This window comes from Carcharodon carcharias, chromosome 18 (assembly GCF_017639515.1).
Source record: "Carcharodon carcharias isolate sCarCar2 chromosome 18, sCarCar2.pri, whole genome shotgun sequence".
Classification (NCBI taxonomy): domain Eukaryota; kingdom Metazoa; phylum Chordata; class Chondrichthyes; order Lamniformes; family Lamnidae; genus Carcharodon; species Carcharodon carcharias.
In genome coordinates, this window is record NC_054484.1 from 98,626,266 (window position 1) to 98,741,904 (window position 115,639).

General features: G+C 45.0%; 2 protein-coding genes across 2 annotated transcripts; both read right to left on the reverse strand.

Moving 5' to 3' along the window:
* Positions 1-3,557: 3,557 nt before the first annotated feature.
* LOC121290488 (guanylate cyclase soluble subunit beta-2-like) lies at positions 3,558-72,700 on the reverse strand. The gene is made up of 17 exons (XM_041210925.1): positions 72,502-72,700; positions 67,962-68,101; positions 64,737-64,810; positions 55,588-55,682; positions 49,548-49,708; positions 46,121-46,220; positions 42,941-43,137; positions 40,452-40,563; positions 37,762-37,865; positions 36,206-36,422; positions 33,865-34,185; positions 26,997-27,145; positions 24,548-24,694; positions 18,035-18,189; positions 14,949-15,154; positions 11,674-11,763; positions 3,558-7,360 (listed from the first exon to the last, which is right to left on the reverse strand). The coding sequence occupies exons 1-17, from the start codon at positions 72,698-72,700 to the stop codon at positions 7,209-7,211; spliced, it is 2,619 nt and encodes an 872-aa protein (XP_041066859.1). The 3' UTR covers positions 3,558-7,208.
* A 14,955-nt stretch (positions 72,701-87,655) lies between these two features.
* On the reverse strand, positions 87,656-105,309 carry LOC121290489 (uncharacterized protein C13orf42). Its single transcript, XM_041210926.1, has 3 exons — positions 104,896-105,309; positions 98,297-98,444; positions 87,656-87,900 (listed from the first exon to the last, which is right to left on the reverse strand). The coding sequence occupies exons 1-3, from the start codon at positions 105,307-105,309 to the stop codon at positions 87,656-87,658; spliced, it is 807 nt and encodes a 268-aa protein (XP_041066860.1).
* Positions 105,310-115,639: the final 10,330 nt, after the last annotated feature.

Genomic DNA, 115,639 nt, shown 5'->3' on the forward strand with positions numbered 1-115,639 from the left:
GCCTTGGCAGGATTCGAACCCAGTTCCCCAGAGCATTACCCTGGGTCTCTGGATTACTAGTCAAGTGACAATACCACTATGCTATCACCTCCTGCACGGTGGCCAGCAGGAACGGCCAGAATAAATGCACCAGCTCCTCCAGTTACAATTCCCTCTCTCCTGCCCTTGCTGCTCCTCCAAACATAGCTTCTGTCTCTGGAGGAACCAAAACAGCAGGAGGGAGGGGACCTGTGATTGAAGGAGTTGGAACAACAACTAACTTGAGCACTGAAGTCACAGTCTTGTCTCATTGGTTTCCCCAATAGATTGCATTCAATTGGTCTTAGCGACTTCAAGAGAAGATAACATAAGACCTTCAAAAAAAAGTCCTCAGCAGTACACTCACACCTGTTCATATATTATAACTTGTTCAATTATTTGCCATACATAAAATGAAGTGCATTGCGGATGACCTTTACAGACCAATCAGCATGAGGAAGGGGGGAACGGACACACCATGCAGAGCCACGGGCAAACCAGCTTGGCAAGCAAACCACCAGAAATAATAGAACAAAAGGAAGAGCTTGCACATATCCAGCATGGGAGAGACAGAATCTGTGATTGGAGGAGCAGTTCTGTCTTTTCTGTACCTGCTGCTTCTCCAATCACTGCTCTGCTGTCAGTTCCCACTCTCAGCAACTGACCGTTTAAGTTAATGGTTTCTCTTTTTAAAAAAAAACCCGACAGTTGCTGAGAACGTGAAAGACCTTCAGGCAGCTCCGTGGTTGACCAGCCGGCTGCTATTAAAAAATCGGAACCACAGAGCTACCTGAAAGTTGAAAGCAGCAGTTCCTACTTGCAGCAACTGTCAGTGCAACTGATGGTTCCAATTTTTTAAAATTAGTCAGTCTTTCAAGTATGAAGCTCTGGCTGCTCAGTCTGCACAACAGCAAGAACTCAATTAACGACAATGAAACCGGCCCCACCCCCACTAATCCCTGGGCTCCAGTATTTTACACCTTATTCACCGCCCCTCCCCCCACTCTTCCTTTCATCGTCCATCATACTTTCCCTAATCCCCCACTTAACCTCCTCCTCAGATCCCTCTTACACTCCTCCTCCACCCCCCTTCTCACCCTCCTACTCAACATCTCTCACCCTCCTGCTCGGCCCCCTCCTTCCCCTTTCTCAGATCCACTTGGCCCCCTCTCTCCCTCCTGGCTCTTGCACTCTTCTCTACTCTTTCTGAACTCCGACCTATGCGTCGCCCGCCACTCAGGACCTACCTAAGGGCCACTACTGGTGAAGCAGGCATCCCAGGTTAAGATTTGTTCACCGTGTGATCTGCCTAGATGAGACCCAACAGCCACCTGTAATTCACCAGTATAGTGGGAACAAGGCCTAATATCAGTTGGGCCTTGGGCCCACTATTTCCATTATAGGAAATGCCCACAAACCCAATGGAGCCAGTGAGTTCCAGGCAGTGGAAGCACCTCAGCTAAGAGCTATCCTGTCAGGGCAGTGCGAATTAGCTGCATCTAACAGAATTAAAGACCTTTAACAGCTTAAAGGGACAGGTATCCTGGCCACACATTTTGATGCAAAAGAGGAATAACTCCTTATGCAGTAGGAAATGAGGCAGGATACAGTTGGCTGACTATATTCTTATCTAAAATCCCAGTGGAAACATAGCAAAGTAGCCGGGACAGAATATGTAGATTGCACAGAATAGTGAGGCTAAAAGTTTTAGCAGCCTATATTTAAATGTTGCATAATACAAGTGCAAATCAAATGTGCACAGAATTACTGTGGATGCAACATTATGTTATTGGGCTTCAACTATTTACAACCTATATTAATAACTTAGAGGAGAACACTGTTCATAACCTATCTGAGTTTGCTGATGATACAAATTTAGTTGGGAAAGTAAGAGGTGAGGAAGACACAAAGAGGCTGGAGAGGGATATGGACTGACTGGGTGAGTGGGCAAGAACATGGCAAATGGAATACAATGTGGTGAAGTGTGAAGTGGTAGGAAAAATAAAAGAACAGGCTTTTTTGAATGGTGAGAGACTAGGAAATATTTGCATTCAGAGGGACCTGGGTGTCCTTGTACATGAATCACAGAAAGTTAACATACAGGAACAGCAAGCAATTAGAAAGGCAAATGGTATTCTATCTTTTGTTATAAAGACGTTTGAGTGTAAGAGTAAAGAAATCTTACTACAATTGTGCAGAGCATTGGTGAGACTGCACCTGGAGCACAATGTGCAGTCTTGGTCTCCTTACCCAAATAATACTTGCCCTCAAGGGAGTGCAGTGAAGGCTCACTAGGCTGGTTCCTGGGATGAAGGGATTGTCCTAAGGTGAGATTGAGTAAACTAGATCTATATTTCCCAAAGTTTAGGAGAATGAGAGGTAATCTAATTGTAACATATAAAATTCTTAAAAGGTTTGACAGGCTGGGGAAATCTAGAATAGGACACAATCTCAGAATAAGGGGTCAGCCATTTAGGACTGAGGTAAGGAGAAATTTCTTTGATTAAAGGATGTGAGCCTTTGGAATTCTCTTTCCCAGAGAGCTACGGATGCTCCACAGTTGAGTATATTCAAGTCAGAGGTTGATAGATTTTTTGGGTATGAAGGGAAATTAAGAGACATAAGATAGCATGGGAAGGCGGAGTTGAGGTAGAAGATTAGCCATTTAGACCCGATGGGTCAAAGGACCTACTCCAGCTTCTTATATGTTCTTACATTCAGATACCAGTTATAAATGATAAAATAACACTGTCCTATCTATACGGCCTATCCTGTGTAGGCTCAACAATGCAAACAATTTCTGTTTCATTTATAAAAATGTTGGTGGAATACAGATGTTAGTCTGTGACACCGACACAACCAAAGCAGAAAAAAGATATAACTTGAACGCAGCTTTATGTTTAGCGCACCTAGATGTTCCTTTATAGATTTCGCCCTCTACTCAAAATGGGAAATACTAACTGGCTTATTGAACAGAATACAAATGGTTCTATTCTGGTTGGTTGTAAATATGGAAAACTCCTTTATAATTCCTTTATATTCTCTTCCATTTTGGACTACTGCATGAGTCATTCTTCACATGGTTGACTACAGGTCTCTTCTGCTTTTATCAGGCACCTGTAAAAAGTAAATGATGTAAATAACGTGGCAAATCATTATGTAAAGGTTAGCTATCCCTTTTCACCAGATTCAATGAAGGCTTTCTCTGTAAATCAAACTTTGTTGAGCGAAAACATTCTCCCACTCTTTCCCATTCTCCTAGCTAATCCATTATCATTTCTTCCTCTCAACTAATTTTATTACAATTTCATGTACATGATTTGCTAAAGCATCAACCACACCTTGATAACACCATTTTCATTTTACACCGAATCTTGAATTTTGAGTGCATTCTGCGTCATACATCATTCAGTCAGCATTGGTATGGCAACTGCAATAGTGCTGTACCATCTATGTTATAACTAATAATGGCAATAATAGAACCATTCTGGATATTTCTCTCAAATGCATTTATTATTTTTGACATTTAGCAGACACCTTTATCCAGGGCAACTTACATACTATGTAACTCACTTATACATTAGGCATATTCCAACATGAGACACTAACAATTAGGATATTGGGGTCAAGATTCATGAAGCGAGGACTCTCTTGGTGAATTGTTTGCCAGGGACACAGTACCTCATCCAGGCACTGTGCTTGGAAAGATTGAGGAGCAGATATTCACCCTAGGGTACTGAGTCTTTGTGTGAAACTGTTTTAGCAGGGACAGTAAAATAGGGGGAAACACAAAGAAATCTATTGTCTATTGGTGGCTAACGGACAGGGGATTTGTTGCCAATTAATTACCTCAACACACAGCCAGTCACCTTTCACCAGGAATTATCATACTACTTAAGAATATGCTATATTAATCATGTTTGCCACTGAGAATAACCTCTAATTTATAGGGCTGAAGTATCTGGACTGGTTGACTATATGCCCATGCTTCTACCCTTTCCATCCCCAGCCTTCATTTGGAAGTATTCCTTCACCACATTCATTCACATAAGCCTCATATGGAATGTCATTTCCTCACAGCCACCTTGGGCCAGATTCCAACACTGCCCCTCACGATTCAAAGTGGGTTTGACTCTTGTATTTTATCAGCCGTAAAGTACTTTCAGACGTTCAGTGGTCATGGAATGTGCTATATAAATGCAATTCCTTCCTTCCTCCCTCCCTTTATCTAAGACAGCCCAGAGCAGCAGGGAGACACCAGCTACAAGTGGAACACCCCGCACCACCCCCAGCCAAACATGTGATCTCCATGAGGGGGAAGCACTTTCTAATGAGGGAATCTATTTTCAAGGGTTTTGGAAATGGGCAAGTAGGAGGGCATGTGCTGGTAAGGGCTTGTTGTGATGTTTTTATTGTATTCTTTAGTAATTCTGTAACATGAAACCTTCTACTGCCCCTCCTGAAAGTGACATGAGCTTGGCCCCCTAAGAACCCATCTGAACCTCTCTGTCTCTTGCCCTGCTCTAGCTTTGGTACAAGGCAAAGAAATTGATGTCATAGCGTCCTGCAGTGCCCATACTTTATATCACAGTCTCACTCACTCTATCCCTCACAAGCTCCGACCCAGAGACTGGGCAAGGGTAAATCTGAGATTAAAGGGAGAACATCATGGGCCAGAGCCACACTTTGGCATTTCATTAACAGTCACTGGGTCAACAGAAATGTTCAAGGCTGAGATTGGTAGATTTGTGCTAGGTAAGGGTATTAAAGGATCTGGAAAAATGGTGGGTAAATGGATTTGAGGCATAGATCAGCCATTGTCTACAACTGAATTAACATTTGAGAGGCCAAATGGTCCACACTTGCACTTACATAAAAGATTAGCCTAAGAGTAATGGTGAGATCTTTTGGAGAAATATTGGGTGGAAGATTTTCTTTGTATTGTCTATTACACCCGCCTGTAAGAATGTGTTTACAGTTTTGTGTACCTCAAGGAACTGTTCTCCCCCCTTATGGTGATTATTAGTGCAAAGCTAGACAAGACAGCACAAGGCACTAATAACTGGAAAAAAAAGAGCGAGGCTCCAGGGGAAATGGTGCAAAACATAAGAACAAGCAATCATTTATTGCCTATTACAGAAAGGTCCCTAAAGAAGCCTTGGAATTTTGTTCCATCAAGCTGCTGGTTTCAGATCTGAAAACCTGGGATTGAATTGACCTTGTACGTTGGGTATGGATTTTGTTACTTCAATTGTCCCCAGTACGGCTTTAAAAGCATCACATTGATTCCGTTTCTTCCTATTAAGAAGAATAAATATTTGCAGGTTGTGTGTATGTCTGTTTCTTTTTGTGTGTGCGGGTCTGCCTGTATCTATAAACGTGTATACATGTGTGTTTGTGTATGCATGTGTGCATGTGTCTATTTGTGTGATTCTACATGTGTGTGTGTATGTACATGCCTGTATGCGCGTGCATGTCAGTGCTGTTCAGTCACAGGTGTCACCAGATTCAAAGGTAAAAATGTCTGAATAATATCACCCTGGGCATAATGGTCAATTGGAAGAATGTGTAATCTTACTTGTGTTAATGGTGTAAGTCAATTAGGTTTCATTTGCCTGGATATAAAAAGTTTCAGAGTGCCAGCCCTGCTTGCCAGGGTGGCTGTGATGGGTGTTGAGCTACCTGTTATTGTAAACTGTGCATTCCTGACCCTGAATAACTACTGGCATATTTCACAAAAGGATTCCACCTGTTGAGATAGCTGCTATCACAAGGGGATCACTGGCTTGATCTAAACTCAAGCTCTAACGCAGAAGCAGCCTATATGGCTTATCATCTTCAGGTCAGGAATAGAGAGCCTACCCAGCATTGGTGATTTGGGACTTCTACGGCTTGTCACCTGAAACCAGTTCACTGATACAGGAAAGGTTTAAAACACGTCTAAGCCTTTCACTCTTAGCAGAAGGCTTCTTCCCTACAAAGGATTGGAGAGAAGGTTTCTCCTGTTCTGGCCTGAGTTTTTAGGGGTCAAAACCAGATCTTCATTGCTAATATTACAACGCACACTATGGTAGTGTAATGGTTATGTTGCTGCACTAGGCATTCAGGGACCCAGGCTAGTAATCCAAAACCTACACTAATAATCCAGTCAGCCTGAATGCAAATGCAATGTTGGCGGTTTGAGGATTTGAATTCAGTTTAAACAAAACACTGGTATCAGTAAAAATGATCTTGAAGCTGTTGGATTATCATTAAAGCCCTTTATGGAAAGAAGCCAACTGTCCTTATCCGGTCTGTCATATATGTGACCAGTCCCACACCAGCATGGGTGAGGCTCTAAACTGACCACTGAGTGGCCTCACAACTACTCAGCTGGATGGGGGATTAGGAATGGATGCTAAATGATGGGCTTTCCAGAGGTGCCTGCATACAGAGAGTGAATTTTTTTAAGTATCATAGTCTGAAACTGCTCTTAACAATAAGGACACAAGGCAGCACCTGGCACTGTAGCTGAAATCTGAACCCAAGGGTATATTGCTGGAGAGGTTTTTGAGGGGTAATTCGTAGGGTGAGTGAGAAAGCAGGTTCAATGTATCATTAAGTGCAAGTCATGTTTCGAGAAGATTGTGATTTTGGGAGCAAGAATTATGGTTTACCTCTGACTGTCTGCCAGTTGAATCATAATCTGGTACATCTCTGTGCTACAAACTATGCTGTCTGGATTGTCACTATGTCACATTAGTACAGGGAATGAGGAGTGAAGGATTAGTGGATGAAATAACAAAAGCTATACAAGAAATTGTTAGTTTTAATATTTCTAACATGACTGGAAGCATTTGGTCAACAGTGCAAGGCAGAGATAATCTGTAACAATTAACTTCCTCGTCTCTGCTCTTCCCAAACTTTCTCACTGAAGTTCAGTATTTATTATTTTACCCATCCATGAAACATGTGTGAGAGTAAAGAGACCTAAAGACCTTGGTAAGATGTAATATTATGGAAATTTGTAAATATCTTAAAATTATTTGGTGAAACGCAATAGACATGTTTCTGAGGGAAACTCGGTATGAAGTTGCAATGTTCCAAAACACATTATTAAACTAACTTCATTTGTATCTTTTCATCAGGGTTCAAGGTGAAAACAAAACTAGTTAAGGTGCAGCGTGAATTGGATGCACACAGCGCTCTGTTTACAATATGATACAAAACTCTGACTTTCCATTTTCCTTACTAAGACGCTCCTTATTATTCAGGTCCAGTCTTGACTTTGCTTCATCTTCTCCCCTGGAGATAACTGTGTTCTCAGGGCACTTGTTATGCTTGGGTCCGTTGGTTTCCGTATCTTCATAGTAAAAAAAAAAATCTGATATTAATAGAATCAACTCATCAAATGATGTACTCAAAATATAAAAGTGAATTGGTTCACCATCCAGAGTCATTGTGCATCATTGATGCACTTAATTCCCAATAAATGCCAGAGTACGAGCTGTAGACCATTAATCTATTCAAAGTGCTGCCTCAGGGAGATCGGTTGAAGTTTTAAAAATTTATTAAAGGTAAGAATGAATTTTCCTGACGTGTCCCCCTCATTTAAAACATAAAAATTTTCTGAACATTTTAAACCCCTCATGAAACCTCATCCTGTTTCATGTTGTTTTGGAAGGCCGCCTGGTCTCTTCGCCTGGTTGGACGGGTAGGTCCATTAATCATTTAATTACTTTTTAAATGGCCTTAATAGGCCAGTGATAGGTCAGCAGGGGCGCAGCCGAACTGAAAATCTAAATGACATTGGGACGCATGCCGGGTGTCACCCCCCATCATCTTACACGTCAGCAAGCGGGTCCCACCCTCTCTCACCGACTGGAAAATGCTGCCCAATGATTTGCTAGATGGTTGCTATGAGAACAACACACATTTAAAATTTAATTTCAATATCAAATAACAACAACAACATGCATTTATATAGCCCTTCCCCTCTGCAAGCGTCCTGAGTGAAATTTATTTTAGGTTATCTCAGTTGTTATGGGACCTGATCCATGCCTTTGCAACTGCAAGATTCTGCTATTCCAATTCTATACTGGCCGGCCTCTCATCCTCTCTTCAGTAAACTTCAGTTCATTAAAATATTTGCTACTTGCATTCTATTCCACACCAAGACCCCATCACCCATCACCCCTGTTCTGGTTGACCTACAGGGGCATCTTTTAGACTTGCTCAAAAATGTGTTATGGATGGGGAGAGATGGCAGGATATCCTTTTCCCTTTGTCCTTTCTTCCCGGTTGATCACAACAAGATCTGTTCTCAGAAGAAGTATTTTAAATATTTTTTGTGTTGCGAATTTGAATAATAAACATGATGCAGGCTTTCGGGTAGGTTTAAATCAAAGGAAAGGATAACATTTATTCACACAACATCCTGAAAAGTAAACGTAATGAAACACACTTACCCCCTCACACACACACACATACACACAAATAAAGATGGATTCTAGAGACAAAGCATGCATTTAGGTTATTAACCAAAGTAAATCACAAGTCCAAATTTCAGTCCTTTAAAAAATGCACCAATAGTAGGTTCTCTCTCATGGTTCTTTGGACAAATGGGAGTTTGAAGCCTCTGGGTTCCCAGACGAAGTCGTGGCCAAGTTTTGTAGAGGCGAAGCTTTGCAGGTAAAACCAAATGAGTCCCTCTTTCTCACTGCCTGAGTTGACTGGATGTTAGGCAGGGTCCTGTTCTTTTTTCTGGAGGATGGTCCCTCTTGTCCTATTAGTTTGCAAACTGACCTGCTGGATTCCCTTGTGGGGTAATAAACCTGTTATCTCCAGCCAGTTTCAGTCGCATGATGGCACGTTTCAGTGCCTCCCATTGTCCACAATAATGGGTTGGAGCTGGGGTGATCGATACACAATGGGGGAAAGACTGATAACCCATCAACAAACTAGCTACAATTAGCTCATTGAAGGCTTTATTTGATATTCCCTCCTCACGGCCCTGGCAGCTCTGGTAGTCATTGCCTGTTAAATCTGGTGAGGGTGGTCAATTTCCACCTGGGAAAACCTTTTGCATTTGGGGGCTTTCCAGAAGCAGGTTCAGACATGAATTCATTTGTTGTCTGTGCAGAAATTACAAACATTAGTCTCTTGACATATTGGGCAATACTTTGATCACTTTTTAAAGTCAATTAAGAACATAAGAACTAGGAGCAGGAGTAGGCAATTCAGCCCCTTGAGCCTGCCCCGTCATTCAATATGATTGTGGCGGATCTAATTTCGGCCTCAACTCTAATTTCCCACCCTCTCCCCATAACCTTTCAACCCATTACCAATTAAAAATCTATCTATCTCCTCCATAAATTTATTCAGCGTCCCGGCATCCACTGCACTCTGAGGTAGTGAATTCCACAGATTCACAACCCTTTGAGAAAAGTAATTCCTCCTCATCTCTGATTTAAATCTACCACCCCTTAGCCTACAACTATGGCCTCTCATTCTAGAATGTCCCATAAGGGGAAATATCCACTCCACATCTACTTTGTCTATCCTCTTTAGTATCTTATATACCTCAATTGGATCTCCACTCATCCTTCTAAACTCTAGCGAGTATAGGCCTAAAATGCTCAATCTCTCCTCATAAGACAAGCCCTGCATCTCTGGAATCAATCTAGTGAACCTCCTCAGAACCACCTCCAGTGCAACTACTTCCTTCCTCAAGTAAAGGGACCAAAACTGTGCACTGTACTCCAGGTGCGGTCTCACCAATGCCTTGTACTTCCCTATTTTTATACTCTATTCCTTTAGCAATAAATGCCAAAATTCTATTTGCCTTCCTTATTACCTGCTGTACCTGCATACTAGCTTTCAGCGATTCATGCACGAGGACACCCAGATCCCTCTGCACTGAAGCATTCTGAAGTTTCTCTCTATTTAAATAATAAGTCGCCTTTTTAGTCTTCCGGCCAAAATGGATAACCTCTCACTTATCCACCTTAAACTACATCTGCCAAATTTTGGCCCATCCACCTAACCTGTCCATATCCATTTGTAAATTTATTTCTTTATTACAACTTACTTTCCCATCTATTTTGGTGTCAGCTGCAAATTTAGCTTTGGTACCTTCTATCCCTGAATCCAAGTCATTAATATAGATTGTAAATAGTTGGGGCCCAAGGACTGAACCCTGTGGCACCCACTAGTTACACCTTGCCATCCAGAAAAAGACCCACTTATCCCGACTCTCTGCTTTCTGTTGATTAGCCAATCCTCTATCCAAGCTAATATATTACCCCTAACTCCGTGTGATGTTATCTTGTGTATTAATCTTTTGTGCGGCACCTTATCAAAGGCCTTGTGGAAGTCCAGATATGCTACACCTACAGGATCCCCATTATCCACTTTGCTTGTCACATCTTCAAAGAACTCTAGCAAATTAGTCAAACACGATTTACTCTTCATAAAACCATGCTGACTCTGATGGATTGCATTTTGACTTTCCAAATGCCCCATTACTATTTCCTTATTACTGGATTCCAACAATTTCCCAACGACAGACGTTAAACTAACTGGTCTAACTGGTTTCCTACTTTCTGCCTCCACCCTTTTTTGAATAAAGACATTATATTAGCATTTTTCCAATCCACTGGAACCTTTCCAGGATCCAGGGAATTTTGAAATATTATTACCAATGCATCCACTATTTCCACTACCACTTCCTTTCAGACCCTAGGATGTAGGCCATCAGATCCTGGGGACTTGGATTAAATCCAATAGTTTGCTCAGTACTTTTTCTCAGTAAATTTTCAAAAGTCTGCATTGACTGAAGTCTGTATCTTGAAAGTTAGGAATATATCATTCTTGCAGGCACGACATGACCGTCACTAATTTCAAGTCTTCATTCTTTCAAGAAAGTAATTGGTTTAGTATCTAAACTAATCAATCCACTCCTGTCAGCTCCCAGTGAAAGTCCTGAACTCAGCCCCTGATTTCACATCTCATCAATTCCTGCTCCGTCAAGCTGAAACCAGCAGTATATGGACTTGGTGGCGTCCTGTTTGACTCTGAGCTGAACTTCAAATCTTACATCTTATCCTGTGCCACAGGACCATCCTTTTCCCCTTTTGCAGCATTACTGAGTTCCTCTCTGAATGAGACAGTGTTCAAGAGATTTGATTGTTAAAATGGGATTCACTGTCGATCTCCTATGCTAAAATTACTCAAATATTCTTAGCTTTGAATTCATGGTCACTTTCCCCCACTTGCAGCTGACCGCACGTCTCCTGCAGGAAGCCCACATCAAGAACTTTGCTCGGTGGAATAATGATCAACTGGCAATGTGTCAGATTCCAGGCTCCCCACTGGAACACTTAGCTCTCATTCACTTCAGTGCTTTTTGTATTTCCTCACAGTGAATTGTTTGTGGATATTATGTTGTCAAGGTGGATCTCCAACCTGTTAAGTTTCCTAATGGGACAGTCCTCATTTGAATGATTAGCTTTTTTTAACCTTTAAATGTGTATCTCATTCCCTTTCTTCTCTAGAGTTGTTATCAAAATACTGGAATATTAAGCCCATCTAATAACACCGATCTGATTTGTTTCCCTGGCTGAAGAAGACAAGCTTACGTTTTAACTAGAGCCTTGCAGTATTCACACAACTTACCAGAAGGGTTACCTATGGGTGTCTGCTCACTGTCAGCATATTTCATGGTTAGAACAGGCTTGTGATCTTGATCTTCATTGTTATCTTGCTCTGTGAATTGAAGAAGAGGTTGGCTACCTATTTAGTGATGATTTGATGATGATCTGCATTAACCCTGTGATTAGACCATGACTCACCTGTAATCAATATTTCATCTCAGTTACTCATTAACCAGTAATTCAAGACCATAAAACGTATTGGTTTATCTCAAGATCTCAAGCTTTCTTCTGACGGGTAACTGGTTAAATTATTGATAATAAATAACAATTATTGGTTGAAATTATATTGCATCATATTAGTGGCAAACGTGTTAAAGTTTATATAAAATTATGTTGCCTTCTCTTTAAATGAAAAGACATTAATCACTACTTTTGAATGGTGCTAGAAAGGCAGACAGAGGGATTGCGTATGGATTTTAAAAATTTGTTCATGGGATGTGGGCATCTCTGGCTAGGCCAGCATTTATTGCCCATTACTAATTGCCCTTGTTCAGGCGGCATTTAAGAGTCAACCACAGGGCTGCGGGTCTGGAGTTACATGTAGGCCAGGCCAGCTAAGGGCAGCAGATTTCCTTCCCTAAAGGACATTAGTGAACCAGATGGGTTTTTACAACAATCAGCAATGGTTTCATGGTCGCCATCAGACATTTTAATTCCAAATTTTTTAAATTAAATTCAAAATACACCATCTGCAGTGGTGGGGTTCAAACCCAGAGCAATACCCTGGGTCCCTGGAATACTAGTCCAGTGAAAATACCACTATGCCATTGCCTCCCCATGATGCAGTGGTAACACATTGCTTAGCAATATCACACAGTCTCCTTAGGCTGCTGAAGGTGTCATTCAGTCAATGATTCTTCTCAAAAAAATGTTTCAAGGCCATGGAGTAGCAGCTTGATATCTGAAAGTGTCCTGGCATGAGGTCCTGGGTCAGCAGCAGGCTAGATTATTTTTGTGGGATCCAGGAGTGCACTAATGCTGCTCAGCACCCCTCAGAAATAACTTAATACTTATCTGCATTAGGTGCCTTCTTTACCATTATACATGTGTAGGATCAGAATCCCTCCAACTGAAAAATTTATGGAGTATAAAACCCAAACCATGGACATGTTTTGACCTCATGTTTTCTACCACAATACAGAAGCCAAGCAGATGCCAACAGCGCAGGGCTGTGCAGCAAGGGGTTAATTCAGACATTTCATAAAGACAGTGGCTCAAGAAAAAGGTTTGGACATTGACTGATTGCTATCGTGGAACAATATTACCAGGGAAATGCCATTACCTGCACAATTAAGAGACTGATTACCTGATACAATGGTACAAGGAATAGGCCATTGATATTCAAACTTTCACCGACCTTATAGCTGGGCACTGTACTGCCTCAAACCAACAGGAGCTTATTTAAACAATGGTATGAGCTGATCACATTCATCTGGGATATATTTTCCATGGAACGACTGTATTGTTTCAACCAGCATGAGCTGATCATATTCGCCTGGACTATGAGTAGAATAAACTAAGTGCTAACTACTGGGCATTGAAATGAGTTGGCCTGACCAGCAGCAGAAATTGTATAAGTGGGGACAGAAATTGTCGGACACCACTGTTTTCTGCAGGCTGTTAAGGAAGTTGGTAGAGTCTGGTCAACTCCACCGAGGGACCTACAACATCATTGGAAGACCAGCCAAGGGGTGATTGTCAGTACTAAGTTAGGATCTAAAGATTTAAGTATTAAGTTAGGAACAATGTCGGGGCTTTAGCTCTGATGGGACAGGGTTCTGGGTAACTGTAATTGTGACTGTATTTTGTGATTGCTGAATGCAGCCCTTCTCTGAGGGTTGTGGGTAATTCAATGAAGTGATTGTGAATTTATCAGGAGAAACTTGTCTCGCTGGTCATTCCATTCAAGCCATACACTTGTGAATCTGGTGTCACGAACTTGAGTGTGGGGAGAGTCTCTGAGGGAGAAAGGGAGCAACCCCTACACTTGCAGAGCCTGCACTTTGTAGGCTTCAGCCAATCCCAACCTAAATGGCAAATGAGATCCTATTAGCCTCATAGGACTTCGATACAGGGCATCGATTTCCATATTAAATTGTTTTTAGTTCCCTGTTAAGAACAGGCAAAGGAGGTCTTGTGGCACAGTGCGTTGTGTCTTTGAGTCAGAGGCCAGAGGCTTCAGATTCAAGTCCCTGCTTCAGGACTTGATGGAGTCCTGGACTTCATGGAATCATAACGTGGCCAAACAGGTTGAGTATCAACTTGTAAATCCACCCAGCATACGCTAATGACACGCAATAGGAGTGGGAGAGATTCCTGGTCAGCCATGGGATGGAAAGAAATTGGAGCCTCTTCCGTCACTATCCATGTAAAAGTGTATGTTGCCATAGCAGCTGGGCCTTGGTGGGGTGGGTGTCTGTTGGCTCTGTGGGCTGGGAGGCTGGTGTGGAACAGATTGCTGCCAACAGCATAAGGTTTGATCCCCGTTCCAGCTGGGATGGATTCAGGACCTGCTTCCTCGTCTCTACTGGTGACTGGGTCGGGCAGAGAACTCAAGAAGAAGGAGTTGCAGTGACAATCGTGTCCGGTAGGTTACCTACTGATGATAACCAGTCCACGGCTTTGCTGCTGGTGGGAGGTAGCTTAGAATTAAAAAAGGGAGGAAAATTAATCAGCAAAGGGAATCATCAATTTTGTAGTCAGTCAGGCAAATACATCTTTTCATGTGGCTGTATTTGATAAACTGAATGTAAACTATCAAGACAGCCAATAAGTTCAGATTGGGCTGGTACTTACAGCAGGATTCACAGCAAACAGTCTATTTTACAATGAACAAAGTCTACTTACTAAGAAAACAGAGTTCATTTATGCAGCACGCTCCAACAGTCTACAGAGTCTATTTAAAGTGAGTATCTACAAACTAGAGCAAACAAAATCCTGGTCAAAACTACAGCAATATCTCACAATTAAACTCAAGATGTTTTCTCCAGCAACCTGCAGTGAGTAGAGGGCAGTTACATGGCAGGGTTCAGATAGGTAAATAAAAGTTGTAATTATTGGTGTATTAAACCTTTTCCAATGCAGCCCTCATCACTGGCACTTTGCTGTTAATTTTTATCTAGCTAAGTAACACTACTCATGCCTCAATAGTGCTAACTGCAATTATCACCTTTGAATTCTGGTTGCAATAAGTGCCATATAATTGCCAAAGTTGTATTCTCCTCTAGTGAAACTCACCACTCTGCTTACACTGTTCAGATTTCCACTTGCTGCCATCGTTGCATTGGTTGGGGTCTCCTCCATAGCTCATTGGTGGCCTCCCCATGATGTCATCTTCAGTGGCATACAGATTCTGAACGAGAAAGTAGGTCATCATATTCCCTTTGCCTTTCACATTGATTGCTCCCCTCTCCACTATTTCAAAGCCTTTGTTCTGTAGGGCTCTGTAAGACAAGAGTATGGTTGTGTTGAAGTATACTTTTATAATAATATAGATAGAGGCTGCAGTCTTTGTCTATTTACCATTCATTTAGTGCCTTTCACAACCTCAGGATATTCTAAAAGTGCTGTTGACATGCAGTTGCTTTAGTAATGTAGGAACGCAATAGCCAATTTGTGCACAGTAAGGTTTCTATGAAATAGGTTTCTTTAGAAGCACTCGAGCTTGACAGTTTCACTCACAGTCTTGCTCGTATGTTTTGCTTTCACAGAGTGCTGATCCTTGTTCTGCTATTAACATATTCCGCATTTTGCTATCTTTATGCCACTGTCTGCACCTTCATTAGTCTTAAACACTACCATAAACACTCCCTTTGACTTGCATCCATGACATCTTTGTCAAATTTCTTCTAAGCTCCCACTCCCACCTATCCCTGACCTTCTATTTTGTACCACCTGCTCCACCCCCTCTTAAACGGTATAAAATCCATCACATTTCTCCTTCTCTTCAGATCTGAAGAAGGATCATATGGACTCAAAATATTAACTTTGTTTCTCTCTCCACAGATGCTGAGCTTTTCTGGCATTTTCTGTTTTCATTTCAGATTTCCAACATCTGCAGTGTTTTGCTTTCAGTTCAGTAATCCAAAGGCCCAGGCTTATGTCCTGGGGACATGACTTCAAATCCCATCATCGCAGCTGGTGGTACTTAAATTCAATTAATAAGCTCTGGAAAGCTAGTTTCAATAATGGTGACCTCTATTGCCCCCTCCCACGGCACCTTCCCATGCAACCACAGAAGGTGCAACACCTGCCCCTTCACTTCCTTTCTCCTCACCGTCCAAGGGCCCAAACAGTCCTTTCAAGTGAAGCAGCATTTCACTTTCATTTCCCACAATTTAGTCTACTGCATTCATTGCTCCCAATGCGGTTTCCTCTACAATGGAGAGACCAAACGCAGACTGGATGACCGCTTTGCAGAACACCTTCGGTCTGTCCGCAAGCATTACCCAGACCTCCCTGTCGTTTGCCATTTCAACACTCCACCCTGCTCTCATGCCCACATGTCCGTCCTTGGCCTGCTGCATTGTTCCAGTGAAGCTCAACGCAAACTGGAGGAACAGCACCTCATCTTCCGACTAGGCACTTTACAGCCTTCCGGACTGAATATTGAGTTCAACAATTTTAGATCTTGAACTCCCTCCTCTATCCCCAGCCCCTTTCCGTTTCTTCCCCCTCCTTTTTGTTTTTTCCAATAATTTATATAGACTTTTCTTTTCCCAACCATTTCCATTATTTTTAAATGTATTCCACCCATCGTTTATTTCACCGCACCCCCGCTAGAGCTACCTTGCTCGTCCTGCTCTCCACTCTTAATTAGCACATTCTTTTAGATAATATCACCACCTTCAACACCTCTTTGTTCTTTTGTCTGTGACATCTTTTGGTTATCTCCTCCTATCACTGGCTGCTTGTCCCAATAACCACCCCCCCCACCTTCCCCCCACCCCCCCCCCCCCCCCCCCCCCCCCCCCCCCCCCACCAAACCCCACCCCACCCACCCCAAACCAGCTTATATTTCACCACTTTCCTAGTTTTACTTAGTTCTGTTGAAGGGTCATAAGGACTCGAAATGTCAACTTTGCTCTTCTCCCCCGATGCTGCCAGACCTGCTGAGTTTTTCCAGGTATTTCTGTTTTTGTTATGAAACTATTGTCGATTATTGTAAAAACCCATCTGGTTCACTAATGTCCTTTAGGGAAGGAAATCTGCTGTCATTACCTGGTCTGGCCTACAGGTGACTCCAGACCCACAGCAATGTGGTTGACCCTTAACTGCCCTCTGAAATGGCCAAAGAAACCACTAAGCAAAGGCAATTAGGGATGCGGAACAAAAGCAGGTCTTGGCAGTGAAGTCCACATCCGATGAAAGAATAAATTTTTAAGAGTAGTCCAGAATTAGAGGAGCATTGAGATCTGAGGGTTGTAGAACTGGAGTAAAAGACGGAGATAGGGATTTGAAAACAAGCATGAGAATCTTAGAATGGAGATGTTGTCAGAACAAGAGACATTGTAGGTCAGTGAGCACAAGGGACAGTGGGTGAACAGAACTTGGGGCAGAGTGTTTAGCTGGATGTGTGGACACGTGCCCGACCTGCTCGAGTGTAAAATAGCGCGATATTTCAGTGGGCGGGTGCGCGTGAAAGAATTAAGAGGGCAATTAAGCCGATTGAAGTTCCAATTGTCCCCGATTTTTGCGGTCCATCCAACCTTACGGTTGGTTCTTGGGCAAATCTGTCAGGCGGGCTTTGCATTTTGATGAAACCTCATCCAAGGGTGGGATATGGTTTCCATTATTAAATTTAAATAAAATAAAAATCTATGGACAAAATTTTCATATGTTCAGGTGACTGATTCTGATGCGTGGACTTTTTTTCTGGATTTTAAAATCTTTATTTATTGGGTTTAAATTCTTCAGCCCCCTGAGGCAGCTCTCTGCCTTCAGGGAGCTTTCATTTCGTACTCCCCCACTCCCGTGTTTATGTCAGCACTCACCCACCTCCTGCCCCCACCCCAGCAGCACTGGGCATTTCAGCGTGTGTTTCACGTTAATTGGCCAGTCAGCGTGAACTCGCGGTTGGAGACTGATCGTGGATTGTGGTCCATTCCCCAGCTGCTGCCAGGCCCACCAATCACCACCGCACACTGACCTAAAAATCCTGCCCTTGTTGTGAGTTAAAATATGGGATCCAGAGTTTTGACAGGTTCAAAATGAGAAACAGCAGGGTAGCATTGGAATGCTCAACTCTGGAAGTTACAAAGGCATGGATAAGTGTTTCAACAGCAGCTGAGCTGAGGCAAGGTGGCGTTGGCAGAATTCACTACCTGTTCGCTGTTGGGCTGAGGTGGATTTTGCCTGGCACTCCGTGGCTCTCCATCCTTGAGGCAGTATTAACCGTGTCACCAAATAGACAGTATCTGGGCATCTTCTCTCCAACCACTCCAGCCAAAACTGGTCCAGAGTGTATGCCGACTCGGATCTGATTATGGAAAAGAAAGTCATGTCAATTCATTGGAAGAACCCACATTCTCATATGTCAGTATTTTTACATTGACTTTACGGCTGTGTTAAAAATAATCCTCCTCCGGTCTTCAGTTATTGGCATCTGAACACTAAGACCCTGCACAGATTCTCCTGCTCTCCTAGTAACTCCCACAGGTGATTAAAGGAACTCCACACCTTCCTCCTCACCCCACCCCCACCACCCAACATCCCCTCCAACCCCGCCCCAGGTTACTATGTGAAGAATGAAAATGGTCATTTAAGTTGCTTCACTGTGGCTTCTGCGTTGCTCCTGTTGGAGATCAGGGGCATTTCCCCATTGGTGTGTGGGGGTGGGACCCGCACGCCCACGTGTAAAATGACGCGCGGTGACATCGGGCGAGCGTCTTGACATCACGTGCGCCATCACGATATTTGGGAAGGTGGGCGTGCTATAAGTTCGGATGCGCTCCCGCCAGCAATTAACGGGTCAGTTAAGACCCTTGAGGCAGCAATTGATCTGAACTTTTCGTAGCCCGTGCGATCTTCAGGATGTCAAACAGGCACAATGGGCAGGCGGGTAGGAGACATTTGTGAAAGTTACTTACACTTGCCTGTGTGAACAGGAAGGCTTCAAAACTCCTTTCAGCTGTTTGGACAGGAGTAAAAGCCTTGGTCTGGGCTCTACAGTAAAATCCTTTTTGGGGCCGGCAGCTTTCAGGAAGCCTTCCCTTACCCTGGGAATGGGGATTGTGCTCTCCACTGGAGGCACCTCCTCTGAGGAGGAAGGTAGGGCCAGAAGGGGGAGGAAGCCAGGAGTGCACATTCAGCCTCCAGGGGAGCCACCTTTGGGAGGAGAGACGCAGGCACATTTTATTGTGAATTGGTGGACAGGAATGTTTCCACAAAAATGGAGCCAAAATGCACCAATCACATTAAGCTCAGAATTTCAAAGCCTTTGGTTTTTAATATTTGATTGGGTGCTGTTACTGTTCCGTCACATTTTCCGATATTGGTTACATTCAGTGGTAAATCTTTCTGAAATGACATTAAACTACCAATTGAAATAACTACTGGGCCCAGATCAGATTAAACAAGGCCCACTCTCTGATATTACACCTATGTTTCACTTGGGCCATTTTAATTGTGGGGCTAATTTTTCATCTCCCACACTCCTGCAGATAGAGGCGTGTCAGTCAGAGCATGTCTGGGGGTTGGACCTGACCATCCACAACCCCACGCTCATCTCAGGTTGTGGACGTCACTGTCAAGGTCAGCATTAATTACCCATCCCTAACTGATGACATAAGGTTTTGGTGGGACTTCTTCTGAAACTGAATGGAGATTTTCCTCTATGTTTACCATGGTTGCAACAAAGGGTTGTTAGTTCAGTGAAAATAGCTCAGTTCCTGAGTGGGTTTTATAACAAAGCATTACTACATTGACTAAGGACACTATTAGATTATTATTGATCGACTGTGCCATATTAAATGACAAGGTGACATGCTCAAAGTTCACTGATGTCCTTTAGGGAAGGAAATCTGTCATTCTGACCCTGTCTTGCCCACATGACTCCAGACCCACAGCAATGTGGTTGGCTCTTAACTGCTCTCTGAAATGGCCAAGCAAGCCACTCAGTTGTATCAAAATGCTGCTGAAAAATCACAAAGGAACAAATGCGGGATGGACCACCTGGCTTGACCTAGGCACCGGAAACATTAATGGCACATCGTGCCCAATAGACCCCGCAAAGTCCTCCTTACTAACATCTTGGGTGTTGTGCTAAAAGTGGGAGAACTGTCCCACAGACTAGTCACACAGCAGCCTGAGATAGTCATATTCACTGAACCATATCTCACAGACAATGTCCCAGACGTTGAGGTGGCAGCTCAGTGGTATATAGTCAGGAGGGAGTTGCCCTGGGAGCCCTCGACATCGACTCTGGATCTCATGGCATCAGGTCCACGTGTGACTCCATGGACAGATGCATCTGTCCATAACAGTATCAGTAGGAATGACCACCCACAGTCATTGTGGAGACGAAGTCCCGCCCTCACATTGAGGATACCCTCCATCGTGTTGTGTGGCACTATCACTGTGCTAAATGGGATACATTTTGAACAGATCTAGCAACTCAAGAGTGGGCATCCATGAGGCGCTGTGGGCCATCAGCAGCAGCAGAATTGTACTCGAACACAGTCTGTAACCTCATGGTCCGGCATATCCCCCACTCTACCATTACCGTCAAGCCAGGGGATCAACCCTAGTTCAATGAAGAATGCAGGAGGGCATGTCAGGAGCAGTACCAGGCATACATGAAAATGAGGTGTCAACCTGGTGAAGCAATAATGCAGGACCACTTGTATGCCAAACAGCATAAGCAGCAAGTGATTGACAGGGCTAAGCCATCCCACAACCAACAGATCAGATCTAAGCTCTGCAGTCCTGCCACATCCAGTCGTGAATGGTAGTGAACAATTAAACAACTCACTGGAGGAGGAGGCTCCACAAATATTCCCATCCTCTATGATGGAGGAACCCAGCACATCAGTGCAAAAGATAAGGCTGAAGCATTTGCCACAATCTTCATCCAGAAGTATCGAGTGAATGATCCATCTTGGCCTCCTCCGTAGATCCCCAGCATCACAGATGCCAGTCTTCAGCCAATTCAATTCACTCCACGTGATATCAAGAAACGGTTGAAGGCATTGGATACTGCAAAGGCAATGGGCCCTGACAATATTCTAGCAATAGTACTGAAGACTTGTGCTCCAGAACCTGCCACACCCCTAGCCAAACTGTTCCAATACAGCTACAACACTGGCATCTACCCGGCTATGTGGAAAATTGTCCAGGTATGTCCTGTACACAAAAAGCAGGACAAATCCAACCCGGCCAATTACCACCTCATCAGTCTACTCTCCATCATCAGTAAAGTAATGGAAGGGGTCATCAACAGGGCTATCAAGCATCACTTGATTAGCAATAACCTGGTCACTGTGCCCAGTTTGGGTTCCGCCAGGGCCACTCAGCTCCTGACCTCATTATAGCCTTGGTTCAAACATGGACAAAAGAGGTGAGAGTGACTGCCCTTGACATCAAGGCAGCATTTGACTGAGTGTGGCATCAAGGAGCCCTAGCAAAACTGGAGTAAATGGGAATCAGGGGGAAAACTCTCCGTGGCTGGAGTCGTACCTAGCACAAAGGAAGATGGTTGGGGTTGTTGGAGATCAGTCATCTCAGCTCCAGGGCATCACTGCAGGAGTTCCTCAGGGTAGTGTCCTAGGCCCAACCATCTTCAACTGCTTCATCAATGACCGTCCTTCTATCGTAAGGTCCGAAGAGGGGATGTTTGCTGATGATTGCACAATGTTCAGCACTATTCATGACTCCTCAGATACTGATGCAGTCTATGTCCAAATGCAGCAAGACCAGGACAATATCCACGCTTGGGCTGACAAGTGGCAAGTAACATTTGCGCCACATGAGTGTCAGGCAATGGCCATCTCCAACAAGAGAGAATCCAACCATTTCCCCTTGATGTTCAATGACATTACCATCACTGAATCCCCCACTATCAACATCCTGGGGGTTAAACTGGACTGGGCTAGCCATATAAATACTGTGGCTACAAGAGCAGGTCAGAGGTTAGGAATTGTGCAACAAGTAACTCGCCTCCTAATTCCCCAGAGCCTGTCCACCATCTACAAGGCACAAGTCAGGAATGTGATGGAATACTCCCCACTTGCCTGGATGAGTGCAGCTCCCATAACACTGAAGAAGCTGGACACCATTCAGAACAAAGCAGACCACTTGATTGGCACCACATCCACTAATATTCACTCCCTTATCCCACCGCCACACAGTAGCAGCAGTGTATACCATCTACAAGGTGCATTTCAGTAATTCACCAAGGCTCCTTAGACTGCACCTTCCAAACCCACAACCACTACCACCTAGAAGGACAAGGGCAGCAGACAGATGGGAACACCACCACCTGGAAATTCCCCTCCAAGTCACTTGCCATCCTGATTTGGAAATATATCGCCGTTCCTTCACTGTCACTAGGTCAAAATACTGGAACTCCCTAACAGCACTGTGGGTATATCTACACCACATGGGCTCAAGAAGGCAACTCACCACCACCTTCTCAAGGGCAACTCGGGATGGGCTATAAATGCTGGCCCAACCAGCGAAGCCCACATCTCTGGAATGAATAAAACAAAGGTCAAACATGGGCAAGGAAACCTCCTACTGATTATCACCTACCATCCCCCCTCAGCTGGTGAATCAGTGCTGCTCCATAGTGAACACTAATTAGAAGGAACTTTGAGGGTAGCAAAGGTACAGAATGCACTCTAGGTGGGGGACTTCAATATCCATCACCAAGAATGATCCAGTAATACCACTATTGACCAAGCTGGTTAAGTCTTGAAGAATATTTGTGCCGCACTGTGCCTTCAGCAGGTGGTGAAGGAACCAACAAGAAGGAAAAACCTACTTGACCTCACCCTCATCAATCTACCTGTCAGAGATGCATCTGTTCATGGCAATATTCATCGAAATGACCACAGCACAATCCTTGTGGAGACAAAGTCCCATCTTCACACAGAAGATACCATCCATTGTGTTGTGTGGCACTACCATTGTGCTAAATGGCATAGCTTCCAAAAAGGTCTAGCAGATCACGTCTGGACATCCATGAGACCTGTGGGCCATCAGCAGCAGCAGCAGAAATGTATACAACCACAATCTGTAACCCCATGGCCTGGGTATATCCCCCACTCTACCATTATCAACAAGCTGGGGGATAACCCTGGTTCAATGAAAAGTGCAGGAGGGCATGCCAGGAGCAGCACCAGGCATACCTAAAAATGAGGTGCCAACCTGGTGAAGCTACAACATCAGATTACATGTATGGCAAACAACAGAAGCAGCATGCAATAGACAGAGTTAAGCAATCCCACAATCAACGGATCAAATCTAAGCTCTGCAGTCCAGCCACATCCAGTCGTGAATGGTGGTGGACAATTAAACAACTCACTGCAGGAGGAGGAGGCTCCACAAATATCCCCATCCTCAATGTGTGGAGTCAAGGAGCCCCAGTAACATTGAAGTCAATGGGAATCTGGGACAAGGAAGATGGTTGTTGTTTTTTGGAGATCAATCATTTCAGCAGTCAGTGCCTCACCAGTAATGAACTGGGATCCCCAGCTGAAAGCCAGTGTTAGTGCCACATGAGTGGGAAAGCAGCATCTTAAAGATAACATCAGAGATCACAGGGGAAAATTTAAATTCCCAGTTTGGAAAGCAGCTCAGCGATCATGCCCATGACAACAGGAAGACCAGCCGATTTTGATGACTGGTCATCTCGCCAACCAGAAAGCCAGGAAATCAGTGGGAAAAGGCTACCCAACCATTGAAATGAGGCGGAGTGGAGGCTTTCAGCCAGGGACCAGGGATAAGTGCGGGGACGGGGATTCTGGGCTAGTAAGTGGTTTGGGAAGGGGAATGAAGGGAATTCCAGGCATGAGAGGCCCACCTTTCCTGTGTGAGGCTTACAAGAGCATTCCTACTCCTCCCACCCCATGAAGGGATGAAATAAACTCACCTGGAGGGCTCTCTTCACCTGGTCCCCCTCCTTCCACCAGCTTTACCCTATTGGGTGGGAAAGGTTGGTCTGTCTCAGATTAAAATGGCTGTCCAATCCCAACGATGTCAGTGGGACCTGATCTACATATTTAATGAAGGGCCTGTCCATACCCCCAACACCGACCCCCCCTCCCCCCCTCCTCCTTGCCTTTGTGTGAGTGTCTTTGCTGCCTGAAATTTAGGCCAGAGGTAAGCCTCCCACTTTATTTTAACTACCTTTCTGTTTGATTCCAACAGGCCACGGGAGTTAAAATCCCTCAAGTGCTACAGGTGATTATTGTCCCACATGACCCTCTATACTTGGAGATCATCTCCTACATTTGAGATGGGAAAGTTGACTGGAGATTGGCCAAGGCATCGAGATAATCACTTTAAATACACCTGTATCATCCTGCCACCAAAAGTGTGATTTTTGAATTGCATTGGAAATATCTGACTTCAATTTTGTAATAATATCTTTGATAATTTGAGTTCCAAGAAAGAAAACAACGTTGGGATCTTGGTGAGGGCTAGCATAACATAATGGGGACATCGTCTCACATTGACTGGATAAATGTGCCTGCAGTCTAACAGCAACCTCGCTGGGTCTGCAGCCCACCAGAAGTGGCAACTATTCCTTATTCAGCAACTGTAAACCTTCTAGACATCATCGTGACAGTCATGCCTAGCATGAACCAGCTGTCTGTCTATATGACAGTTTGTACCTGAATAGGGTCTCCAGTAACTGGATTCTTCACACTTCTTGCAGCCACCCTCATTCCCAGGGCAAAGTTGGCGACTCTCTCCGCATGGCTTGCAATAGGAATGGGCACGCCTCCGACTACCATGTAGGCATCTCCAATGGTCTCAACCTACACACGGCCCAAAGTGCATTCATTTACACATCAAACCAGAAAGAGAGCTCAAGAGAGCTTTGTACTTCAGTCCTTATGGAACAGGTTCCATTTCAAGATGGGGAAGGCCACAAATTTACCATTCTCCCCAGCCTAATCGTGGACCAGTCCGTGTTTTGTGGGTTTTTCCTCGCGCAAAGTTCTGTGTCATTCAACATCTTTTCTCAAAATTAGCATTGACGATTCAAACAAAAATAATCAGTCCGTACAGGCCAGACAGGCAGCAGCAGCTCACCCGAATAATTGAAATGAGGCCTGAACACCAACTGCAGGCTGATCTTGGCTCGGGTTGCCAACCCTCCAGGATTGGTCTGGAGTCCCCAGGAATTGAAGATCCATCTCCAGGTCACAGCTGTGTGCAACCTTGGAGAAAAATCATCGGGGCATTCAAAAAGGATTTTTTTTTTTTCGTTTTCTTTGAATATTTCCCTTTACCAGATATAAAAATATTGAAAATGGGAGAAAAAAAGTGGCTGACAGTCAAACACCATCCAATTGGGGAATGAGACTTTTTGCTTTCCAGTTGGAGTAGGATGGGTATTTTGGCTGAATAATAGCCGGAGTGAGGGGGGCAGGTCATGTGATGAAACCTCCACTGGCAACCCTATCTTGGGCCTCCTGGTTGGGGTGTGTGTGGAGCCTGCAAACAGACCTAGACAAAATTCTACCCTAGTGATACTAAATGCTACTGACCACTGGCATCATGTGCCTGAAGGAAGCCGCATGTGATTAGAGTTTCCATTTTTATTTTGAGTCTTATTAATTTGGTGTCAAAACCTCATGTACATAATCGCGCAAAGGCCAGATTGTGTTAGATGTTATAAAACCAGTTGATGGACTGAGGGGCTAACTCCTAACAACACACGGGTGCCCTTCCATGGGAAGAATCACTGGCTGGCATGGCTTGCAGAGTTTTGATGGCTCCCTTGCATCACCACCCAACTCCTCTGATGGTCAACATTTCATCAAGTAAAATAAATATACTGCAAATGCTGAAAAGAGCAGACTAAAGGCTAGAAGCTCACTTGGGTGGAGGGAACAGACAATTGATCCCTAAGGCTGCTAACCAGAGATAAAAAGGAAAGTGACTTTGGGGTTGGATTTTCCTCTACGACACTGCCCACTACAGTGTAGCGATGGAAAACTGGGTAGGGAGATCCACTACCAAAACTGCCAAAACTTTTGCATAGGCCCAAAAGAACCAGATGGGAGATGGTGAGAATATTTTTTTTTTATGCACTGAGTTGTTGTGATCTGGAATTCACTGCCCAAAAGGCTGGTGGGAGCAGATTCAATCGTAACTTTCAAATCACATAAACGTTTGAAAAGTAATAAATTGCAGGGCTATGGGGAAAGAGCTGGGGAACGGGACAAATTACTTAGCTCTTTCAAAGTGCTAGTACAGGCACATGGACTGAATGGCCTCCTTCTGCACTCTGTACAGTTTCAACAGGCCTCTACTTCTAGCTGGAGATCTTGAATTTCAACGAACCAGATGGGAGATGGTGAGAACAGGTTTTTTATGCACTGAGTTCTCCGACACTTAGGTCAGTTCGTGGGTGCAATCGGCGGGCCCAGAAGCAGCCGGGGAACGGAACACACCCCACGATCGGCCTCCGACTTGCCAATTAACGGCTATCCAGCGTGAAATGCGCACTAAAAGTCGCAGCACTGCCGGGATGGGGGCGGGAGGAGGGCGGGCGCTGACGCAATCGCAGGCGCCGAGAGGAAGCTCCCGGAAGGCGTAGAGCTGCCTCAGGGGGCTGAAGAATTTAAAACCAATAAATAAAGACTTTAAAATCTGGAAAAGAAACGTCCACACATCAGAATCAGTCACCTGAACATATTCATGATGAAAACTCTGTCCGTAGATTCTTTTTTTTGTTTAATAACGGAAACCTCATCCCACCCTTGGATCAAAAATGCAAAGTCCGCCTGGCAGATTCACCCCTCTGCCAACCGTAAGATTGGACGCACCACGAAAAATTGGGTATAATTGGAACTTTACTAGGCTTAATTGTCCTCTTAATTATCAGTGGGTGTCATTCCGACTTCTGTGTGCCCCCGCCAACTGAAATATCGCCCATCATCACGCGCCATTTTATGCTTGAGCGGGTCAGGAGGGCGCCCAGACGCTGAGCTAAAAATTCTGCCCTATGTTTTCTGCCCAATCTAACATCTCGATTGTTTACAGTGATGGGCTGGTGGTCTCCATGTTGAGGCCTTCGCTTTAGTTGGGTGCTAATGGTTCCTGACTCACCTTGTAAACATCATGGACTGTTGTTATACGATCGAACCGGGAGTACATGGAGTTGAGCATGTGGACAATCTGAATAGGCTCACAGGCGGCACAGATATTGGTAAAAGTCACTACATCGCTGAAGAGGATGGTGCATTCTTCAAAATCTCCTAAAGCAAAGCACAGACCTGTGTCACCACATCAATCACCCCCCCACCTGTGTCACCACATCATTCACCCCCCCCACCTGTGTCACCACATCAATCACCCCCCCCACCTGTGTCACCACATCATTCACCCCCCCACCTGTGTCACCACATCAATCACCCCCCCCACCTGTGTCACCACATCATTCACCCCCCCACCTGTGTCACCACATCATTCACCCCCCCAACCTGTGTCACCACATCATTCACCCCCCCCACCTGTGTCACCACATCATTCACCCCCCCCACCTGTGTCACCACATCAATCACCCCCCCACCTGTGTCACCACATCATTCACCCCCCCAACCTGTGTCACCACATCATTCACCCCCCCAACCTGTGTCACCACATCATTCACCCCCCCACCTGTGTCACCACATCATTCACCCCCCCCACCTGTGTCACCACATCAATCACCCCCCCACCTGTGTCACCACATCATTCACCCCCGCCACCTGTGTCACCACATCATTCACCCCCCCCACCTGTGTCACCACATCATTCACCCCCACCTGTGTCACCACATCATTCACCCCCCCCACCTGTGTCACCACATCATTCACCCCCCCCACCTGGGTCACCAGATCATTCACCCCCACCTGTGTCACCACATCATTCACCGCCCCCACCTGTGTCACCACATCAATCACCCCCCCACCTGTGTCACCACATCATTCACCCCCCCAACCTGTGTCACCACATCATTCACCCCCCCCACCTGTGTCACCACATCATTCACCCCCACCTGTGTCACCACATCATTCACCCCCCCCACCTGTGTCACCACATCATTCACCCCCCCACCTGTGTCACCACATCAGTCACCCCCCACCTGTGTCACCACATCATTCACCCCCCCCCACCTGTGTCACCACATCAGTCACCCCCCACCTGTGTCACCACATCATTCACCCCCCCCACCTGTGTCACCACATCATTCACCCCCCCCACCTGCGTCACCAGATCATTCACCCCCACCTGTGTCACCACATCATTCACCCCCACCTGTGTCACCACATCATTCACCCCCACCTGTGTCACCACATCATTCACCCCCCACCTGTGTCACCACATCATTCACCCCCCACCTGTGTCACATCATTCACCCCCCCACCTGTGTCACTGCATCATTCACCCCCCCCACTTGTGTCACCACATCATTCACCCCCCCCACCTGTGTCACCACATCATTCACCCCCACCTGTGTCACCACATCATTCACCCCCCCCACCTGTGTCACCACATCATTCACCCCCCCCCACCTGCGTCACCAGATCATTCACCCCCACCTGTGTCACCACATCATTCACCCCCCCCACCTGTGTCACCACATCAGTCACCCCCCACCTGTGTCACCACATCATTCACCCCCCCCACCTGCGTCACCAGATCATTCACCCCCACCTGTGTCACCACATCATTCACCCCCCCACCTGTGTCACTGCATCATTCACCCCCCCCAACCTGTGTCACCACATCATTCACCCCCCCCACCTGTGTCACCACATCATTCACCCCCCCACCTGTGTCACCACATCATTCACCCCCCCAACCTGTGTCACCACATCATTCACCCCCCCCACCTGCGTCACCACATCATTCACCCCCCCAACCTGTGTCACCACATCATTCACCCCCCCCAACCTGTGTCACCACATCATTCACCCCCACCTGTGTCACCACATCATTCACCCCCCACCTGTGTCACCACATCATTCACCCCCCCACCTGTGTCACTGCATCATTCACCCCCCCCACTTGTGTCACCACATCATTCACCCCCCCACCTGTGTCACCACATCATTCACGCCCCCCCCCCACCTGTGTCACTGCATCATTCACCCCCCACCTGTGTCACCACATCATTCACCCCCACCTGTGTCACCACATCATTCACCCCCCCCACCTGTGTCACCACATCATTCACCCCCCCCACCTGTGTCACCACATCATTCACCCCCCCAACCTGTGTCACATCATTCACCCCCCACCTGTGTCACCACATCATTCACCCCCACCACCTGTGTCACCACATCATTCACCCCCCCCACCTGCGTCACGAGATCATTCACCCCCACCTGTGTCACCACATCATTCACCCCCCCCACCTGTGTCACCACATCATTCACCCCCCACCTGTGTCACCACATCATTCACCCCCCCCACCTGTGTCACCACATCATTCACCCCCCCACCTGTGTCACCACATCATTCACCCCCCCACCTGCGTCACCACATCATTCACCCCCCCACCTGTGTCACCACATCATTCACCCCCACCACCTGTGTCACCACATCATTCACCCCCACCACCTGTGTCACCACATCAGTCACCCCCCCCACCTGTGTCACCACATCATTCACCCCCCCCACCTGTGTCACCACATCATTCACCCCCCCACCTGTGTCACCACATCATTCACCCCCCCCACCTGTGTCACCACATCATTCACCCCCACCTGTGTCACCACATCATTCACCCCCCCCACCTGTGTCACCACATCATTCACCCCCCACCTGTGTCACCACATCATTCACCCCCACCTGTGTCACCACATCATTCACCCCCCCCACCTGTGTCACCACATCATTCACCCCCCCTACCTGCGTCACCACATCATTCACCCCCCCCGACCTGCGTCACCACATCATTCACGCCCCCCACCTGTGTCACCACATCATTCACCCCCCCCCACCTGTGTCACCACATCATTCACCCCCCCCGACCTGCGTCACCACATCATTCACCCCCCCCACCTGTGTCACCACATCATTCACCCCCACCTGTGTCACCACATCATTCACCCCCCCACCTGTGTCACCACATCATTCACCCCCCCCACCTGCGTCACCAGATCATTCACCCCCACCTGCGTCACCACATCATTCACGCCCCCCACCTGTGTCACCACATCATTCACCCCCAACCTACACAAAGATTGATGAGCAATTTCCATTTAAAATATAAATGCATCACTTCAGGAGAAACATCTTTACCCAGAAAGTGGTTAGAATTTGGAAATCACTAGCACATGGTGTAGTTGGACAGTGTGGGTACATTTAAGGGCCAGCTAGGCAGGCATATTAGGGAGAAATGTAGAGAAGGTTACACTGATGGGTGAGGTGAAGAGGGGTGAGAGGAGACTTACATGAGTATAAGCACTGGCATGGGCTAGCTGGGTTGAATGGCCAGCTTCTGTGCTGTAAATGCAATGTGATACTATGTAATCAATGGAATTTGGGTGTAGGATGCATTGGCGATGTTGGGTTCATTCTCAACCACGAGGATGAGGGTGGCTAGTCATTCTGGACTGTCTCCGACTCGCCAAGAATTAAGGATTGGTACCATGGATACTGCTACAGACAACCCCAGCAGTAAAGTCATGAAAAATATTTGTTACTTTCCATTTTCTTTGAACACTTTTCTTTATTAGTTCTAAAGATAAGAAATGCAAAAAAAAAAAGAAACAGGCTATTTGATAGTGAAGAATAATCACCCAATTGGATAGTGAAGAATCTAGTCACATTTCCATTGGTGGGGGAAAGCAAGGTTTAGAGATGTCAGCTGACCAATGATAGGGGTTTGGGGACGGGAAGGCTGGAGGCCAGGGGTCTGTTGACGAAACCTCCTGCCAGAGTGGGCGACCCTAGTTTCCCTCGGCATGTTGGGGGGGATGGAGAGGGAGGCAGTTAGTTTGCCGCATACTCTTATTTAGACCATTGAAACTATACAAATTGACCTTTCACTTCTTGGGCCGAGGTTCAGGGCCAGATCAGACCGTTGGGGATGAAGATTTCCTCTGGCAGCCGCGAACAAGGTGAACTGAGTTTGTGTTGGGCCTGGGCCTAAAGCACAGAGCTGTTCACTATTCAATACTGACTGGCAGCCTCACCTAGAGAGACTGCAGGACGCAAGAGACAGTAGTTGGGGGGGGGGGGGGGGGTGTGGTGGGGGGCCTGAAATGGAAAATATTCCATTATCCAGCAATAAAATCCCAACAAATGCATAAAAATATTAAAAATTGCAAAACCATGGTCCTGAGAGAGGTAAAAGGGACATCTTGCATTTATATAGCACCTTTCACAACCTCAGGCTGTCTCAAAGCTCTTTACAGCCAATGAAGTACTATTGAAGGGTCGTCAGTTTCGTAATGTGAGAAACACAGCAGCCAATTTGTACACAGCAAACTCCCATAAATAGCAACAAGTTAATGACCAGATAATCTGTTTTAGTAATGTTGGTTGAGGAATAAATATTGGTTAGAACACCGAGAAGAAACCTCATGCTCTTCGAAATAGAGGCTGTAAGTGCTTTAGGATATTCTATGGTCATGAAAGGAGCTATAAAAATTCATAATCTCTTTTTGCATGAAAAATTGTTACTTCAGTTTTATTCTGCATATTAAAGCATTCATAATGAGCATTGAGATGGGCAAAATGCAGACTTCCTATCCACCATTTCCTGTAGGATAAAGACTGGATCACAGCCTGGTTTCCATCACGTATGAGGACAGCAGTGGGAGAGGGTCAGAGGCGGATTAACCCAATAGCCTGTTACTCTGATGAAGATGTTCTGATGAAGAGTCATATGGACTCGAAACGTTAACTCTGTCTTCCTCTCCGCAGATGCTGTCAGACCTGCTGAGTTTTTCCAGCTATTTTTGTTTTTGTTTCAGATTTCCAGCATCCACAGTATTTTGCTTTTAGCCTGTTACTCTGCATTGCCAAAAATTCTGGATTAATATCATCCACCCAAGATTGTGCTATATGACACAATGCAATAAATGAAAACGGCACATGGGGACAAGGAAAGTTGAAGTTTGCTGGCCCCGAGCCTAAACACACTGTCTAAATGGAGTTCAATCCAATTTCAAAGGAGTAGTACTTAGTAGTGACTGTATTCTGATTTATCAGTGGCTGTATTCTGAATTATCCATGACTATATTTGATTCAGCAGTGACTGTACTCTGAATTAGAAGTAACTATATTTGAATTAGCAGTGACTATATTTGAATTAGCAGTGACTATATGCTGATTTTTCAGTGACTGGATTCTGATTTTTCAATGACTGGATTCTGATTTAGCAGTGACTGTATGCTGATTTAGCAGTGACTGTATGCTGATTTAGCGGTGATTCTGTTCTGATTTAGCAGTGATTCTGTTCTGAATTAGCAGTGACTATATGCTGATTTACTAGTGATTGGATTCTGATTTAGCAGTGACTGGATTCTGATTTAGCAGTGACTGGATTCTGATTTAGCAGTAACTAGATTCTGATTTAGCAGTGACTTCATCCTGATTTAGCAGTGACTTCATCCTGATTTAGCAGTGACTTCATCCTGATTTAGATGTTAGCCATAATCCAATGCTAGCACACTTCCTTCTGAATCAAAAGATAGTGGACTCAAGTCCCACTCCAGAGAGTTGAGCTCATTTCCAGGTTGACACTTCCAGAACAGACTGAGGGAATGCTGCTCTGTCAGAGATGCCATTTTTTATAATGTATGTTAATCCAAGGCCTAGTCTACTCTGTCAGGTGACTGAAGCTGTCCATGTCCAAATGCAGCAAGAACTGGGCAATATCCAGACTTGGGCTGACAAGTGGCAAGTAACACTAATGCCACACAAATGTCAGGCAATCACCATCTCTAACAAGAGAGAATCTAACCATCTCCCCTTGACATTCAATAGCATCACCATTATTGAATCCCCCAATATCAACATCCTGGGTGGGGCGGTTTCTATTGACCAGAAACTGAACTGGACTAGCCATATAAATACTGTGGCTACAAGAGCAGGTCAGAGGTTAGGAATCCTGTGACGAGTAACTCACCTCCTGACCCCAACAAAGTCTATCCAACATCTACTAGGCACAAGCCAGGAGTGTGATGGAATATACTCCACTTGCCTGGATGAGTGCAACTACAATTCTCAAGAAGCTTGACATCATCCAGGGACAAAGCAGCCTGATTGATCGGTACCCCATCCACAAACATTCACTCCCTCCACCACTGATGCACAGTAGCAGCAGTGTGTACCATCTACAAGATGCACTGCAGAAATTCACCAAGTCTTTTTAGACAGCACTTTCCAAACCCATGATTGCTATCATCTAGAAGGACAAGGGCAGCAGATAGATGGGAACACCACAAAATGGAAGTTCCCCTCCAAGCCACTCACCACCCTGACTTGGAAATATATCACCGTTCCTTCACTGTCAGTGGGTCCTGGAGCTCTCTCCCTAACAGCACTGTGGGTGTACCTACACCACATGGACTGCAGCGGTTCAAGAAGGCAGCTCCCCACCACCTTCTCAAGGGCTATTAGGAATGGGCAATAAATGCTGACCCAGCCAGCGAAGCCCACATCCCATGAACTAATATAAAAAAAGTAATAGGCCCTATGACATTAGTTGAAGAACAGCAGGGGAGTTCTCCCTGGTGTCAAAGCCAATATTCGTTACTAAAGCAGAGTAACTTACCTCGTCACTGTTTGTGGGTCCTCACAGTGTGTTAATTGGCTGCGGCTTTTTCCGCATTTCCACAGTGACAACACTTTAAAAAGTGTTTCACTGACTGTGAAGTGATTTGAATCCTGAAAGACACTCCAGAAATGCAAGCCCTATTTTGTTTTGTCTTCCTGCAGAGCCTGCCGTGTTGAAGTTGTAAGAGAGAGTCCTTACCTGCTTCTACCCGTTTGCCGTCCTTCAGCAGATTGGCCACGTGTTCAGGGAGCATGGCGTACAGCAGCAACTCGCTTTTCTTCTTCTCCACTTCCAGGTTCTTGGACAGGATCCTCAGCTCCTCCTTCTTGCGTTCAAGCTGATTGGACAGCTCGATCTCCGCCAGCCTCTGCTGGTTGAGGAGGATGAGGTCTCGGGTCGTGTCATGTTGGGCAATGTCAGCAATGTACATCTTCCTCTCCTCCAGTTCTTGGAGGCAGCGCAATTGTGGCGAGCACAGGTAAATCATGCATTGGATCATTCCCATCCAGAGCATTTGTCCTAAAAGAAAGAGAAAAAAATCCATCGTGTATCAGAATTCTACCAACGGCAAAACAATGAAACACTTCTTGTAAACTGTAACCTGCAATGTTTACGTTTCTCACGATAGATGGCTACGCCCCATAGTTCTGTAGGTTAAGGTTCCAGTAGTTAGGTTAAGTATCACACCCTCCGGTACTGGTGTCATTGGGAGGCCATCTCATTTGCCTGGGGCAGGCTGGCACAAATACCACACTGGGCACATCTCCAGCACTTGTCTACCATCTCCAGCAAACACCCTCTGCCCCCACCCTAACACTCCTGGCACTCTTTGACCAAACTCCGGGTGGCCTTTGGGAGTTCCCGCTGGCCTGGATCCCATCAGATTGGTCTACATTCTAAGAACATAAGAAAAAGCATCAGGAGTAGACCACACAGCCCATCGAGCCTGCTCTGCCATTCCATACCATTGTGGATTATATGGGCTTGATTTTCCCTCCCACTCCCCATATCCCTTAATTCCAGGAATTTTAAATTCTTAATTAATGTTTAATGTATTCATTCTCCATCAGCACTTACAAGGCCAACATTTATTGCCAATCGCTAACTACCCTGAGGTTATAGGTTTGATGCAACTCCATTTATTAGCTGGGCCACCTCAAATGGCAGGCCTGGTCATCAGAACTGATGAAGAGTCAGCGTCCTGAAATGTTGGCTCTGTTGCTCTCTCCCCAGATGCTGCCTAACCTGCTGAGTATTTCCAACGCTCTGTTTTACCTCAGGATTATAAGCCCTTGTGAAGGCTGTTATCCCTCTACTCACTCAGCCTTCTAGCCTCCACGACAATTCCAAGTCCTGGCTGAGAAACTGGTGCAGGAATCCTTGGCTGAGGGAGTCCCCATCGTGGGCTCCACTCCCTTCCCAACATTTGCCTTCAAAGGGTTGGGGAAGAGCTCTGCCCCCCTTGCATGGCAAGGCAAAACTCCAGGAAATGGAGGTGTAACCGTGTTGAGTTGCCACCATCTTCCAAGGAGTTTCAGCAATGTCCTGCCAGAGTTTAGTGATCGGCTGGCCACATGATATTTGATGAGCACGATAGGAGCTTAAAATCTACACTGGGTCTGTACAGGTGGGCTAAGGACTGGGTGGTACCTGTACAGGCGAGATAGAATCAGTGCATCACCTGTACAGTAAGGGCTGTACACTGCATAAAAAAGCACATAATCTGTACAGATAAACATAAGGGCTGTACACTGCATAAAGAGGTAATTACCTGTACAGGTAAACATAAGGGCTGTACACTGCATATAGAGGTAATTACCTGTACAGGTAAACATAAGGGCTGTACACTGCATATAGAGGCCATTACCTGTACAGGTAAACATAAGGGCTGTACACTGCATAAAAAAGCACATAATCTGTACAGATAAACATAAGGGCTGTACACTGCATAAAGAGGTAATTACCTGTACAGGTAAACATAAGGGCTGTACACTGCATATAGAGGTAATTACCTGTACAGGTAAACATAAGGGCTGTACACTGCATATAGAGGTCATTACCTGTACAGGTAAACATAAGGGCTGTACACTGCATATAGAGGTCATTACCTGTACAGGTAAACATAAAGGCTGTACACTGAATTTAGAGGTGATTACCTGTACAGGTAAACATAAGGGCTGTACACTGCATATCGAGGTCCACTACCTGTACAGGTGGGCTAAGGGCTGTGCAGAGTATTAAGGTTCCTGTGGTACCTGAACAGACCCTCAAAGCAACTGCTCTACTCGGAACTCTGTCTTACCAGGAGAGTCCCAAGAGGACAGCTGAAACCCTGTAGTTATGTCCTGAAAGCATCCCTGAAGGGATCACAAAAACCCACCAATCCCTGGGAGACCCTGGCTTGTAACCAACTAAAATGGAGAAGGTTCATTTGGGAAGGGAGCTAAGGCTTCTGCAGTCCCTGTAAAGGTGGGCTGAAGCATGATATGGGAGTTTAACACAAATTCACGTGCTATTCAGCTAACGGTTCTGAATGTACCTCGGAGTTTCAGCAGTGGTTGAGTTTTCCAAGACTCCGGCATCATTTCTCTCCGTGCTTTGAGTACAAACTGACTGTTGATAAATTTCCTAATGCTGGAAATGGTAAAGGGCACTGCTGGATGGGTGATTGTGAAGTATTCATCAACTCGAATGTTCATTGTTTGTAGTCCTGGCACATGCTTCTGGATATTCACTCCTGCCTGCTTGACCTTTAACTATAGCAATAAGAAATTAACTTTAGGCAGTATTTTCTGGGATGGAAAAAACGTCACAGCCTTTAGTCAATGCTGTCACAAAGGAGACTTCCAGGATAACTCCGCAACAAGGAAATCATAGACAAGTATATTGATTGTGTCTCATTACTGGCATCAGACTTTCACAGAATCACAGAACCACAATGCAGAAGAGGCCCTTCGGTCCATCGAGTCTGCACCGACATGTGAGAAACACTTGACCTACCTACCTAATCCCATTTACCAGCACTTGGCCCATAGCCTTGAATGTTATGATGTGCCAAGTGCTCATCCAGGTACTTTTTAAAGTATGTGAGGCAACCCGCCTCCACCACCCTCCCAAGCAGTGCATTCCAGACCTTCACCACCCTCTGGGTAAAAAGGTTTTTCCTCACATCCCCCCTAAACCTCCTGCCCCTCACCTTGAACTTATGCCCCCTTGTGACTGACCCTTCAACTAAGTGGAACAGCTGCTCCCTATCCACCCTGTCCATGCCCCTCGTAATCTTGTACACCTCGATCAGGTCGCCCCTCAGTCTTTTCTGCTCCAACAAAAACAATCCAAATCTATCCAACCTCTCTTCATAACTTAAATGTTTCATCCCAGGCAACATCCTGGTGAATCTCCTCCGCACCCCCTTCATTGCAATCACATTCTTCCTATAATGTGGCGACCAGAACTGCACACAATACTCCAGCTGTGGCCTCACCAAGGTTCTATACAACTCCAACATGAGCTCCCTACTTTTGTAATCTATGCCTCGACTGATAAGGGCAAGTGTCCCATATGCCTTTTTCACCACCCCATTAACATGTCCCTCCGCCTTCAGAGATCTATGGACACAGACACCAAGGTCCCTTTGTTCCACAGAACTTCCTAGTGCCATGCCGTTCATTGAATACTTCCTTTTACTTCAATTTAAACAAGTTGATATTTAGCTGTCAGCCATATCTCAGTGGCAGCACTCTCACTGCTATAGTCAGAAGCTCATGGATTCAAGCCCCACTCCAGAAACTTAAAAACATAGTGGTTTGGAAGTTGCTGTTAGAGGATCCTTGGCGAGCTGTGTGCTGGTGGTTGAGAGAGTGAATGTTTAAGTTGGTGTGTGTGCATTATGTCACACTTGCCTGTACTGACCTCCATCTCCCATTACTGAATCCATTTACAAACTCCATCAAGCTGTTTTTGTAGATCTCTGACTTCTCCCTCCAACTCAACACTGCATTCCCCTTTCCAGTTTAATAATCTCAGGGAATTTCAACATTCACTTTCTGAATTCAAGACAATAAAATAACTCAGCAACAGCAAAGAAAGTTTTACCTCATCATCAAAGACTATGTGGAAAGGAAATGCATCGCAGAAAGCTTTTCTGTCAATCCAGAGCCTCTCCGGATAAACTGGCTCAAAAGAACGTGGCAAGTTACCTAGTAATAGGAAAGCATTGAGTAATTAGTGAACTTTTCTGCACAATTCCAATGACTTTTTTTTTATACAGGAGAACTAAATACGAGTGGAAAGTCATTATGGGTATTTGGTAGGTGGACTGATAGCCTGCTCTTTAATTCAGAGTCAGCATTCTCAGCTTGGAGTTAAAAGTGGGGTTTGAACCCGGCACCAACCTGAATCTGAGGTGGGAAGCGGACCACAAGGACAAGGGTTCCCATTCTGATGACTCAGAAAGGTCATCAAAAATCTCACGTCACTCCTTGAACAAGAACAGGGAGTTCTCCCAGTGCTTCGGTTAACTTTTCTGCTTCAATTCCAACATGCCAAAATACAGGTTCACTGACCAGTCATTTCTCTCAGTGCCATGTACAAAATGGTTGCCATCTTTGTTGATTTAACAACAGTGGTTGGACTTCAAAAGGTAACTGATTAAATTTGAACTGCTACCACCAGCCTGCGACAAGGACATCCAAATCCAGGGACATGAAAAGTAGGGTCACTTTCATTGGAACAAAGCAAGATAAGGAGATTTGATTGATGTGTCTTAAATTATGAAAGGATGGGTGTAGGTGGAAGCAGACTGTTTCCAGTAGTTTAGGGCTTAAGAATGAAGGGTCATGGATACCTGATTTATAGCAGAGGGTAGGAGAAACTTCCTTACACAGAGAGTTGTGAGACTGGGCAATTCACCTTGAGTTAGTGGTTGAGGTAGGAATTATGTCAACTTTAGATAGGAAAAGACAATTGAAACCAATTGAAATTATCGACTGAAAGTTACCAAATCAACTGTTATTTCTAACTGGGCATCAGAAATCAGTTGGGATTCCTTGTTCTCCGGTTGGCACCAATATCTTTCAGCCAACTTTAATGTTCATCTGTTAACTGGTTCAACTGGAGCCAGTTGGAAATAAGTGGAACCAGCTGACAAGTTAGCTGGTTCGACTGAAACTTGAAGCCAACTGGTCAGTGTTACTAAACCAGTACACCAGGGAAAACCAACTGAGACACTCACTCTATCCCCCGGTTATCTCTCCCTCTCTCTCCTCTCTCTCTCCTTCTCTCTCTCTCTCTCTCTCTCTCTCCTTCTCTCTCTCTCTCCTTTTCTCTCTCTCTCTCCTTTTCTCTCTCTCTCTCCTTTTCTCACTCTCTCTCCTTTTCTCTCTATCTCTCTCTCTCTCTCTCTTTCTCTCTCTCTCTGTCCCCACCAGACTTCTCTCTTTTCTCCCTTCCCCCTATTGTCTCGTTATCTCTCTTTCTCTCTCTCTCCCCACAGTCTCTCTCCCCAGTCTCTCTCTCTCTCGCTCTCCCCCAGTCTCTGTCCCCTCGTCTCTCTCTCCCCCAGTGTCTCTTTCCCCCATTCTCGCCCCCCATAATGTCTCTCTGCAGATTCTTTCTCCCCAGTCTCTCTCACCCCCAGACCTATTCCCCCCAGTCTCTCTTCCCATCTCTCTCCCAGTTTCTCTCCCCAGTCCCCTCCCCCAGAACCCCCTTTAGACTCTCACCCCAATTCCCATCCCCTCCAGTTTCTCTCTCCCCAGGCCCTTCAGTCTCCTTCCCACCATCTTTCTCTCCCCAACTCCATCCCACAGTCTCTCCTCCTAGTCTCTCCTCCTCTCCCTTCTTCTCTCTCTCTTTCTCTCCAGCCTTCCTCATTCCCACCCTCCCTAATCTCTCCCCAGTCTCTCTCCCCCACAGTCTCTCGCTCCCCCAGTCTCTCGCTCCCCCCATCTTCCTCCAGCAGTCACTCTCCCCACTCAGTCTCTCCCCATAATCTCTCTCCCGAGTCTCTCCCCCAGTCTTTCTCCCCCCAATTTCTCTCTCCCCAGCCTCTCCCCTAGTCCCTCTCCCCCATCTCTCCCTGCCACACTCCCCTCTGTCTTTGCCCCCACTCTCTTTCCCCTAAAGTCTCTCCCCCATCTCCCCAAGTCTCTCTCCCATTTCTCCCCCAATCTCTCTCCCCTCAAACTCCCCTCCAGTTTCTCTCCCCCCCCCGCAGTCTCTATCTCCCCTAAAGTCTCACCACATCTTCCTCCATCTCCCCAAATCTCTCTCTTCCCCCAATCTCTCCCCGTCTCTCCCCCCACAGTCCTCCAGTCTCTCTTCCCCCAACCTCTGTCTGCCCAAGTCTCTCCCCAAGCCTCTCTTCCCCAAATCCCTCCCCCCAGACTTCCACCCTGCAAGTGTCTCTCCCCCCCCCCCCCACCCCCCCCCCCCAGTGTCACCCCTCACCTCACCCTGTCTCTCCAGTATGAAGAGAAAAGGGGTAAAGTCTGTAGAAACAGAGCCAGATAAATGGGATTGGGAATATTTGCTCATCTGGAGAATGAATTTGAACACAGGGCCGAGAGGTCAGCTCCCATGTTGCACTTAATCCCATTCGGGTTAAAGAATGTCCTGAGTGTTCTTTAACCAAAGGATTAAAGCATTCCTTGATACTAACAGTCGGGAAATACGAGAAATATAGCAAAAGGAAGGCCTTCCCTAAGGAATTCTGGTGACCTTTAAGTGCTCTGTCAATAAACAATATCATTTAAAGCATAGTTATTATATATAATGAAACATACTTTGGCCAAATTTCACAATGTTTCTGAGAATGTCCCAGTGTGTCCTCTTGACTGAGCAGTGCGACAGTGCGCGATATCTCTCCTTCATCTTATGCAAATACCTCTCAATCTCCTATGGTACAAAGTCAGAAAGGAAATCAGTTTCTGAGGAGATGCATATACCTTCCCTAGCGGTGAGTCTCAACTTGAGCAGAAACCAATGTAAGTGAAACCAAGTGGGCTCCATAATGGGTCGGTGATCTTCTCAGCCAGGCTAGCCCTCAGCCAGTTGATTGCCAACCCTGCAGGAGTAAAGATCTGACCCAAGGGCACTGGAGTGAGAAAACTGAAATCAAATGGTCGGGGCTTTAAAAAAAAAAATGACATTTTGTTTAAATTTTCTTTGAACACTTATTTATTGGCTATAAAAATATTGGAGATGGGGGGAGGCAGCGGAAGAGGCTGCTTTACTGGTGGTCAAGAATTATTCACTCAGGTAAAGAACAATCTGTTCACTCTCCACTGTGTGTGCGAAGGTGGGGGGTGGGGGGCGGCACAAGAATGGACATGTCGGATGGCCAATGAAGGAACCTGGGGGGGGGAGGGGATGGTTGGAGGTGGGAAGTCAAATGATGAAACCTCTGTGAAATGAGAGTTAGAAACTCTATTGGCTGGAGAAGTGGAACATTTCCCTCTACATATACGGCACATAAATAAAACAACGTACAGAGATGTTAGTAGTAGATTTCTGCTGTCAGTTCACCCTGACTAATACGTGCATGCTCAATATTCAACCTGCTTTTTTAGGTCTTGGCTCAGTTGGCAGCACTTTTGGAAGAAATGGACTGACTTCCTAAAAGAGGCTTTTGGCACCCAGCAGTAGGCCCCTTTTAAAATGGCAGCAAGCACATCACTGGCACTAAGGGGGCCTTAAAGCTGTTGGCCTGTTCTGAGATTATTATACCCGTTAATTCAAATTGAAATCAGTCCCATAGAATCACTTAGCGTTGAAGGAGGCCTTTCAGCCCATCACACCTGTTGAACAATCTGAAACAACTGTGCATTCCCATATTACTTCCCCACACTTCTTTAAAATCGTTATCTACTTCCCTTTTAAAAGGCATACAAATTTTGCTAACACCAACGTTTCTGATTGGTATTTTGCGCCCCAATAACTCTCTGTATAAATGAACAGATTCCTCCTTCCCCTCTGAACACGATATTAAACACCCAACTCTCACAGCCATCACCCCACATCCATTGTATTCACAGCAGTTCTACCATGCGATGTTAGGGTGTTGATGACTCTTAACGCCATCAATGCTGTTATAAATGTGGGGCTTTACAAAACAATGATGTTTTAAAATGTCTCCTTTAATTTAAAGTGAAAGAGAATATTCTAGAAAGGGGGATAGTGAGCTCACACTAAACATCTGTCCATAGAAAGGCCAATGTGATCTGGTTGTCATGGGGAAAGAAAGCCAAACCAAAACGTATTGAAATTAAGTGACAGTTTTCACATCTTGACATGGAAAGAGGGACAGCTGCTTTTTGTAGACCGACACACAGAAACATGGAAAGAGAAAGGGACAAAAGGAGCTACTACTGTGAAGAGCAGGAAGCACTGTTTTTGTGTTATCAACCAAGCAGGATGCTGATGAGAGCTGGTTCTCTGTTTGAAGAGAAAAGGATGGAATAGATGAGACTTTTGGAGATTTAAGGAACAAGGAGTCGCCCAGGTGGTTTTGCTGGTGGAATGATTTTCAAAGGACACTGGAAGATTCAACCTGGCATGATAGGGACAAGTGAGCCTGCTGGAAAGCTGGGAGTAACTTGGGACATAATCATTAATGCTACATATTTGCCAGAAGTGTGGCATAGAGTAAAAACATTTCATATGACATATTTTGAGTGCATTGCTTGGTTAATGCAAAAGTTCCTTTTCTTTAGTTGAGTATTAGTTGCCTATTGGATAATGTTTAGTCTATGTTGGTTTTATTTTTTTGTTACAGTAAACATCATAAAATGTGAAATCTTGTCTTTCGGTTATTTCCTTCGGTCACTGGGAAATTAAGCTCTTTTTAAAGGTTATCGGTCTCTACGGGGATCGTAATGTACAAAGCTTTAATGGATTCATAGCAAATTCCTCTCTGCTATTTTAAAGGAAGAGTTATTCAATGTACAAATGAGCAGTTATGGTGATCTGCAATGCATCATCTGAAAGGCTGGTGAAAACAGATTAATGGTATCTTTCAAAAGGAAATTGAAAAGGAACATTTTCAGGGCTAAGGGAAAAGAAAGGGAGTGGGTCTAACTGTGTAGCTTTCCCAAAGAGGTGGTACAGGCATGAAAGGCTGAATGGCCCCTCATTTTGCTGCATCATTCTATGATTTAAAAGTGTAGAGGATTTGGAAAGTCTTGAGAAATGACCTTGGCAGTTGGTAACCTCCAAGCCTTGAAGATTTGACTTCACTGATTTGGAATCTTGCTGCAGAATGTGTAAAATCTACCTCTTTATCCAGCTCTTTTCCTTTGGACTGCATGCTTGTCTCTGGCCTCTCCCTCTGTTGCTGTGACAGCTTCTTCTGGACAACAAGAAAAACCACATGCTCCATCTTTTCTGTGCATTCTTCCTCTTCCAACTGGTTAAGGATTTCCATCTCCACCTCTGTATCAAAGAAATCTTTGGCTACAGCTTGTATTATCCCTGGAGTATAGACATTTAAGGAAAGAGTGATATGGTTTCATTGGATCTCACTGGGGATGTGTCGATGTTCAACTTTGTTGCCTTCAGCATGAGGGATCATCTGGGAAGAGTGTGGAGAGGAGAACTGAACAGGGAGGACAACATACTTAGAACCCATCTGATCTTCCCAACATGAGTACATAATCTAGGCTAACACTCCACTACAGTACAGGGAAACTCAGTTAAAAGCAAAATACTGTGGATGCTGGAAATCCGAAACAAAAACAAAAATAGCTGGAAAAACTCAGGAGGTCTGACAGCATCTGTAGAGAGAAATACAGAGTTAACGTTTTGAGTCTGTATGACTCTTCTTCAGAACTGGAGAAGTAGAAATCTGGTGAAATATCAGCTGTGTTAGGGGGGTGGACAGGTGAAGCTGGATAGAAGGCCAGTGATAGGGGGAGGCAAAGGAGAGATTGTCAAAGATGTCATAAACAAAAGGTCATAGGGGTGTTGATGGTGGTGATACTGGATAAAGGAGGTGCTAATGGTGACATTGAGAGTAGAAAGCAGGATAAGCAAGTGACAAATGGCCCTAATGGTGGTGGGGGGAAGGGACAGTGTGGGAGAAAAGATCAAAATAGGCTAAAAGGTGGGGATAAAACAATGAATGGAAATACATTTTTTAAATATAGTTTTAGAACTAGGTGGGAAAAATATTTTTATGTATAAAAATTAAAAATTAAATATTTGAAAAAAGTGGATCAAAAAGGGGTGAGGATGGAGGACAGAGTTCATGATCTGAAGTTGTTGAACTCAATGTTAAATCTGGAAGGCTGTAAAGTGCCTAATCGGAAGATGAGGTGCTGTTCCTCCATCCCATTCTCTCAATTTCTTCGCCTCCGTCGCATCTGTTCTGATGATGCCACTTTCCAAACCAGTTCCTCTGACCTGTCTTCCTTCTTCCTTAACCGAGGTTTTCCACCCATGGTGGTCGACAGGGCCCTCAACTATGTCCGGCCCATCTCCTGCGCATCCGCCCTCACACATTCCTCTCCCTCCCAGAACCATGATAGGGTCCCCCTTGTCCTTACTTATCACCCCACCAGCCTCTGAATTCAAAGGATCATCCTCCGCGATTTCTGCCAACTCCAGCATGATGCCACCACCAAATACATCTTCCCTTCACCACCCCACCCCCAGCAGCATTCCGCAGGGATCATTCCCTCTGGGACACCCTGGTCCACTCCTCCATCACCCCTACACCTCAACCCCCTCCCACGGCACCTTCCCCATGCAACCGCAGAAGGTGCAACACCTGCCCCTTTATTTCCTCTCTCCTCACCGTCCAAGGGCCCAAACACTCCTTTCAAATGAAGCAGCATTTCACTTGCACTTCCGTCAATTTAGTCCACTGCGTTCGTTGCTCCCAGTGCGGTCTCCTCTACATTGGAGAGACCAAACGCAGACTGTGTGACCGCTTTGCAGAACACCTTCGGTCTGTCCGCAAGCTTGACCCAGACCTCACTGTCGCTTGCCATTTCAACACACCACCCTGCTCTCAAGCCCACATGTCTGTCCTTGGCTTGCTGCATTGTTTCAGTGAAACTGAACGCAAACTGGAGGAACAGCACCTCATCTTCCGACTAGGCACTTTACAGCCTTCCGGACTGAATATTGAGTTCAACAATTTTAGATCATGAACTCTCTCCTCCATCCTCAACCCTTTTTGATCTCCTTCTTTCAAATATTTATTTTTAAATTTTTATATATATATTTTTTCCCACCCATTTCTATTATTATATTTTTAAAATTTATTTCCACTCATTGTTTTATCCCCAACTTTTAGCCTATTTCGATCTATTCTCCCACACTATCCCGTCCCTCCATCCCACCCCCACTAGGGCCACCTGTCACTAACTCATCCTGCTTTCTACTCTCAATGTCACCATTAGCACCTCCTTTAGCCAGTAGCACCACCATCAACATCCCTTCAGTCTTTTGCAATCTCTCCTTTGCCTCCCCCTATCACTGGCCTTCTATCCAGCTTCACCTGTCCCATCCACCTTAAACAATATATAAAAACAAAAAAACTGCGGATGCTGGAAATCCAAAACAAAAACAGAATTACCTGGAAAAACTCAGCAGGTCTGGCAGCATCGGCGGAGAAGAAAAGAGTTGACGTTTCGAGTCCTCATGACCCTTCGAAACAATATATACTTCACCACATTTCTACTTCTCTTTAGTTCTGAAGAAGTCATATGGACTCGAAACGTTAACTCTGTCTTTCTCTCCACAGATGCTGTCAGGCCTGCTGAGTTTTTCCACCATCTTTTGTTTTTGTTACAGGGAAGCTAATTGTTTATCTTTCTGTCTATATTTCTTTCTCTCGGAGTTCAGTTAGGAACACGTTTCCTCTCTGTGCACTATCCAGGTGATGACTAACATCCAGGCATACAGACAAATATCCATCCCACAATAACTGGTTGATTTCATAAACATATCCAGTAAGTGTCAGTATTAGCACAGCTGGAGAGCATTCACCCCATGTTGCTTGAATATGAAAGTGCACTGAACGACTCAACTGATGGGCCCTGTTTCACATTGCTGGCACAAAATCATATTTTGTACGCTCAATCGAGAAGACCCATTTGGAATAACAAACAAACGGGGTCTCCGCCTCTCTTCCGCCAAAGTTACATTAAGCTACTTTCTGTGGAGCTAGAGCAGCTCCGAGGAAGTTGGGAGCCAGGCCTTTACCACCACAAAAGAACAGTGGAAAAGTAACGTGAAGAAAAGGCGTGAGTTACAAGAATCAGCTGCTCTGGGAGCCACCTGCCTATCGAAGTACAGATCAGCCAAAATCTGACTGAACGATTGGTCAGTCTCAAAGGGTTGGATGTATATATTAGCTAGAGGTGATTCACTGTCCAACAAATAGAAAATGCTTACAAACTTTCTTATCAATTAAAAGACAATTGCCAGCTAATAATGCAGTTTGTACCTGGGACTATATGACAAAGCCCTCTTCTGTCAGAATAGTAATGAAGCCACATCTCTCCATCTTCCCTCTTCTCCACTCGAAAAGATGGTGCTTTCATCTCCTAATAATCAAATAATACAGAACCTTTTATTGGTTGACATATTCATTTTGGCAAGTATCTTTTGGTATTTGCTTTCAGAGCTGAAACATAAAGGACTATAAAGTTTTGACCCTGTGCCCCTGGTTAAAGGGTCTGGAAGCAGGTTCAATAGTGACCTTCAAAGGGGAATTGGATAGATTCTTGTAAGGGAAAAATTTGTAGAGCCCTGAGGAAGGAGCTGAGGAGCAGGATTAATTTGATAGCTCTTTCAAAGAGCCAGTTCAAGCACAATGGATGAATGGCCTTCTTCTGTGCTGTAGGATTCTATGGTTCTATCCGCATTACCGCCAGATGAGGCATTCCATTGTCTGTATGAAGTCGGAGAATTACAAGGCTAATGGAATGTTGGCCTTTATATCTACAGGGCTGGGATGCAAGGGTGTAGAAATTATATTTCAGATATACAATGTCCTGGTCAGAGCACACTACATGATTGGCTGGCTGATTGATAGACGTATTGACAACCTGACTGATAGTTGATTGACAGTCTGACTGACAGGCTGTCGAGTAAGCACTCTTACAGAAAGGGCTGTGGAGGTCAGTGGCGAGGGGAGGGTAACAGGTTCCACTTCCTGGAACTGGGGGAAAACAGCCCCGCTCTTACTGACCCAGACACTGTTATAATGGTGATTACGTTTCTTTATTATTTTATGGGATATGGGTGTCACTGGAAAGGCCAGCATTCATTGCCCATCTCTAATTGCCCTTGATAACGTGGTGGTGAGCTGTTTGGTTGTTCAATACTGGCAGAGTGCAGACGTTACTCAACCAGCCTGCTCTTGCAAAACCCAAAATGCCTACTGTTAGATATGATTCCACCATTGGGCAGCACTTGTTGAACAATCTTGAGTGCATTAATAGCTACACTCACAACCAATTTAAGATAATCACAAAATCTTAATGGCATAGAAGGAAGCTATTCGGCCCATCATGAATGCATCAGCTCTCCAATTGAGCATTATGACCTAGTGCCTTTGCCCTGCCTTTTCCCTGTACCCATGCACATGGTTTCTATTCAAATTATCATCTAATGTCCTCTTGAATACCTTGATTGAACCTGCCTCCACCACACTTCCAGGCAGTGCATTCCAGACCCGAACCACTCGCTGTGTTAAAAAGTTTTTTCTCATGTCACATTTGCTTCTTTTGCAAATCACTTTAAATCTCTGCCCTCTCGTTCTTGATCCTTTTACAAGTGGGAACAGCTTCTCCCTACATAGTCTGTCCTGCCCACTCATGATTTTGAACATCTCTATCAAATCTCCTCTCAGCCTTCTTTTCTCCAAGGAGAACAGTCCCAACCTCTCCAATCCATCCTCATAACTGTAGTTTCTCATCCCTGGAACCATTCTTGTAATCCTCTTCTGCACTCTCTCCAATATGTTCACATCCTTCCTATAATGTGGCACCCAGAACTGTACACAATAATAAGTTGAGTTTGTAGCACAGCTCATTTACACTCACTGGAAGCAAAATACATTCATACACAGGAAACTGTTCTCTGCAAACAAAAGGAATATGCTCAACCCTTGATCTTTTTTGAATTACCCAGGAGCTTGGGAACCTATAGTTCTCCATTGCTTTCTCCATGGCAAATGCCTCGGCCAATCAGGGATGAGTTGCCAACCAATCAGCATCTCTTGTAGTATAAATTGTTTGATCGTTTGAAATTTGGCATTCTTGCATTTGTCCTAACGCGTGCAAGATGAAAAGCTTCAGAAACATGTCTGTCTTTTTAGCAATAAAGGTTAATCAATCTGAAAAATCTATCGGCCAACTCAACTAACTTCTGTTGCCACAGAGATGAGTTATTCAAGAAGGAGCCTTGGTTGGAATTCTGGGAAGTTGTCGATGGAATTTTTTCAGAAGGTCTTTGGGGTTGAAGCTGAAAGTACCCAAGTTGCTGCATGTAAGCCCTGAGTACAGCTGGTAGAGAAAGAAAGAGCCTTCTAAATGCTGAAAAGCAGCTGTAGACCAGAAACAACCTACCTTATGGTCCAACAAGAAGGAGGCATTGCTGGATTGGGTTCTGGGGAATGAGTGGGTCAAGTGATGAATTATCAGTTCATGGAAAAGGTAAGGCTTATGGGCCAGGAAGATCAATGGTGCTTCAGCCCAGCGTCCATACGTTTACCTGCTTCACTGTCCATGATCCATCTTCCCCACCATGATCACAGAAGATCACCAGGATCAGTAACAATCCCAACCCTGGGATCAACCCCCTTCCATCTTCCCACCAGGATCAGTGACCACATCTCCCCCACCCGCTCACCCCAGGTAAGATCCTCTGCCTCCACTCCACACCCACAAGCATCGGCTCCCCCTGCCCCTGGGATAGTGAGCATTGACCACCTGGATACAGACTACTCCCCTACATCTCCCCTTCAGACTCACTCAGCTGCAGGCCCTCTACCTGTTCCTGGGCTTGCAGTCTCCTCAGGAGCATTTTCCATCTGGAAATCCCCAGGCCGGGAACCAGCTGGAAAATAAGACGCACATTGTGACATTAAAATGACACTGTCTGTAGGGAAACCTGAACCTCTGCATTTCCTGACCAAATTCCCCACCCTCCACAAAAGCCGCAGCTGTCAAGATTGGGGTCTCTGTTTGACTCCACATGTCCTGTCTGATCTGCTGAGAATGTTCCGCATTTCCTGTTTTTATTGTTAATTAAGCTCTGCTGTCTAGTTCTACTTATCACCTGTGCCTCAGCGGTAGCACTCTCACCTCTGAATCAGCAGGACATGAGTTCAAACCCCACTTAGAGCCTTGTGCCCACCATCCTGACAACATTCCAGTTCAGTTAGTGGGGGAGTGCTGCACTGTCAGAGGTGCTATCTTTTGGGTGAGTTGTGAAACCGAGGTCCTATCTGCCTTCTCTGATGGATGTAAATGAATCCCTCTCCATATTTCGAAGATGATGTTCTGGTCAATATTTAACCCACAGCCAACATTGTTAAAACAAGCCACCTGGCTATGCATCATATAGTTGTTTGTGGGAGTGTGCAAGTGGACAATTGTATTTTCATTACAACAGTGACTAACTTCAAAAGCACATCATTGGCTGTAAAACATTTTGAGACATCTTGAGGTTGTGAAAGGCACCATAAAAGTGCAGGCCTTACAGTCCCTTAACTTGTACGTTTACTTCAAATCTAAAAATTATCCAATTCTAGTAAAAGTTGAGCCACTACAATTAATTGCTGATAGAACTGTATCACTACAGTTACCATAGCCTAACCTCAGGTTTTATAAAGCACTGTGTATTTTTCAGGAGAGCTCAGTTACCTGGTATGACAGAGCAAGGTAACTGTGAAGCGCATCCAAGTTTTCGATAAATTCCATTAGCGATCCTCCCAACGTTCGCAGCATCCTGTCATACCCAGACACCTTGCAGAAAGTGAAAAAGTATCCTCCAAAGAGTTTCAGGACAGCCTCAGCAGAGACATCTGTGTGGCAACGAAAGAAGATTCAGTTAATCACATTGACTCACACCCAGCTACTTGACAAGCCGCACAAATGAGCACTTAACAGCTCCAATTTTGAGAAAATCTTTGAGGAATTTGCATTTTAGCACATCCCAACAAATACAGCCAAATCTCACTAAGAATTGGAGTGTGATTAATTAGTAGGACAGTTGTTGGAACAGCCATTCTTTACCAGTGATCTTCCAATCGTCCAAGGAGTTCAAATTGGTTACATGGCATCCTACTCTCCTAATTATAGCTGAATACTGCAAGTACTTACCATGGAGGCTAAAATCAGTGGGAAGCCAAATTAATGTCTGGGAATTAGTAGACATTCGCATGGATATAAATTAGTAGGAAATAGGCAGGCATGAAATTAGTGTACAATTCACAGATGCAGATGAGTAAAAACATGTGTGTGTAAATTAATTGGCAAATGCATGTTCATAACTGAATAGATAGCATGTGTATGTAAATTAGTAGGTGATCTACTTGTATGTAAATTAATAGGTAACCAACATGTATGTAAATTGGTGGGTAATCTACATGTATGTTAGTTGATAGATAACCCACATGTATGCCTCTGAGATGAAGATGACCGGTGTTCACGATCTAGGCTGTTTGGTAGGGTTCTGGTGGGTACGTAGGTACCTGCTAAAGCTGATCTGTGTCCGGAAGGTTCTGCTGCAAATAGCACAGGATCCTGTGGACGATTGAGTTGCTGGCTCAGGATTTCCTCTTCCTTGCGTTTTCTCTCTGTCTCTGATACGTGTTTGCTTTTGAAGGAAGCCACACCATTTTGTTACTTGGTTGCGCCAGGTGCAGCGATCCTGGGCGAGCTTCTTCCAGGACTGGAAGTCGATATCAAAACCCCTAAGCAAAGCCTTCAGAGTTTCCTTGCAGCATTTCAGAGTGTCCTTGCAGCAATCCCTTTGACCATCACGAAAGCCCAGTCCAGACTTGAGCTCTCCATAGGAGATTTGCTTTGGTAAACAAGTGTCTGGCATTCTGGCTACATGACCAGCCAACTCGGTTGTGACTGGTTCAATATGTTGAATATCCAAGGGTACTCAGTGTTTCGGAAGGATAGGCAGGAAGGAAGAGGAGATGGTATGGCTTTGTTAGTCAAGGAAGAGATCAGTACTATAGAAGGAATGATATAGGCACTGGAGAGCAAGACGTAGAGTCAGTCTGGGTAGAAATAAGAAAAAGCAAGGGAAAGAAGTCCCTAGTGGGAGTAATCTATAGGTCCCCAAACAGTAGTTCAGCAGAAGGGCACAGTATAAACCAGGAAATACTGGGAGCATGTAAGAAAGGCGATGGTGATCTTAATATACATATAAACTGCACTAATCAAATTGGCAAGGGTAGCCTCAATGGAGAGTTCATAGAGTGTATTAGAGGTTGTTTCTTGGAGTAATATGTTGTGGAACCAACTAGGGAGCAGGTTATTTTGGATTTGGTTTTGTGTAATGAGGTGGGATTAATTAATGATCTCATAGTAAAGAATGCACCAGGGAAGAGTGATCATAGCATGCTAGAATTTCAAGTTCACTTTGAGAGTGAGAAACTCAAGTCTCACACTAATGTTCTGGAGTTAAACAAAGGTAACTACATAAGCATGAGGACAGATTTGGCCCTAGTGGACTGGGCAGGAAGACTACAAGGTAGGACGGTTGATGAACAGTGACAGATATTTAAGGAGATATTCAATTCCTCGCAAGTAAAATATATTCCAAAGAGGAAGAAAGATGGTAAGAGGGGGAAAAAGCATCCATGGCAAAGCAAGGAAGTTAAAGATAACATAAAGGCAAAAACTAAGGCATACCAAATTGCAAAGGTCAGTGGCAGGCTGGAAGATTGGGAAACTTTTAAACATCAACAAAGGGTTACTAAAAAAAGTAAAAAATGCAAAGGTAAATTATGAAAGAAAACTAGAGCAAAATGTAAAAACTGATAGCAAATGCTTCTACAAGTATATAAAAGGAAAGAGAGTAGCTAAAGTGAATGTTGGTCCCTTGGCGGATGAGACTGGGGAGCTAATAGTGGGGAACGCAGAAATGGCAGAGACAATTAATCAATATTTTGTCTCAGTTTTCACAGTGGAGGACACTAGTACCACCCCAATAGTAACAGGTAGTGCAGAGGGTATAGAGGAGGAACTTAGAACAATCACCATCACTAGAGAAAAAGTACTGAGCAAACTATTGAGATTAAAGGGTGACAAGTCCCCAGGACCTGATGGCCTACATCCCAGGGTCTTAAAGGAAGTGGCAGTGGAGATAGTGGATGCATTGGCTATAATATTCCAAAATTCCCTGGATTCTGGAAAGGTTCCAGTGGATTGGAAAAATGGTAATATAACACCCTTATTCAAAAAGGGGGGAGGCAGAAACTATAGACCAGTTAGTTTAACATCTGTTGTTGGGAAATTGTTGGAATCCATTATTAAGGAAATAGTAATGGGGCATTTGGAAAGTCAAAATGCAATCCATCAGAGTCAGCATGGTTTTATGAAGAGTAAATCGTGTTTGACTAATTTTCTGGAGCACTTTGAAGATGTGACAAGCAAAGTGGATAATGGGGATCCTGTAGATGTAGTATATCTGGACTTCCAGAAGGCCTTTGATAAGGTGCCGCACAAAAGATTAATACACAAGATAAAATCACACGGAGTTAGGGGTAATATATTAGCTTGAATAGAGGATTGGCTAACCAACAGAAAGCAGAGAGTCGGGATAAGTGGGTCTTTTTCTGGATGGCAAGCTGTAACTAGTGGGTGCCACAGGGTTCAGTCCTTGGGTCTCAACTATTCACAATCTATATTAATGACTTAGATTTAGAGATAGGAAGTAGTATAGCTAAATTTGCAGATGACACCAAAATAGGTGGGAAAGTAAGTTGTAATAAAGAAATAAGAAATTTACAAATGGATATGGACAGGTTAGGTGAATGGGCCAAAATTTGGCAGACGGAGTTTAACGTGGATAAGTGTGAGGTTATTCATTTTGATTGGTTGAATAAAAAGGTGACATTATTTAATGGAGAGAAACTTCAGAATGCTTCAGTGCAGAGGGATCTGGGTGTCCTTGTGCATGAATCGCTGAAAGCTAGTATGCAGGTACAGCAGGTAATAAGGAAGGCAAATGGAATTTTGGCAAAAAAAATAGAGTATAAAAATAGGGAAGTGTTGTTGCAACTGTACAAGGCATTGGTGAGACTGCACCTGGAGTACTGTGCACAGTTTTGGTCTCTTTACTTGAGGAAGGATGTAGTTGCATTGAGACAGTTCAGAGGAGGTTCACTAATTTGATTCCAGAGATGCGAGGCTTGTCTTATGAGGAGAGATTAAGCTGTTTAGGCCTATACTCGCTAGAGTTTAGAAGGATGAGAGGAGATCTGATTGAGGTATATAAGATGCTAAAGGGGGTAGACAAAGTAGACGTGGAGCAGATGTTTCCTCTTCTGGGACATTCTAGAATGAGAGGCCATAGTTTTAGGCTAAGGGGTGGTAGATTTAAATCAGAGATGAGGAGGAATTACTTTTCTTAAAAGTGTCGTGAATCTGTGGAATTCACTACCTCAGAGTGCAGTGGATGCCGGGACGCTTAATAAATTTGAGATACAGATTTTTAATTAATGATGGGTTGAAAGGTTATGGGGAGAGGGCAGGAAACTGGAGTTGAGGCTGAAATGCGATCAGCCATGATCGTATTGAATGGCGGGGCAGCGTCAAGGGGTTGAATTGCCTACTCCTGCTCCTAGTTCTTATGTTCTAATATGATGTGGATGTTTGGCATGCCAGCTCGGGTGAGTCTGGTATTTTGTCCTGACATCTGATCATCAGAAGCTTCTGAAGGCAACTCAAGTGAAAATGGTTGTGTTTCTTAGCACAATGCTGCTACACAGTCATCTCATCCTAGTGCCAACCCTCTACTTCAACAGAGTGCAGTATTGTGGATGGTGTCTCGGAATATGTTCCATTTCTCTTCTGCACTCTGTGTAGGAATACTGGAAAGTGCCTGTTCAATTGGGTTCCAAAGCTGTGGTGACTAGAACTGGATTCAACATTCTGGACCTAACCAGTGCTTTATAAATCTACAGCATAACTTCTCTTCTTTTGTACTCAATCCCCCTTTTAACGAAGTCCAAGATCCCATTGTCATGGACAGAACGTATGTCCTCTCTTAGTGCCCATGATCAGTATGTTTATATGGGAAAAGGTGTGCCTTTTCTTACCTTGTTTGAGTGTGTATCCTGATTAAGTAATTCAGCAGCAAGCTTTTGTAAGTATAAAAATAAAGAAGTTTATTTATTCTTGCATACTTACCCCAAATTAAACATATCAGACACACTCGTTCTTACACAGACACACACACAAAAATTAGACACAAATAAAAGTCATGAACTTTTACAGATTACTGTGGTCTCAGTCTCTGGTTTATGATCTCCAGTCTCCCACGTGGCAGGCCTGTAGTTTCTTGGATGGTTTTGATGTTTTAAAGTTGAAGGGAGATTCTTGCAAAGCAAAGGGTTCACAGAAGATTGTGAGGTTGCTTGTAGTTGAATTTTGAGGAGGTTGGTTCTCAGGCGAACATTAACTGGAACAGGTTACATACTCTGTCTAAAAACAGAAATGCTGGAAAAGCTCAGCAGGTCTGGCAGCGTCTATAGAGAGAGAAAAAGAGTTGATGTTTCAAATCCACAATGACTCTTCTTTGGAAGACAAATCCAAAGTGTCATATTGTACTCGAAATGTCAACTGTTTCTCTCTCCACGGATGCTACTGGGCTTGCTGAGCTTTTCCAGCATTTCCTGTTTTTGCTTCAGATCTCCAGCATCTGCAGTATTTGGTCTTTATTTTACATACTCCGGCTGCCTGATGAGTCACAGCTGGTTTCAAGTCTTGTTTACAGACTGGCTGAACCGATGGTTCAATGGCTTTATGTGGAACTAGCTGCAAACAGCTCCTAGCCAATCTTTTAAACAGGCAAAGACAACATGGCTGCCTCCATGTGGCTTTTCCCAAGTTCAAAGTCTTTCTTCAAATAAGGTGTGTGTGTGTGTGTATGGGGGGGGGGGGGGGGGGGGGGGGGCACGGGGGGGGTGTGGGGTGTTGGTTTCAATGTTGCGTGTTGTGGGTTAATACCCCTGATGGTTTGAAACAGTCAGTGTCTTTGTTTTAGAATGACCCACTCAAATCAGATAACACCTCTTTGACTGATTTCAGGGAAGGGCATTGACTCAGCAGTCTGGAATGTCCTTTGATTCCCGCTTGAGACAGGGGAGTTGGTCTAATCCACAAAAGGAATCAGGTGTCCCTTGGACAGCCATCTTTTCCTGTCTTTTTGTCCAGTTTTTAAAAAATATGAAATTAGTTTGAAGTTCAGAATGTGACATACCAGTACTGGGCATGGCACCATAATCTTCACTAAGCACTCTCTCAATATGTCCTATCGCCTTCAAAAATCTATGCCGATGAATGCTTTGTCCCTGCACACTCTTTAGGACAGTGCCGTTAAACTAATATTCCCTTTCTCAAACTGTTCATTTCCAGTTAACAGCACAAAGTGTTCTTACTGTTGTCATAGTAATATTTTACATGTATCATTTATTTGTTTGGATGAGTGACAGAGGAAATGCACCCAGAGCACTGATTGGAATTAACTAAAGTCATCTGACATCAAAAATTTTCTTTTCCCTTTGGAACTTTCAGTTCTTTAATTCCATTTCTGTCCAGTTTTACTTTTTAAATAGCTTTATCTATACCTGACATATTGCATTGCATTGCGCGATTGAACATGTCGATTCAGGCAGGAAAATTGTACTTTGAAAGTAAAGCCGAAGCAAACAGTACTTACTGAGCATTTTAGAAGCTGCCTGGACAAGTCTCAGTGTGATAGCATCATCATACACCTGGTAAGTCATGAACGTGTCCTGAACTTCAGCTTGTGCTCTGAGAAGAGAAAGGCTAACTTTAGGTTGTGAGAAAGGAAAGCAAACCAGAAAGACAAAAAAAATTCAGCAGGTCAGTGGAAATAAAAATAAAACTGTGGACTCTGGAATCAGAAATAAAGCAAGGAAATAATGGAAATACACAGCAGGTTAGTTAGTAACTAAAGGAGCCCAGTTGATGCCAATCTGATGAATCGTTTACACCCAAAATAGGAACCTTTTTCTAGTTGCAGTTCAGCATTGCACATAATTTGGACCAATTAACAAAGAATGTGTTTGTTTCCTGCTAAGTTTCTGTCCTGGTACAGTTCCTGCAAACAGATGGAAGCAGCAGTGACAATGATGCAAATTTCATCAACTATTGGTGGGCAGGATCCATTGTTCTGATCGATCATGAGGTAGAAACTTTAAGGCCAGTTTTACTTCAATGGTAACACTCTCATGTCTAAGTCAGAGATTGTGGGTTCAACTGCCATTCTGGAGACTTGAGTACATAACCTAGGCTGACATGTCAGTGCAGTACCAGGGGAATGCTGCACTGTTGGTCAAGCCGTCTTTCGTATGAGACATTAAACCAAGACTCCACCTGCCCTTTCAGGTGGCCATAAAAGTTCCTACAGTACTGTTGAAAGAAGAGTAGGGGAGTTCTCCCCAGGGTCCTGCCCAATATTTAGCCCTCAACCAGCATCATTAAAATGAATAAAAACAAAAAATACCTGGAAAAACTCAGCAGGTCTGACAGCATCTGTGGAGAAGGACACAGTTGACATTTCGAGTCTGGATGATCCTTCATCAGAACTAAGACATTAAAATGAATACCTAGTCATTAACCTCCTTGCTGTTTGTGAGATTTGCTGTGCACAAATTGGCCACTGCATTTCCCACATTACAACAGTGGCTACAATTCAGATTGGTTGTAAAGCACTTTGGAACATCCTGAGGTTGTGAACGGTGCCTTACAAATGTAAGTTAAACAGGACGCGATTTCAGTTTGTAACAACCTACAGCTTAGTATTCTTGGCAGTGTCCGTACTGCTCATATATCTGTGTCTTTCCGCTTGTAACTGGAATTGATAATGGCCACTATATCACACCAACAGCGAAGGCCTCTGGTCAATTAGCAAATGAATATATTTATAAACAGTATGAATTTGTTGCAACATTTCTGATACTAAGCAGCAGAATTGCATCTGTGCAAATCCCACAGGTGGTGGTGATTTGGTCATGGAAGGGGGTCTGTACTCATTCCAAAATACAGAACATGACATGAGTTCTCAATATTGTGACATGTATTAAAATGAATCTCTATTCTATCACCGTGTCACACTGCACGCTTTCCCCGATAGAGATTCATTCAGGCTGAATGGCTCTTTCCACATATGAACATTTGAATTCAGAGCAGGAGTAGGCCATTCAGCCCCTTGAGCCTGCTCCAACATTTGATAAGGTGATGGCTGATCTGATTGTGGCCTCAGCTCTACCTCCTGTTTACCCAGAGACCCACTGACTCCCTCATCAATCAAGAATCTAAGTCAGCCTTAAAAATATTCAATGGTCCTGCCTCCACTGCTCTCTGGAGAAGAGAATTCCACAGACTAATGACTCAGAAAAAAATTCTCTTCATCTCCATCTTAAATGGGAGACCTCTTATTTTTAAGCTGTGTCCTCTCGTTCTAGTTTCTCCCATAAGGGGAAACATCCTTTCATCATCCATCCTGTCAAGTCCCCTCAGGATCTTATATGTTTCAATAAGGTCACCTCTCATTCTTCTAAACTCCAATGGATACAGGCCCAATCTGTCCAACTTTTCCTCATAAGATAACCCTTTCAACCCAGGGATCAGTCAAGTGAACCTTCTCTGAACTGCTTCTAATGCAATTATATCCTCTTTTAAGTAAAGAAGTCAAAGCTGTACCCAGTCTCCAGATGGGGTCTCACCAACTGGTTTGGTACAACCGTACCAAAACTTCCCTACTTTTATATTTCATTCCACGTCCACCCTGTCAAGACCCCTCAGGATCTTAAAGGTTTCAATTAAGTTGCCTCTTACTCTTCTAAATTCCAGTGGATCCAAGCCTAACCTGTCCAACCTTTTCCTCATAGGGCAACCTGCCCAGTCCTGGTATTAGTCTTGTAAACCTTCTCTGAACTGCTTCTAACGTTAGTAGCAGGCAATGGGATTTTATATGTGTACATTGAAGCATGTCAATATTCCACAGTGCGATCCCACTCCGTTAAATCATTAGTTCCTCTACAAACCAGTCAATGTCTTTATTCACCTCTGCATTACAATTTCTGACTCAGTCACGCTGTTTCTATCCTGAATGTCAAAGGAACAAACTATCCCTTAGCAGAAGTCATCCTTAGCAACCAATATATTACATGGCATGAAAAATTTAAAAAGAAGAAAATTGGGAATGCACACCAGGAACAATAAATGTACCAAATATATGACTCCAAGCATGGTACTGCTCGCAACAGTAATCCAGAGGCCTGGGCTAATAATTCCAATGAAGCGAGTTCAAATCCCATTGTAGATGTTTGAGAATTTGAACTGGAAATAAAAGGCTGGTACCAGTAAAAGTGACGGTGAAGCTGTCGGTTTGTCAATAAAATCTAACTGGTTCCCAGATGTCCTTTAGGGAAGGAAACCTATTGTCCTTACACAGTCCATTTTATATGTGACTCCAGTCCCACACCAACATGGTTGACTCTTAACTGCTTTCCACAAGTCACACTGTTGCATGAAACCACTACAAACGGTCACTTTCAGCGGGTCAAGAAGGCAGCCCACCAACATCTTCTCAAATCAGCTAGGAATGGGCAATAACTACCCACCTTGCCAGCAATCCCAAGAACGAGTGAAACAAAACCTGTGGTCCGGGAAAGATATAACGCAAACACTAATAGTTTCTGCAGGTAGATTCACTATTTGGAAAAGGTGACATTAATAACAAGCACTGAATGTAAATGGGCGAGGGGGAACATGACAAGCCCATCAGTTGTATCGTTCCTGTTAGTTAGCAGCACAGGGTGTTGTTACAAATACAGGTCACCATCTGCTGATGTAACCCTCATCCGTGCCTTTGTCACTGGCCCAAGACTCGACAATTCCAGTGGTCTCCTGACCTGTCTCATTCTCAAATTGTCCATACGCTTCAGCTCACTCAAATCTCTGCTGCCTGTAACCTAACTCGTGTTAAGTCCTGTTCACCCATCACCCTTGCACTTGCTGACACACATTGGCTCCCAGTTGCCAAATGCCTCAAAATTTAAGATTCTCATCCTTGTGCTCAAGTCCCTCCCCTATCTCTGTAGCCTGCTTGAGCCCTAAAAACCTCTAAGAAATCTATGTTCCTCCAATTCTTTCCTCATGAGCATTTCCGCTTACTGTTCCCCACAACTGGTGGCTGTACTTTCAGCTGCCGATGCTCCAAGTGTGGAATTCCCTCCCTAAACTTCTCTGCCTCATTACCTCTCTCCCTTTAGGACACAAAAAACTAGCTCTTTAACTGAGCTTTTAGTCACCTGTCTTAAACCCCCTTCTTTGGCTTAGCATCTAATTTAGCCTGATTACACTCCAGTGAAAGCTGAATGTTCTTCAACATTAAAAGGTGCTATATAAATGCAAGTTGTTCTTGAAGGTTGATTCTCATTGGCTCTATATCTGTTTTCTCTGGTTGCTTATTTTTTTGTGGGATGTGGGTGTCGCTGGCTAGGCCAGCGTTTATTGCCCATCCCTAATTGCCCTTGAGAAGGTGTTGGTGAGCTGCCTTCTTGAACCGCTGCAGTCCACGTAGTGTAGGTGCACCCACAGTGCCGTTAGGAAGGGAGTTCCAGGATTTTAACCTGGTGACAGTGAAGGAATGGTGATGTATTTCCAAGTCAGGATTGTGAGTGGCTTGGAAGAGAATTTCCAGGTGGTGGTGTTCCCATCTATCTGCTGCCCATGGCCTTCTAGGTGGTAATGGTTGTGGGTTTGAAGGTGCTGTAAATTAGAAAAAAGTGTAATATTTTTAAACAAGTAACTATATACTTGATTTAATTGAGAAGCACCAGGAATAAGGCAAATTTAGGGCCAATATAGTAAAGTAATATAAATAATCCAAAGTAGAATAAAGTTAATGTTATGGAAGTAATGAAGATATGGTAGGGCAGCTTAGTTGAGTGGAATGCGTGCCCTGTAATATGTGGGAAGTCATAGACGCTACTGGTGTCCTAGATGACCACCTGTGCAGGGAGTGCTGCCAGCCATAGAAACTTGACTTCTGGGTTTCAGAGCTCGAGTTGCAGCTGGAGTCACTGTGGCACATCTGGGAGGCTGAGAGCTATGTAGACAGCACATTCAGAGAGGTGGTCACACTGCAGCTTAAGGGCCTGGAGACAGAGAGGGAATGGGTGACTACCAGGCAGTCCAGGGGAAGTAGGCAGGTAGTGCTGGAGTCCCCTGGAGTCCCGCTCTCAAAGCGGTTTTCCATTTTGGCAGCTGGTGAGGGTGTTGGTTCTTCAAAGGAGTGCAGTCAAAGCCAAGTTTGTGGCACCATAAGCGGGTTGGCTGTACAAGATTGGAGGAAGAATAAAGAAAGTGCAATAGTGAGTTCATTGGTTAGGGGAACAGGCAGACGTTTCTGTGGCCGTAGATGTGATTCCGGGATGATTTGGTGTCTCTCTAGTGCCAGGTTCAAGGATGTCAGAGTGGCTGCAGGACATTCTTCTGGGGGAGGGTGATCAGCTAAAGGTCGTGATCCACATTGATACCAATGACTTAGGGAGGAAGAGGGTTGTGGTCCTGCAATCCGAATTAGGGAGCTAGGTGGAAAATTAGCATGTAGGGCCTCAAATGTAGTAATCTCTGGAATACTCCCAGTACCACGTGCCAGTGAGTATAGAAATAGGAGGATAAGGCAGATGAATGTGTGGCTGGAAAGATGGTCCAGGATGGGGGGGGATTTAGGTTCCTGGGACACTCGGGGGAGTGTCTCTGGGGGAGATGGCACCTGTACAAGCTGAGACTGAGTTCCTTGCGAGGTGTTTTGTTAGTGCTGTGGGGAAGGTTTTAAACTAACTTAGCAGGGGTGTGGGAACCAAAAGAAAAGAGTAGAGAGGAATTCCAGTGTGCACAAAGTATCGGGGGAGACAAGTAGCACTAATGTAGAGAATAGTAACTTAATAGGGGAAGTCGGGGTGAGGGAGAAAGTAACAAAATCTAAATCAGGGTTACTATGCATGTATGTGAATGCACGGAGTAGAGTAAATAAGATTGGAGAGTTACAGGTGCAGATTGCCGTGTGGAAATATGATGTTGTAGTGATAACAGAGACCTGGCTCAAGGAAGGGCAGAACTGGGTGTTAAATATGCCCGGGTACAAGTTGTTCAGAAAAGATAGGAAAGGAAGGAAAGGAGGAGGGGTGGCGGTATTGGTTAAGGAGAGCATTGCAGCGCTGGAGAAAGAGGATATCCCGGGGGTTCAAGGACAGAATCAATTTGGCTAGAGCTAAGGAACAAAAAAGGGGCAATTACTTTGCTCGGTGTAGTCTATAGACCGTCAAATAGTGGCAAGGATGTGAAAGAACAAATCTGCAGGGAAATTACAGAGAGATGCAGGCATTATAGAGTAGTTATAATGGGGGACTTTAATTACCTGAATATAGACTGGGACAGTGGTGGTGTAAAGGGTGGAGAGGGGCAAAAGTCCCCAGATTGTGTTCAGGAGAATTTTCTACAGCAGTATGTGTCCAACCCAACAAGAAAAGATGCACTGGTTCTTGGAAATGAGGTGAGCCAAGTAGATTAAGTGTCAGTGGGGGAACATTTAGGAGACAGTGATCATTATATTGTACATTTTAGGATGATGATAGAAAAGGATGATAGGCAATCTAGAGTAAGAATGATTAACTGGACGAGAGCTGACTTTGATGGGGCAAGAATGGAGCTGGGCCAGATAGACTGGAAAGAAAGATTGGTGAGAAAAACTGTAGCTGAACAATGGGCTACCTTCAAAAATGAAATGGTCCTGGCACATGAAAAGGGAAAGATAGGGCAAACAAATCCAGAAATCCCTGGGTGCAAAAAGAGATAGAAATTAAGATAAAGAAGAAAAAGTGCGCTTATGACAGGTATCAGGAAGAAAATACAATAGAGAACCAAGAGGAATACAGAAAGTTCAGAAGGGAGGTGAAAAAGCATATTAGAGAAGTGAAAAGGGATTTTGAGAAAAGACTAGCAGCCAATATAAAAGAGAATCCCAAAGTCTTCTGTAGACATAGAAATAGTAAAAGGGTGGTAAAAGGAGGAATAGGGCTGATTAGGGTCCTAAATGGGAATTTACAGATGGATGAAGGGGCCAAGGCTGAGGTATTAAATGAATACTTTGCATCCATCTTTACCAAGGAGATAGATGCTACCCAGGCCATGGTGACAGACAAGGAAACTCTGTCACTAGAAGGGTTCAAAATCGATAAGAGGAAGTGTTGAACAGACTGTTGATATTTAAAGTTGACAAGGCACTGGGACGGGACAAGATGCATCCAAGGATATTAAAGGAAGTGAGAGTAGGAATTGCAGGGGCACTGGCCATAATCTTTCAGTCTTCCCTAGACTCAGGGAAGGTACCAGAGGACTGGAGAGTGCAAAAAAGCTTGTAGGGATAAGCCCAGCAACTACAGATCAGTCAGTTTAACTTCAGCGGTGGACAAGATTCTAGAAACAATTATTCGGGATAGAATTAGTAGTAACATGGAAAAATATGGGCTGATAAGGAAGAGCCAGCATGGATTTCTAAAGAGGAAATCATGTTTAACTATCTTGCTGGAATTTTTTGAAGGTAACAGAAAAGGTCAGTGAGGGTGATGCTGTTGATGTGGTGCACAGGGACTTTCAAAAGGCATTTGAAATGGTACCATACAACAGACTTGTGAGAAAAGTTGTTGCTCATGGAATAAAAGGGACAGTAGCAACATGGATACAAAATTGGCTAACAAGTAGGAAGCAGAGGGTAATAGTCAATGGATATTTTTCAGGCTGGAGGAAGGTGTGTGGTGGAGTTCCCAAGGGGTCAGTATTGGGACCCTTGCTTTCCCTGATATATATTAATGATTTAGATCCTGGTGTACAAGGGACAATTTTCATGATACGAAGCTTGGGAGTGTTGTGAACTGCAAGGAGAACAGTGTAGAACTTCAAAAGAACATAGACAGGTTGGTGGAGAGGACAGGTAGGTGGCAGATGAAGTTCAATGTGGAGAAGTGTGAGGTGATGCATTTTGGTAGGAAGAACATGGAGATACATTATAAAATAAGGGGTGAAAATTATGAAGGGACTGCAGGAGCAGAAAGACCTGGCTGTATATGTGCATAGATCATTGAAGGTGGCAGGACAGTGAAGAGAGCAGTTAATAAAGCATATGTTATTATAGCTTTATTAATAGGGGCATAGAGTACAAGAGCTAGGAGGTTTTGCTAAATTTATATAAGACACTAATTAGACCTCAGCTGGAGCACTGTGTACAGTTCTGGGCACCATATTATAGGAAGGATGTGAATGCATTGGAGAGAGTGCAGAAGAGGTTTACAAGAATAGTTCCAGGGATGAGAAACTTCAGCTATGAGGATATGTTGGAGAGGTTGGGACTGTCCTCCTTGGAGAGAAGAAGGCCGAGAGGAGATTTGATAGAGATGTTCAAAATCATGAGGGGGCTGGACAGAGTAGATAGAGAGAAGCTGTTCCCACTCGTAAAAGGATCAAGATCGAGAGGGCACAGATTTAAAGTGATTTGCAAAAGCAGCAAATGTGACATGAGAAAAAACTTTTTCACACAAGTGTTTTGGGTCTGGAATGCACTGCCTGGAAGTGTGGTGGAGGCAGGTTCAATTGAGGCATTTAAGAGGCCATTAGATGATCATTTAAATAAAAACAAGGTGCAGGGGTACGGGGAAAAGGCAGGGCAATGCCACTAGGTCATCATGCTCATTTGGAGAGCTGGTGCAGACACGATGGGCTGAATGGCCTCCTTCTGTGCTGCTGAAATTGTGATTCTGTGATTAATGTAGAAAAAAAAAATGTCAAGATGTTTTACAGAGGTGTAATCCAGCACAATTTATCTGGATCACAAAAGGAGAATGCAATCCAGACCTGATTTTCACATCTCACACATGGACTGCTTCAGTCTGGTGAAGGCGGAGCAGGGTGACGCTAGGCAGGGCAAAATTTAATTCAGTCAGCAAAACATTGCACAACACTCTGCAGAAAGGAAGTTACTTGTCACAACCTGCACAAATAATCGAATAATAACCACTCCGGTTGGGTGGTTTAACTTTCCCTGAAAGCGCAGTGTACTAGCTTGATCGACAAGTGGCTCACTCTCTCCACACACTTTCACCACCGGACTGACATTTTGGGAGCTAATTTATTTAAGAACCTCTCTCTCTCTCTCTCTCTAACCTGGCCCACGGGGATCAATGTGTTTTTTTTAAAAACACCAAGGTGCCCAATGTCTTCCTGCTGCAGCTATTGTTGCAATCTGTGCAAAGGAACGACGCATCCCACACCGAATCCACTCCTCCTGGCTGATTGTACCATTGTTTGAGAACATGATTCTCTTCCAGGCAAGATTCCAGCCCAAAATGCGAATTAACGTCGCTTATGCCCAAGGATTTTTCATGAGAAAATCACCTCAAAAATTCCAAACTGAATACTGGGTATCGTTGCCAACAATATGCTCATCAACAAAAGCTAAGTATTGCACTTGCTGGAAATCTAAAATAAAAACGGAAAATGTTGGAAATACTAAGCAGGTCTGGTAGCAGCACTGGGGAGAAAAACAGAGTTAACAACATTTCATCGGAACACTAGGAAGCCCATTTTTCGGGAATATTTCTTCTACATTGTACGGGGGTAATGTTGACTGGATGATCGTGTAAACGAGTGATGTTGGATCAGTCAACCTCATTACACCTTACTCTCATTTTTGAGTTGCATTGACTTTGAAGTCCAAATTGACACCAATAACAATGAAAAAGCCCCTTCAAAATCTTCAACAGAATCATTAATACACACCTCAGGGCCTCCCAGGTGTCTTCACCAAACTTTTCCACCACCAGAGATTTCAGGCAGGTATTAATGAATCCATACTGAAAGATAAAAGCAGATTTAAGTGCTGTCCTATTATTCTGCTCACGTTGTAAAGGGGGATCAAGGGAGCACACAAAGCTCCAACCACCTCATCTGCCGCACTCTGCAAGCAGCACCTGCCCTGCCAGTGGCAGAGGCTGGAGATTGCACACTGGACTCATCGACCATCTCAGAACCCACTGCACCCAAAGGACCCTCAATCCCAAAGACTGCCTAAGAATGAGACACACCTATTGCACTGACCGCTGTCACCACGGATTGACACATATCCAAGCTCCTGTTTATGTCCTCCACACTTCTTACAATAGGAACTTGATCCTTTTCTATTTGGGACCTCCTATACGTGCCATCTCATTGACCTGTTCTGTTCTGTGGCTTAGCTTTGCCACAGTCCAGGATTGCCCTGGGTGTCCAGGAATTAAAAATGAATTTCCTGGACACTGCAGAGAGCAACCCTGAAGAAAAAGCACTGAAGCGATAAAAGAAAATAGTGCTTTTTTAAAAAGTTATCTTTCATGTTGTTTATTGGAGATGGAGGGGGAGTGGTGGGGGGGGGGGGGGGGGAGAAAGTCTGTTTGACTGACAGTCAGGAATCATCCAATCGAGCAATGAGGAATCTGTTCATTTTCTGATTGGCTGCACTGGAATGAAGCTGTTGGCTGACAAATCGACCAATGACAGGAGTGCAGAAGCCGGCTAGTTGGAGGTGGGGGATTAGTAGCGAAACCTGTCTCCGCCCCCCACCACCCAGGAAAGAACCCAACCAGAGTTGGTGACCCTATTGATGCTGGGTCGCTACAAAGCAGAGAGTGGACCATTGCTGTCCTAACTTCGCTTATTTTCTTTGCTTAAAAGGGTGTTGGGAATCTGGAACTCTCTCCTGTGGATTCTCGGGGCTCGGCTGGAGTTTGAAAGGCTGAGGTTGATGGATTTTTTGTTGGCTAAGGGTATCAGGGAATATTAAACTAAGGCAGGTAAAAAGGGGGCTGAGGTAGGGATTAACTGTATTGTAATTGAATGTGGGACACCCCCCGGGACTGAATGGCCTCCCCTTGTTCCTCCCAACTGAATGAAGCAAGTCCTCCTCTTGAAGCAGGGTAGGGAGACCTATGCTCTCCCCAGGGTGTGGCTCCTTCAAAAGTGGCAGTGTGCTGGTTCCTAGAGTTATTCTATATGTTTGGGGGAAAAAAACTGCAAATGCTGGCAATTTGAAATTTTTTAAAAAAGAAATAATGGAAGCCACACACGCGATAGCGAGAATATTTGGAAAGTAGATGCTGTTTCTGATGAAAGGGGCTGCACCAGAATTCAACCCAAGTGTCTTTGGTTCAGTGGGGAGTTTACGTATCAAGGGAAGAGTTTGTCTTTGTTTCCACAAGTGATCGTGATTTGCTTAATGTGAAAAACCTCTGGTTGTAACATTCCCCATAAACTGACCCATCCCAGAGCAAACATAAGCTGCAGTGTTGGTGTGAATAAAGCAATAGGGAGAATGTCAACTGACTCTCCCATATGAGGATAATGGAACCCGTTTACTTGTGGGAACAAATGTGAGTTTTCGAAACTTCATACTTATGCCTTTCTGAAGCCAATTTACAGCAAATGTGATCTCCAGTTATCTCTAATTTTCATTACATTAAATGTTGAAATAGGTGCAGTTTTTAAACTCCCATCCCGAATACTTTACTCACAGGGACTCGTGGGTTAAATATCTCTAGTGACCGATGCTCACGGCGAAGAACAGGACTTAAGATTGTCTCTTTCCTCTTCTTTGTGACCTCCTCTGTTTGACCAGCACATTGATCCTATCTCCTGATAGGAAAACAATTGAAGCCAATTCGCTGCGAAAGTAGGAAGACAGAAGGGCAGCTCGGAGAGAGTGACAGAGGGAGCAGTGGGAGAAATCAGGAGTGAAATGAAAAGGGAAGAGGGGTCCCTGAAACGTGGGGTAAGGATAAAATCAGACGGGAGGATATCTGAAGCCGAGAGTCGCCATTCACTTACCATGTCCACAGCTCTCGGTGGGTCCGTTATCTATTTCAGTGCCGTTTATGGACTCAGCACTAGGTGGCTGGGAGCTGTTCCTGAAGTAGCAGCTCCCACTGCCTCTGACTCCCCCTCAGTCCTGTCTGTTTAGCTTGTCACTCCCGCCCTAGGACAACCCAGCTGAGAGAGAACTGTCCCAAAGCAGGGAGGAATTTTTTTGAACATTCGCTCCTTTATTCCACCGCATCAAAGAAACAGCCCACCCAAGTATTTCCTTGGTCCTTTCATCTTCAATTCTTGCCAAAATTAGCATATAAAATCATGCAATATTAATCAAACGCGGCCATCAAACATATAATACTAAACAAATGTGATAATTACTTAAATACTATCAGCATGCGGCCAATTACAAATATCACCCAGATGTAATAACAGTGAAATGCTATCTTCAAACACTGCAATTATAATACTAAGCAAATACTTGTGTAATACTGCAATAATACGAGAGCCAAACATCAATTAAACATTGCTACAATATGCAATACTGTAATCATACAATCAAAAACTACAGTTGAACAATGTTACAATTAAATACCACAGTAAAACAATATGCAGTTGAATTACTCAACAATCATGTAATGTTATAATCAATTAAATTATACTAGTGAAACATAGCTATGGTAATGTACTACTACAGTCCCTCAAAACTACAATTGAACAAGACTATAGACATTGCAGATACTATTAATGTAGCAATTATATAACTGAAATAATATCAATTGAAGATGCTTTACGTTTAATTGTTCAATTACATACAATAAATTGCAAATGTTTTCGATATTAACTGCTATTACAATATACAAAATATAATTGATCTGATGTAAGGCATTGGCATCTATTTGCGGTTATACCATCTTACAGTGAATGGTTCACTCCACAGACCTTTGGAGTAAACTTATATATAGCTCCATAGCTCCAGCTCTCAGCAGCACCTTCATTTTTCTGTTTTATCACAATGAATCATATAAGATTTTCCCCAAGTGACAAAAAATTCTGCATTTTTGCAGGAACCCTTTACTTTTCAAATGTGCCGCCACCATGTGTTCAATGTTTGGAGGTGCAGGGCAGTGCAATTCCGGGCCCTTTTCCTCAGGTTTTGCTAACTTGAGCATTGGCTTTGTGGCTTGTGGGAAATGACATGCTTGCCACCACCGTCCATTTGTTTAACGGCAAATTCATCAATTCTCTGCTCCCAATGTGGTCCCAAAACTGGCACCAGAGTTGCACTTCCACACCTGGTTCCTCTTTGAGAACAAAAACAGAATTACCTGGAAAAACTCAGCAGGTCTGGCAGCATCAGCGGAGAAGAAAAGAGTTGACGTTTCGAGTCCTCATGACCCTTCAACAGAACTTGAGTTCGAGTCCAAGAAGGAGTTGAAATATAAGCTGGTTTAAGGTGTGTGTGTGGGGGGGGGGGGGGGGGGGGGGGAGAGAGAGAGAGAGAGAGAGAGAGAGAAGTGGAGGGTGTTGGTGTGGTTGTAGGGACAAACAAGCAGTGATAGAAGCAGATCATCAAAAGATGTCACCAATAATAGAACAAAAGAACACATAGGTGTTAAAGTTGGTGATATTATGAGGAGAGAGGAAGTGAAGGGACAGGTGTTACATCTTTTGCGTGGGCATGGGGAGGTGCCATAGGTGGGGGTTGAGGAGTAGTGGGTGATGGAGGAGTGGACCAGGGTGTCCCAGAGGGAATGATCCCTACAGAATGTCGACAGGGGGGGTGAAGGGAAGATGTGTTTGGTGATGGCATCATGCTGGAGTTGGCGGAAATGGCGGAGGATGATCCTTTGAATGCGGAGGCTGGTGGGGTGATAAGTGAGGACAAGGGGGACCATATCATGTTTTTGGGAGGGAGGAGAAGGCGTGAGGGTGGATGCGTGGGAGATGGGCCGGACACGGTTGAGGGCCCTGTCAACGACCGTGGGTGGAAAACCTTGGTTAAGGAAGAAGGAGGACATGTCAGAGGAACTGCTTTTGAAGGTAGCATCATTGGAACAGATGCGACGGAGGCGAAGGAACTGAGAGAATAGGATGGAGTCCTTACAGAAAGCGGGGTGTGAGGAGATGTAGTCGAGGTAGCTGTGGGAGTCGGTAGGTTTGTAATGGATATTGGTGGACAGTCTATCACCAGAGATTGAGACAGAGAGGTCAAGGAAGGGAAGGGAAGTGTCAGAGATGGACCACGTGAAAATGATGGAAGGGTGGAGATTGGAAGCAAAATTAATAAATTTTTCCAAGTCCCGACGAGAGCATGAAGCAGCACTGAGGTAATCATCGATGTACCGGAGAAAGAGTTGTGGAAGGGGGCCGGAGTAGGACTGGAACAAAGAATGTTCCACATACCCCATAAAGAGACAGGCATAGCTGGGGCCCATGCGGGTACCCATAACCACACCTTTTATTTGGAGGAAGTGAGAGGAGTTGAAGGAGAAATTTTTCAGTGTGAGAACAAGTTCAGTTAGATGGAGGAGAGTAGTGGTGGATGGGGATTGTTCGGGCCTCTGTTCGAGGAAGAAGCTAAGGGCCCTCAGACCATCCTGGTGGGGGATGGAGGTGTAGAGGGATTGGACGTCCATGGTGAATAGGAAGCGGTTGGGGCCAGGGAACTGGAAATTGTCGATGTGACGTAAGGTGTCAGAGGAATCACGGATGTAGGTGGGAAGGGACTGGACAAGGGGAGAGAGAAGGGAGTCAAGATAACGAGAAATGAGTTCTGTGGGGCAGGAACAAGCTGAGACGATCGGTCTACCGGGACAGTTCTGTTTGTGGATTTTGGGTAGGAGGTAGAAGCGGGCCGTCCGAGGTTGGGCGACTATCAGGTTGGAAGCCGTGGGAGGAAGATCCCCAGAGGAGATGAGGTGAGTGACAGTCCTGGAAACAATCCTCTTTGAGAATGCAGGATTATCAAAGTTATGTAAATGACCATTAATGCCAGACCTCAGTAAGTGCTGAGATGTCCTGAAGGGAAGCAGGATGGGCAATGTGTAAATCAGCAGAGGAGAAGAACTGGAGCCTGAGTCCTGCCTCAGACTTGGCCATGTTTAGGAAGATCTGACCCTGATTGACTAGCTTCACCAAACAGATAATCCCTGTGTTGTGTCAACTGTTGACGCCTGAATTGGAAGGACCCTCAGTTGGGTCACCACCTGCCCTGATTTGGAGCTTTGAGTCCCATTTTCCAACCAAACCTTGTAAGAATCTTCATTTGCCCCAACTTTAGCACAGTGTGCAGTAATTATGACACTTCTGAAAGATTGAAGATGGTGGCAAACACTACCGTTCACTGTTACGATCCTGCTGCTAGAGGCACTGTTAGGGCACAACAGCAATTTTTCTCATTTGCCAACCTCACCCACTTTTCCACCAGCTCCAGAAAGTTCCAGGACACATTTCTATATCCAGAATTAACCATTGTGCAAACAGCTCATGGTATCTCTTTTATAACAACAACAACTTGTATTTACATAGCACTTCTACCATAGTAACGCTGCCCAAAGTACTTCGCAGGACTATAAAAAGAACTGGCATGAGCACATAAGGAGACTTTAGGACAGGTGTCCAAAAGCTTGGTCAAAGGTGTTGGTTTTCAGGAGAGCCTTAAAGAATGAAGAAAGATGGAGATGTGGAGAGGTTTAAGGAGGGAATTCCAAAGCTTAGTATCTAGGCGACTGAAGACATGGCAATGGTCAGGTGAAGGAAGTCATGAGAAGGGAATGCACAAGAGGCCATAATTAGAGGAACACAGAGATGACAGAGGATTGTAGGTCTGAAAGAAGTTATAGAGATAGGGAGGGGTGAGACCATAGAAAAATTTGGAAACAAGGATGAGAATTTTAAAACGAGGCTTTGATGGTCTTTCTTGTATTTTTTCATGGGTTGCGGGCATTGCTGGCTAGACTAGCATTTATTACCCATCCCTAATTGCCCTTGAGAAGAACCACTGCAGTCCATTTGGTGCAGGTAAACCCTCTTCTTCTGGGGAGGGGGTACCAGGATTTTGACCCAGCAACACTGAAGGAACTGCGATATATTTCCAAGTCAGGATGGTGTGTGGCTTGGAGGGGAAATTCCAGGTGGTGGTGTTCCCATCTACCTGCTGCCCTTGTCCTTCTAGATGGTAGTGGTCGTGGGTTTAGAAGTCACTGTCTAAGGAACCTTGGTGAGTTCCTGCAGTGCATCTTATAGATGGTACACACTGCTGCTACTGTGCATCAGTGGTGGAGGGAGTGAATGTTTAAGTTGGTGTATGGGGTGCCAATCAAGTGGGCTGCTTTGTCCTGGACAGTGTCAAGCTTCTTGGGTGTTGTGGGAGCTGCACTCATCCAGGCAAATGGAGAATATTCCATCACACTCCTGACTTGTGCCTTATAAATGGTGGACAGGCTTTGGAGAGTCAGGAGGTGAGTTATTTGTCTCAGAATTCCCAGCCTCTGACCTGCCCTTGTAGCCACAGTATTTATATGGCTAGTCTAGTTCAGTTTCTGGTCAATGATAACCCTGAGGATGTTAATAGTGAGGGATTCAGTGATGGTAAAGCCATTGAATGTCAAGGGACGATAGGTTCTCTCTTGTCGGAGATAGTCAATGCCTGACACTTGTATGGCACGAGTGTTACTTGCCTCTTATCCGCCCAAGCCTGAAAGTTGCCCAGGTCTTGTTGCATTTGGACATGGACTGCTTCAGTATCTGAGGAATCGTGAATGGTGCTTAACATTGTGCAATCATCAGTGAACATCCCCACTTCTGACCTTATAATGGAACGAAGGTCATTGATGAAGCAGCTGAAGATGGTTGGGCCGAGGAATCTACCCTGAGGAACTCCTGCAGTGATGTCCTGGAGCTGAGATGATTGACCTCAACAACCACAACCATCTCCCTTTGTGCTAAGTATGACTCCAACCAGCATAGAGTTTTCCACCTGATTCCCATTGACTTCAGTTTTGCCAGGGTTCCTTGATGCTGCACTTGGTCAAGTGTTACTGTGATGTCAAGAGCAGTCACCTCACCTTTATGTATATCTGAACAGTGAATCAATCCAAATTCAAATGATTCATCTTCACTTGGCAAAAACTAACCGCTTAGTTCAATATTCATCAGAGGAAGGTGGGACCAGCAATAAGCATTGAGGGAGACCATTTCTGACATTAAGCAGCCAGCAGAAAGTGGGTGTTGAATGTTGGATGTTTTGGCTCATGCTGTGCCTACTTTCCAACCACTGAACCTCTTGGCCAGGAAATGAGTTGCGTACAATCAAGGTTCCCAGGTGATGTTATTGCTGTTTTCCCAGGAGTGTTGTGTTGAGTGATCTCTACTCATATGGTGATACAAGTACTTTTCCAATAACGTGCATCAATCACAAAGACCACTTTTCTTCGGCGATTCCACTGAAGTTGGATGGGATGGTGGTGTACTTGGCAGCGAAACCTATCACCACATCGTACTTCAACCTCTGACCTCCCACACTTGATCCCTAGCAGGACTGCCATTGACCATCCCTTCCCTGCTCAGTGCTAACAAGGGTTGAGGCCTAGCCTTGCACCAACCTTTACTACCAACGCTCCCTGGTATGACCTGCTGGAAGGCCTGAATTAGTAGCAAAAAGTGGTCATTGTTTCCTCTAATTTATCCTCCCCTCACTTACCTGTGCTGGCATCAGTCTCTGCCAAGCTCTCCTGGTCTGTGGAGAGTGCTGCAGCAGGTTGGAGGTGGATGCCAGGGGTCATGACCCCATTTGTCAACCATTTTGAGGTCATTTGGCAGAGCATCTCCATTTCACTCGCAGAAACTTCCATCTCTGTTTTGATGTAGCTTAAAGGGGCATATCCTAAATTGCTGTCCATCACTACCCAGCACAAGACAAGATGTGATACATAATGACTCTGTAGACACAACAGAGCAGGAGTCCTATAGGTCAGACATGTTACCTGACTTCCCAGTTACCATTATGCATATGTAGTCTTATCTTCAAATAACTCACCCACGTTCATGTTTTACCAATCCCTGTTGTGTAATTGGTATGTTTGCAATAAACCGAAGAACTCAACAGCCTCCAGCCTCCTTGTTCAGCCTCCGGGTGCAGCCTGAGAGTCTGGGAAGTTCCTGACTCGGTCTTTAGACCAGGCATGTCGAAATTTCCTGGTTTCCCAGCTAGGCCCCTCTAGCCAGAACTAGCACTGCCTCTGCCTTCAGTTCCCAGCATCTTTAGAGTTCTCCTGTGCCTTGAGGGTCCCTCACCACCACTTGTGATGCAACCCAGCTCCTTCCCTGCTGCAGCACCCAGAGCTTCCTCACTGGCGGGCTTGCACTCAGCAACAGGAATGTCATTTGGAGATTCCTATGTGTAGCCGATGAGCCCCTCAGCACAGGATTATGACCCTAGAGGGCTAGCAGAAGTTCTGCTCTCTTCTGCAAAGGGGAGAATTCTGTTCCTGATTGCATGACGTACTTGGGCTCAGTTAGTCCTTCAGGTAACTGCCAAGTACCTGCACTCAACACTTGACTCATTCCCTTGAGTTTAGGACATTGAGGGATGATTCCTTCAAGGTGTTTAGAATGATAAAATGCTTTAGTAGAATAGATAGAAACTGTTTTCTCTAGTGGGGGAAATCAAGAACAAGGGAACAAAACTACAAAATGTTTGGGTTAGGAGTGAAAACAGTTCTGCTCAAAGAGTGGTAGGAATCTGGAACTCTCTCTTCCAAAAGGCTATGGATGTTGGAGGTCAATTAGAGTTTTCAAGACTGAACTCGATAGTTTTTTGTTCGCTAAGGGATATGGAGTTTAGGTGGGTAAATGGGGCTGAGGTACAGATCAGCCATGATCTAACTGAATGGTGAAATGGGCCCAAGGGGCTGATTAGCCTCTTCCCAATCCTATGTTCCAATGAATAATATGTACCTTATTACTTCAAGTACAATGTTGCCTGGTTTTCAGAAAAGCTGTACTGCTCGATGAGCCCATGGATCTGGGTAACTGTAAATGATTCCCTATTGCCAGCCAGTTATGTCAGTTTAACCAGCCATACAAGTCCATCTATTTAACAGGACAAACCACAGTCTGAGAGTTACAATTACGAATGAGTGTAGCACTTGTGTTATTTGCAGGTTTCCGAGCAGCAACATTAGAGAGTGCAACATGTCCGTGTGGGTGTCACACCCTGGCAAGTTGCTGCTCAGGAGAAGTAACTCCACTGATTACCGCAGTGAAGACGTGCATTGGGTTGTTTTTGACAGGGTTATAGATACTTTGGGGAAAATCATACTGCACAAGGTTAATTCATCTGATGTGTTGGCTGTGACCTTACTGGCCATGTTAAGAAAGAAAGAAGAACTTGCATTTAGATTGAGCCTTTCGCAACCTCAGGGTATTTCAAAGTACTTTACTAAACAAAGTACTTTTGAACTGTAGTGACTGTTGCAATGTTGCAAAATGCAAAAGCCAATTTGCACACAGCAAACTCCCACAAAGAGCACTGAGGTAAATGGTCAGATAATATATTTTATGCTCTCTCCACCCCCACTAGAGCTATACCTTGAGTGCCCTACCATCCATTCTTAATTAGCACATTCGTTTAGATAATATCACCAACTTTAACACCTATGTGTTCTTTTGTTCTATTGTTGGTGACATATTTTGATGATCTGCTTCTATCACTGCTTGTTTGTCCCTACAACCACACCAACACCCTCCACTTCTCTCTCTCTCTCTCTCCGCCCCCACCCACACACCTTAAACCAGCTTATATTACAACTCTTTCTTGGACTCGAACTCAAGTTCTGTTGAAGGGTTATGAGGACTCAAAACGTCAACTCTTTTCTTCTCCGCTGATGCTGCCAGACCTGCTGAGTTTTTCCAGGTAATTCTGTTTTTGTTTTGGATTTCCAGCATCCGCAGTTTTTTTGTTTTTATATATTTTAGATGTTGGTTAAGGGATAAATTTTGGCCCGGACAAGAGGGGGGATCTCCGCTGTTCTTTCCTTGAATAGTGCTGTGGGTCTGAGGCAGGGTCTTGGTTTAATGTCTCATCCAAAAGGCAGTAACACACCAGTACTGCACTGGAGTGTCAAACCTAGATTAACAAGTTGCTGGAGAGCACATTGAACCCATGATCCTCTCACAGAAAGGCAAGAGTTTTATTCTTTCATAGGGTGAGGGCATTGCTGGCAAAGCCAAAACTTATTACCCATCCCTAGCTGCCCTTGAGAAGGTGGTGGTGAGCTGCCTTCTTGAACGGCTGCAGTCCATGTGGTGTAGGTACACCGACAGTGCTGTCCCCCGTTTTTGACCCAGCGACAGCGAAGGAACGGTGACATTGTTCCAAGTCAGGATGGTGAGCGGCCTGGAGGGGAACTTGCAGGTGAAGGTGTTCCCATGTACCTGCTGCCCTGGTGCTTCTAGGTGGTAGAGGCTGCACATTTGGAAGGTGCTGTCAAAGTGCTACCAACTGCGCAATAGCTGACAGCGTAACATAACAAATACAGTGCTTCTGTGCTTTATGTGGTTTTGCTGTGAGTTGGGGGCAGTTGCAAATGGCAGATGCTGCATCAGAGTTTGTGGTAAAAACAAAAATAGCTGGAAAAACTCAGCAGGTCTGACAGCATCTGCAGAGAGGAACACAGTTAACGTTTCGAGTCCGTATGACTCTTGTGGCCTATTGGCATGCTACAGGGTAAGGCTGTGTTCTTTGCACAAGGTAACCGCTCACTAGCAGGTAGGTGTTGTGGGCTGCTCAGGTGGATCAAACTAAGTTTGCTGATGTATCGTAATCAGACATCCCAAGGAAAAGTGTCAGCCTGAAGCAAGTGAAATCAGGGGAGCAGGCCAGCTAGTGAATTTGTTGTGACTGTAATCTGAATACTGTCGCATCTGTAAAATACTAATGGATGCACGCATAGGATATGTACAGCCTTGCGAAGAGGAGACAATTTAAAACCTGTTGAGGTATTAATAGGATTCATCCTGTCAAGGAGAAACACAGCTGGAAGATGCTGTAAGTGCAGTTTCTCTTTTATTTCACTGAATAGTTTACGTTAAAGTGTGACTAAGTGGTGACTAAGCTAAGTACATTTAGAAAAAAAAACACTTGCATTTATATAGCACCTTTCATGACCCTAAGACACCTCAAAGCACTTTACAGCCAATTAATTAATTTTGAAGTGTAATCACTTTGCAATATAAGAAATGCAGCAACTGGTTTGCACTCAGCAAGATCCTACAAACAGAAATGAGGTTATGGTCATAGAAACAGTTTTAGTGATGTCGGTTGAGGGATAAACATTTTCCAGGACACTGGGAATAACTCCTCTGCTCTTCAAAATAGTGCCTCGGGATCTTTTACATCTATCTGAGAGGACAAACGGGGCCTCAGTTTAAGGTCTCAGCTGAAAGATGGTACCTCCAACAATGCAGCATTCCCCTCAGTACACACACAATCCTTTCATATGGCCGTTCGAAATCACTGGGTAGAAATGTGAACAATTAACAGTCTCGTGATGGTTCCCTAACTCTTGAGATTCTCATACTTCACTGAACTGTGATGCCTGAGTTGAATAAAAGTCTGATTAAAATGCACCAGGCGCTCTGCGTTCAGTTCAGGAAGAATGTATTGGCTTGGAGGCGGTGCAGCACGATTCACCAGAATGATAACAGGACTTAAAGAAACTTAAATTATGAAGACAGTTGCATTGCCTTGGCTTGTATTCTCTTGAGTATAGTCAGTTAAGCGTTGATCTAATTAAGTATTTCTAAGGATTTGATAGGGTAGTTAGAGAGAAACTGTCTCAGACATGTGAGTCCCAAACATAAGCCTAAAATTAGAGTCCAGGAGTGATGCCAGGAAGTATTTCTTCACACAATAGATTATAAAAGTTTAGAACTCTCTCCACCTAAAAACTATTAAGTGTAAGTCAGTTGAAAATGTCAAAACTGAGAGATAGATTTTTGTTAGGCAACATTAAGGGATATGGAAGAAGGGTGGATAAATACAGATCAGTCATGTTCTGAGTGGTTGAACAGGCTCCTATGATGAACATGGTGGGGAAGAATAAATTCCTAAACTAGGAAATAGGATTTTGAATGGTTATCGTTGTAGCTGCACTATGCTCCTTGGATGTATGAGACCATGAGTTGCTTATCTCACATACGCCGAGTGTGTTAGTTGCTCATGCCAATCTGTATTATTCTGAGGGCATGTGATAAATTCAGTATCAGGCACCATTTGAGTGGAAGCAGTGAGTTGCAGCAGCCACCAAAGAGACGTCCTCCAATGAGCTCAGGGCTGAGCTGGGCTCCGAGCCGGTGGGCTCACTTTACCTCATTAAACAGCCAAGCAGTTTCATTCTTCCCATTCTTTCGGGAGTGACAATAAAACACAGGGTGAAATGAAGCACAGAATGGTCACCTGGTATCAGAAACGCCAGAGAAAATTGCACCAAACTGTTCTCATTAAACAGCAAAAGCGAAACACTACAGATGCTGCGGCACAAGATAATAACAAATGGTGTTGGGAATACTCAGCAGAACAGGCATCACCTATTGACCAATCAACTTGGTAGGGCTTGGAGCCCAGCTCAGCCCCGAGCTCATTGGAGGATGTCTCTTTGGTGGCTGCTGCAACTCGCTGCTTCCAAAGTTACTGATACTTGCCTGAGTGATCTGCAATACTTTAAAACACATACCAGCTGCTTGGTCTGGACTCACAGCCTTCAGGTCAGCACTCTGCAGTGAAGAATCATTTTTGGGCCTGCAGGTTTCAGGAAGTCTTCCTTTAGCCTGGGAAGGGAGTTGAACTCTCCACTGGAGGCAGCTCCTCTGAGGAGGAAGGGAGGGCTAGAAGGGGGAGGAGGTCAGGAGTGCACATGCAGCCTCCAGAGGACCCACTTTTGGGAGGCCAGGCGCAGGTACAGTCACAAGGGGTGCAGGGCCAAGAGGTTGTCCAAGGTGGAAGAGGCCGCAGAAGACACCACTATCCTGCTGCCAGGATTTCCAGGCGGCGAAGTAGCTACCTCAATATGTCTGAGGCGCAGTGCTGAAGGAGGCTCCGTCTCTCAAGGGAGACAGTCAACTCTATCTGTCAGATGATTGAGCCTGAGATCTCACCTAACTGTGTGGGTGGACACCCCATGCCAGTGGCTCTGAAGGTCATCTCTATGCCTCTGGCTCCTTCCAGGGCTCGGTGGGTGATCTTTACGGTGTCTCCCAATCAGCTGTCCACACTTGTGTCAAGCAGTTTACAGACGCTCTGTTCAGACCTTCATCCACTACCGCTGGGACCAGGCCAGCCAGACACAGTGAGCCAGAGGCTTCGCAGCCATTGCTGGCTTCCCCCGTGTCCAGGGTGCTATAGACTGTACACATGTGGCCATCAAGGCGCCAGCAGGTGAGCCTAGTGACTTTGTCAACAGGAAGGTCTTCCACTCCATGAACGTGCAGATAGTGTGTGACCACAGGATGCTGATTCTACAAGTCTGTGCAAGGTACCCAGGCAGCTCCCACAACACCTACATTCTCAGACACTCCCAGGTGCCGGGGCTCTTCAGTGCTCCAGCCCGGCTGGATGGATGGCTGCTGGGTGACAAGGGCCATCCCCTCAGAAGTTGGCTCATGACGCCTCTCCACCATCCAAGAACAGAAGGTGAGCAGCGGTACAATAGGAGCCATGGCACCACAAGGGCTGTGGTGGAGAGAGCCATTGGTCTTCTCAAGATGAGCTTCCGATGCCTGGACCGCTCAGGGGGCGCACTCCAGTACCCCCCAGATCGTGTCTTGGTGATAGTGGTTGCATTTTGCATTCTCCACAATCTTGCGCTGGAAAGGGGGGAACACAGTGAACGAAGAAGATGTAGAAGCAATGGCTGTGGCTTCAGACGATGAGTCCAGCAGTGAGTCCGAGAATGAGCAGGCACAGGGAAATGCTGAGGGGGTAGATGCTGACCCGGGTATACTCCAGGGAGGCAGGGACACCCAGGAGGCTTTAATCCAATGAACCTTCAGCTAGCACACCACAGATGGACCTCCAGGACAAGCCTGGGATGCAGACTCCATACTCAATACCTGAGTGCAAAATCTGCCTGGTTAGGAACATTAACTAAAGTCCTTGTTAATAAAGTTGAATGTCATACAAAACTCAGCCATGGTCACATGTCTGAATTTAATATTGCAGCCAAAGAAACAATGAAACAGAATGACAAATGTGTTAAAAATCACACCAACTCATAAAAACCTCATTGCGGGCCAACACAAAAACACCAGTGATAAACCCGTGGTGTGCTTAAGGTGCCTCATGATTATGTTTTCGGGTACTATGCCTTGTTGCTGACCTCTTGCTGGCACTGGTATCTGAGCCAGCCTGCTCACTGTGCTGTCCTGTTGGCCGCGATGACCTTGGTGGCTGTCCTCTGGCCCATGGAGCCTGTGCTGGCCCCGCCTAGGAGGGAGTGGCCAGTTCCACAGCTGGCACTTCCCCAGGCAACGCAACCTCACCGGATGCGACAGTCACTGACAGAGAGCGGAGGAGCTGCCGCCCTCATCCAGAGCGCCCTGAGAGGTGCCCGCAGAGATGCCAGTCAGCTGTTGCGCTGATATAAGGTTGATTCGGACCTTCCTGCTCACCATAGATGGATGGGCACCAAGCTGGGAAACTTGGCGCCCAAACCATCCCCCACACTGGCACTGACCAGCTGATGTCATTGCCGATGTGAGGGCTTGCTGGTCTGAGTACATCCCCAGGAAGCCTTGATTGGTCTCCTGGAGGAGCCTCTCCACGAGAGTCACCACTCTCTCCAAGGAGGACACATGGCGCTCGACCATGAGGCTCATTGCATCGGCGATGGTCCATGTAGACTCCTCCACCACGGACACCAAGCCAAGCGTAGCCTCATGTATCTCCCCAGATGCTCCCGCACACCCGGCCATATTTCCTGCATTTGTTGCATCGTGGACAACTCCAGAGGCACATCATCAGCCACCAACTGAGCATGTGCCTGGTCCCCTGCAGTCCTCCGACTGCTGGCGCCATGGGCACTCTCTGTCTCCACCAGCTCCTCCAGCGAGTGTGAAGTGCCCTCACTGCTGTGCCCCGGGACACTAGCCAAAGATTTAATTCCAACCGAGGTGCTAGTGTCTGCACTGGTGCCTGCCTGGCAGAGATGGTGTGACGCCGGTGAGACCTCAGGGCCCTCAGGTGTGAGAGGGGGCCCCTGCTGCTCCTCCTCCCGGCCCTGCTCCGATGATGCTGAAAGGAAGAACAAGGACATTGGATCAGTTAACGTGGGGGAAAGCCTACCTGCTGGGTTAAGTGACCAATGCCAACATGGCACTCACCCTTCCCGAGCACAACAAGTCATTGAAGCGCTTGCGGCACTGGACCCAGGTGCGCCGCACCACATCACGGGAGCTCACCACCTCCGCCACCTCCTCCCAGGCATGGTTGGTCATGCTGGGGGGGGCCTCTTCCTCCCATCCTCGGGGACCAGCACCTCCCACCGAGCTGCCACCTCCTCGAGGAGGCCAGCAAGGCAATCGTCCGAAAAACGAGGGGCGCAGTGACCTCCTGCCCTACCCTCCTGCCTGGCCTGCTCACCAGCAGCGCTCTGAGGAGCCCTTCCGCTGGCCACGATTCACAGCCTTTGAAAGGCAGCAGCAGCTTTTTAAAACAGGCCGCCCGGGTCACCATTGGACCCGATGGTTGTTGCAGTCCCACCACCAGCCCACTCCGACTGTCCTCGGGAGCTCTGATTCATGCTGGGCGGGTCTTAATTAGCCCACCCGCATATCCACGCCCACCCGCTTCTGCTCCCACTCCGCACCCCCTCCCCCCTTGCCCACCACCCCCAGCTAGCGAGAAAATTCTGCCCCTGATGTTTCTTATATGACCTTTTCATTGGCTTGTTATCTTTCCAGGAAATAAATGGAAACTAGGAAGCGAATAGGATGATCAATAACTTGCAGAAGGATTAATTTCAATTATTTAATTAGGCAAATGGCAAATTAAGTTCAACACTGATGAAAGCAAAAGTGAAGTTGGGTTGAAAGAAATGGGGTGGAAATGATCTACACCAGTGCAGGGTAACAGGTTGGTAGCCAACCACCAGCCCTCTGAGCGACAAAAGTATCTAATGAGGGGAATAGAATCAGCAGAAGGGAGATGTTCAAAGCAGCCAGGGAATAGCAGCAGATTTGATAACTTCAATATTGGAATCAATGTGCAGAAGATGTTGGAGACACAGGCCCAAATTTTTGTGGGGATGGAAGGGGTCTCTGACTTAGTCAAAATGGCGTCAGAGCCCTGATTCTGGATGTCTCACCCTAGAACCCAGCACCCACTATTTTCCCTTGGTGGAGGCAGGAGAGGTGAAGGTAGTGAAGAGGATGGGTCATAGTTTGTACTCTTTGACACAATTTTCATTAGCGGGATGCCCAAAACATGATTCGTGTGCTTTAGAAATTTCAGCAAAAGGATTAAAGTTCTTGGACTCAGTTGGAGAGATAGGGTAACCTTTTGGAGAGGTCCAAGTACTCTTTTGGCAGCCCTTTGAGGGCCCAGCCAGGCACACCCACATCCCATGAACAAATACATTTTAAAAAAGAGTATGAGGAGCCAAGGGTGGGAGCCATGAGTTGGCATGGATGGGGCATGTGTGTGTGTGTGTGTTAGGGGGTGGTGAGGGGATGTGAAGGGTGAGGGGTTCAGGGCTGTTTTTGATTCAGTCCCAGAGCACAATGTTGGCATATGGGCTATAAAGAGCCTTTTAAACAGCCCAGCTCAGCTGCCCAACTTCATTTCGCACCTACACTCCCCTCCACCCTCTCCTCTCCTGGAATGAAAATCAAACCATTTGGGGCACATGCCCTGAGTTGGATTTCCAGAGGTGGGAATTTTCCCGACTCCTGTACCCCTGACCCAGGAGCGAAAATTTGGCTCATAGGCTCCAATATTTACTGGGGCCAGGGTTTGGAACAGGGGAGGGTTTATAGGTAGTCTGGATTTTCCCAAAGGTCATGGTAAGCAGGGTTTCTATGGACAGGCTCTCTGTCAGGAAGCCCGTCCTATTGGCTGATCTCTCTGCCCACGGGCCAGTGTGAACATTCCAAAAAAGGCTGCAGTCCAGGAGGAGGGAGATTTCGTGAACGTTGGGTGCAGAGATCATAAGGGTGCATGCAGCATGTTTGGGAGGGTCAGGGATGATCATAAAGGGGTGGAAAATCAAGGGGTGATTGGAGAGAAATTGGTTGGAGATTGGGGAGTCAATAATTGCGAGAGGGGAGAGGGTAATCATGGGCAGAGGATCAATGATTTTGGGGTCAATCATGGGTGGGGTTCGGTAATGAAGGGGGATATCAGAGGAGATTGTGGAGGTGGATGTGTTCATAGGTTAGCGTGTTGTGCCTTTGGGAGATACCCCTGTTCCTCGGCCCACAAGCAGTGCTGGAAAGGCACTTACCTGATGAGTTTACTCCTTCTTTTCTCCTTTTACCTGTTGGGTTTATCGAGGCCCTGGCAATCCAGCTGACTGGTTAAAAATAGATATCCTGATAAAAAGGAGACATATTGCCTCCTTAAAAGGTTTTGACAATCTGCAAGCATATTGGTTGCCCGCCCTTTGTGCTATTCCTTTAAAAACAGAAGAGTTCAAACTAGGTTGTGCTGCAGTTTCAGATTTATAATGTTTTCATTTCTAAACCTGTCCAAATCCACCCATTTTTGAGGATTAAAATTACTCTATAGTTACATTAGTGAAGTTTGGTCTACAGAAACTGTGTTGAGCACTTGGAATATCTGTCCATTCTTGATCACCATGCTTTGTAGAGCAGACTGGTGAGGAAAGATAGAAAGTCTTAAACCTTAGATTATAGAAAGAAAGAACCTGCATTTGTTTGGTGTCTTTCACAACCTCAGGGCATTCCAAAGCATTTTACAGCTAATGAGGTAATGATGTACTGTTTGAAGTGCAGTCATTGTTATAATATTGAAACTACGGTAGCCAATTTATATACAGAATGATCATAAAAAAACAGCAATAAGATAATAAGCAGATCATCTGTTTTAATGATGTTGGTTGAGGTGTAAATATTAACCAGGACATTGGATACAACTCCCCTACACTTCTTCAAAATAGTGCTGTGAGACCTTTTACATCCACCTGCTGAGACACAGGTTTACATCTCATCCAAAAGTAGATTATTATATGGATACCAGTGAAGTATAAAAAAAGATTTATTAGAAAAATTCCTTGCTCAAAGAGTGATAAACATTTACAAGCTAATATAATAGTCAGGAAAGTTCAAGAGACAGTTGGATATAATGATGGGGTATTGGAGGGGAGACCTTCCACATTACAAACAGTCTTTTCCCATCTTGACTTTTTTATTTTGGTGTCATTGGCATTCTTTCATCGCCATGAGAAGATGGACATGCAGCAAATCCATTAGTGATGGGCTTGTTTCATATGGTGCACATTTTACTGATAGCTGAGAAAACTAAATCAGCAAAAGGCAAGTTCTGCCACAAGTGCTGCACATGAGGCATTATCTGGTGTTGTGGGCTGCTACTTTCAGTGTTGGGGCCTGTTACCTAGCTGTTGTAGCCACTGATCGTCATGGTGGTGCATGCTGGCTAACAGGTGACCTGGCCTTTTCCCTATGTTGTTAGCTAATGTCTCCCACGTGTGAAAACATTCATGTCATGCTTGCAAGCAACATCAAAGTGGGACTTTGGGTGGCCTGCTTGTCTTCCGGCTCTGTCTAGCTTCCATTACAGGATATCCTTGGGAATGTGCCCGTCTTTCCATCCCGAGAATGTGCCCGAGCCAGTGAGGTCGTCTCTGCTCAATGAGTGTGAACACACTTGGGAGATTTGACTTTGAGAGGATTGTCCCATTCGTGATTTTGTCCTTCCATGAGATGCCCAGAATGTGCCTCAGACTTTGAACATGAAAGTGGTTGAGCTTCCTTTCTTGATTGCTGTAAATCACTTATGCTTCACAGGATAAAACAAGTTGCTGAGAACACAGGCCTCATAAACCTGCATCTTAGTCCTAAGAGTCAGTTTGTTTCTTCCCCCCACCCTCCATGCATTCTGATAAAAAAAGCATCATATTTCAGTTTTCTTTTCTTTCCATCAATCTATTTTTCCATAGTTACTGGTGAACATTATGCTGAGAATTGACACAATCCTCCACACCATGAGTTCCCAATCTCGGCCATGCCTTTGGGTCAGGGGTTTTCACCAATAGTGAGAGGTAATACTTGTGGGTCATCCTCCCCAGTGGTCAGCCAAAGCATGGTGATGAGCACAGATCACCTGGTTACCCTCTCAGGTTAGGGTTGGTCCATGGCACAGGAAGACATGAGGTGAAAATAAGTGAAAAAAATTACAGAAAACTGGACAGGGTCGTGAAATCGGCAATTGCATCAAGCCTCATCACATACATGCCATAAACATTAATGCTGGACTCTTGCTGCAGAGTAAAGGGGACATTCTCTGAGGCTGTACCTACTGCCTGGCTCACCAGGGTGTAGCAAATAGCAGAGGACTGGGTTGTCTCAAGTGCCCAGTTGTAAAGGAAGTTGCCTCAATTTAAATAGAAAGGCACATACTGTGAACCATCCAAATCTCCACCAGTTGCTATGCCCAGAAGATCCATGACACTGGAGGTGAACTTCAGAATATCTCCTCTCACCTCACCAAAAGTCAAACATGTTCTTATTCATATTTTGTCTCAATTGAATCACCACACCTTCATTATTTCCACCAGTGAAAAACAGACCCTTTTTGTTGTTGTTCCTGTCTATAAGGAAAGAAAGAACTTGCATTTATATGGCACCTTTCAAGACCTCAGACTATCCCAAAGTGTTTTACAGCACTTGAAATGTTGTCACGGTTGTAATGCATGAAGCATAGCCACCAATTTTCGCACAGCAGTGCCTCCCAAACATCAATGTGACCCAATCAGCTGGTTTATTGTTATTGGTTGTAGGATAAATAATAACCAGGACATCAGAGAATTGCCCTGCTCTTTCAGAATAGTGCTATGGGTTCTTAGCACCCACCTTAGAAGGTAGACAAGGCCTTGATTTAACATCTGACCCAAAAGACAGCACCTCTGACAGTGCAGCATTTTGCAGCACCACACTGCTGTCAACCTGCATTTTGTGCTCAAGTCTCTGCCCTACAATCTTCTAACTCTGAGCCAGAAGAAGTGAACCACAGCTTTAAGAAACAATGAGAACTTATTGGGTGATCTTTCCTAATCTAAAGATAGTTGAGACTAGTTCTCACTGAACTGACCTGTTAGATACAAACAAACTGCATTATAACCACATTTCTGCTAGGCTTTCATGTTTATGGTAACTTTTGGCGTTTTAAAAAATGGCAAAGTGAGATTGTTTTGTTTAGCTGATCGAACACCCAGGATGCAACATGTAATGTGAGGCACATTGCAGTTTCATTCTTCCTATAAGACAGAATAATAAATACCAGAGCATTTTGGGGTACAGTAGTTTAGTGTTATAGTGTTATACTACAGGTCCAGCAATCCAAAGGCTTGAACTAACCATTCTGTGTACCCTGAGTTCAAATCCCATCATTGCAATTTGAGAATTTGAATTCAGTTCTTACAAAACCTGGAAATAAGAAGTTGGTGTCAGTAAAAGTGACCATGAAGCTGCATAATTATCATAAAAACCAAACTGCTTCATTTCAATCCCTTTGAGATGGAAACCTGCCCTCTTCATCTGGTCTGGACCATATGAGGCTCCAGTCCCACACCAATGTGGTTGATTAATACTGCCCTCGGAAACACGTTATTTTAGTTGTACTTGGGATGGACAATAAGTACTGCCCCTGACACTCACAGCCACACCTCATGATTGAAAAAGGAGTTATGAGTTTGAATCACAATGATTAATTGGTTTCAATTCCTTTCAATGGAACGGGACAGTGTTTCACAAGTTAATTCCCAGTTGGAGAACTTAACTGCAACAGAGTAAACCAGCTCCATGGGACCGAGGTGGAACATTCAGCAAAGTCATTTCTGTGGATTAGGCATGGAAAAGTCACAGGTCAAGACTATTCCTTGTGGGGCAGCACGGGGCTGGTTCGAAACTGTTGGCAGACCCAATGGTGGGCGGGTCAACAGCTATCAGGATTGCTTAATTTATTTTGTATGTGATTTCGAGTGAACATGGACTGGACTGGGTCTCGGTGCTGGGTCAGTGCCCTGGTGCTGTCCACCAGCGTCACTAGATCATATTTTCAACTTGGACTTTTAAGTTCATGAGATGTACCCATATTTCTCTGACAGGAGTGGATGACAGTAATGGGAAGCCATTCAGTTCATCCAAATATCATTGCACTCTGTTTACCAACCCCATCCAACTGATCCATGATTTTTATAGGAACAGTGAACATGCTCCAACTTACTCAACCTCAAAAACTCAACATTCTTCAGGCAACGAAATTTACCAGGAAAGCCAATCAAATGGCATACTGTTACTCAAATCTTCTGATGTGAAATAGCCAATGTAAGGTTCTGTTGCTACCCTATGCTTCCTTGTTTCTCATTATTGTTAGCCACTTGCACAGTGTCTTCAATTCATGGAGTGATAACTTGCTTCCCAATATTTATTGTGTGGTGACACCCCAGAAACTTTGCAGGATGAACCCTGCTCCTTGTGGAAGTTCCCTTGCCTCAATTTGATATTGTGTCCTGATGCTTGCTGATCGACAATAGCTCCCTGTCCAGAAATGTCTCAAATTCTTCATTTCAAATTTCTCCATGGCTCTGCCCTTCCGCATCTCTGTCACCTCCACCAGCTCTACAATCTTTCCAGATATCTGCACTTCTCCAATTCTGACCTCTTACACATCCCTGCTTTTAATTGTGTCACCATTGGCTGTGCCTTCAGCTACCTTAGCTCTAAGCTCTGGAATTCATGTCCTAAACCTCTCCAGCACTCTACCATCCTCTGAGATGCTTGTTAAAACTTTCCTCTTTGACCAAACATTTCGTCACCTCCCTTATGTGGCTTGCTATCACATTGTGTCTGATAATGCACCTGTAAGGCAGCTTGGGGCATTTTACCAGGTCAGAGGTGCTATACAAATGCAAGTTGTTGTTCTCATCCTTGGTGAGAAGAAGAAATTGCCAAATGGGGAACTGAGGGCGTGAGATCTTCATCCTTTGCAGTGTAAACATTTCTTCAATCTTTGTGGTTCAACCAACATTCTACCCACTGGAGTATAAGCCTCAAACACCACATATCCATTAGATTATGCACAGGTAGAGGGGTTCAGTGGTCATGTCCAACTACCTCCCTGTTCGTTATCACTATTATTTAGATTAGATGGCAACTGCTCCCTGAGAGCCGCCCAATGTTACCCTTGACTTGCTGGGCTGTGTTGGGTTCTCAGTCCCTCCATTGGATGAGATGCTGCGTGACAGTAAATTGTTTCCCCCGTGGGTAGGAGCTCCCAACTGATTGGCATTACCTGTATCCCATCAAGTGGGCACAGCTCAGGATTGAGATTGCCAGTCACACAGTGAGGGCTTTCCATCCTCCAAGAAAGCAATTATAATTGGAAGGATAGTGTAAATACTTTTTAAAAATTCCATCAGCAGTAGAAAAAAAAACAGGGTAACAAAATAGCAATGGAGCCACGTCCCAAACATCAAGGATTTTGCAAGGTTTGGTTGCAAAAGGAATTTTTGATGTGAAAGAAGGCATTTTGAAGGATTAAACAGAAGCTCGCTGTCAGGAAGTTCCAAGTTTCAAAGCATTTGACACTCTGCAGTGACCTAAAATTCGTCATCTTCATTGCGCGCTTTCGGTTTAAATCTCAGTGTGTGAATTGGGCTCTCAACCAATTTCGGGAGGTACATTGGTCGTCGCTCAAATCTCTTGAAGCTCATTCGTACACCATCACTGTGCCTTCGAGGCAGCTGATCCAGCTTTGCCAAATGCGCCACATCAATAGAGTACCTTCTCGGTGACTTAAGGATCCAGTTCGAATGCAAACTGTGTTCACTGGTGCTGGTGGCAACTTGACACAAAGAAGATAGAAAGGGAAGCACAGTGATTTGCCATTAACATACAACCAACTGTCTGCTACAAAAAACCAACACTGAGCATTTATAAAGCACCTTTAACATATTAAGACATCCCATGGCGCCTCACAGGAGAGTAACTGGGTAGGAATTGACTGAGCCACTTAAGAGATTTCAGGCCAGATGGCCAAAACCTTGGTCAAAGAGGTAGGCTTTAAGGAGGAGAGAGAGATAGGAAGTTTTAGGGAGGGAATTCCAGAGTTTAGGGCCCATGCAGTTGAAGGCATGACTGCCAATGGTGGAGAGATGAATATCTAGCAAGAGATCAGAATTGGAGGAGTGCAGATATCTCAGAAGGTTGTAGGTCTACAGGAGATTACAGAGATAGGAAGAGGTGAAGTCATAAAGGGATTTGAAATCAAGAATGAGAATTTCAAAATTGAGGTGTTGCCAGATAGAGGCCAGTGTAGGCCAACGAGCACAGGGGTGATGGGTGAATGGGATTTGGTGCAAGCAGTGAAATTGGTGACACTAATTTTATGGAGATTTCAAGGTAACAGGCTAGCCAGGAGAGCATTGGAATAGTCAAGTTTTGAGGTAACAAAGGCATGGATAAACTTAGGAACGACAGCAGGTCATTCAGCCTGTTCAATTAGATCACAGTTAATTTATGTCTTAACTTCATTTACCCTCTCTGCTTGCACATCACTTAATACCCGACCGAACAAAAATCTCTTTCTTCGTCTTAAAATTTTCAATTGACCCTCGGCCTCAACACCTTTTTAAGGGAAAGAGTCCCCAGATTTCCATTACCTTTGGTACGAAGAAGTGCTTCCTGACATCAGCCCTGAATAGCTTAACTCTGATTTTAAGGTAATGACCCCTTACCCTGGATTAACTCGGAGAAAAGCTTCCAATTTTTTAACCATCTTAAACACTTGATCAGATCAATATTTGTTCAATTACTGTTTCCTCTATTGAATGCTACTTTTTCCCTTCTCACCTGTTCTCTGTTCTACAACACAGTGCTCCCTAAGAGAGAAGTCAGCGGGTAATCAGCTCCCAAGCTTCTTTTACATTATAGCCTGAGATCCGCACTGCCCTGTATTCTTCCTCATTCACAACAGCTGGTCTTCCTGTAACCAGCGTGAGGCGCTAAGCTGGGCCAATCAGACCACTTGCGTTCACAGAGTGACATCACATGCAGCGTGCGACTATGGCAGTGTTGCACTGTCAACACCGAAGCATGTGGCGGCAGAGCATCTAAGGGCCCCAGGAAAACCTCCCGGCAGCCTGGAAGACCCAGTTAAACTTCCTGCATTTTTCTGAAGGCCAGTCCTCCTGAAGGCCGCAACCCTCACTTCTCCTATCTGTCCACTGAGGTGGATGTAAAATATCTCATGCCCCTATTTGAAGAAGAGCAGGGGAGCCCTCCCTCATGTCCTGGCTGATATTTATCCCTCCGTCAAAATCGGATCCCCACATTTGTGGGGCCTTGCTGTGAGCAAATTGGCTGCCACATTTCCTACATTACAGCAGTGACTACAGTGTGAAGTGCTTCATTAGCTGTAAGGCATTTTGGGATATCCTGTGGTCATGAAAGACACTATATAAATGCAAGTCTTTCTATTCCTATCTTCTACCTTCTTCTACCACCACCAAACCCCCCCCCCCCACCCCCCCCACCCGCCCCCCACCCGCCCCCCACCACCACCGCCCATATTTACCTGGCAAGGTGGTCACTACAGCGAGATGGGTGGCCTGAAATTGTAGCCAGCAGAAGCATGTGTTGCTTGTGGAATACTCAGATGAGGCCTGAGGCCTAGGCACAGGCTAGGATCCACTTTACGTCTAATTATGCCCTAACTGCTATTTTGGGATATCTCTGCGGGCGTTCCTGGGCTGCCTATCAAATCCGCCACCATGGGCAGAATTTTACAGCCCCCTGCCGGTGGGTTTGTAGGCGGTGGGATTGGGGGTGGGGTGGGGGGTGAGGGCTGCAAAATTCCCTGGGTGGCCTTCCCGCCTTCTCCGATCTGTGCACGGTTTTATGTGGGGTGGACGAGGCCTAGGGCCAACTGAGGCCTAGGGTCTCACCCCATTTGAGGCTCTTAAGTGACCAGTTATTGGCCACTTCCTACCAAGTCTCAATTTTGAGGTTGGTGGGAAGAGTTCAGGGACAGGGGAAAGCCTAGCAGATCATGGACTGCAGTTGTTCAAGAAGGCAGCTCATCAACACCTTCTCAAGGGCAATTCGGGGTGGGCAATAAATGCTGGCCTAGCCAGTGATGCCCACATCCCATGAATTAATTTTTAAATATCAGGCCTTGGACAGGAAAGGGGTGCGCCACTCATAAGGGCGCCCTTTCCATATTGGGGGACCCCCCAACCCCTGGGGCCTGTCCCCCATGGGTCCCCTCATCCCCAGCCTCTATATCAAGACCCCCAACCCCTTCCCCCCACCACCACCACCACCACCCCCACCCCCCCACCCACCAGGTCTCTCCTCTCGTCCCTGTTGGGAGACTCCTCACACTTACCTGGTCTCCAGGGCTTAACATCTGGGGACTGTTTGTGGTCTCACTCCTGGCCACTGCTACCACTGGTGCTGCTGGGATTACAGAGCTGTTGGCCAATCAGATTGGTAGCTCTCTGAGGTGGGACTTCTGCCCAAGTGAGGGGCAGAAGCCCTGTCTCCAGCCAACTAACTTGCTCAGAGTGGAAAGGCCATCCAAAAAATCCTGCCCATGTGCATCTCTGATTTATCCAGTGGACAACTGGTGGAGGTAGGTCCTGTTCTAAGCTGCAGTTAGGCCTCAGAAAAATGGCAAAGTGTCTCTCTTTGGGACAAAATGGAAAAGCACAAGAACTAGGGATACCAACTCTGGTTGGATTTATTGCTGGAGGTTTCATCAAAGGGCACCTTTCTTTGCCATCCCTAATGCCATTATAGCTAATAAATAAAAGTGTTGAAAAAAAGCACCACTTATTTTACACCCATCCAATTCCCGACAAGTCACTGGGTAACAATGACAGGAAGGATGTTTTTTCCACGATGCAGTTTTATTCAACATTTCAGAGAGCCTCCAGCTGTCTTTCTGACTTGTCATGGAACAGGGTCACAGTGGTCAAAGAGGTAGAATTTCTCTTCCGTTCCCTGCCCCTTTCCCCGTATTCTTTGAACACTCTTTTTTAAAAATACACATCCAGTTCCCTTTGGAATGGGGGTCACCTGATGTGGAAAGGGGGCCCTTGAGAGTGGCACAACCCGTTCCCACTCCAGGCCTGAGCAGGTGATTTTTGTAAAAATTCATTCATGGGATGTAAGCACTGCTGGCTGGGCCAGCATTTATTGCCCATCCCTAACTGCCCTTGAGAAGGTGTTGATAAACTGCCGTCTTGAACCACTGCAGTCCATGATCTGCCAATGATCTGGAATACCTTCACCATGCTGCTTTTTTGCAGCAACATTCTCTGCTAGATGCCATAATCGATGGTGACCTTCATCACCAGGCTGGGTGAGTCAGCACCACCTATGGCCAACAGGGGCAGAAAATCCAGCAGGAACGAGGAGTTGGGTCTGCCATCAAAGGTCACTCTAGTCCAAGCTGTAGCCTTAACCGCCATTAGATATGGGTCAGAGTCACATTAAGAAACTTGACTATTTCCATTGGTACAATTCTGTTTCACTGGCATCTAGGTGAAGGGGGCCTAAATGTGTTGCCCCCAAGCAGCGCAATGCAACTGGAATTGAGGCCACAGTCAGAAGGGTCAAATCTGAATATTGCAACAGTCAGATCAGATGAAGATATTAAAAAAAAAATCTCAGGACCCAGACAATGTTCATAGACCAGTCAGGGCAGAATCGTCCAGTCCCATTGGCGGACAATATGGCCAGAAGGTCAAAAGTTGGTTTGAAGCCATTGTGAAACCGGTTTGCAATCGTCTGCTCCGACTATCAATGTTGGGAACTTAATTTTAATGCATTTGCATCTCACTATTAGGCCCTCTGGACAGAATCATCCCCCCCACCCATCAAATTTACCCCCCCACCCACCATGTCACTGTGAATTCAGCTTCACAACTGCCTTCAAAATGTGTGCACCTGGCGAGCTGAACGTCAAGGGGAGCTCAGAAGGGAGTGCCCACAACCTCGCATCACCCGAAAGACGCCAAGAGAGAGGTGCCGCTCATTCGGGAGAGACACTGACAAGTCGCTTTCAGTGTGGTGCCAGGGATCCTGTGCAGGTGAGGCCAAGGGATTGGGTGGGGGGGTGGGGGGGGTGGTGTGCAAGGCAGACTGATGGAAGTATACAAGCAAATGCTTTGTCGGGGGCAGGGTAGGGAAAAGGAGGTTGAGGAAAGTGGCCACGCAAAGCTTGTCAATAGTGAGCATCCTGCCGCAGCTGAGACCATTAGGCAGCAGTTCCATTAACATGCTCAGACCTCTGAAGCTTCTCTGCCCACTCAAGCAACACAAAAGCATGAAAATGCCACTAAATGCTCCAGAACTTTTCACCCCTCAGGTGCAGGCTGCAAGTTAATGTGCGTTCATTGGGCAGCAGAACAATTGGCCGACTGGGGAAGTTGTACAATCCCCTTGTGAAAGGTGCCTCTGGAGCAGTCACTGGTGGAGGTGATTACAGCTCTTTGCAATATCTTTGTTAAGGTTTGGACCAGCATTTTTTATTCATTCAAGTGATATGGCTTCAATGGCTAGGCCAGCATTTATCACTCATCTCTAATTGCCCTTGAGAAGGTGGTGGTGAGCTGCCTTCTTGAATCGCTGCAGTCAATGTGCTGTAGGTAACCCACAGTGCTGTTAGGAAGAGAGTTCCAGGATTTGGACCCAGGGACAGAAAAGGAACAGCGATATATTTCCAAGTCAGGACAGTGAGTGACTTGGAGGGGAACTTCCAAGGTGGTGGTGTTCCCATATGTCTGCTGCCTTTGTCTTTCTAGATGGTAGCAGTTGTGGGTTTGGAAGGTGCTGTCATAGGAGCCTTGGTGAATTCATGCAGTGCATTTTGTAGATGGTACACACTGCTGCTACTGTGTGTCAGGGTGGAGGGAGTGAATGTTTGTGGATGGGGTGCCAATCAAGTGGGCTGCTTTGTCCTGGATGATGTCGAGCTTCTTGAGTGTTGTGGGAGCTGCACTCATCCAGGCAAGTGGAGAGTATTCCATCACACTCCTGACTTGTGACTGTAGATGGTGGGCAGACTTTGGGGAGTCAGGAGATAAGTTACTTGCCACAGGATTCCTAGCCTCTGACTTGCTCTTGTAGCCACAGTATTTATATGGTTAGTCCAGTTCAGTTTCTGGTCAATGGTAATCCCCAGGATATTGATAGTGAAGGATTCAGTGATGGTAACACCATTGAACATCAAGGGACGATGGCTGGATTCTCTCTTATTGGAGATGCTCATTGCCTGGTACTTGTGTGGCACAAATGTTACTTGCCACTTGTCAGCCCAAGCCTGGATATTGTCCAGGTCTTGCTGCATTTGGACATGGACTGCTTCAGTATCTGAGGAGTCGCAAATGGTGCGGAACATTGTGCAATCATCAGCGAACATCCCCACTTCAGACTTTATGATGGGAGGAAGGTCATTGATGAAGCAGCTGAAGATGGTTGGGCCGGGGACACTACCCTGAGGAACTCCTGTAGTGATGTCCTGGGGCTGAGATGACTGACCTCCAACAACTACAATTATTTTCCTTTGGGCTAGACAATCCTAGCACAACCAGCGGAGAGTTTTCCCCGATTCCCGTTGACTCCAATTTTGCTAGGGCTCCTTGATGCCACACTCGGTCAAATGCGGCCTTGATTTCAAGGGCAGTCACTCTCACCTCACCTTGGGAGTTCAGCTCTTTTGTTTGTGTTTGAATCAAGGCTGTAATGAGGTCAGGAGCTGAGTGACCCTGGCGGAACCCAAACTAAGTGTCAGTGAGCAGGTTATTGTTCAAGCTAACAGTGCAGCCTTGCAGTGTGGGTTAGGAGAATGCCTGTGCCTGAGCTGAGAGCACAGCATGCAGTCCAATGGCCGATGCTGCCACCAATCGGTCAAGTGGAGTGGGACGGAGGTGGGTGGGGTTTCGGTCAGCCAGTGAGTGCACTACACACTGGCCATCCAAGTGGTGACCAGCACTCTCCTGAATGCATGAAGGGGCCTTCAGACTTAACCAAGAGAGGCTCTTACGGCACATATGCTAACCCACCTGTCTCTCTTTGACCCTGCAGGAGGAGAACATCAGGATCATGTAGCCTGGTGATTTAGCGGTGTGCCTCAGGGCTTACAGGGAGCAGAGAAGAAGGAGAAGTGGTGGTGTCTGGCTCAGCAAAGGGAGGAGCACCTCCCTCAAGATGAAGGGGCAGCAGGGCCTGCTGTGTACGCAGCTGAAGATCCACAGAGAGCCATCGCTCGTAGGAGCCTCGCTAGACCCAGGGTCTATAGACTGCACCTGTCATTCCAGCAGATGACCGAGAACCAGCATCACTGAAGACTGCGCATGTCTAGGGAACTGGTCAGTCACACCTGCCATCTTATTTGGTCACCAGGATTTGACAACACGGAGATATGGAGGGCATCCACTGCCAGTGGCTGTGAAAGTGACCGGGGCGCTCAATTTTTATGCCAGTGGCTCCTTCCAGGGCTCCACAGGTGACCTGTGTGGGATCTCACAAGCCTCCACACACGTGTATCCAGGACGTCATGGACGCCATCTTCGCAAAGGCACAGAACTTTGTGTATTTTGCCCGGGATCAGGAAAACCAGGAAGCAAGAACGCTGGGATCTCCGCAGATCTCTGGTTTTCCACAGGTGCAGGATGCCATCGACAGCACTTGCTTGGTATTTAGATCTCCGTGGCAACAAGCAGTCAACCACGTCAACTTGCTGAATGTTCAGCTGGTCTACAACCACCACAAACACTTCCTCAGATCTGCGCATGATTTTCAGGGACCGTCCACATCGTTAGCAGATCTCAGATCCCTGACATCTTCCAGGATCCACAGAGACTGCAGGGTTGGCTCCTCAGGGTCAAGGGCCACCCACAGAGGACGCGGCTGATGACACCCATGTGGCGGCCTCAGACTGCATCAGAGAGATGGTATATTGAGGCTCAAGCTGTGACTCAGGCTTTGGTGGAGCAAATGATAGGCATTTTGAAGATGAGGGTCTGGTGCCTCGACAGGTCCGGTGGAGCCCTACAATACAGTCGCACATCCACACTCTGGTGCTGCAACAGGGTGGGGGGGATGGGGTGGTGGGGGAACCTGCCTGAGGAGAAGATGGAAGAGCTGCATGTCTCCTCCGATGAGGAGACCATCAAATGGGATGCTGAGGCCCTTGAAGGCGAGGATGCCGGCGACGAGGCCTTTGCACTGGCAGGTACACTCGGGAGGCTCCCATAGCAACCGGATTCATGGAGGAAGATGATGACGAGATGCAGTGAGGACAGTCCTGACCTCCTCACCTTACGCCTGTGATCATTTGATTCCTGTGTGGCTGACAGCAGCGCACATACCCTCAGTGCTCAGACTCATGTCATGGAGACACAGCGGAGACCCTAATAATCTCTAGACTCCAGGAGGAAGATGTTGACAGGCAGAGAAGACACTCCATAGATCTTCACATTGCCTCTGTGAATGTCTGACTCCTGTCTGGCTGAGGGCAGCTCGCTTGTGCTCTGTGATCAGGCTCATATCATTGAGACACAGCCATGAAACTTTAAATGCACCTGGTCCTTTGTCAGCCTTCAGTACCTGACCCCCTCAGGACCACACCCTCATCGGACACAGATGCTGAAGAGACGGGGGCTAGCTCTGCCTCATGAGTGCTGAGAGCACACAGAGAGAATGATGGAACACTGTGACTCCTGCCCACAAGGTGCAGGTATCACTAATGTGTCCAGTGAGTGTGAGGCCAGACCATCACTTTGCTCTGAAGGTTACACACTGCACAGGGAAGGGGCCCTGGACTGAGATACCTGCCTTTATCTTGTGCAGGAAACAAGATTTCACATCCAAATGACATGAACACTGCTCATTGTAACAAGGATCCATAGGCAAGGGGACATTCTTGGGAGTTTATTTACAATAATGAACATTATGTACAAGTGGTTAACACCTGAGCCCACATGGTGCAACTAGGGGGTCGTCCAACCCAACTATCTGACCCTCTCCTGCGGCTATGTTCACAGCCCAGTGTCCCTGGAGAGGGAGCATGCGGTGTCCACCAGCACCATCAAGGCTTTCCATGCTTGGTGGGCACTGCGGGGATTTGGGTGTTTTATTGACCACCTTAATCACATTTTGAACTAATATTGGTAAGTTTCCTTTAAATTTTGTCAATGTTTTTGCAGTTTCCCTTTAAGGGGCTGCCTTTTAATTTGTCCCTGATTTTGTTAATTTAGTTTATTTGGTTTTGACTCAAAAGAGTTACCTGCTTAACCTTCCTAACCCTGCAGCTACATCTTGGTGGTCCCCCCGACATCCATAGCGGAGATGGAGGCAGCCTGCTATGTCCTGTTGCCATTGATGACTTTGGCAGGCTTCCTCTGGAGGGCCAAGACATGGACGTTCCTGGCCTACTCTGGGTATCCTGCTGTGGACCAGGTGCACCCTCCTCGGCCTGTGGAGCTGGAGGTGATGAGGTCACAGGAAGAGGGGATTTGGATTGGCCGGACATTCCCGGAGTCAACCCAGGGTGGATGGCCCTGAGGTTTTGAGCTGCTGGTCCTCCTCCTTATGGGTGCCCGAGGGCCGCTGGCTGACTCCTTGAGGAGAAGGGGAAGTTGGAGTGAGGTTGAACTGCCCCCCACCCCTCTCACATTGACACTGCTGGAGGCCAACTATGGTGTCAGTGATGGAGTCCGGCAGGGCAGGACCTATGGCCTGGACCAAGGTCTCCATGGAAACACCATCCTGCCAGTTTGGACTTGGTGCATTGGCATGCTGGCGCTATCACCTCAGACTGAAGGCAGATGGACTCCTCCATCGCAATCTGAGGAGTACACCAGACATCCCTTCGTGATGTTCCTGTGATCGTCTGTGCAGCTCCAACAACTGATTGAGGATTGAGTCCAGAGGCTCATCATCTGACTCAGACTCAGCAGATTCCTTGCCTCCGGCAGTCCTCCGAGTGACAGTGATCAAGGATGTCCCTGCCTCCGCCTGCTGTGGAGCAGATTGTGTGCTGTGCTCACTAGATTGTGATCCTGAGACTGCTCCACATCTAGATCCTAGAGGTGTGTGTCTCTGCACTGGTGGCGGGTGTGGGTGAATGCCGTGATGCGTCTTCAACAGTGCTGCCCTCAGGGTCCTCATCCGAGGCGCTCTCGGCTCTGGGGTCAGGGTCAAGGTTGCCTGACGGCTATGTGTCAGATGTGCCTAGGACAGAAAGTAGAGATTATTAGTGTTTGGCAGCCGCATTACACACAGAACAATGGACTCAGAGCAGCGTTGAGAGAGGGAAGTTGTGGTGCAGGATTCTCACATGGGCATTCACCACCAACCTCACCATCACTGCATGACTGGTCGGCGTCCTCTCCAGCCAGCTCCAACGCTCAAATGTCAAAGAGTGTGAGGACCTCTGTCCAGCGCTCCACACCTGATCTGGGACCTCTTCCGGCAATTACATGTGATCTTGTCCTGCATAAAGACAGATGGAGAGAGTGTGAACAAGGCATATGCCAAGCTAAAAGAGAAGGATGCCAGGCATGCATGTGTGCTGACTGGAGCCATGGACAGGATGAGGAGGTAGTCTCCAGAGGAGATGAGGCCAGATGGAGATGTGAGGGTGTGTGTGAGGGAGTGAGTGGTGATGTCCCTTGAGCTGGCAGTGAGTGAGATGCCAGTGAATGTGTGATGGGCTTGTGAGTGGGTGAGCTGAGTGATGAGATGGTTGACTTACCCTGGCAGTCCTGGGCTGCAAACATGGTGCACGTGGCTGCAGTTTAAATATGGCATCCGCAGTGAGGAAGCGGCAAGGTAAAGGCGAGGTGGGCAAATCGGAGGCTGCCCGCCAGTGATCCAGCATGCTTCCCATGTAGGCATGGCGCAAAAATCCACTATTACGGCCAGCGGGCAAAATGTCTTTCCTCGTGCCCGCTACCACATTTAGTGCAAATCTAGGATGATTCCTCCCTCAGTTTTGCTTAAACATGTTAAAGCTTCATTGTTCATAAGTTTATTGCATAATAATATGTTATGGACCAAACCTTCCTGTGTTTCTATCTTAGTACTGTAGCATCATGTAAGGGGTTAATATACACTTGGAAGTGAGGCCTTAGATCTATTGAACAGTTCCAAGACTCCTTGGGCCTTCACATTCATAGGGCTATGAAGCATAGTAATGTAGCTTTTGTTTTCTACTAAGATATACTTACTAACAAAATCCACATCAAGGTGCGTGTCCTCTGCAAGTTGAACTTCAAGTTTGCTTTCCTGATCAAAATCTGCGATAACTGAATCAAAGTATGCTAGTGTGTCTGCTTCTGCTGGTACTGGTGCAGGATTAGATTTGTCTTTTGGTTTCTGTTAAATAAATAAATAACAGCTTTATTGACATAAGTATGGAAAAAATTGCATCTTTGCCAACAAAAATGCTAACTGTATACAGGAAGTGCGTAATGGATAGACTGTCACTGGAATGGATGGGCTCTTTAAAAGGTGAAAGTCCTTTCAGACTTAATGATTGTTTTGATACATTTTAAATTTTGGGATAAAGTAGAAGGGAAGATTTGCATTTATATAGCATCTTCCCAAACCACAGGTTGTTCAAAAACACTTTATAGCCAATGAAGTACTTTTGAAGTGTAATCACTGTTGCAATGTAGGAGGCACAGCAACCAATTTACACACAGCAAGCTCCCACAAACTGCAATGTGATTGTGTTCAGATAATCTTTTTTTGTGACTTTGATTGGGGGGTATTGACCAGGACACGAGGGAGAACTCCCCTGCTCTTCTTTGAAATAGTGTCATGGGTTCTTTCCCATCCACCTGAAAGGGTCATGGAATCATGGAAATTTACGGCACTGAAGGAGGCCATTCAGTCCATCATATTTGTGGGAGCTGTCGAGTTTAATCCCACTTTGCAGCTGTTAGTCTGTAGCCCTGTAGGTCATAGCACTTTACGTTTGTTTTAAATGTGATGATGATTTGTTTTAAATGTGATGTTTTAAATGTGATGTGTCTCTACCATCCTTCCAAGCAGTGAATTCCAGAACCCCACCATCCTCTGGGTGAGAAATTCTCTTTCCAATTCCCCTCTAACTCTTCTGGCAATTGTTTTATATCTATGTCCCCTAGTTATCAATCTCTCTGCTAAGGAAAAGAATTCCTTCCTATCCACTCTATCTAGGCTCCTCATACACTTACTAAATCTCCCTTCAGCTTGTTCTGAAGAAAAACAACCCCAGTTTATCCAATCTTTTCTCACAGCTAAAATTTTCCAGTCTTGGCAATGTTCTTATAAACCTCCTCTGCACCCTTTCCTGTGTAACCACATATTTTCTGTGATCTGGTTACCAGACTGTACACATTACTCTAACTGTGGCCTAACTATGTTTTATTGATTCCTAGCATAACTTTCCTGGCATTATATTCTATGCCTTGTCTAATAAAGGAAAGAATCCCTTCTACTTTATACCACCTTATATACCTAGGGGTAGATCCTACAGGGATCTGCAGACATGCATTCCAAGGCCCTTGCTTCTCTACACTTCTCAGTATCCTATCACTTATTGTGTTCTCCTTTGCCCTGTTCACCCTCTCCAAATGCATTAGCTCACACTTCTCCAGGACGAATTCCATTGCCAGTTTTCTGACTCCGTGAATCTCATTGATAGCCTTCTGCTGTTTATAGATTTCCTCCTCGCTACCAACCACATGTTCAATTTATACAAACTTCTTAATCATGCCCCCAAATCTAACTCATTGATATAAACCATGGAAAGAAAGTGACCTTATACTGAGGACTATGGAAACCACTGGAAACAATCTCCCAGTCATAAAAACACCCATCGACCATTATCCTTTACTTCCTGCCACTGAGCCAATTTTAGATCTAATTTGCTACTTTTCCTTGGATCCTGTGAGCATTTAGTTTCCTGACCAGTCTGCCATGTGACACCTTGTCAAAAGCCTGGTTAAAATCCATGTAAAATACATCAAATGTGCTGACTCACAGTCCTCCTGGTAATGCCACTAAAGGTTCAATCAAGTTAGTCAGACACAACCTTCCCTTAATAAATCCACATCGACTGTCTTGATTAATCTGTTTTTTGAAATGACAACTAATGCTCTCACTATATTTTTCAATAATTTGCCCACCACCAAGGTTCGGCTGACTGATTTGTAATTACTCGATCTATATCTTTTGCCCTCTAAAAACAATGGTACAAAGTTAGCAGTCTTACAGTCCTCCAGCATGTCAGCGCCATACCTGCAGTCAGAGAGGACTGAAAAATGATGGTTAGAGCTCCATAATTTTCTTCTCTGCTTCTCTTATCAGCCTGGGGTGCATTTCTAACAATTTATATACTTCTCAAGATGTAAAGGCCTTAATATTACGTTTGACTTACCCAATATTTCATAGCCCTCCTCCTTACTACAATTTCTGCATCGTCCCTCTCTTTTGTGAAGACAGACTCAAGATATTATTTAAGAATCCTGCCCACATATTCCACCTCCACACACAGATTATCATTTTGGTCTCTACTAGGCCCTACTCTTTCCTTAGTTACCTTCTTGCTCTTTATGCATTTATAAAACATTTTTGCATATTTCTTGATTTTACTTGCCAATATTTACTCATTCCCTCTCTTTGCTTTGTATTTCTTTTTTAATTTCACACCTGAAATTTCTGTACTCCTTTAAGTTTTCTGCAGTATTGAGCTCTCAATATCTGACATAAGCTTCCTTTTATCCTACTCTGTGTGCTTTTTGACATCCAAGGAGCTCTAGAGTTGGGAGTCCCACCATTTTCTTTTGTGGGAACATAGTTTTTCTGAATCCTCGTTATTTCCTTCTTCATTTGCCACCCCTCCCCCAATACCCTGACACTTATTTACTTTCAAGTGGCTGTTTCCAGTCCGATTTTACTAAATTATGTCTCATCTCAGTATTGCACTGGAGTGTCAGTCTGTGTTTTGTGCTCAGCTCTCTGGAGTGAAACTTGAAGTCACAGCTTTCAGACTCAAAGGTAAGAGTGCTATCCGCTCAGTGATAGTTGACTAAAATTCTGGGATTTGATTTGTTACTTTATTGATGGTTGTTCATTGATTATTTTTTTGTTCAAAAAAAATCTAGAAAAGTAATATTTTGTTTAAAGAGATAGTTGGAACAAAGTGGTTTTTGATTAGCCTTAATATTACCATTACTAAAATAACAACCAATCAGCTTGCTACTTAGAGATGTTGACCACTTCCTTGCACCCTAAGGGCACTATGCTCCATGTACAATGCCAAGTACAAAATGCTTGGATACATAGAGTATAACCCTTTTAATGTACTATTTCCCCTTTCTAATGTGAAGTGAAATAAATTCATAAGAACTATTTAATTTTGTTATGTATTTGTTAGCTACTAGAGATAGGAAATAAATTCTGGCCTTGCTAGCAATGCCTATATCCCAAAAATGAATCTTAAAGAATGTAATTTTTGAAAACTCTGATGCAGGAAATTAGCCATCCAGGTGCCTGTTTTTCAGGCGTTAAACAGATTCCTAAGGCTCCAAAATGGCGGACAAGAAATGAATATTCATTACAAGGCAGAAGTGAAAAAGACAAAAAACAGTGTGGAGTGCCCACGCATGAAACAGGCATTAGACCCTCTACACTTCAAAATAAGGAGCCTCACCTGTTTAAGGGCCCCTCTGCCAGCTGCACTCAGGGAAATCAGATCTCTATGTGGCCTAATGGGCAGTTCTTAAAGGGACAAGATCGGGCTAATAAAATATACTTGAATATGGAGCTGGGAGGGACAGGAGTGTCCCTCCCTGTCAACTCAATATTAAAACTATGCAGGCTGCCACTGGCCACTGCTTCCCCTGGCACAGGCAACCACCACTCTACTGGTCAGTCACGTCAAACATTAAAATCAGTTCACCTGAGATGAAACACAGCGACCCAGGTCATACAGGGCAGCTGCAAAGGATTTATAAACCAAAACAATAATATTACACAGCCCCATTCATAGTGACGAAACTCACTAAATGTGAATGTGGGTAGCAAGATTGACCCTATAGTATTATAAAGCTATCTTCAACATGTGCTTTCTTTTAGAAAAGTTGCATACTGGGAACAAAGTCTTGCAAAATTACCCCTTAAAATGAAACCAAGTGTACAATGTCAAAGCTGTATTATTTTTACATCCGAATGACATTTAACCATCTAATAAAAGATTTTGGCCTAGAATTTCAGGCAAAGTTGGGTGCTGCAGAACTCAATTTGGCATTACCAAAGTGGCTCATTCACCATTTTGGTTAGGGCAGGCTCTAGTCATCCTGAACACTCGTCGGACACAAGCATTACGCTTACTGGCTATGAAAATCAGTGGTCTGACACCTATTTCAGGCCCCTTTGTGATATTGCTTCATGACTGACTGCAGCTTGCATTGGGTGGGCTGTGGTCTTTCTCCTCAGGCACATAGCAGCCAAGTTATTGTGTCCTTAAGGGACTGTTGGGAGCTGCCACCCAAAGATGCAGTTAAGGTTAACCTTATTTACCTGAATGTGAAGACAGGAATGCTCTTCCTGGCTCCACATTAGAACTATGCAGTGCTGCTAGACATTTTTAAAAATTCTTCCATGGGATGTAAGCATCGTTGACTAGACCAGCAATTTTGTTCACCCCTAATTGTCCTTGAGAAGATGGTGGTGAGCTGCCTTCTTGAAACATTGCAGTCTGTCTGATGTAGGTAAATCCACAGTGCTGGACAAAGCTCACACCTACTGATTTGCATCCTCCGCTCTCCCACCCCACCCCACACCCCACCCCACACCCCCCACCCGCCACCGCAACCCACTGTGCATCTTTTGCATCTTTTGCTCCTACTTGAGGGCCTCAGTTTAACATCGCACCCAAAAACAGGCACCTCTGATGGTGCAGCACTCCCTCAGTACTGCGCTGAAGCATCAGTCTGGATTATGTGCTCAAGTCTCTGCAGTGGGGCCTGAACCCAAAAAATTCTGACTTGTTGACAAGGGTGCTACCCAATGGCTGAGTTCCTTCCTATTACAGGCAGTTGCTAGATCACAGTCACATTGATGTCCTGGCCTTTGTTTGTCTGGAAGCATTGGAAAGAAATTTACCATTGTCTTTTCCTCTAATTGATGGATAGAGCAAACTCCATGAAGCAGCTGGTCTTTTCATGTCCTTTTCACATTGTTGTTTAACTGGCACCAATATTCGCAGCGACCTGAAACAGGATATCACTCCAAATGTGTGTACTTTTTTCCAGTTGGAAATCTCAAGGTAATCTAGTTTGGTTGAAAAGGAAGCAACCCACAAGCGTCAATGGAGCCACTACGCAAAGATGATTTAACCCTCATACATCTTGCAGGACAAAGCTGACTAATGAGTGTTTTAATATTTGGCACATGTAGCCTGTAGTCCCTAAAGACAAACTGCTATACATTTTAAACATATCTGACTCAACATCAATTCCAGTTAAGTAAAGAAAGAAGGACTTGCATTTATATTGCTATGATACAGCAAGTGGTATTTGCCAGGCTGACCAAATCCACAAGGGAAGCTTGGCCAAGCTATCACAATGGTTTTGCAATTTGTGTTTATTACGAGAAGGCTTGTGCACTGAACTCAGAAGGAGTCCATTAACACCTTTAGAATTTTTTAAAAATAAATTAAAACATTAACAAAAGAATAAAGCACATACACAAGATTACAGTCACACAGTTGCTTAATATTAAAGCAATTCCCAAAATTTCTAATTAACCAGACTCCTAACTACACACCCCTTTAAGGCAACAGTCCAAAAATAGATTTTAAATTTATAGTGACAATTCAGCAAGGTTACCACAAGCACTCATTCGTGGAAGTGGAATTCCAAGGGCTTTTAACACAACTTTGGTTACTGGGACAGCAGACTTCTGCAAAGTGGCTTGATGCTTTTCTCCAAGTCTGTTTCACATTGTGTATCTTTCAGATATTACACGGCTACACCACACACAACCTTCCATCCTTCTTTAAATATATTTCTTCCTCTTTAATCTGTAAATACCATTGTACCAACATGTCTTTGGAATTTACTTTTCCCATAATATAAAAAAGCTTTTATGTTATCATTATGGCCAGCACTTTTGGGGAAAATCAACATAATGACTTTGCCCTACTTATCTTGCCAGTTGTAAAAATCTTATGTCTTATTTTAAAATGCAAATTTCATTCACACCCTATCTGCTGACTTTACCCCAGCTCACTCATTAGCATTTCAAATGCTTTTTTACACCTAACTCTTTTGATACTTTAAACCTTGCAGTCTATCCATCTCTAATCTAACGAAATCAGCCACACACACAACCATAAACAGACACAAGCCTACTTTACAAAATCCCACAAAAAATTTTATAAAAGATATGATTGTTTCATGACAACACATGAGGTCTTTCACTAACTCAGCCCATTGAGTTTTTTTTTAATCAATGTAGTAATGTAGGAAAATGTGGCAACTAATTGTACACAACAAGATCCCACACCGGCAATGACTGGATGGTCTGTTTTGTATTGGCCAGAAGAAGACCCCTTTGAATAGTGTCACGGAGTCAGGTACATCTACCTCTATGTAGATCATCTAACATTCATGTACATGTTAAAAGGGATAAATGGTAAAAATGGCAAAGTTTCCTTTTTGCCATCTGTCTCATTTTATTAACCAATATTATAATTTCAAACAGCTGGGATGGGATTAAATTTGTTATTAGAAATTCAATCCTTGTTCAGTAAGGAGGAATGTTAAATACTTACTTTGGAGGTGTGTTTGGAGGCTGACACTTCCTTGCCAGATTTGAGATGTTTTGTTGATGCAGAGGATGGATCTGGCTTATTCTCCTTCGGCTTGTTGAGGTTGCTGACTGCCCGGTATTTTTGGCGCAGAACTATCAGATCCTGTAGGTATTGTAGGCAGTCCTGTGTCCTGGAGAACATCCAGACCCGATCTTCAGCCTTGATGTGGTAGATAGAGGAGTCCACACTGATTGCACTCTGGCTCCGCTTCAAAGAGCTCCCCAGGTTTTGGTGACTTTCTCCAATCAGGTAGAGGGAGGTGCTGCGGACCAACCTGATGCCAGACTCTTCTCTTTGCCATTCTTTATTTCCTTGAGACTCACCCAGTTTTCTTTCCACTTGTGGGCGGAACAACAAGTTCAGTTTCTTCAACATGGTCCTGCTAGAGTGTCCCTGTCACGTGAAGAGTCAATGGCTGATCTACAATGGCATCCTCACAGGGAGTAGCTGAACCTTAGTTAGCAGTGCGCTTGCATCAATGGGTTTATCATTTCGACAGGCCTTTTAATAATAGGCTTCTTTTTACATTCCCAATGTGGGTAGGTGGTCATTTAAAACATCATCCGCCCAGGAATCGTTTTTCCAACTTCAGCCCTCGATAATCAGATATATTTGGCCATTATTATTTTTAACAAAAGGCCAGGAGCTGACCAAGGTCCTGAAAGGACATTCAGACCCACAGAACTCGAAGCAGCCCAGCATTAAAACGGTGCCCCACAGTCCCTGCTCCCGATATACTCGGATCTGCATGTATAGGGATCAATGTAGAACTCAGTAAAGTGGCAGGGGGCAGCTGATTCTCCAATAACACAAGCTGGAGAGCTGAAATCTGATAGTATCTCCTCTGTCACATGAGCATTTGGGCTCAAGTATCTCCCTTTCCCAAACAAAAGCTTTTACCTACGTCACCCAATCAGATATCATTAATCCAAATAGTATCATTTAGGAAAAATGGGGGCACAGCCTGGTACAGTAATGAGTAACTTAAACATCAATATTGACAGGTATTAAAGGACAAGAGGTGCAGGAGGTAGCATACTGTTTTATACTGGATCAAGTAGGCTTAGAAAAAAGCACAACTCTGTGCACCAGTTCTGAAAAGAAATAAGATGTAGCTATGTCTTGGTAATGTCAGCACTGAACATTTCAAAAGAACTGCAGTAGTGTTAAATCATGAATGGGATTAGATAAAGTTACCGTTGTGTGGGACTGCCTGTTTCTCAATGCACAGTCCAGGAACTAACGGGGCTGGGTTTCATTTATTGTAAAAAGTAGAAAAGAGCAACAGGATTTTCACTTTTCTAAGGAATCCTGTAACTCTAGAAACAGAAGACTGGACTCTAGCCAAAGCGAGAAGTTATTTTGAGCATGCTGTGTGGGGTTTCGTTAAAGGCTATTCCATGAGGAACTCTGGCACAATCCTTGGTGGGTCATCACAAAGGGAATTTTTAACACAGGGTCACACCTCCACTTAGCATCTTACCAAATTAGAATGAAAGAAAGGATTTGATTTATATAGCATCTTTTCTGTCCTCAGGACATCCCAAAGTGCTTCACGGTCAATGAAGTGCTTTTGAAGTGCTGCACACCTTGTTGTATAGGAAATTGCAACAGCCAGTTTGCACACAGCAATGGCAATGAAGTAAAGTACCAGATAATCTATTTGTTACAGTCTCTCCACCCTGCTCTCTTGCCCACATGTCTGTCCTTGGCTTGCTGCATTGTTCCAGTGAAGCCCAACGCAAACTGGAGGAACAACACCTCATCTTCCGACTAGGGACTTTACAGCCTTCCGGACTGAATATTGAATTCAACAACTTTAGGTCGTGAGCTCCCTCCCCCATCCCCACCCCCTTTCTGTTTCCCCCTTCCTTTTTTTTTCCAATAAACTATAAAGATTTTCCTTTTCCCACCTATTTCCATTATAAAAAAAACCCCACTAGAGCTATATCTTGAGTGCCCTACCATCCATTCTTAATTAGCACATTCGTTTAGATAATATCACCAACTTTAACTTTAACACCTATGTGTTCTATTGTACTATTGTCGTTGACATCTTTTGATGATCTGCTTCTATCACTGCTTGTTTGTCCCTACAACCACAGCACCCCCCTCCACCTCTCTGTCTCTCTATCTCTCCGCCCCCCCACACACACACCTTAAACCAGCTTATATTTCAGCTCTTTCCTGGACTCGAACTCAAGTTCTGTCGAAGGGTCATGAGGACTCGAAACGTCAACTCTTTTCTTCTCCGCCGATGCTGCCAGACCTGCTGAGTTTTTCCAGGTAATTCTATTTGTTACAGTGTTCGGTGAGGGATGAACGTTGACCAAGACACCAGACATCAATCTCTTTTCATTGAACAGCCTCTCATTCCTGCAGTCAGTCTAGATAAACTTCATTGCACTTTCTCTATGCTCTTCCTTGGGTAAAGAGGGGGAAGGGAGGGGTGCTCCGATGGGTGGCCTGTGTGGATTGGTTTTTAAAAAATTTACTCATGGGATGTTGACATCTCTGGCTGGGCCAGCATTTATTGCCCATCCCTAATTGCCCTTGAAAAGGTGGTGGTGAGCTGCCTTCTTGAACCGCTGCAGTCCAAGTGGTGTAGGTACACCCGCAGTGCTGTTAGGAAGGGAGTTCCAGAATTTTGACCCCGTGACAGTGAAGGAACGGCGATATATTTCCAAGTCGGAATGGTGAGGAGGGGAAATTCCAGATGGTGGTGTTCCCAAGTGTCTGCTGCCCTTGTCCTTCTAGATGGTTGTGTTCATGGGTTTGGAAGGTGCTGTCAAAGATCTGTGCCAGTAGCACGGGGTTCAACTTTTATTCCTGCTGCGGTAGATGCAGGGCATACTTCCTTGTCCTATCCATGCTGGAGATTGCAGCACTGTGGGCTGGCCCTGTCTTCAGGCAGAGAACTCAAGAAGAAGTTAATTGTAACAGTAACTTATCTTTTCTTTCAGTCTTAATCAGTGAAAATAAGATTTCCTGCTGAAAAACAAGCTCCCCTGGGAGAGGCAGCTGAAAAGTTAATTAATTAGGTGGGTAGTTAGAACTGATTCCCTAGCCAAAAGTAACTGACTCAGATCACTGAATCTCAGTTAATATAAATACTGGAGGTTTAGCAGATGCACAACGTAAGCTTTCAGCATAGTGAGGCAGAGTGCTTAACTCTGGGAATTTGGTAAGTGAAGGAATTCAGTGCAGTGAGGGAAGACTGGTCTTCTACAAAAAAGGGTGGTTCCAACAAAGGGAGCTGAAGACAGCAAGACCTGAGAGCTGAAGCCAGGATGCTTTAATTATGTGAGCAGGTAGCTGATTGTTGAATTTTAAGTTTGTTTTCACTCTCTAAACTGGGACAGTAGTTTAAACTGATACTGGAAGGATATAAATAGTTTATTGAATTTATAGCATAACCAGTTAAACTCCATATATATATATAATATAACTGGATTTGCAAAGTAGCCATCCTGAGAAGAGAAATCTACTACAAAGAGAGATCCTTTGGGAATAAAATGTGGAAATCTGCTCCATACAACTACACCCAGGAAAACAACTGAACTAAAACAGCCACAATGTGGAATCACTGCATTGAGACCAGCCAAAGGACAGTTAACCGTATATTCCATTGTTTGTTTATTTTCTTCACAAACTGTAAAAACATTTAAGTTTATCCTTTTACTCTACCATCTGTGTGTGAGGACCTGGGGAATGAGTGTGACGTATGAATAGTGGTTGTGATTTATCTAGTTTTTTTAAATTCATGAAGTAGTGTCAATAAACGTATCTTTATTTAAACACAGAAAACCTGTCTGACTAATTCTTTACAATCTGAAAATGTACATAGTGGGACTCCTGCAGTATTGGCAAAGTGCATCCTTCCTAAATTCACAAAAAAAACCCTGTTGTTATGGTCAGCCTTGGAGTGGTAGGATGGGCGAACAATTTTTTTTACCCCTCCTCACATAGTCATAAAAACGTGAATACCAACTATATAGGTAGGGTTAAAAATGAAGTTCTTCTGTGAGAGTATGAGCAACTACAGGCTAAATTGAAAAGCAGAACCATAAAGATAATAATCTCTGGATTCCTACCTGAGCCACAAGAAAATTGGTATAGGATAAATAAGATCAGAGACTTGAGTGCATGGCTCAAAGATTGGTATGGGAGAAATTATGGGCCCCTGGCATGAGTCCTGGGGAAAGTGGGAGCTGTACCTTTGAAATGTACTTCACCTGAAGCATGTTGGGACCAGTATAACCATCCTGGTTGCACTCAAGAAGGTGGTGTTATGCAGGCCTTCTCCTGAACTGCAGTAATCCATGTGGTGGAGGTGCTATCCCAATGTTGTTAGGTAGAGAATTCCAGGACTTTGGCCCAATGATGATGAAGGAATGGCAATGTATTGAGCGATTAAGGCTGATAATAAATAAGTCGGTAACAACAAAGGATGGAAACATGATTTTATCATATCATTAGCACTTCATTTACATGCTTACTTCTAAATATCGACAGACAGTTCCACAGCCCATTGGAAATGATGGCACGAAATTGGGCCATGGTCATGTATCTTTGTTTCATCCCCTCCTACAAACATACCAATTAGGAGCAGGTCTAGGCCGTTCAATAAGATATTGGCTAATCTGACTTTAGCCTCAAATCCATATTCCTACCAACCCAGATAACTTTTGACTCCCTCATTAGTCAAGAATCTATCTAACTCAGTCTTTAATATATACAATGACCTTGCCTCCACTGCTCTCTGGGAAAGAGTTCCAAAGACTCACGACCCTCTGAGAGAAAAAAAAATCCTCATCGCCATCTTAAATGGGAGACCCCTTATTTTTAAACTGTGTCCACTAGTTCTAGTCTCTCCCACAAGGGGAAACATCCTTTCAACATCCACCCTGTCAAGACCCCTCAGGATTTCATGTGTTATATAATATATCTACTTGATTGCTGCCCCAACATCAACGGCAATGCAGCAGTAAATCTTGTCAAGTGTATATATTTCTATTAAATCAGCATTATTTGAAGTTAAGGCAAATAATGGGAAATGCCTAGCAGTCCAGACTGCAAGAACATATTAGAGCTGCGTGAATTCAATCTTTCTTGCCATTCTGTGGATGGATCAGAATACAGCAAAGTCGTGCACTTAAAAGCACCTTCTAGTTCACTTATAATAGGATAACTTACTTTAAGATTCAAGGAATGGGGCATCAGACTAACACAGCTGCCTGTGTCTGTGTCCCACACTACACAGAGGTTAGAATTATTCAGTGGATGAGGTTAAGAGTTGAAACCTGATAGACTATGTGTTTATTTGAGGACTCTATATTTAAATCATTGCATTCCAAATGTCTGACAAATGTCACGCAACATTGATACAATGCATTTAAGGTTTACATTCTAGATAGTCTTTATCCTCATTCCAGAAAACGTTGTTTTTCTGTTTGAGATGTTTGCTTTCTTTAACATCCTCATTAACCTTTCCAGCAGCACGAAGAGATTTACTCACTGAAATGCTCCCAAGCCCCAGGGATCCACTAAGAGACATTGAGTTTCTTTCAATTTTAGGAGCATAAGAACAGATGTAAACAGAAAAAGAAATGCATTTATTTTGAGGTGTGGCCACTGTTGTGATGCAAGAATTACTGCAGCCAATTTGCACATAGCAAGTTCCCACAACAAGCAATGTGATGATGGCCAGATAATCTTTAAATAATGCCATGGGATCCTTTACCCAAGGGGGCAGGCACAATGTCAATGTTGTCATCTGAAAGTCTATACCTCTGACAGCACAGCGCTTCCTCTGTAATGTGCTAAAGTGACAGCCTGGATTTTGTTCTCAGGTCCCTAGAGGAATTTGAATCCACAGCCTTTGGACTCAGAGGCAAGAATGGTACCACTGAACCATAGTTATTCTCTGATCTTGTTCAACCCTTCAGCCCTTTAGTCTGTTCCTCCACTCTATCAGATCACAGCTGATCTGTACCTCAACTCTATTTACCTAACTTAGTTTCATATAACCTGATACCCTTACCCAACAAAAATCTATGAATATTTCAATTGACACCCAGCATCCATAAACTTATTGCGGAAGAGTTCCAGATTTCCACTACCCTGTTTGTGAACAAGTGTTTCCTGACTTCACTCCTACATGGCTTATCTCTACTTTTAAAATTGTGTCCCTTTCTTCTGAATTCCCCCACTGGTTGAAATATTTTTGATCTTACACGATCCCCTTAACATGTCAGAGATCTCTAATTCTAACTTCCACACTGTGGAAAGAATCCAATTCTCATAGATTTATATCCATGCTATTGATTATTAATAGTTGCAAAAAGACCACTGTAAAAGTTATCAATTCACATTTATTACTAGTAATACTGCAAATTAAGCTTCTTTACAAACAGCAATCTGTCCTTTAAACAAGGGACCAAAGAATGTTCAGTAGAATGGGAGCAAATCAATGTCTTTCCTAAATGTAATCAGTTCTGCTGAAGGGTCATGAGGACTCGAAACGTCAACTCTTTTCTTCTCCGCCGATGCTGCCAGACCTGCTGAGTTTTTCCAGGTAATTCTGTTTTTGTCTTTACTAAATGTGTTGACTTCCTTGTCCCCTACATTGACAGTAATGGAGAAAACAAGACAGAATTTGTATTTATATTTGTACCTTATCATGACCTCTGAATACCCCAAAGTGCTTTAAAGCCAATGAAGTACTTCTGAAGGACAGTTAATGTTGTAATGTAAACAAACACGAGAGCCAATTTGTGTATAGCAAGGTCCCACAAACAGCCAATGAATGGATAATCAGTTCATTTGTTTTTCGATTTGTTGGCTGAGGGAGGACTGTTAATCAGAACACTGGGAAAACTTAATGATGTTTTATGAATAGGGCCATGGCTCTTTCATACCCACCTGAGCTGTGTGGCTCAGACTTAACATCTCATCCAAAAAAACAGTATCGTCAATGATGATGAAGTGAATCCTTCAGCTATTGCTTAAGAAAATCAATTCTCATTCCAAATAAAGAAAGACTTGCATTTATATAGTGCCTTTCATTACCTCAGGCTGTCCCAAAGTGCTGTTACTTGTAGAAAAAGCAGGCATAATTTACCTACCAGACAGTACACAATGATAAAAACAGAAAACTGCGGATGCTGGAAATCCAAAACAAAAACAGAATTACCTGGAAAAACTCAGCAGGTCTAGCAGCATCGGCGGAGAAGAAAAGAGTTGACGTTTCGAGTCCTCATGACCCTTCAACAGAACTAGGTGAATCCAAGGAAGGGGTGAAATATAAGCTGGTTTAAGGTTTGGGGAGGGTTGGGGGGGGGTAGAAGTGGAGGGGGTGGTGTGGTTGTAGGGACAAGCAAGCAGTGATAGAAGCAGATAATCAAAAGATGTCACAGACAAAAGAACAAAAGAACACAGAGGTGTTAAAGTTGGTGATATTATCTAAACGAATGTGCTAATTAAGAATGGATGGTAGGGCACTCAAGGTATAGCTCTAGTTGGGGTGGGAGGAGCATAAAAGATTTAAAGATATTTAAAAATAATGGAAATAGGTGGGAAAAGAAAAATCTATATAATTTATTGGAAAAAAACAAAAGGAAGGAGGAAGAAACAGAAAGGGAGTGGGGATGGAGGAGGGAGTTCAAGACCTAAAGTTGTTGAATTCAATATTCAGTCCGGAAGGCTGTAAAGTGCCTAGTCGGAAGATGAGGTGCTGTTCCTCCACTTTGCATTGGGCTTCACTGGAACAATGCAGCAAGCCAAGGACAGACATGTGGGCAAGAGAGCAGGGTGGAGTGTTGAAATGGCAAGCGACAGGGAGGTTTGGGTCATTCTTGCGGACAGACCGCAGGTGTTCTGCAAAGCGGTTGCCCAGTTTACGTTTGGTCTCTCCAGTGTAAAGGAGACCGCACTGGGAGCAACAAATACAATAAACTAAGTTGAGGGAAATGCAGGTGAAATGCTGCTTCACTTGAAAGGAGTGTTTGGGCCCTTGGAAGGTGAAGAGAGAAGAAGTGAAGGGGCAGGTGTTGAATCTTTTGCGTGGGCATGGGGAGGTGCCATAGGTGGGGGTTGAGGAGTAGGGGGTGATGGAGGAGTGGACCAGGGTGTCCCGGAGGGAACGATCCCTACGGAATGCCGACAGGGGGGGTGAAGGGAAGATGTGTTTGGTGGTGGCATCATGCTGGAGTTGGCGGAAATGGCGGAAGATGATCCTTTGAATGCGGAGGCTGGTGGGGTGATAAGTGAGGACAAAGGGGACCCTTTCATGTTTCTGGGAGGGAGGAGAAGGCGTGAGGGTGGATGCGTGGGAGATGGGCTGAACACGGTTGAGGGCCCTGTCAACGACCGTGGATGGAAAACCTCGGTTAAGGAAGAAGGAGGACATGTCAGAGGAACTGTTTTTGAAGGTAGCATCATCGGAACAGATGCGACGGAGGCGAAGGAACTGAGAGAATGGGATGGAGTCCTTACAGGAAGCGGGGTGTGAGGAGCTGTAGTCGAGATAGCTGTGGGAGTCGGTGGGTTTATAATGGATATTGGTGGACAGTCTATCACCAGAGATTGAGACAGAGAGGTCAAGGAAGGGAAGGGAAGTGTCAGAGATGGACCATGTGAAAATGATGGAGGGGTGGAGATTGGAAATCATTTTCACGTGGTCCATCTCTGACACTTCCCTTCCCTTCCTTGACCTCTCTGTCTCAATCTCTGGTGATAGACTGTCCACCAATATCCATTACAAACCCACCGACTCCCACAGCTATCTCGACTACAGCTCCTCACACCCCGCTTCCTGTAAGGACTCCATCCCATTCTCTCAGTTCCTTCGCCTCCGTCGCATCTGTTCCGATGATGCTACCTTCAAAAACAGTTCCTCTGACATGTCCTCCTTCTTCCTTAACCGAGGTTTTCCATCCACGGTCATTGACAAGGGCCCTCAACCGTGTCCGGCCCATCTCCCACGCATCCACCCTCACGCCTTCTCCTCCCTCCCAGAAACATGATAGGGTCCCCCTTGTCCTCACTTATCACCCCACCAGCCTCCGCATTCAAAGGATCATCTTCCGCCATTTCCGCCAACTCCAGCATGATGCCACCACCAAACACATCTTCCCTTCACCACCCCTGTCGGCATTCCGTAGGGATCGTTCCCTCCGGGACACCCTGGTCCACTCCTCCATCACCCCCTACTCCTCAACCCCCACCTATGGCACCTCCCCATGCCCACGCAAAAGATGTAACACCTGCCCCTTCACTTCCTCTCTCCTCACCTCCCAAGGGCTCAAACACTCCTTTCAAGTGAAACAGCATTTCACCTGCATTTCCCCCAACTTAGTCTATTGTATTCGTTGCTCCCAATGCGGTCTCCTCTACATTGGAGAGACCAAATGTAAACTGGGCGACCGCTTTGCAGAACACCTGCGGTCTGTCTGCAAGAATGACCCAAACCTCCCTGTTGCTTGCCATTTTAACACTCCACCCTGCTCTCTTGCCCACATGTCTGTCCTTGGCCTGCTGCATTGTTCCAGTGAAGCCCAATGCAAAGTGGAGGAACAGCACCTCATCTTCCGACTAGGCACTTTACAGCCTTCCGGACTGAATATTGAATTCAACAACTTTAGGTCTTGAACTCCCTCCTCCATCCCCACTCCCTTTCTGTTTCTTCCTCCTTCCTTTTGTTTTTTCCAATAAATTATATAGATTTTTCTTTTCCCACCTATTTCCATTATTTTTAAATATTTTTAAATCTTTTATGCTCCTCCCTACCCCCACTAGAGCTATACCTTGAGTGCCCTACCATCCATTCTTAATTAGCACATTCGTTTAGATAATATCACCAACTTCAACACCTCTGTGTTCTTTTGTTCTTTTGTCTGTGACATCTTTTGATTATCTGCTTCTATCACTGCTTGCTCGTCCCTACAACCGCACCACCCCCCACCCCACTTCTCTCCCCCACAACCCCCACCTTAAACCAGCTTATATTTCACCCCTTCCTTGGATTCACCTAGTTCTGCTGAAGGGTCATGAGGACTCGAAACGTCAACTCTTCTTCTCCGCCGATGCTGCCAGACCTGCTGAGTTTTTCCAGGTAATTCTGTTTTTGTTTTAGTACAGGATGACATGCTTTCCCCTCACTCACTTGTTAATACATAATATGATTTGCACAGTAATAGAGTCTGTTTTTGTAATGGTTAATGCCCCACTGCCAATTATAGCACAAGATGAAGATAAAGCATAGATTAATTAACACCTCTCATTCAGGGGGTGAGTGGAAAAGCCAGCATATGCACCTCCTTTTGAAATCACAATGCTTCCCTGCTGCTGTCTGATCCTCTTTAAAACCCCTCTCCCTGAAGGAGGTTCGCTGCAGAACAATGAACATTTCTACAACAGAATGAAACCTTCTACCCCTAAAAGGTTCCACAATAATCCTCAGGCAGTTAGAACAGTCCTGCAGCCCAATACAGTCTCAGTCCTTTTTCCCTGTTGGAGAAATATTTGATCGTTGGAAAAACAGGAGGCTGGAATGATATTCGTTTCAACCTTTAGTGATGAGTGGATTCACAATTTCTTTAAAGCATCTCAAACTAAAGAAAGAAGGATCACAGAGGACACAGGATAAAGGTAAAACATGGTCCAGCTCAGGATTTGCACTAAACTTTCTTCCTCATCCTATGTG

What these genes read in the sequence shown, in the direction of transcription:
- LOC121290488 (XM_041210925.1), bottom strand. Translation starts at nt 72,700, where the DNA reads ATGGACAGCAATTTAGGATATGCCCCTTTAAGCTACATCAAAACAGAG. An exon ending in ACCTTGCTCTGTCATACCAG is followed by an intron (nt 46,221 to 49,547) that starts GTAACTGAGCTC and finishes TTTGATTATTAG; the next exon opens with GAGATGAAAGCACCATCTTT. An exon ending in CTCAGCCCAACAGCGAACAG is followed by an intron (nt 15,155 to 18,034) that starts GTAGTGAATTCT and finishes CTTGTCTTACAG; the next exon opens with AGCCCTACAGAACAAAGGCT.
- LOC121290489 (XM_041210926.1), bottom strand. Translation starts at nt 105,309, where the DNA reads ATGTTGAAGAAACTGAACTTGTTGTTCCGCCCACAAGTGGAAAGAAAA. An exon ending in CCTCCAAACACACCTCCAAA is followed by an intron (nt 98,445 to 104,895) that starts GTAAGTATTTAA and finishes TTTATTTAACAG; the next exon opens with AAACCAAAAGACAAATCTAA. An exon ending in CCTTGATGTGGATTTTGTTA is followed by an intron (nt 87,901 to 98,296) that starts GTAAGTATATCT and finishes CTTTGTGTCAAG; the next exon opens with TTGCCACCAGCACCAGTGAA.